Genomic DNA, 121,896 nt, shown 5'->3' on the forward strand with positions numbered 1-121,896 from the left:
GGTTCCCCCTTTAGATTTTAAGGTGCTTGTTTTCTTCGTTTTGTTTAACAACGCTAGGTACCCACGTTATTGGCAGATGTGGGATGGCATATGAAACTCGTTTGGCTCTGAAACTGAAAGTAACTTAGCATAGAATGGAGGCAGCATCCATTTACTGTTACCTTTTGTAGTGGCATCTTTGAATGCTCCACTGACGTGGCGACCTGCTGAAAGAGAATGGGCGAACACTGCAGACCAAGAGTGCCTGCTGGGTTATAGCGATCGTGTTCGAAAGCACGTGAGATGGTCAAGCCGGTGAAGCGTTGCGAAGTCACAAAACGAAAGAGTAGTCAGCTTGGCACCACTATCGCAGTTGGAACAAAAATTCATCGAAGTTGCAGATGATTGGACGTTGCCAGAATGCGCGCGAAAGAGAGCCAAGTCACGTGAAACCTGGATTGAAAATGAAATACCCTTGTCTAAGACTATGACCCAGACTTTCGTAATAGTTATCTCTTGTTGTTTTTTTTTTTTTTGTTTTTTTTTGTTGATCTCATTGATTTACAATGTGGTGCCGTCACGGCGAACCCTACTATATGGCTCTGGCCGTATGCTGTATCTGTGCCGGCGTGAAAAAGTGTAAACTGCGTCGTCTTTTTCTATTAGATAATGCCATGGATGTTTACGAAGTATTTTTATACCCCTGTCAGACGGGCACGTTACATGACATTTAGGCAAAATGACATTACAGCTCGGCAAATCCGCGTGTTTCATACGCCACGCTGCGCGTGCATGCGCCACGTGCAGCACCAGGATCACGAGCTGATTCTCCGAGCGGTGAATGACATTCGATAAAAATGACATTTACTTTCCCGTCTGACAGGGGTATTATTCAAATTGACTCCAGTTTTTTTTTTTTTTTTTTTTCATTTGAAGGGTTAGTAAACATCTTCTCACTCACTTAGGCATGCTTGAAGAAGTCCGTCAGGGACTGTGCGGTGAGTGCGGTTTTCTGGAAACAGGGGCATGTGAGGGCGCTTCTTTAAATTCTAGTTGTGGTGATCGATAGTTAGGTGTGTGCGAATAACAGCTCGATTTGAATAGCGCAGTGTCATCCCTAGCTTTAACACTGCTAAGAAAAGCACTTGTCGTGGCTTTCCTTTCTACTGAGAAGGTTGTGAAGGACGCACTTGCAACCGAGTACGACCGAGTGAGACAAGACCGGTTTTTAAGCCTCGCAGGACCAGATGCGCTGCTGCGGGGCAGGTCCTAATCCGTCGCAAGGGGCTTAAAAACCGGTCTCGTCTCAGCCGGTCCTACTCGGTTGCGAGTGTGTGAACGAGCCTTTATTCAATTCGAGCCGGTAATCGCACGCCCTCGATAATATTTTGAGTACACCTGTTTTCAGCTTGCTCGTTCAACCTCTAATTATCTTCTCCATTCCCCTACTAAGCTTCTTGAACAGCGCTACGTAACTGGCACAAGGTAATCCGTCTTTTCTGAAATCATAGTACCAGCGTTTTTGATATAAAAACGCATGTTCACGTTCTATAGAATCACAAGCTACAGTGAGAGGCGTTCAAGCGAGAGGTTCGTGCCACCGTCCGTGTTGAGCACAGGCGTTTTCTGCCCACACATCTTGAACCGGCGATTTCCTAAAAAGGTGAATTGTGAGAAAGCCAATTTGGTTCATTCTTGAGCTCAGTCTTTTAAAGGGGTACGGAGACGAAATGACGTGACCCCGAACTTTCCAGCTCTCGCTTCAAAGTCGGCCGGTGAGAAGAGCCATGCATATCGCGCCAGTGACGTCAAGAGTTCCTGCACGGGCAAGGACATCCGGCCACCTGGGTTTCTCCTGGGTGCCACCAACGGCTCAAGACTTCGGTCCACCATCCGGAGCGAGTCCTCAGTAGACTCGGACATCATCTAGGGGTCCTTCATCGATGCCTACAGTAACGTGACTCTCAAGTCCATCATGTTGCGGCGGGCGTCCACATTCTGCCGCCACGCTCGGTTCGTCTTCAAGATAGACGACGACACGTAGCTGAATGCAGACTTGTGCCCGTAACTTAAAAGATGTAATCGATTACAATTACAAATTACCGAGCCTCAGCGATTACCAAATTAACGGTAATCGTTACAAGTAATTTTTAACGATTACCGTTACAAATTACTTTCGTTGACGAGTAACGGATGACTTTACTCGTTCCGTTACAAATTACTTTCACATTACTTTTCTGGTACAGTTATCAAGAAAACATTTTGATGTTTTCAAAAATGTTCTGCAACACCACTTTCCATTTCTCATACGCCCGCATTATGGAAGTCCTTGTTCAAATAAAATATTGTATTTGAGAGAAAGAGTGTAGTTGCACTCCGTTCACCTGTAAGCTGACAAGGCAGCGAAAGATGCGAGCACACCCGCCATCCCGGTACAGTGTAGACCGCATATAACGTATGTCGCGGGAGTCGCGAAAATCCGCACTATAAGCGGTACCGCGTTATAACCAAAACATCAATTTTTCAGGCCAAAATACATGCCATGAGACAACTTACCTTTGTAAAAGAATTTATTTTATGTTAGATGAAAAATAAAGCTTAGTTTGAGGAAAGTCTTTATTTCACCAGACTAGTACAGTTATGTCTCAAGTGTGTCACACATTTTGAAAGAAATTAGCGGCTTTTACCTGGCGCAGCCTTTTAACGGCGTCGCGGGTTGCGGACGGACGTTGCGAGCGTTCAGGATTGCTAACCCTAATCACTTTTCTCGGGAGATGAAAACGCGTGAAAATTCGCATCCTTCATACGGTACGCGCCAGTAATACCTTGAACTTTAGCACACGCATGAAATGCGCCAAATAAGAAATCCGGGCGATGTTTGAGGTCACAAATGCTTAGAAATCACCACTGTAGTCGAAGTAAACAAACACGACGACACGGGCGTTTCTGTCGTCTTGAGAGCGCCGCCACGACATCGCTGCACGAGTAGGTGGATCTTCCCTTCTAGTACGTGCTGGGTTATCATAGCGACACACAACGAAAATTCACAGTCAAGGATAGCGCTTTTACGCAGAACGATGAGATGAACTCCGTCTACGACGACGATCACAACCGACACCATGTTTGCGGAGAAGCTGCCGGCCCGCGACCGATACGCAACGCGCGCGAACACTTCTCCTCGATCTGCGATTGGTCTGTCGGTGCGGTTGTTTGTTTCTTTGTTTCCAACGCAGCGGAGGGACGCACGCACGTGAACGACACGTGCGTGCGTCCCTCTGTCGCTACGGCGACTGAAGCCTCTCTCTTCGCTTCTCCCCACTTCTTCGAGCAACATCCTCGCCCCGCGCCGTCAGCGCCGTTATCTAGTGTCGCACAGGGAAGCGTGCCCGCTGCTCCGGTCGTCGGCGCGGTCGGCGGGCTGTGCCAAAAACCGCACTGTAGCCGGTATTTCCCTTCGCGCGCCTGCATTTTAAGCGGTATGTAAATACATGGAGTTCTATGGGAGGCGAACCGGTGGTTTAAAAAAACCGCGTTATACCCGGTCCTGCACTATAAGCGGTTACGTTGTAAGTGGTCTATACTGTATATATATCTTACGGCGACCGAAAACTATCCCTGGAATTCTGCAGACAAAGCTACCGGTGCGCATGCTATATTATGCAAAAGTGAGGGAGATCGGTAGCCGAGTGGGCTAGCGCACATAATAAAGAAAAAAAAGGGGCTAGCGCACACCAGCTCGGAGCACGTGGAGCGAAAGCCCGCTCTGCAGAACCCCAGGGATCATGGGTTCAATCCCCACCCTTGCCCGTTTCGATCTGGATGAGCATCGTTCCGGTGTGTGGTTATGTATCACTACTGCGTGGTGCACGTTAAAGACCCCAAGCTAGCGGTTTGTGATGCACTGGCTAAATTTCTCGTCTACAGCTGGAGACAAGCCGCCCGTTGAGGCAGTTCTAGGCTGTACAAACCTGCAGACATACCAACTTTTTTAACGCAAAAGTGTGTACACACTTTTTGTGCGTACGTACTTTTGTGTGCACACACTTGTGTGTACACGCGATATTATTATTATTTTTTTTGTGTGTTTTATGGTTCTATCTTTTGCATTGTGGAATCATGATAACTGGTCTTTTGAATTTTTTTATGGGCGTCATCATACACGCCCTCTGCAGGCTTTGATATGCCCGTATCTAGTACAATTGAATTCCAATTTGTGTGAAATTATTATTATTATTATTATTATAACTAATAATAATAATAATAATAATGCATTTTATTTCCATCAATGGTACATCAATGGAGGAGACCATGGAAAAAAGCTGTGTCGAGACAGCTTGACGAGTCCATGGCCCCCTTATTGTCAATGAAATACAACTTGGTGGTGCAAAAAATAGTACAAGAGCAAACATGGAGAAATTATGCAATCGTAATACAAGCACTGTCTGAAAGCAAAAATAGTGGTTTTATCATGGTTTCAGATCTAAAAACACACCGCCAAGTGTGCGGTGTGCATAACATGCACACCGCAAGCTTTGTCTGCAGAAGAGTAGTAAGTTGGGCGAGTTGGTAAGCGTGGAACATGGTTAAAATCGCGCACAAAGAGACGAGGACAAACGAGGAAGGAACACAGAACACAGACAGGCGCGCCTGTCTGTGTTCTGTGTTCCTTCCTCGTTTGTCCTCGTCTCTTTGTGCGCGATTTGTCTGCAGGATTCCAGAGATTCCGGTCGCCGTAAGCTAGCGGAATGTCGGCTGTGTTTGCACCCGCTACCCCGTCACTAGAAACGTATACCTCCACTATATCACGTGGACAAAGCCTGTTTTTCGCATATTTGTATATTCCTTGCACATTTTTCTAGTGGTTCTAGTAACCATTCGTACGAAAAATCGTTTTTTTTCCCCGGTAATTCTCCTCTTCACAGTTTTTTCTATTTTGTTGAACTTGTTGTCCTTATGCTGCTGAATTGCCTGCTCATATTTCTCCATGTTTTTGTATTACGCTCCTACTTAGAAAAAAGTAACGCGCAATAAAGTAATGCGCTACGAATTTTTAGTCACGAAATTACATTACAAATTACTGCCGCAAAGATGTAGAGTGGCAGTTACAAAATTACTTGTAAAAGTAACGGATTACAAGTAGTGCGTTACTTGTAACGGACTATTTCCCAAGTCTGCCTGAACGCTGCTAACATCTTCGCGACGATGGCTCCGCGCCCACCGGATGCCATATATGGCCGGCTCTTCGAGGGCAGCAATCCTATCAGAGACCTGGCTGACAAGTATCACGTAAGCCTCAAAGATTACCCTGCGTCCTCGTATTCGAACTACGTGGCGGGGTCCAGCTACGTGCCGGGCGGAAACGTCGTAGAGACGCTTTCCAGAGCGACGGGCCAAGTGAAGCTTTTCCCCATCGAGGACGTTTACATTACCAGCTCCCGCGCCGAGAGCGCCGGGGTCCGTCGTGTGGGCCTCTATAGGTTCCACTCGCAGAGTGGGGTCTCTCTGCTACACGCCGCCGCGGGAGATGTACGTACACCTTCAGGGACCAACTGCAACGCCTGGAATTCGTATGATACCGGCTCCTATTCGACTTTGCGTGCTACCGTTATGCTATAGGACGTCGCTCCCGACTTGATTTATGCTGCCGGTGTCTGTGTTCTGTCAGTAGTGAACAGGACAAGAGTCACGGAGCCAAGTGGGTCTGAAGGCGTTCCACCGCCCATAGAATACTTATATTTTTTAAAGAAATACAACCTCTTTGCAACGTGTCTTTATTGCATTTTGAATGAGAAATTCGTTCTAGAAATTTAGACAGCGGGAAGTTCGTATGCCCCGAAGGGCGAGTGATGTTTTCGCTGCTGCCTACCATGTTAGGATCAGCACGCAAACATGCACCACGAGGTTATTATTTTTGGGGTGTTGCTGTCGGAAATCTCAATTAATGTTGATGTTGTCGTTGTCATCGATAGATGACAACTTTTTTCCAGTACAGTACGGCCGCTGACGTGCATCATACAGTAGTGGTATATCAACGCACAACGACGCGGTATACTCGTCCAGATTTTGGGCTTGGTCCAGCTACGGGCCGGGCGCTTTACACAGTGACAGGCTACGTGAAGTTAAGGATCGGGCCCAAAAACGCTGGCCCTCCGGCGGAAGCTTTCGCTCCATGGCATTCCGGTTGGTGCCTCATATAGACGCTTTCAGCGAGTCAGTTACTCGAGCTGCCACCAGTCGGCGCGCCCTTCGCGCGCTTTCCGGGCCGCCATAGCCGACCTCCAGTTTCTCGCCGTTGCTACGCGTTGTGTGCTGCACAGGCCACTACCGGAGCTCCGTTTTCGTGTTCTTTTACGTTCCGCGTTGAAATCTTGTATTTTCCTTAGGTCCTTTCGACATTTAGGACTTTCATTTAATCATGTGATATTTATATTTCGACATAGTTCTTGTATTTTCTTATTTATGGAATGGAATTGGACAGCGAATGGGTCGACGATACAAGATTATGAGGCTTCAATGACCATGTAAGTTCATCCCATTCTTACATTTTTGTCGCTAATAAAGGACAGTCAACACTATTGCGATATATGTAAATTGCAACGTCACAGTCGTGCTTCTTGCTGCATGTGCGCGCTCATTTTCCTAAAGCCGACCCTCATGTAAGCGATTTAGCGTGCGACGAGACGAGCGACGGCTATTTCTCACTGTCGCCCGTCGCATCGCTCGCTTTTGGGATTTCTGGAAAACGTCGCTCACCTTCTTGGTCGCTTGTTTCGTCGCTTCCATGCGGTTTGCCTCGTCGCGCGACTGACTGAGCGACAGCGAAGCGGGTCGCCGTCGCTTATCTGGTCGCTCGCCAAATCGCTTACATGCGGTTTATACTCAATTAATTTCCATGCGCACATCATTGAACCATTGGCGCCTCGATATTAAGTATAAAACGCATGCAAGCGATTTGGCGAGCAACGAGACAAGCGACGGTGACCCGCTTCCCTGTCGCTCGGTCAGTCGCGCGACAAGACAAACCGCACGGAAGCGACGGGAGCAAGCGACAAAGACGGCGAGCGACGTTTTCTAGAAACCCAAAAAAACCGAGCGATGCAACAGGCGACAGTGAGAAATCTTCGTCGCTGACTCTCGTCGTTGTCGCCGTCGCTCGTCTCGTCACACGCTAAGTCGCTTACATGCGGGTTGGCTTTACGGAAACGAGCGCGCATATGCAGCGAGCAGCACGACTGGATAGCCTTACTGCGTCAGTTGAAATTTGAATATGTCGCAATGGTGTTGACTTCCCTTTATTAGCGAGAAAAACATTAGATTGGGACGAACTTACATGGTCTCTGAAGCCATAATCTTGTATCGTCGATCCATTCGCTGTCCGATTCCATTTCATAAATAAGGAAATACAAGAGCTACGTTGAAATATAGATATCAAATGATTAAATGAAAGCCCGAAATATCGAAAAGACCTAAAGAAACCACACGATTTCAACGCGGAACGTAAAAGAACGCGAAAACAAAGCTCCGGTAGCGGCCGGTGCAGCACACAACGCGGAGGAATGGCGAGAAACTGAAGGGCGGCTATGGCGGCAGGGTCACGTGACGCCAAGATGGCGGTGCCCATGAAATGTTGCCCGAAAGGGTCTATACGTGCAAGCATGCATGTGCTTCAGCATGCGCGTGGAGGCTGGTTTACACATACGTCGCAGCGTTAAATCAGCACAAGGAAGAGCGCTGACGCAGCCCTGACTTGAGCGTAACTTAGCACTGATCCAGCGCTGCACCCACCGAGTTCAAGATGGCGGCGTCTGCGCGCCATTGCCAACGACGGGCAGCGTTAACGACGCACTTACTACAGGGGCTGGAATACTGAAGCGCTGTCCTAACAGATACGTATTTCACTTGTATGTGAACCGGGACTCGAATAGATTCCCGTTTCCGGTTCTGACTTCGCCACTCCGTTTGTTAATAGTTCAATATTTTTAACTTTTCCGGGTGCCCGTATTGTGACGTAAGCGCCCGGAAGCGGAAAATCACGGAGCGCACTTTCTTCCCGTCGGTGATCTCGTACTCTTCGCGTGCTTAAAGGGTACTGACACATCAAAATCTCCAAACGATTGAAAACAATGCCGGGACATTACCCTCAAAATTCGAAACTTGGGAATCCAGTATTTGTCAAGCAAAAAAAAAAAAAAAATGATAAATAATAATATTAATTTCCAAATGCCAAATTCGAAGTTCCCGCGCGATCCGTGCCGGTGCGTTGACGTCAAATATTGCGGAGTCCTGGGAGTCTGCTTTCTTTCATGACTCCGTGCTCCAAACCGCTTTTGCCACCGTGACCCGAAGCGAGGAGGTGAAGAGCGGGAGATAAGGGCGCCAGCGGACCGGGAGAAAAACCGGTTTTATTCCGTGCGAGCGGTGCCTCCTCCCCCAGAGTAGAAGTGTTTACACCTTTAAGGGTGTAGAAGGGGTGTTTTAGCAACTTACACCCTCAACTACACTTTTGTAACACCCTAAAATGTAGGAATACACCCTCATGATTTTACTGAAAGGGGTGCTGTTTCGTGTTACACCCTACACTTAGGGAAGTTGGTGAGAAGGGTAAAGATGAGGGTGCTAAATAAATAATATAAAATGGTTTTGGAAAGCTTATATATGGCTCTGTCCATAATGTACAGGTGAGATTTCTGCTTGAAAGGCAACAGTTGTTAGCAGTCTAGTTTTTTTATGTCAGTTGTAATTCATGCAAATAGCTGATAATAAAGTTCCTCTTTTGCATAAAATTTTTATGTTTGCAAACAAAATTTTATATATGAGTTCATATTTAATTTTCTTACGAATCACTCTATGCTCATAAATTGGAAACTAGGGTGAAATGCTCAATACTAGCATTTTTTTACAAATATTTATTGATGGAAGTGTACAGTAAGAAAATCAGTTTCGAGTTTATATCTGATAACATTTATTCAAAATATAGTGAAAATGTTGGACAAATATTTATGATATGCTGCTAGAACCCGTCACATGACCATGTCAACCTGGGAAATCTATTCATTTGAGAATATGATGACATGCACAAAAACTTACACACATAAAGAGGCAAAACCCATTATAAACCAGTCCGAGACATCCCATACAAAAATGGTCTATGGTCGTCTATGGAAAACTCAATGGCAGGCTATCACCCCCTGTAGCTTTGCATGGTCAGCCTTTGAAATTTATAAATACAGTTACAGCCAGTTATAAAAATGTTTAGGGCCCTGTGTCTAAAGACTGGGAACCAATCAATTTTCTTTTCCCTTCTATAGAAAGACTGAGGGCTATGTTTCAATAACAATAATAGTAATAATAATCAATAAGTTAGTGTTTTAGCAGTGTCCAGGAACATCCAATTGGTCTTCTTGCTGGCGCAGTGCAATAGAACGCACAAACAGACGCTTGCGCGCTCGCAGTCACACACATACACGCGCGCACGCACGTACACACGCATGCACGCGCGCAAACACACGCCCGCGTTCAGACGCACACGCACGCACAAGCAGAGACGCACACACGCAAGCACGCGGACGTATCCTCACGCGCGCGTACAAACACACGCACGCGCATGCACGCACATACACGCAAACAGAAGGAAACGTTGCTTGAGTTAGTTTCGGTTTCGGTTTACACAAAAAGAAACAACATGGCACGGAGAGAGTAACTAAATATCAGTCCATCATATTTTAACTGGACGGCACGGGAACCACCTCCACCTACAAGGGCGACCCGCGTTGCCTAAAGCGCGCGATATGTGACGTCTTTGGTCCTGGGCTTACTACGGGTCAGAGCCGCTAAAAAGCTTTTTTTAGTCGAGATACAAGATATAAGTGTCGCCGGAACCGTTTCAATTATCTATAAAATTAGTTTTTGTTCGGTATTTTAGATCAGAAAATAAACAAATGCAGTTTATAAAGTACGGAAACAAGAAATGACCCGTCGACATACCCGCCACCAAGCGGTTGAAAAGGCGGAGCATACTGGAAAGGTGTACTGGGATCAGGAACCAACGAGCGGCGGGCGTAGAAAGGTCCCGGATGTACGCGGCGGCGCTGCGGTCGTATGGACTGGAGGATCCGACCGGTTCCGAGCGTTTCCAAGGCCTTCGGCGAGCAGCTTTGGCTTGCGGTTTGGCCTTTTGGCGGTATGGCAGCGCGAAGTGGCTCCCATTCTGAACTGATCTTTACCCCGTGTTTGCTGTCGTTTGCGATCAATGGAGTCTCATGCCGAATTAGTGTTTAATCGCACAGCAAATGCAATGCAAGCCGCCTGGCTGCCCGGTATATATACCTATCCAGAACATGCTTTAGTATCGCGCCCTCTCGAGCCGTCGACACGGAGTGCGGCAGCCGTGAGCGCTCCCTGAGCTCACTACCCCTCGTCTAGTTCACGGCCACTCAAGCAACCAAGGACGTCATGAAGGAGGTTATTTTTTGCCTGTTCTGTAATTTTAATTTGCCCATAAACTTTAAACTAAAGCGGAATTTAAGAAAATAAAAGTTTCATTAACTTACTACGCTCAATGCGCTCAGGTTCGGTGAAAATTAAAAACCAGTAACAAAGTCCCTGCAGGGTCCCTTTAAGGCCCGTTCATACTATGCCATTTCTTACGTTACTATGTGCGGTGTAGACGAAGGAAACGCCAGGCGAAGAGAGAAAGGAAGGCAAAACGTGAGAGGAGGGCAATGGAGGGCAAGGGGAACATTGTTGAATAGTAAGTACATTCATCTTTGCTTCATTGTCCCGCTCCGTGATAAAATGCTTGACAGAAAAACATGATCTAAAAATTGTTGTTTTTGTACTTTTTTTGTTTTACACGGATCGTTAGCCGATCTTCATTTTCGCCTGATTCGCTCTCGATTTTAGGTGGGCTATTTGCGGGATATTACGGTAAACGATATTTACTGAAGGTACGAAAATTGCTGCATTACCCCTTTAAAACAAAATAACGAAAAATAAAAATGGTAAGGTTTCCTTGGAAGTTTAACGGTCTTCGGTTCTAAGGTTATGGATTTACAAATAAATTGAATTCCTTCATTCTTACAATCCCTAAAAAGTTTAAACGCGCGTTTAAAAAAAAAAAAAATCAAAAAATGCCCTCTCTCCTTCCCCCCCCCCCCCCCCCCCCCTCGAAAAAAAAATGGAGGACAAGAAAGAAAGTGTACAAACAGAGGGCTGTAGCATGGAAAAAGCTCGGAAAGTCCATGATGACCACAGGAATCTCACTGATCTTTATGGAATCAAAATAAGAGGAAGCCGGTTTAGGAGTTTGTGCGAATATGATTTTATGCAAATTTATGAATTTGAGAATAGTCTTTATTCTTTCCCCCGCGCACGGAACAAAGCAGTTTTGACAATAAATTAAATTTTAAAAAATTTTCGAATCACGATTTTATGAAAATTGCTCGCTGCCCTTACTACTTCGAAGTAAAGTCGACCACTAATATTTCTCTCCATAAACCATATTTGTTTTCGCCAACAACTTTTAGGTGGCTCTTTTTAACTGTGTAAGAACAAAAAAATCCTTGCAAAGACAACTTTTCTTTTTCTTTTTTACGCCTGTATTACTTTAAGGGCCCGTGTCCTCCGCGCGACGCTATACCGCTTGCTGTGAAGAAGAAGAAAAAAACATCGAACGAGCGCACGATCGGACCCGTGGGCCAGTAGTCCTGAAATTATGTTCCTCTCCCACGGTTCGTAGGAAAGAACTCCCCAGGACCGGAAGCTACAGCCATGGTGTCAGCAACGAGCGGCGGGTACCTGCTCCTGGTGGTATTCATCTGCCGGTGGCTGGGCTGCAGCTGCCAGGCTCAGGCAAACACGTCTGCAGCTTCGTAAACAACAACGTCTGCATCGGCTCACAACCAGGGCAGTTTCATTTTCGACACTGTAACGTTTCCCGTGACCGATGGTGGCTCCAGCCCTCTAATATCCGGCGTAGGTGCAGGCATCTTAGATAGCCTTGCCGACACCCCCGCCGACGCCACCCTTCTGGAGTTGACCTCATTCAGTCCCGATTATGACACCGTTAGAGACTACATAAAATCCAATCATAGTGCTATCAGCTCCTTTATTACGTATCTATGGGTAGCATTGGGTGTTTTCATAGTCGTCATTGTCGTTATCTTCCTCATGCGTCTCGCCAGTCTCTGTGGAGCGCGCCGCCAGCAGCGAGTCACCGAGAACTACATGCTGGCTTTCGTGTTTTATGCCATCAGTTTGACGGTTCTCTTTACTCTGTGCGTCATGTTTTTGGTCTGGCTCATCATCACGAGAGAGGCCATGAACGTTGCACTGAAGGAATGGGCTCCCGACTTGTACAACTCGACTTTCTTAAACCTCAAACTCTTTGTGAACTTGACGTTGGGTCAAATTGCGGAGAGTCGCAAAACACAGTTACCTTTTCATAACGTCAGCAGGGTACTTGGCCCCGATTTTGACCGGACCTTTGAAACGTTTATCGCCAGCAGCGTGATGGAGGACGCCAGGGTGCCCTTGCACCACATGGCCCGGGACTGTGCGATGGACCACCGCTACCTTGGCCGCGTGTTAAATGCAGCGGGACATCATCGCCTGGGCGTCACATTCAGAAAAATCGGCGACCAATGTGCTCGCGTTCACAGAGATAATGAGGAACTCTTCAAGAATGTCGTCCAGGCTGTTGCCCGGACTACTGCGCCCTATCGGCTTAAACTCCTGGAGATTTTAGCAGACTCGATGTCGACGCTCGACGCCAGTGACGTGGACGTGAGTCCTTCGTACACCAGCATTGACATGCTCCAGATGAAGCTACAAGGGTTTGAGGAGTATCATGGCGTGTACAAATATTTAACGGAAAAAGCAATCGTTTGGCTTTTGGTTTTGGTGGCGTTGTTCTTCGTGGCATTGGCACTGCTCGTAATTTGTCTGCTGACGGGCATTGCGGTCCATCGCCAATCTGTGCAACCTCAGAAGCGGGGTAAGGTGTCGAATTTCGTAGGCCATATGTTGATAGTCACGGCTTATGTCTTCTCCGCATTTGTGATTCTAGCCATCCTTACCATGATTTACTTAACCGTATACAACACACTTGGATATTGCCACTTTTGCGGGCCTTACTTGAAAAAAGATTATGCCATTCTGGACGATGCCATCGACAGAATGTGGCCTGTTGGCAACAGAAGCCAGCTTTTATCAAAAATTATTCCCAGCGAGATCGCAAGTAAATGTCAAAATGAATCGGTCTCAATCTTTGACTTGGGACCAGTGCCATCTCATGGTCGCACCTTTCATTACCACAGCCTTGCTGTCCCACAAGTGAGTCTACAAGAGGTGCTGCAAAAGCTGCCTCTTCGTGAGCAGAGTCCCATCGTCAATGATTCGCTATCCAGCCATGAAGACCCCTTCCAGCGCCTTTTGCTGTCGATCAAAAATGTGTCGTTCACTGATAATCGCTCTCGCAGAAATGTACAAAGAACTGCCAGGAGAATGTACGACAAATGGCATAACTTTTGGGCTCGAAGAATCATGCCTAGACTCACCAGGACTTCCATTGAACGAGTGCTTGTGCCGATGGTGCCCTCGTACTTCAAGCGTTTTGTCAAACGTGTGACACAAGATGTTAAAACTTCGGTTGCATCTAAACCTGCCGTGATTGGTCCGTGCTTCATTGTCTCTCAGCTTATAACTTCGCTCATGGATGTCGTTTGCAAGGGCTTTGTCATTGAGCTCGTAGGCTATTGGGCCACGCTTCTTTTCTCGATCTTTTCCGCCATTTTAATAATTATCATTTGCTTCTTGTTTTCAAAATACATTTTTCGAACCCACGAACGCCGGAAGAGGACTTCCCGTAGACAAAGGCGATTGATCTCGTCTTTGGAGGAGTCCGAATCGACTGAGACGACCGAGTCTTCAGGACCGTCCTCCTCTCTGGTCGTTCGAACCATCTTCGTCCGCACAGACTCTAGAACGTCGCCGATTCCCTTTGGCATGCCGAGCGCTTATAATACCTCAATATCATCGCTTCACGTGCATTCTGCCATGCCATTCAGTTCCTCTTTGGCTCCCATGGTGGTTCGGTCATGCATCAATCGTTTTGCCTCTGTACCAGCGATCATGCACTATCATCCCTTCGTCAGCCTTACGTCTCAAACTTCCATGCACCAAGCCATATGTTCTGAAGCCTCGTCTCATGGCCCTTTGCGCAGGATCAGCTCGCTGACGGCAGTTCACTCAACAGACCACATTCACGATCACCTGGTCACGCCGGTCCGACATGCTCATTCGTGCACTACTATCGAGACACTGCTTCCTCCTCCCCCACAGCGAGTTATCATCGCAACACCCCCGTTGTTACCTCCGGCGCCCATCATGATGCCGCCACCGATGATCATCCAGCCACCTCCGCCACCCCAGGCGAGTTAAGCTCATACATCTCATGTTCTAATTAAGAAACGTCTAGACAGAGTGGTCAACTTACTTTTTTACGTTTCCTCCCGTTCCGCTTTTAACATCGTCAAAAGAAATTAGGGTGTACAAGGTCCTCAGCAACTTGGAGGGATTAGGGTGTACAAGGTCCTCAAAACCTCGGCTTGGAAACTGCAGCCTTTGTGGATGTCTTGGTGCAGGAATGCTCGTTTCCCTAGCGATGCACGGTTCACGATTTAGTATGCGCCGAATGAATGCCGTCACACGCGCGACCGCGGCCTACATCCTCTGGCGTGCAAAAACCACGCACGTTTGCTAGCATCTTATGGCCGGGGTCACACTGCTCACACATCATAAAAAAGACATTTTGCAAACACGAGTCGCCGCAATATCCATGGTTCGAATGCCGCGTGCCAAGTTGCCTCCTTGAACTCATTTCCATGCGGCATTTGAAGCAAGGGTCTCGCGGTAACTCGCTTTCAAACCTGTATGCGAACTGTCATTTGTATGACGGATAAGGAGTCTGACCCCGGCTTATAGCTAAATACACGCTTGCTAGCGATATCTCACAGCCCCGCTTTCTAGCAACTATAGCTTTATTGTGCGTCGGGAAAACATTTAAGAATGCCACTGTTCTCTATTTGGATTGTATGTAAATATCTGTTTACGGATATATAACAAAGGTAAGTCTGAGATTTTCTGAAATGCCCGGCGTACCGTGCCGCGTACGAGCTGTCATAGCGGTTTCTAGGCCGCATAGTTCAAAGTTTATAACAGCTTAGATCGCTTGCGTTCACATCGTGGGTGTCACGGGGATCGCGGTTTTTGCTTGATGCCTGCTTTCAGTGTTGTTTTGATTTCAATCGCCAGTTTCATTGTCAGCAAACTAAAAAGCTTGCCGACAACAGAGCACGACGCACGTATTCCCGACGCGGTACTTGATCGTTTAATAATAATAACGATAATAACTTAGAAAAGCACGTGTCACTTGAGCCTAATTTCCAGCGACCTTTGACTTTTTATAACGCATGAAATTCAATATAGAAAATTTGTGTGTCACGTGACATGTATCTTCCCACTAAATTTAGCGAAGAAACTGGATTGATGTTTTGGAAACAAGACGTGAATTTCCCTGCTAAATTTAGCGGAAAACTAAGTTGACATATGGTTCAGGTGCCGTCAATTTAAGTGAGGTGACGTCATGTGACGCCACTTTCCCCGCTAAATTTCGCGGAAAATGCACGGCCGGGTGGACGGGCGAAATTATGGGAATGGAAGTAGCGTTAAAAAGCATCTCCAAATTCCACGTAAAAAAATATCAAGAATCGATAATGCTTTGTCGATAAGACACACCGACACCATGCTGACGCACTTGCCTCCCGCTTTTTCTTTTTAATGTTTATAATTTCTTGTTTTCTTTTTGTTTTGTTTTTTGTGTCTTTCCTTTGCTCTCTTCCGGAACTTGGTCGATTTCAAAAGCAATTCACACCCACGTCGTTTAACGTGCTCAGCAAGATGACCACCCAAATTGCTTGGCACAGAAAGATTATGCTGGTGCGCCCTCTCACTCGACCCGTTTGCTTAAAGTAAATGCAGCCTTTCAGTTTAGGAAGTTAAAATCTGCGGGGTACCCTAACATGCTACTATCAAGTGTTTGCGAAAGCAAATTACAGAAACTTAAAGGATCACAGAATAAAAAAAACAAAAACGTACTATAGAGCAGATCATAAAAAGAAGTCGAAGTTGTGAATTATATTCGCAAGGTGTCTCACAATTTAAAAAGAGAGCTGTTAGATATGGCATTAATCTGCATTTCTCCGTTCTTTGCAAGTTACAAGATATATCCCATACGTACTGGGCATTAAAGTGCCCGGTGCGCAAAAAGACATGCCGTCATGTACACTAAGTGCACGAGTGGGGTTGTTTAGGATATATTCATTTTAGCTGTGGCCCCATTTGCAATGGGCAAACGGGTCGCTGTTTCAATAAGAGAGCGCGTCAGCATGATCTTTCGGTACGAAGCAATTTGGATGGTCATCTTGCTGAGCACGTTAAACAATGTGGGTGTAAACCGCTTTTGAAATGGACCAAGTTCCTGAAGAGAGCAAAGGACAAGACAGAGAGGGAAATTATGAAAGCGTTATTTTATAATAAAAAAAAAAAAAAATACGGGAGACAAGTGCGTCAGCATGCCGTCAGTGTCTCTTATTGGCAAAAATTATGGTTTCTTGGTGGTTTTATCTGAAGATAGGCGCGTGGTAGACGTACAATCTTAATGTACGCTTTGTTTTTTATGTCCGCAGGCTATAGTATATATCGCTTGGTGAATGATGCAATACACTTAGTTGGAAGTCAGCGCTAGTCCTGTCGCGCGTGCCTCTTTTCGTCCTCGTCAAGTTCGCGCCATTTTAATCGTGTCTATTATGAACCAACTAGTCCAATCAAAACTGGTGTTACAAGTTGTTCTATCCGAAGGCATACCCTCCAAAAGCAGAGAGCCATGGCGTATGCATGGTTAGCGCACGCTACAATTGTTTGATTTATTTGATAAATTGAGTGGGTTCGCATCACGTGATGGTCTGGTTTACTCAGCCCCGTTTTCTTACGTTACATTACGTTACGAAAGCTTACGTCTGGTAAGCCACAATTCACCAGGACATCTGTGCTTCGTATTAAGCGTGGCTACCAGTTCAAGGAGATAGCCTGGCACGCGACATTTGAGACACGAACGTTTCGGCGATCTGATGCGATTCACACACTTGCGTCGAGTCCGACTTCGTACAACTGCAACGGCTTGCGACATGCAGCTGCGCCGGCTCCAACAAAGCCTGTTTTTACCACGTTCTGTTGGAGCCGACGCGGCTGTTGCTATAGCAACCCTTACGTTGCAAATCGTTGCAGTTATACTCGGTCGGACTCGATGCAAGTGTATCAATCGCCCTTTATACGTACCTTAAGAGAACCTAAGAAAACGGTGGCGTGTGAAACATCTTTTAGTTGGCTTCTTAGGCCATAACGGTATCCAAATCTTGTGGTGCACTGACAGCGACAATATTTATTTGCGCTCTAGAATGTACGTACGGAAAAATAAAATAAATAAGCCTGCTGTGACTATATTGGCCAATTTGGAGCGCGCGTTTCTCGATGTTTAGTAAAGGTACTGGCAAGTCATTTTAAAAGAGCCTTCTCGTTTCTTATTTTCTTTTGTAACACAACGGGATCGCCGAGAGATATGAAGGCTTTTAGAACAACCGCCTCCTTACTAGGCGATCTTTTTCTTCGGGGGCCGAGTTGCTCACGCGTCTTGATTTTCTTCATATTTCCGGTCAAGACCTTGGGTGTACATTAGTGGGGCGTTTTATATAGTATCGAGGTGACATTTAGGAAACAGTTTAGCCAAAGTCTGAAGGATCGTTGAAGATGTAAATAAGTTATCCTTTTTTTAAAATAATTACTTGAACACAATCTCGTTGCAAACTGAAGCGGCACTGAGGACAAGGGGAAGTCGGTGATCTTTCTGTTGCGAAAAATCCGAGATTTGCTTCTGAATTCCTTTCTTTGCCACAACGTCCAAGTCCCGAGCAGCGAGTTTCGCTCTCAGTTAGAAAGCACGTGTTCGCACCTCTCCCTTTATAGAAAGATATCTCGTCGGTTAAGTGTCATTTCGTCATAAAGCACCAGGATTGTGGTGCTACCTACTGACTGCACTTCGGCTTTAGTCCACAAATATTGAATGCACTTTGTACGTATTCTGTACGTGTCGCCGCGTATAATGAACTAATCTAAACTGAATTCTGTACGTGGTTCTATACTAATATGAAATATGTTCGGGACTAAAGGTGCGTGTGGGTGCGTACGAACTAAATTTACACCTCTGATCCCTGCGTGCACACGTGTTTTATTTCTATGATAACGAGTTCTATGTGGTACGCTGAGGTACGTTTTTATTGTGTGTGTGTGCGTGTATTTTATATATAACGTGAACTAACGGTTGTACATACTTTTAGTATACTTAGACTAAAGGTGCTACAATATACCTTTAGTACGTGATGTATAGAACACAAAAAAAAAACGAGGTAAGACAAGAGCGGAGGGGGTGTGGGTGTGGATTGTACAGGAGAAAAATGAGGACTAGCGAGGTTTCAGTGAGTGGAACCCCGGTGAAATATAAAAGAAAGCTAAGGTCTCCTTGTCACGCAGTGCTCGATGTGCACGAAGTAGTACATGCGTCGGGTTTGAAGCATATTTATGTAGTTCCGTGATATGGACGATGTCTCGTCGCTTGAAAGGTTACAGGACGGTGTCTAATTCGCCCGCGCATACGCAGGTTGTCTACCCGCCACCCCCGCCACCCCCACCAGCTCCATTGTTACCGTTTAAACAGCGCTCGTCCGTCGCGTCGGGTGGAACTCTGGCAGAAAATCAGCAGGCCGCCACGGCCCACACCACCATTAACTTCTACGGGTCGTCGGCCCCCTCTGGCTACGGCCTGATGCCTCAGGCACAGCCCATGTTCGCCATGCCCAGTTCTCCCGTGTACGCCATGCCAACCAGCGCGGCTATTGCACAAGCCCCTGCGTACCAGTATGCCATGCCGACCAGTGCTGCCCTTGCGCAGGCTCCGGCGTACCAGTACGCCTACCAGACGACGGCACCCGTGACCCAGGGGACCACGTCGGTACGCCGCGTCACGTCGCTGTCGCAGCTGTACAGCAGCACCGTCGCCACCGCTCCAGCCTACCCGCAGTACCAGTACGCGTACCCCACGGCAGCGCCGGTGTCCCAAAGGACGGTGTCCTTCCGTCGCGTCGGTTCCACGTCGCAGCCGTGTCAAGTGAACACTCAAATTCCAGCCACGACGACTGTCCAGTATGCTGAGTGCCCCACAGTAACGCAGACGCCCCAGGGGGCTACGACGTCAGTGACTCGCGTCGTGTCCGCGTCGCAGATGTGACGAGGAGGAGCGCAGGTGCCGACGGCCTCAGCTATATACCAATACGTCTATCCGACGGTGTATGAAGTGCCCCAAGGGAGGGCGTCGGTAACCCGCGCAACGACACAGGTGGACACATCCGCGATAATCCCTATCCGACAGTGCGTGATTCCGGGCACGTCGTCACCACTGAATCATCAATGTGCCATGTACCGTCAGTGGTGTGCCGTCAATCCACTGTCGAACTCAACACACACACAGACAAAAAAAAAAAGGTGGTGGTTTGATTTGTTTTGTGCATCTTTAAAGACAAGCGGGGCGAATGTGTTTGTATGTTTGTTGGCTTATTTGTCTGTTTGTTCTATACTTGGAATTTTGTTCGAATATCTTAGAGCGAGGGGAACAATCGATAAACTTTGCGCGGCGGAACGTAAGCTTTGCGCATTGACACCGCTGCGAAGACTTGCTATATTCGATCTACCTGCAAGACCTGCGCCTGCTGCACTCGGTGCAGAACGCCGTATTTGATTTACGAGTGCAGCCTATCTGGAAAAAAAAAAAAAAAAAGACGGGGGTACATTGCTCTTCACTTTTCTGCATCGGTGCAGGCTGGTGCTAGTTAATCGAATGATCCCCCTGCCTGTCGTGCACGTATACGCTGTATCCCAGTCCACGGTGGCAGAAGAGAGGTTACTGAACGGCATTGCCTCGCCACGGGGCAAGTGTTGCCAAGGTTCGCTCGCATTTCTGACAAGCGCCGCGAGATGGCGCAGCATGTAAGGGGCTGTCCAGAGGACGAAGGTGAGGCTTGAACACACTGGGGTGGAATGCAAGACGGCGGGAAAAAAAGACCGAGACATCGCGACCTTCTGCGATTGGTCGACTCCATGCCGCTGACCAATCGCAGCAGGCGGCGATGTCCCGGTTCATTCTTCCCGCTCTGGTCTCGCCGTCTTGCTTATGCCCGTGTCCCACTAGAGCGACAGACAGAGACAAACGACAGCGACAAGCCTCAAACCCATGCAGCATGCTCGGGATGGTACCTTTGGCAGGCGTTTAGTCGTTCGGTGCTCGCGAAGTAAGCACGAGCGATTGCAAGCCTGCCGAAGATACCCTCGCGTGCATAATGCTCGTGTTTGAGCATAGCCTCCTTTACTCTACAAAGCCTCTCAAATCCCGAAAGACTGGTTTGAGGCTTGTCGTTGTCTTTTGTTTCTGTATGTGGCTCTAGTGGGACGCGGGTATTAGCACCCGTGGTGGCAGAAAACGAGACAGTTACTTTATGTTGTTATTTTTTTACCTATTCATTTATAGCTAGGGAAGGAAATCTTTTTGAGCTCGCACCGTGCAAAGGGAAAACCAACATCTGCTTCGCTGCCCTCGCTCAACGCAGCAGGGGCGCAGGTTCCACTATTTCTCCACGGGGCGAGGTGCCGTCGGTGCCGAGAAGCGCTCGGATTGCAGTTTTTCAGAAAGCTGTAAAATACAGCGCGTGCCTTCTGTCACACTCCAGTTTTCTTATTTAGTGTTTCTCGATGATGCTGAGCAAGTTTCCAAATTAAACCATGTCCTTAAACTCAATATTAAAAAAAAAGATTAATTATGTGAAAATAATTAACTTAATTATGCCAAACTTTAATAATTTTCCTTAATAGGCCCTTGGCCTCAGACCAAAACAACACAAGCCTTTGTTTTCTTCTTTTTTTTTGGTAGGATGCTTTATTTGCAATATCGAATTTGTCCACCTTTCGTGAAACACCAGGCTATCACACAGATGTGGACTGAACCCACTCTGCTGTCAGAAATCTTTGAAACATCTGTTGGCTTGCACTTCGACCTCCTTGATACACATCGTCGTCGTCGTGCGTGATTCGTCTTCACAGTGTTTTCACCTTCTCAAATATTGTACTCTGAGCACGTGGACCGAAAGCTTGCGCTGCAGAACCCAGGAATCCAGGGATCCTGTGTTCGATCCCCACCCCTGCCCGTTTCGATCTGGATGAGCATGGGGTCTTTAAAGGGGTACGGAAACGAAAATTTAAATATTCAAATTTCGTTCGGAAATGAGTCAAGCATGACGGATAATAACCGTAAATGATAATCGCGCGTTTGTCTTTTGAACGACTGGCTATATTTTTCGTTCCATATGGTGCACTCGAGCAAGCGCTCGAAGAGAAGCGAACGGAGAGCGCGATGCGTCATGGGATATCCGGCGCAAACAAAAACAGAAAGAAAGGATTCCCCGCATTCGTGACGTAGCAAGGCTGGCGTGGTTATGAGCTTTGCCGTTGGTGGCGTTGGCAGCGTTTTGGTCAACGCGTTAGAACCGAGCAGCTCGAGCTACCCGTGGGGTGACGAGCGTGTGGCTGGCCCAAGAGGGAGCCTCCATGTGCTCGCACATGAAGGCACCCTAGCCCAAAGAGCACGTAGCTTCCACAACACTGTCAGCCTAGGGCTGAACGGGGTGGGGAAAGCAACTTTTGTTCAAATTTGGAGCGACGAGATAATCTTCTAAGGGGAGAATGGCTGTGTCCGGTTGCACGAACGAGAGTCCGAGAAAGAGGGGAGTCCTTCCTTTCTGTCTTCTTCGACCGTTTGGTACAATGCGCGATTTGTGAGTTGAGGAGGAAAGCTGAGAAGGAAAATGTTGAAATGCCAAAGAGTGGCGCTGCTCCGAAGGAATCTGTTACTTACTACAGTGTACTAAAATACTTAGGTAGTGTTAGGACCGGAGCGGCTCGCGATAGTTCGTGGCGGCGCTGTAGTGGAGTTATCCGAAAAAAAATCGCGCAGCCCGCCTTTTTTTTTCACTTTGAGCAGTGCACGTGTCGGTATGACGATTTTATATACTCCGTTTCACCTTATGTTGTACCGCAGCGAAGGCTAGAAGCACGAGCTCATAGCGGTGGCAGCTGCCCTTGATGCACGAGAGCTTGTGCCGCCGAAATGTGCCCTATAGAGCAAGGAGCTCGCGCTTGTAGGCTTTCCTGCGGTACGACACAAGGTGAAACAGTATAGTTCCGCGTGTTTTTCACTTCGAGCGGTGCGCGTGTCGGGACCACGATTTCCTAGTTCCGTGTGTTCGATCGTAATATGCTTTGAATCTTGTGTTCTGATTTTGCGGATGGTGAAGTATTCACACGAGGGAGAAATCCCCGGGATTTCTCCCTCGTGTGAATACCCCTGAAGCGTGTTTCCCATGCAGCGGTTTTGGCCCTAGAGCGGCGCGATTTCTGCCGTCGCGGCGTTCTGGCCAGCACCAGCGGTTGAGCGGCACGAGCGCCGCGACGGCAGAAATCGCGCCGCTCCAGGGCCAAAATCGCTGCATGTGAAACCCGCTTGAGGGTAGTGCCAAAATGCCGTCGGCGAAACAGCGACAGAACTCTTGCTCTGCACCATGGTTTCAAAACGGGCCTCATCCGAGTGAAAGGAGTGAAAACGGCGTCCCTTTTCGGTGTTCCAAAGGACAGAGCCAAAAGAGATCTTTGTGAGGAGAATCTCCAGCGATCGGACAAGCGTCTTGAAGAAACAAGCGCTGTTTGCATGCGAGCTGCACTTCGAGCCCGCTTCATCCTTCCAGACTTCGTCCATATCATCGGCGGAAAGGAAGTGGGGATCCCTCGTGGACACCCAGCGCTTACGCCAGACGCGGTACCCACTCTGCGGCCAAGTGTACCCCAGGACTTGAGTGATGACCTCTCCGGAGGACGAGAGGAAAGGAAGCGGAAGGCAAGTTCACCAGAGCCCATCGTTGCAAAGCGTTCGGGGCTCGTTTGGGAAACTGACCCGTTGTCACCAGTGGTAAATAGCGAAGCTCCTGCCGTGATCCCACAAGGCATCGATCGCGACGCACTAGGCTCTCTAAATGTGCCAATTCCTTACTGGGCTGTTCACATTAAAGGGGTAGTGAAACGAAATTTTAGCGCCGATCTTGTTGCATAAATATGGGCTAGGGACAGGCACCACCTCGGAAATATAAATATTGCGCTGTAAAACACTGCAGAACTAATTTTAAACATAATTAAACGATTTCAAATTCTCATCTGGTGGATGGGGGGAAGTTCTCGTGACATCACTTGTGCCAAAATAGCAGCGCCGTTCTGCGGCAATACGGCGTGCCGGCAGAATTCGCCTAGGCCTGAACGCGTTTGCAAAGCCTTGGCGGAGAAAGCCAAAGTGGCCAAAGCGTAGTTGGCCACAGTGAGCTCGTTCTCGTTGCGGCTCTTTGCACGACACGGCCCGAGCATGCTTCTGGCACGGCCGGTGTTAGTTGCTGCGAGTCGCGAGCTGCAAGCCGACGTTAAAAAGGATATGTTTGAACTACGAGGGTGTCAGCAAGAGCCACGCAAATGCCAAATACCTGTTCACACTCGGAGCGGACACGCGCGTTTGATCGAAGTGCTGGATTCGCTCTGTTAGACCGCGTTTCGGTAAGCGCTTCTGGACCGATCTTTTACGATTGCAACTCGATACTGACATGACACTCGGCAAAGAAAGGTTAGACCGACATCGCGTAGCTCCCACGAACTGCTATAGCTCGACACTGACGTAGCGTCGAGTCAGAATAAAAATGGCATACTAATAACAGAGTGTACATACCGACTTGCCAAGGTAATCCGTATGGCGTTTATTTGAGCTCTACATCACACAAAACAAGGAGATAGAATCAATGAGAGTCCCTTTTCGACGACAGCGTTCGTCACCGCTGTCTCGGAAAACAAGGAGATCGAGATGACAAGGAGAAAATATTGACCTCTGAAATTTAGTTCAGGGATCAAACTACTCATCCGGTAAGGGTCCACAAGGGTCGCGCGGGCATATTCCATTCAGCAGGCCAGCCAGTCATGGACAGACGGTCTTGGCCAAGGACCGCCGGAGCAACGGTGCGCCGAGTCGATGTTGCTGCTAGGCCTACTATATTCTGCCGAGCTCGCTCGGTCGGCAGAATCGTGGCTGTTGTAGCTCTTCTCGTGTGTTTGTGGATCCTGCGTTCTTGATCGTCGTGGTCTGTTTTAAGTACTCCTTCCTTTTTTCTTGCTGGTTGACGTCGGGACGCACGAGAAGAGCACGAAGAAAAATAAATGTCCGTTGGTGGCCGATACCAAGTAACTGAGCGACGCTGTCGGCCTTGTTGATTTGATCGTAAAAAGTGCGTAAGACAGCTTCGGAACTGTCGTAGGATTCTGTCGTAACCTGCGCAAAGGTTACGACAATTTCGTTTCGAGAGCACGGGTTTTCTCTCAAATTTGTCGTACGCACTTTTTTCGTCGTGAATTCGCTTTGAGAATCCGGCCTCAGAGCTGGTTTTGTCAGTGCTGCCGTGGTTGCCGACTTGCCGTGGTCCCGTGGTGCAGCGTGCGTGCAACCCTTGCACATCTCAAACGGCCACGTTGTCACAGGTCGTAAATCGTCGACGCGCCACCAAGTGGCAACGCTCGTAACCACAACATTCACGCCGTAGCCTTTCCCGACTGGCACAAGTGACGTCACGAATGCGCCCAATATCCCAAGACGCAACGCGCTCTCCGATGGCCGATTTTTGAGCGCGCGCCCAATCGGGCCCATCAGGGTGAAAAATATAGCCATCCGTTCAAAATACAAACGCGCGATTATGATTTATGAATATGATTGATCATATTGAACCTATTTCTGACCATAATAGGTGTATTTCGAGTTTCGCTTCAGTATCCCTTTAAGTTTAGCAACTTCGACGGTGTGGCTTATTTGGAGACTGCTCTTGAGCCGAAGTCAAACAAGAGCAGCATCGAAAGGGCGGTGTTCATTTGTTTCGACAACTTACCAGATGTGGTATGCCAAGTATACCTTCAGGGCCATGAATGCGCTGCGCATTGTAACCATGTATGCAACCCACATTGTAATCATGTATTTCAATGCCGTGCTGTAAGCTATTACAACTTTTTCCTTGCCTGATCCACGTGTGTTCATGTTTTCTGCTCAAAATGATGTGAAATAGTTGCTTGTTTTCTTTGAATCTTATAAAGCATTACTTGTTCAGCCCACGTTGTCTCAGTTTTTGGACTCAAGTTCAATGTTAAAACGCGTGATAAAAATTGTCACGACTTATAAGCCATTTCTTACAAGTGAACGTCGGGTGGTCCTCGGATGGTCGTGGCAGCCATGAAGAAATAAAATATTCTCACCCTTTGCGACCGTCGCTTGGGCTGTTCGTCCCATAAATGAACTCAAGAATGAGTGACAAGTGAAGCGAGATGATTAAGGTCAAGAAAATGAGACGGGCTGAAAAGAAGACGGAGAAGTTAACCTGGGGTATTAAAAACATACTAAAGCAATCTCGGACTTTAGTATGTGCCGTTCGTTCCATTATAAAATAAGATAGGGAAGAAAAAAAAACTGCTTTTGAGTTTTAGATATCCCTTTCAAATATCAAATGTTCGGCCTTTGCGACTCAAGGAAATAGGCATTTCATTTAAAATGCTCACCATTCGACAAGCAGAAAGTCGCAGCTAATTCTAAAGCGCGAAACACATGTACGACCATAGCCTCCGTATAGAGGAGGCTATGGTACGACGAAACCTTCCGATCCGACGTGAGGACTGCCGGAATGACCTTGGGGGGAGAGGGTTTTCGTAGCATCGGAGAGCGTTGAAAACCCTCGCCTCCGACCGTCGTATTGCGCGGTCGGACGTCGGATCGGACGGTTTCGTCGTACATGTGTTTCGCGCTTAAGCTGAAACAACTTGCAGTCCGCTTCTTTAAATATATATATATATATATATATATATATATATATATATATATATTATAGTACACTGTACTGCTACGTCACGACAACGTAGCAAGTTCCCCAACGTTGCTAGATTACCTCCCAAATAGGCTCCGCATGCATCCACCAGGTGCACTTTGAAAGATCGTTTGTTTAGCTTTAAAATTAGTTTTCTTGTGCTTTTCAACGGAAGACTGGTGTTTTTGAGGTTAGGGTGCAACATGCAACACATTCAAGCTAGAAAATGAGCGCTGGAATTTCGTTTCCCTACCCATTTAAAGGGATACTACAATGAAAATTCGGCGCTTATTTTATAGCCTATATGTGTTCAAAGGAGCAGTATCACATCAAACACACCAATATCTTGTTACAAAAAGTCACGAAAAGGAATTTTAAAACGAATTAAACAATTAGCTTAGAGACCTGGTGGATGTCGCTAACGCCTCGCTTGTAATGCCCGTCTAGGAACCTTGACAGCTAGTGACGGTGAGTGTCTCGCCTCCGGCCACGACGAGAGAAGAGGGGAAGGAAAAACTCCCGTCTTCCCGAGAATCCCTTTTGAGTGTTCCAGAAGTAGCTATTGTCTCCCCACAAGATTATAGAAGATTAACCCGTCACTCAAAATTCGTACAAAAGCAGCCGCTTCGGTGGCTGGAACGACTAGGCCATCCCCTCGACGGTAGCTTCGCCGTAGCTTTGCTCGTCTCGAGACGACCTACGTCACGATTGCGTCGGATGTCACGTGCTCTAAGCTGGGCCTTCTCCGGGCAATCGCTAGAGTGGGCCGCTTATAACAAAAAATACAGCCACCAGGCTCAAAATACAAACGTGCGATTGTCATTTACGGATATTGTGGATCATATTCAACCTATTTTTGAACACAACCGATATATTTCAAATTTCGTTGAAGTATCGCTTGGACGCAAGCTATTTGACGGGCTTATTGAAAAGCATCCAAAAAGTTTCAGTACCGACAACAGCTTAGAAACGTCCTTGCAATATTCGTCGCCCTACTCCGTTTGTTGTTCGTTTTGTAGTACAATAAAAAGAAAAGAAAAGAGAATGATGTGAAACCAGATTTTCGCCAACTTTATTTCCGTCCTACAAGGTTAAAAATATGCAAAAGTCTGCATGTTATCACTAAAAATCGCTACTGATGGCATCGCTTAAGACTAGCAAGCGGCGAAAAATGAAATGACCGTTTCTGAGGTGGAGCTGGGTGGAGTACATGAGATTGTCTCACCAGATATTTCAAAATTAACATCTCTTCAGGGTTGCCACTGGTGGTTACTTTTCGCCAAATTGGCTACTTTTGGGGGCGCTTGGCTACCGAAAATTACGTTTGGCGATTTGACGAATTTTTGGCTACTTTCGGCGGCCTGTTGCGGCTATCAGCAGTATCGGACCGACACGTTTCCGGGCCAAAACTTGCTCGTTCTGCAAGCTGTGTTCATGTATCTTTCACTGCTGGAAACGGGCAAGTTGACTGAAAGAATAAAGAAACACTGAGAGCATTTACCTGGACGACCTGGACTCTGCACAAGCTGACCTCGAGGCAGCATCGCAGAATTTTCAGAACGGCTTGCTACGAGAGGATTGCTTTCCCAGGAGCAACTTTGCATTCGACAACGATGCTTTTAGTTCTTAGAGAAATTGGCGAGTCAACTGCAAACGCACATTCCTAACGCAACATTTGCACTCTGCAGACTTCAAGCAATCAGCCCGGACATTGTAATGGGGCCCAATGCTTGCCGGAAAGTTTCCAGCTTGTCTTCTCACCTTTTCAGCACCTCTAGGAATCAGCTGGAAGCGGATATCCGACTACTGTCGTCTGCATTTGCCACGAACAAGACGAGCTCTGCGTTAATCTGTTGGTACCAGGCACTGATTTTCAGGGATGCTGCCGCAATATGCCCTTCCCCATACACTCTCAGGAAAAAAGGGTGTAAAAGGGTGTATTGTTACACCCTTTGCCCCATATAATACACCCCAAAACTTCAGTTAGACGTACAGTGCCCTACAGTCGAACAGACGGCTCCAGATTTTACGAGGGGCTTGATAGCCGTGTGTTACAACTTATTAAAATAGCTAATGTACGTTTTACTGACTACAAAAAAAAAATCGGGGTTTTCTTGACTCTACACTAAAAACTCGGTGTTCTCCTTATGTGGTCTTTGATACGTACTTTAGCTATTTATAAAAGTTATATCGCACCGTTATCAAGCCCCTCGTAAAATATGGGGGCCGTCTATTCGACTATAGGGCTCAGTTAGAGTGACCACCCGTCCCGCGACTCGCGGGACTGTCCCGCATTGAGGGCTTGTGTCCCGCGTCCCGCAAGAAATTCCCAAATCTTTAAAATGTCCCGCATTTCATACTGTAGTAAAATTCACTCTGCAACTTATGGCGCTGCCGAACAATAAGGCACGGGGAAGCCCGGAGGTCGCTCGTAATCGTGTGAATCGCAATGGCACACCATTTTCTATCCAAGCATTGCTGGAAGCGACCATCGTTTTTGAAGGAGAACCGACGCGCATGCTCAGTTTAGTTATTTATTTATTTATTTATTTATTACAATACCCTCAGGGCCAAAAGGCATTACAGAGGGAGTGGGGCAACCAAAAAATGAAAAAAAAGGGTACAAAAAGAGAGCAAACCCAGCCGAGAATAAACATCAACAGCTGGAAACACAGCACTCTGGTCAAAAAATAAACAAAAGGACAATCACGACAAAAGGTGAGCAGATAAGGTTTTTTTAAATAAATCAATTGAAGGTATATTAACAAACGAAGCGGGAAGGTGGTTCCACTCAAGAGATGTTTTTGGAATAAACGCGTTCAAAAAGGCTGATGTGTTACAATGAGGGACACCAACTTTGAATGGATGATCAAAACGCGGAGAAATCAATGGGGGCTCAAGGAATAGTTTATCTTTCAATGACGTGTTAGAATGATAGATCTTGTAAAAGAGGCACAAGCGCGATATTTTGCGACGTAAAGAGAGGGAGGGTAGGGATAGACTGAGTTTCATGGAGGAAACGCTTGCTGTACGATGATAGTTAGAAAGTATGAAACGAACTCCGCGATTTTGCATGGCTTCCAGGTTAGTTATAAGTGTCGAGTGACCGGGATCCCAGATTGCAGCAGCGTATTCTAATTTTGACCGGACCAGGGAGTTATAAAGCAGTAATTTCAAAGAAACGGGGGCCAGTGTAAAATTTCTTTTTAGAAAACCGAGCATAGAGTTAGCGTTAGCAATAATGTGGTCAATGTGGGTTTTCCATGACATGTTATAGGTAATATGGACACCCAGGTATTTGTAACAGGTCACAGACTGAAGTTGAGTGTTACAAATTGAGAGAGGTGGAAGAACCGTGTGACGACGAGAAACTCTCATAGACTTGCACTTGTTAATGTTAAGGGACATCTGCCACAATTCACACCATTGGGATACAGCACACAAATCATTTTGGAGGAGGAGTGAATCGGATTCATTAGTAACCTCATGATATATCACACAGTCGTCGGCAAATAAGCTTATAGAAGAGGATACACACGTAGGTAAGTCGTTAATGTAAATAAGAAACAATAAGGGCCCCAGAACGGACCCTTGGGGGACACCGGAAGTGACTGGACTTAGAGAAGAGTTAGCATCATTAGTATACACAAACTGAGAACGATTAGTAAGAAAACATTCAATCCAAGACAAAATATTAGGATCAACATGCAAGTGACTGAGCTTGAAAAGTAAAAGTTTGTGAGAGACTTTATCGAATGCCTTACAGAAATCTAGAAAGACGCAATCAACCTGGGAACCACGGTCGAGGATGGAAAGTAGGTCATTAGTGAAAGTGATAAGCTGGGTTTCGCAGGACAGTGATTTGCGAAAACCGTGTTGTGATGCAGTAAAAAAAGAATTTGAATCAAGAAAGTTAGCAAGATGTGAGTAAATTACGTGCTCTAAAATTTTGCAGGGAGTACTGATAAGGGAAATGGGTCGATAATTGGAAGGGTTATGTTTACTGCCTGATTTGTGAAGCGGAATCACCTTCCCAATTTTCCAGTCGTCTGGTAAAACGCCAAGGTTAACAGATTGTTGAAATATTTTGCAAAGAAAAATGGAAATGTAATTTTTAGTTCTCTTAAGAAATTTCGGTGTGATATTGTCAACGCCACAGGAGGAAGATGGTTTTAAATCATCAATAAGTTTTATAATTCCGTCATAGTCAAAAGCAAGTGGATCCATTTGAAAAAAACCATATCTCGGGAAAGTACCAGGGTAAACAGGAACAACATCACTAGCGAATTCTTTGACAAAATATTCATTAAAAACGGAAGCACAACTTTGACTAGGAACTACCACGCCATCATCACATGTCAGCGAAAGCACTGTATTTTTAGACCCGCTATACATATTCCAAAATTGTGCCACTCCCCTTGGTGGCAAAATATTCTAAGAAAGATTGCTTGCCAAAAGTTTCAATATAAAATATTTTAATTATTTTTAAATCGCTCTGTCAGTGCAAAAGGGTTGCGGTGGATCTTTGTTTTTGTGAAGACACCTACACAAGGCAAAAAGCCTGCAACTCGCAACGGTCGAAAAATAACACAATGTTAAAACTTTGTGCATGACTATGTTGATAAAAGTAAGCGTTGACAGGAAACAATAGCCCGAAAGAGATTTAATGTTTCTTATTTTTATCAGATACATTGAGTTCTGCTATAGTCGATTTTTATGCTTTCAACTTCGACACCTTTAATAACACATTTGCCATAAGATATATATTACTTTTAGTAAAAATTAATTGAGCTTAATTGCTGCAATACGATTAGCAGGTTATAAACAGCACATGATGTTAAATGTATTAACAAAGCCTCGGTTTGTGGTGTGTGTGTGTTAAAAAATTTCCTCTAAACCTCCCCCCCCCCCCCCCCCCCCCCCCCGTGTCCTGCATTTCGCTAGCAGGAAGGTGGTCACCCTAGGCTCAGTACATCGAAATGAAGTTTTGGGGTGTATTATATGGGACAAAGGGTGTAACGATACACCCTTTTTTCTTGAGAGTGTAGTAATCGCAGGTGCCGACAAGATTCTGACGCTTCCAGTCTCAAATGCCGAAGCAGAGAGTATTCTCCCACGTAGCGCTGACCAAAACTGAACTTTGCAATAAGATAAAGCTTGACCTTCCGAGGTTCATCCAAAAAATAAAGTTTGGCCTCTGACTGCAGCAGAAAACATAATCTAGATACATGGTCCCAAAATGAGTTGCTGGGCGAGTTGGATAGACATCTTGACTTAAACAGCGCAAAAACGTTACGTAAGGAAGAGACAACAGGAAGGAAAGAGCGCTGACTCACAACTGAGGTTTTAATAATGATGTAGTGAAAGAGAAGGAAGGTGTCAAGGGGTCACCGACAACTTTGTAGATCACATCTGAATATTTGTACGTAGATATATTCACTTGGGTTACTTAGAATTGCAAATTGTCATTCCGTTAATATGGCCCTTAGAAAGAGGTTAATAATTATAACCTTCTTTAATTTAATAATATTACTGCACTTGACACCTTCCTTCTCTTTCACTACATCATTATTAAAACCTCAGTTGTGAGTCAGCGCTCTTTCCTTCCTGTTGTCTCTTCCTTACGTAACGTTTTTGCGCTGTTTAAGTCAAGATACATGGTCCCAGATGAAGTGCTCCAGAAAATTACTGCAAACTATTCTGGCGCCAACAGCATCTACTGGAACTTCACTATAGTGTTTGATATTAGTATAAAACGTTCTAAAAATTTATGCAATTTACGACCGAATACGACCGGCACGTGTGTGCAGTAAACTCAAGACTGCAATGCAAGCACGCGCAATGCCAAGCTTCTTCGCACTACGAAAATTAAAACACAACCGCGTGGATATAGCACGTGCACTATACTCATAGTGAGGAAAACAGAAGCGCCCCTAGCGAGCTTCTTACCGCGATTAGGTGAAGGAGCTGTCCCCCACCAGGTGTGGACTCTGCGCATGCGCCCCGCCAATAGCAGGGCCACCGTAGCGACGTTACGCCAGGAAAGTTTTAGAACTCATATACCCGATAATGAAACGATGATTGCGCAAAGATGCCGGCGGAGTATCGTGTATCGTAACCACAGTTATCGGAACGGTCTACTAAAACTCCCTAATCTCTGGTGCGTTTAGCGTCCAGTCCCTTTTCATGGCAAATGCCTCCAGGCGGTGCTCCAGTCCTTGACGTCTCAGAGCCCTTTATACTGGGAGAGTTGTGCACTCTTTTGAAGATGCCGACACCAGCAACCACAGCTGGTACTAAGGCAACCAGGAGGTGGCACCTTGCCTCCGCCATTTTGTGTTTTCGAATTTCGAACCCACTCTGGATTAGGCACGCAAGGTATGCTGCGACCCATCATTGTAATAAAAGTGTTTATCGCTAATGTAAGTGTTTTTGGCGCTGCACACGTAGTCAGAATCTCAAACTTACTTATCTGCTACGATGTCTTAAAATTATATGAACCTAACCTGATTCCTTTTTTTAAGTGAATTTTTAATACCTTGAATACTAAGTCTCGAAAATTGCCACCGGAAAAATTCAGTGCCGTGACGGGCGCCATCTAGGAGAGGCGCTGCGTACCCTTGCACTCAATCACCATATTAATTTTTGTTTGAGGAAGCTAGTTTTGTTCAAAACCAAACGGAATAATGCTTATTTTTAAGTTATGTTTTGAAGATCAATGAAGGATGGCCAGTGCTTGAATATGTGCCCAATTGCAGGTATGTATAATACATGTCAGAGTATAAGAAATTGTGTTTATAAAACAACGGCTAACCGCGCATTTGGACTAGCGCACAAAAGTAGAGCGGCCAAAAGCAAAATCCTTCATTTTGTGTTATTGTAAAGTGCGCTTGTTTTAGCGGGCGACAGGCTCCACCCATCGGCCAAACCCTCCCAGTATATAAGGCTCTGTGACGTCCCAAAGAACTTGCGGTTCATAAAAAGAATGAACAAAGCCCACCTTAACACCGCTGCTTGAAATGTCGATGAAACCTTTAACCGGCATTTCTCCAGGTGAACGCCAAAAGAACAAAGAAGTGCTAGGTCTGTTAAAATGTTTCGAATATTCCCGGAAACCAACTTCCCTCCTCCAAGACTTTAAATCGTACAACCAAAGGCCTATGTTAAATCTCCAACTTTGTTATTCGTGTAGCATTTGTGCTTTCTAGCACTGGTAACATAAACAAGCTCGACAGGCTTGCAAAGACGAAGCGATCTGAAGTCGCTTGGGACGCAAGCGGCAGTTCATGTTTATAAACAGAAAAAGGGTCTATACCGCGACGCACCGGAAGTAGTTCCGAAGTAGCAACAGATGACGTCACAATTAAGAGCGGGTGTGCAATGCTATCGGATGTCGCGATCCTGGCGGTTGGTTCTAGAAGTTCTGACAAAAAAAAAGAAAAGACGAGTAAACAAGAGTGTAGCTGTCGTCGCATTGTCCCAACCTGTGGCTGTTGAAGCTTCCATGGGTCACCAAACTCGGGAGCGATCTACAGCAGAATCATAGCTTCCTTAATTCTAGAAAGCCCGTCAATTCCACGACGGAGCCACTGAGCGCGCGGTCGCCGGAAAAAGGCGAGGAGCAGCGCCGAACGGTTATCCATATGGTAGCGCAAAGCCACTTCTGGGGTATCCCTTCAGCCAGTGCAAACAATACGCGCGGCGGCTTCTCCGCGAAACAAAACAACAAACCGCAACGGAAAAAAAGGGGGAAAAAAAAAAAAAAAAAAAAAAAAAGCTTCCGGCGCGTGGAGAAACGGGAGAGAAGCGGAATAGGAGGGAGGTCGACCCAAAACGTTATCCTTTCCTGAGAAAACCGAAATGAAAAGGCGCGTGTGCGTGTTTCCGGATTTTACCGCTGGAGCATTGTTTGGCGCTGCACGAGAGAGCCCCTGCGCGCGCCCCCTTCTCTGATCTCCTTTCCGTTTTACAGCGGCTACGTTCTTTCGTGATTTGACAGGCTTTTTTAGAATAAAGAAGGCTATGGCAGGGAACCAGGCGTCTGTCGTATTCACATCTGCTGCTGTGCTACCGCCAAGATCGCAGCAGGCAACGGTGGGATAGAATAACTGTAAATGCGATAGGACATATCTTTGACGTTATCAGGTGGAAATCAAGAGTGCAAAAACACGCCAGTTGAAGACGCGTTCCGGATACCATACTAGAACAGAGGAACTTGGCTCTCTACATTCAAGTGCACCAATTCAGATGGGTCGTATTTTTGTCCGTACCATCTACAGAAAATACTGTAGGAATATTTCATTATACTAGTGTTATGGTGAATGGTTATTGCTCGGCTGGGCGTACCGCAGTCTAAAGTAAATGACCTTAAACGCTGCTGTGAGAATGCCGACGCTTTTCAGGCCGGAGCGGTGTCCTGTGCACACCGCCCCGCCCCGGTTCAATTACACATATTTGTCTCTTACAATATTGACGCGTGTAAGAAGCTGCCACACTACAAGTAATATTGACTCTTATCGGCTCGGCCATTCTCATGAAGAGCCTATGGCCTTGTTCGGTGATGTATGTTGTTTTTTACTTGCACTGTTTGAGCACACTGATGTTTAGATTCTGTCTCGTGTTCCCACAGTATAAATAAATAAAACAAAGCCCTTCCAGTGTTACGAACAGGTATTTCACAACCTCTGCATTATGTCTGCAAAAATATCAGTCTTGGGTAGCAACGCGTTACTAGTAACGCGTTACTGTAATTTCGTTACTTTTTTGGTAACTTGTATCTGTGACGAGTTACTTTTTTTCTAAATGTTACTGTGACTGTAGTTCTATTACTTTTTCTGAGGTAACGATGAAAGTAACGACGTTACTTTTGTCGTTACTTTCCAGTGTTTTATAAATAATATATCACTGAACGAGTACCAATTTATATATTCCTCGCACTTTTCAAATCGTCTATTCCGACATTTCGAGTGTCAAGTTGGCCTTGCACAAACTTGTGAATACCTTCGTTCTCACGAGTCACGACCCAAATATAGCCACCTGTAGATTTCATGAAAAAAAAAATCTAGTTATCTTTACGCATGCGCTTGTACTTTGTGACTGAACACTTACATCTTAGTGTCTTGAAGCACTATCTATGTTGTGTTTTTTTTTCTTTTTTTTTTTGTGCAAACGTTTTTTAATCGGGTGAATCAACCGTGAAATAACAATACACGTGGAGGGCACTGCGCATGTTTCATATTTTGATTTGCGCCGCTACTCTGGCGTGTAAATTTTCAAACACTAATTTCGAGAAGCAACTTCTGCTAAGTTACAATATGAAGTAAAAAGCGCACTTTTTAATTTCATGCAAAAAAACTTGGTGAGGAGCGTTTTCAGTTTTTCCTAATTTTTTTGTGTTATAGAAAAGTAACTGAAAAGTAACGTCGTTACTTTTTAAAAGTAACTGTAACTGTAACGGATTACTTTTTTGTTGCGGTAACTGTAACGGTAACTTCTCTACTTTTTTTCTGAAAGTAACTAACTGTAACGAATTACTTTTTAAAAGTAACTTACCCAAGACTGAAAAATATACACTTTTCTTTAACTTTTGGACGGCGAAAGGTGTTTTTTTTTTTTTTAAATGAAACTATATCAACAAGTTTAATATGTAGAATAATTAAGCAACAATAAACAACTAGTTTCGTGTATTTTTTTTTCTTTTTTTTTTCAGGAACAAGCATTGGTTTGCTGGCACTTTGCAGCGTCGTAATAAACCAGCATTTCCTCAAGTTCCGCGCCATGGCCTCCGGAATCAGCAATGCCGGTTTCACAATTGGCGGACTCATATTTCCGCCCTTAGTACAAGAGCTCTTCGACAGATTCGGAGTCAGAGGCATGTTCTTGCTGTGCGGGGCGCTCATGCTCAACTCAACGGCCGGCGCTTTCTTGCAACGCTCTCCTCCTTTACCCATCCTGCAGACTGTGAAGGACAAGAGCGAGACATTGCGCAACCACCAAGAGACGGAAAAAATGCTTCAGCCCTGTCCTCCAGAAGTTAAGCTGAGTTCATCCGACGTTCAAGAGCAGAGCCAGAATGGTGAACCAGGGGTCAAAGAAGAAACCATAATCGCCCAGAAAGTGTCGCGAAACATCAGTCGCACGAATGATCCAGAATGCAAGCTAATCCCAGCCGATCAAGACGACGAAGATATCAGCTGTCGCGTCATGGTAAAAAGTGAACTGGTGTCTTCGAAGAAAGAGCTCAAAATACAGGCCGTCGGCATTAGAAATTCGCAGTCTTTTTCACTAAAGCCCAAGAGGAAACATTTGCTGTCGTTTCTGATTCTGCCCAGGTTTTACCTGATTGCCTTTTCCTTGTCCCAGATCCTCAACAACATGACCACTTTCATGACGGTCATCGTGGACTTTGCTCTGGACAGGGACGTTTCCAAGTGGCACGCTGTTCTCCTCGTCTCGTATTACACCATAATGGACCTGGTGGCCAGACTGGGGTCTGGCTGGATAACGGACAAGGGATACTTGAAGAGGAGTACCATGATGGCCGTCCACCTGACGATGTGGGGAGTATCCTTATACCTGATGCCGGTCTGCAGGCCTTACTACTGTCAAGCGCTGCTCTCTATGGTGTGCGGATGGTGCAACGGTTCGACGCTCATCCTTATCGCCGTGTTCTTTGTGGAACTTGTGGGCATCGAAAAGTTGGGTGTGTGTTTTGGGATTGCCACGTTCCTGGCTGGACTGCTGGGACTCCTCAGACCTACGCTCATAGGCACGTCACCTTTTAATATTCCCTCTCTTTATTTTTATATGTTTCTCAGCACATGCACGCGCGTCTCAATGTGAACTGACAGTTCCGTATCAAACGCTGGAATATGTTGGTGCGGCGCGACGCTTAAAAGTTTCTGAATTACTTGGGATGACCAACTAAGCACTTAGTCACCTAGAGAGTAACGTACAACATAAACGTGTACGAAAGTATACGTGTTGTTTTCCATAAGTTGCTTACAACGTTTGTAAAATTCGTTCGATCCTTTTTTCTTCTTTTTTCGTGACGACAATAATTCTTTTTTTGCAGGGTTTCGCATCGAATCCCAGGGTGTGTTTATTGCCCGCTTAATTTAGCGGGAAAATTTCTCCGCTCTATTTAGAGGAATCATAGTGTCACGTGACATTGTGATGTCATAGTGACGTAACAAGCCACCACAATTTCAGCTTTGTTTAACAAAAAAATGGTGTCACCTGATGCCATGACGTAACGCGATGTCATGTCACCAGGTCATGTGATTTTATCCGACTTTATCGTGTGACGTGACGTCATAGTTTTACGTCAACATTCAGAGAGTACTTCATATCTTGCTGTTCTTATTGCAAACGACAAGAACAGCATATCTTGCTGTTCTTGTTGCTTGTTGGACACAGCAAGGAACCGCCAGTTTCTTTGGTTGATAATCGATATATCATAGAGTTTTCGTGCGACTCCATAAACTAGTATTTCAACAAAATGGCTGATTGGGCTAGTTGGTTCATGATCATTCAGACGAAAACGCTTCAAAGAAACGGAAACAAGGGATACAAGACAGCACAGAGGAGCCTAAGGCTCTGCCACAATGTTTAGCTTGAAACCAAAGGAAATTACTTTTCGTTTCCAACCTCCCTGACTCTGTTTGTGCAGGTTACTACAGAGACAGCCATGGCGACTACGAAGGACTGTTTACCCTGCTGGGAGGACTCACATTGGCAATGGCCATACTTTGGTATTGGGTTCTCGCAAGGGAAAGGTGCGAGGTGCTGAAGAAAGCCAAACGTTCCAAGACTCGGCATCTGCCTCAAGCCGACATCACCGCCTCAGACGACAAAGGACAGCGGTTATAGCAGACGATTTCCGCCATTAGCTACATTCCATATTAGGCCATAGGGTGACAATACCCTCTGGTAACCAATTTTCAGCCACTACCAAACAGAACTTTGTCGAAATGAGATCAGTGTCTGCCAAACCGCGATACGGCCTTAGGGCGCCGCCATCTTGCTTCTGGGTGTGTGCAGATCGCCTGATAGTCAAGCCTTGCTGGATGGATGAATGTTAACGGCTGTACCCCTTATAACGGGCGGCCTTGCGCCACTTTGCCTAAAGAATACACTGAAAACATACGAATTGCCATGGGTGACGGAGTGGCGGCCAAACAAAACATATTTTTTATCCATGGTGGCCTTGCTAGCTTTTGAAGCCTGGTCGCTTGCAAAGTCTATGGGATGGAGAGATAAGATTTTTCAGAAAGGAGAAAGGGGCTATACGATCCCGGGACACTAGTCATCTGTAAGCGGTTTGTGGAACTAAGCAAATGCAAACCACGCTTTTTAAGAGAGAACATGAAAACGAGAAAGAGCAAGTCGGTGAAAGAGAACGTCGAACGAGGTAAACATTTTGGTACGGTATGCATCCAGCGGAGGCTGCGGATGACAAGAACAACAGGTAAACATATTGACTGTGTGCCTTCTCGCGTGTCATTTTATTTTAATAAAAAATAAAATAGGTAGTGAACAACCACGAAGTGTTGTCTATAGAGTTACTAAGTAAGTATACGCCTAAAGCACTGCCACTTCAGTCCCCGATTTTCTTGGTGGCGCCGCCATTTTGGTGCTTTGTGCAAAGCGGGCGCAGTTGATCGATCGTTGCGTTTAAAAAGTATTCGACTGTTTTAACATCTCTGGAGGACGGAAAAGCATTTCCTGCAATTTTATATACAAGATAACTGGCAACAATAATTTGAAGCACTAAGATGGCGGAGGTATCGTTACTCAGAAGCACAGCCCAAATATATTTTGCCGAATTACCCAAGCATCAAGGAGGATGCTGGGAACGTATAGGTACGCGCGATGCATGTGCTCGCCTTATAAGTAAATAATAAAAAGAAGGCGTTGATGAACCCGCGTGCAAAGTGCCATTTGTTTTTAGGTTGTTGCTTAACGCGTGCTCCTTGGTGTTTGGGTAATCGGACTAAAGGTCTGTTCCTCGAAGAGTTTGAACGTGCCCACGAGAAATCTATAGGAAAGCCTCACGTCGGCCACTGTTAAAAGCGCAAATGACAAGAAGAGCGCGCGAGTGTAAGGGCACTCGGGAAGAGCGAGTGCCTTGAGCAACGTCGTCGCACGCAAATTTGACACCGTGAAGTCAAAACCTTGAAAGTTAGGCAAAAGTGTAAGGCAACCACATACATACACGTACGCGAACAACGTAAAAACCAGCTCAAAAATTAACAAAACTACTCTGAGACGACAGGCGAGCTAAAACAACGGGAGCAAAAAGACAAAACGCAAATAGGATGCCGAGCGCCCAAAGAAGGCTCGGGTTATAGTTCTACTGCCTACTTTGGGAGTGACTGCAAAAACAAATTAAAAAACAAATTTCAGAACTTATTTCTCAATGTAAAAATTTATAAAGAAAATCCAAAGAAACTGCCCTTTGAATCATTAGGTTGCCACGTCAACCATTTGGTACAACTACACAGCACGTAGTCGTCGTCAAATCACATAGAAAAAAAAAACGCGTGGCAATTCAATACTTAGCATTGTTTCATTATCTCGTAATGACTGCAAATTTTTAACCGCGGGAAGCCTATGTATTTTTAATGAACAATGCTCCTCAAACATAGGGCCGCCACTCGGTTGTCCAAATATTGAGCTGTTGCCGGCTACTCAACGCTAAATTGGACATCGCAGCAGCTGAAGCGTCTTCCCTGGGGCTGGGTTATGATCGGGGAGTTAAAACTTCACCGCGATGTTCGACAGACAGGCTCAAGAATAGCACAAAAAGTGCCAAAAAACGAACCATATTCTTGCGACGTTACCGAAGTAGCACAAAGTGCGTTGTGGAAGGAGGGCCGACGCGGGTCCCACGTCGGTTTTGCAAGTCTGGCCCAAGTGGGGCCCACTTAAGCGGCCCAAGTGGACTGCATCGGGAGACCCACAGGGAGCCTATTGGACAGCCCAGTCCCCTCGTAGGAACCTGGGTCTACCTAGGTAGCCCACAATGACAATCCTCGTTGGGCCCTCAGGGGGCCTAGGAAGGCAGCTCACATAAGGTCCCCCGGGAACGAAATCCCGTTCGTGGTTATTTCGTCATTCCCCAACAATGTGAGGTATTGCAGTGCATCCCAAATTGAGCATGCCTCAGTTTCCCCGTGTGACTATACTGGAAATATGATTACCAGCTTGATACATTTTGATAGATCGATGAAACATATTGAACAAGACCATCGAAAACTGTACATTTCAATTGTACCAATTGAAGCAGAAAACTGTGCATGTTTCCGTATAACATCCTGGTGGACTATCGCAAACTTGAGCCGGCTACAGACACCGAAGTTTAGAGCAGATGACGACATTCTGATAAGCATGTAATAGCTAGTAATAAAGTGTGCAAACTTAGAACTTCTCTCACGCCTAAAATTACAATGCTCGGTAATGTCGTGTCGAATTAGGTCGATCTTTTACGTTGAATCTTCAGGACGTGCACTAAATGTTTTTCTTAGCGGAAAGTGCCATTTTGGAAGCTGCACAGGTAGTCCAAGCTGGGCATGCCGACACTCTGTCCCCTCGGAACCCACATCTATGCTCAACTTTCACCCATATAGCCGAGGTGGGACACACGGGGACATTGCACGGACAGCCCAAGATGGGCGTGCCCACGCAGTGCCCCCGAGGCGAGCCCACCTTTGTGTAAGACTCTGCCCCTGTATAGCCCAAATGGTACCCACAGGGGCATCGCCTGGGCAGCCCAAACCCACTTTGGCTACGCCTGCGCGTAGCCTAAGTAGGTTTCACGAGGGTACTGCGTCGGCAGCCCAGGTGGGCGGGCCCTCGATTGGCCCACAACTACGATAAATTTGTCCTTACATAACCCAGGGTGGGACCCACGGTGGTGTTACATGGGCAGCCCGAAACGCCATGGGTTGCCCATGTAGGGGCTGACCCAGCCCACGTGAGGCCCCCTTGTGCTATCTGGGTATGATCAGGGTGAACTGTACCATAGCCTCCTCTATACTGACGAAGCCTGGCAGATCGCCACGAGACGCGGCCCCTGAAAGTGAAAAGATAGAGCGGCAGAAACAACGAACGAGAGGAGAGGTATGTAACGGGCGCCCCGCTGCGGCGAGACGCCGAAACATACTAGTATCGAGCGATGAAATGTCTGCTCGTGCTCCTCGCGTTCCTCGGGCTACCGCTTCTTTTCTCGCAGGGTTTGAAAACCACTATCCGGGTCCTCGCCGCTGCAAAAGCTGTGCGCTGACTACAGGCTCCCCGAGAAATGCTCTGTGCTACCAGATCCTCTCGCTCTAAATCTGCGACCGAGCACTCTACGGCTCCGTCGTCAAACTGACAGGCTTTGTGAGTTTAAAGGAGGCTATGACTGCACCTAACAGAGCCAGAATCGTAAATATGAATGCGTTTAGTTAACCGTGATACTCAATAAAAAAAAAATTAAAGATTGGGACGGTTGGCCGCATAAAAGTTTTAGGGCGCTGCTCTTAGGTGCCCGTTTCCGGGTTGAGCGGCGTCTACGTAACCGCGCTAAATTTAGCGGGAAAATTGACGTCACGCGATCTCAACAGCAATTAACTTCCCGCTACATTTAGCGGCAAAATTGGCTTCACGTGACCAGAACACCAATTCGGTTTTCCCGCTAAATTTAGCAAGGAAAATGACGTCACATGACTTGGTGTCACATCACTTTTGAACAAATTCAGTTTCTCCGCGAGATGTACCGGAAATTTGACGTCACGTAACCTCAGCAGCAATTCAATTTCCCGCTAATTTTAGCGTGAAAATTAACGTCACGGGACCTCAACACCGGTTTAGTTTCCCCGCAAAATCTAGCGGGGAAAATAACGTCACATGACGAGGTGCACGTCACCTATGAACACATTTAGTTTCTCCGCTATAGACCTTTCCAGCGGCAGTCTCGAACGAAGCGAGCGGGCAAAAAATGCTGAGTCACTGAGCTGTGGACGCATGCGCAGCGTCCGATATACTCCAGAGCAGATCAACAGCGCATGCTTGGAAGGCGTTCCACAGCCCAGCAGACAAAGATGGCAGCGCGCAGGAGGCGATTTCTGCAAAGGTCTATAGATTTAGCGGGAAAATTGGCGTCACGTGCTAAGGAGGAGGAGGGGAGAGGAGGAGGAGTAGGGCAGGGGAGAGGATGAGGAGCAGGAAAGGAGGAGGGGAAAAGGAGGGGAGGGCGAGGAGCAGAGGAGGAGGGTACGGAGGAGGAGGCGGGGCATACCCTCGCCTCCATACCCTCCCCTCCTCCTCAAGAGCTGCGTTCCAATTTCGCGTTACAAAGATTTGTAAACGTTTTTAATATTTTTTCCAATATATTTTGACAGCATCGAGCGCGTGACGTCACTCGCCGCTCGCTTTCAACACCGTCTGGCGCCACCGTAGGTCGAGGCGTTTCCGCGTTGTCCGGTTAAAATATATCTTGCAACTCTGTCCTTTTTCACTGCCCTAACCACCACAGAGAAAGAAACCACAAAAAACAAAAAAAAAAATGAAGCAAACGCTGCGCTCATCTCCGAATCCATGAAAGCTAAACATCTTTTCGTTCAGGGATTTTTTTGACCATGTGTACTTACAAAAAAGGACCAGTCCCGTGCGCAGTCGCAGCGAAACCATGCGACACCTTATCGGACCCTAATATAGGATGTCTCAAGTCACCAGGCTCCATCTAAAATGGAGCATAAAGATCGACGCCTACACGAAGCAATCTAAACTTTTCGTCATACGTGTATTTCGCAGGTTCGTTTTTTCTTGTAAAATTACAGAGAGTAGCTCCCTTTCTGTAAAAACAACAAAAAAAACAAAAAACGGGGCGAAAATCTTGTCAGGACAACGGCGGGCGGCGACTCAGAGGACTGAGCCGAGCCGCAGGGCGCGTTTGGCGCACGTATTGATAGATGGCGCTGCCTAAGAACTCTAATCGAGACAGTTCACAACGACCTTGATTTACTAAAATGAAGATAATATTTTTATAGTGTACCTTTGGTTTACAAATAAATTCGGACAATAAAAACAAAACTTGAAGAGGAAAAAAAAAACGGTGGCAAAACAACGGCGTTTTTGCTGCGACGGATTTCGTCTGCGTGTCATTCTTTCGCTGGTCGGCTACACTCAACGTTATTAGATTATAGTATGGTGCCTGGAACGCGTCTCCGACTGGTGTGTTTACCGCGTCCGAAAAAGTGGTCCCTCAATTTCCGCCTGATGACGTCATAGAAGTGTCATGCTGTCGGCGGTCGCGACCCTGGTGGTGTCTCAGCAGCTGTGGTGGATATGGCAGACGCCTGTTCTGCTGCAGGTCGCATCTACTGTGACAGTCCACGGAAGCTACAGCAGCCGAAAGTTGGGACGCCTGGGACGCCGTGACGACAGCGACACTCGCGTTCGCTCGCGCTTTTCGCCAGCATTTCTCGGCCAACCGCCAGGATCGCGACAGTCAACAGCATGACACTCCGGCTTCTGTGACGTCATTTGTTGCCACTTGGGGACCACTTTTGATGTATGGGCAGCATAGGACAGTAAACACACCAGTCGGAGACGCGTTCCAAGCACCATAGTTATAGGGAACTGCTCATTGACGCTGCTTGCACGAGCAGTACTCCCCTCAATCACCACGACTCGCCTCCCGTTGTTCAAAGCGCCGGACGGTTGATAATTACAATGTCTTCTATGCAGTACGTATACTTCTCGAAGCACAGTCCGTCTAAATGGCGTTCCATCGTACTCTATGGAAAACACAGTTTTGAAACCGAAAACTAGATGGCGCTTCAAACGACGGGAGGCAGACTGAAGTGAGTAAGGGGGAGGAAGGACCCCCTTCCACGGGAGTTTCACAGTTGAGGTAGTGTAGTAACGTTGGCAACACCTTCGGACGCTGCTCCCGACGCCATGCAATACGTGCGCCAAACGCGCCCCCGCCGCTCGGCACAGTCGTCTGCGTCGCCATGCACCCGCCGTTAACCATGGCAAGTTTTCGGCCCTATCTTTTTACAGAAAGGGAGCTATGCCTTGTAATTTTACAAGAAAAAAACGGACCTGTGCAATAGACCTTTGACGAAAAGTTTAGAATGCTTCGTGCACGCGTCGATTTTTACGGTCCATTTTAGATCGAGCCTAGTAAATTCAGACACCGTATATATCCTTATGTACCTTGCACCTTCCGTCGAGGAACCATCGCCAACGCCTGCTCGGAGATTGACGCATTCGTTTATTTCACACACACACACGAAGCACTCCTAACACGCGGTCACCCTGACTAACCCTGACCGGTCAGTCGCCATACAGAAGACGCGGTGTTCGTTTCAGACATGATGGCAGCGGCAACTGCGGCACGTCCCAGGCATGTTTGAAGCACATGTTGTGTTTGTAAATGCTCATGAACATGCCTGCAGGCTGTATGACTAACGTGACCACCATACAAGGAAGACTGTCTCTTGTATGTCGTCTTCGCGGTCATGTGACGCCCGTACGTCCCACGACACCGTGACGTAACGTGACATCCCAGCTTCACATGTCGCCGTGACGCCGTGTCACGAGACGTCACAATATCACGTGACACCGTGATCTTATAAGCCACCGTGACGTCACGCGATACCCTGATGACACTGTGACACAAGGACACGTGACACAGCGACATAAAGGTTCGAGTGGTGGTGCGACGAGCAACGGCTATCACTGTGAAAAGGGCGAGTATGGTAAGTTCTGACCGCGTCCGTAGTCGGGGTGAGTTTTTGCCCTTAGTCCAGGTTTCACGACGGAGATGCCCGTTGGTGACTGTCTTCTTGAACCCTGTTGGTTTATTGGTACGTAAAGAGGGAATAGAACAGAGCTTTGGACGGGTGCAGACCGTGACAACAGCCAGCGGCAGATTGTCATGCCTGGGGATGTTCCTTCGGTTGCCGCTTGTCGAGATTTCTCTCGTTGCATCTCCGCCTCTCTCTCAAGCAAAGCCCGCACCATAAGACGACGTTGCAGGCTGACAAAGTTCCTAGGAGCCAGAACAATCCGCGATAACTTCCCAATCCGTCCCTGAAGTGTCCTGAAGAAAGAAAGAAAATGCGGACGTCAGAATACAACATCGACAAAATACAAAACAGCACGCATAAGTGCACACGTTGTGTTTTGTGAAGTATATGCATAGCCATACCCGTTGCAGTTTAAGAAAGGCGGGTCAAGCCCCCCTCCACTCTTTCCTCTTTTGCAGAGCGGACGCTGGAGAAGAGGCGAGACCCTGCTCGCCTCTTGCTTCCTCTGGAGTATTAAATCTTCTGTTTGGGCGAGTTGGTTCATACTGATTTAAAAGGTTAAAAAGCGCAACAAAACAAGGACAATAAAGACACAAAGACGACCGGACGGGCGCTAACTCACAACTGATTTTATTAGAAAAAACACTGTCAAACACTGTTTGTGTCTTTATTGTCCTTGATTCGTTGCGCTTTTTAACCTTTTAAATCCTCTGGAGCCTTCACTCTGCTGAAGTGGACAGAGCGGCGGAGCAACTTGTTCTAATTTTCTAAACCTGCAACAGGTGGCGCTTATGTCGGCCCGGCGCAAGCGCAAAATATTTACCGCGAATATGATTTTTGTGCAAGCGGAGCATACAAGGCAAACGTGGACTTGACTGTAAATTGATAATGCTACGTAACGATGCTAGTGAGCAATATACCCTTTTCAAAAGTCAGGGCTTCCTACACCGTGAGTCAGGGTCACATGGTATAGACATTAACACGGTCTTACACCGTTTTACTGAAAGAGGGCGGGATAGAAGTGGGAAAGGGCTGCCGCGCACTTTGCTCCTTGCTGGGTTGGGACAAACGGGAGAAAGACCCGGATGGTGGTCGTGAAACTGTATCTCATCGGAGCATTTTCTTTTTCGCACGTCAATGGAGGATGAAAATGGTATGCTTTCGCCCCAACCCAGCGCGACCGCGGAATCCGACGTAGTCCAGGAGGTGCTCCAATATTAAAAATAATGCTGTCCAAAAATATAAATAAATAAGATCCACGGTCGGATGTGCGTGGCGTTAGCAGCCACCAAAACTCCTTGAGTTCCGTCGATCACACGGGCAAAGTGCCGGTGGTATGGATAATCAGCGTTTAGCAACAAAATACTTTTTTTGTTTTTTTGTTTTTTTTTTTTTTATTTGGCACCGCGCAAAACGAACAAAATAGTGGTTTCTAATCTTGACACCACCACTTCTGACAACAAATCGTATTTCGGAGCCAACCTGCTTTACTGCCAAACGGGAGAATGTTGGTATCGCTCTAGCGTATATCCCATCTGCCCTTCCGCTGCGGAGATGACGTAACCGGGCCTCACAGCAGGCGTGACGTTTTCGTCTCGTGATGCGCGTTCTGCTGGGAAATTTGTCCGATTTCACCCTCGCGTGAATTTCATCAACACCTTTTAGATTAGAAAGCCTTAGTGCGGAATTTTCCAGCGTCACTAAAGAAGGCCACGTAAGGCACAGGTCGGACACAACTGCAACGACCGCGTTCAACCGGACCAGCCAGGTACGTAATTCAACTACTTCAACTCAAGTTACTGCACAGTTTAACTACTATTCTGATTAATCTGAGTAAATTTCGATTACATTTAAGTTGTTCATTATAGTCGGATGCAACCTGAGAACAATCTTTTAGCTCCACCCACAAGCGCATTGCGCCCATCTGAAGTGCCTCCGCCGTCGAGAAAGTAGTTCGCTAGCAACGTTGCTTTTTCTTCCTCCAGGAAACGTGTCTTAAACTACTACAATATTTATTTAATTCATTCAGGACATTTAAATAAGTTAGAATACGTTTTCGTCAACGAAATAGCTGTTTGGTAAAGAAAGAAAGTCATGTTCAATGTACCGTCTTCCCAATTCAGTTTCTGTCCAAGATACTGTCTAACATACCGTCTTCCAGCGTAGCTTCTCACCTCTCAGCAGTGCTAAGCCTCGCGCCCGCTTCGAAATTTTCGTTGGCGATATCGTCGCTGGATTCTCACGTTGTCGCGCAAAAACTGCGGCAAACGCAGTTTTTGCTTTGTTTTGATTCATATTTTTTATCTCGTCGTCCTCAAACACGTAGACGCCAGTCACCGAGCTTGCCGTTTCGATCAGACCGCGGTGACACAGGCGCAGATGATAATGGCAGTTCGCATTAATCCGTGGGCTCCCCCCTACCCGCTTCTCATGGACGGGACCTGACGTCACCGCTATACTTCGTTTCACCTTCGGTCCGAGCGCGGCCGATGTTATGAGCTGAAGGGCCAATCAAAGAGCGCAAAAAGCGCAACGTCATGGCGTGTTTTTTGCGCTTGATAGGACTAGCCGGCGGAGGAGCACGCACAGAGAGACGGCGAATACCAGCTGGCCCTATCAACGGCAGAGAGCACGCCATGACGTTGTGCCTCTTTCGCTGTTTGATTGGCCCTTCAGCTCATAACATCGGCCGCGCTCGGACCGAAGCTGAAACGAAGTATAGCTCGAATGTAAGCCATCAGCCCAAGCGCTCCTCGGAATAAAACGTCTGCTCGCGAGAAGTTATTTATGCATGACTGTACGTCACCTAACAATAAGGTTAAAAACAAAAGAACAAAATTTAAGGCGAGCAGGCGCAGAACCTCCAGACAAGAACTTTGACAGCATATTGATTATTCGAGCCAATAAAAGGTTTTCATTAAAACGCGAGCGAGAGAATGGCCGTTTTTCTAAAATGACCGTCTATCAAAACCTTTGTACTTTCTTGCTACGATAAAAAAAAAATATAAAAATCATCGTCAAGAGTAATTCGCTACTTTTTACTATAGCTAGTTCTTTACTCAATTACTTTCTAACTCAGGAAGTTCTACTCTACTCAAATTACTTTTGAGGCAGATACTCAGTAACTTACTCTTTTTAGTAACTTGCACATGTCTGGTTCCAGCCAAACGCCGGCACAGCAGTCGTGTCCAATTTCTGCCCTTCGTGCGCCTTTTCTAATAACGCATGAGAATTTAGCCACTAAAAGGCAGTCCAAACCAAACAGGAATGCGGCCGCCCGGACACTTTATTTTTGTTTTTCGAGTGGTGTCGCGTCATTCGTGACGTATTCTCTGTTCCGCAGGCCGTAATCAGAGCTGGAAAAATTTCAACATTTGGCGGTCCGCAATTACCGGGCAAGGATTGAAAGGCGTTCCTCGATTCTCGGGAACCAACCCCAAGATTCTCGGACAGGCGAGCGCCGTTACCACTTACGCCATCTATCGGCCGCCGCTGCGCCGGCGCCCGTAACTCAATGGACCAAAGCGATCTTTTTTTATACAAAGAAAACTAATCACTCAATCCCTTTGCACTTTTGTGTCACGTTTTAATACGTTTCCCTTAACCTTCACGAGAATTTTCGTGGTCCTGCGTTTATATTAAGTCTGGCCAAAATGCAACCAAACTTTTACTCATTGGTTCCTATGGCGAACCGCAGAAAAATCATACGTCTTTTCAACATTCGATGCAAACCCTAAAAAAACCACAAGATCAATTTAGTTGCATTTTGCTATATATATAGCCAATGTCTCTAGCTCCATGGAAACAGTTTTTATTTTCCAATTAATTAAACTTAAAGTGGTTCCCCAGGGCTTTAAATACCAAAAAGAATCCGCAGTTGGTAAGGAGACTCGAGGAATCAGTGACGTTGTTGCGTTCCTAAATACATTATTTAGCAACATATGTAATGTATCACAAAACGGCAACTACACTGAATATTTTCTTAATTGATAAACACAAAACCTAAATGCAGGTTGTTTTTTCGTGTTTTTTTTTTGTTTTTGTTCTTATCGCGTAATTAGCTCAAATACATTATACTTAAAGCGCTGAATAATTAAGGAGTCAAAGCGTTTTTTGATCCGAACTATCTTTTACGAAGTGTCCAAATTTCATTTCACCAGCTATTCCACTTCCAAGAATGGTATTAAAAATAAAAATGCCAAAATGACTGGGCGTGGTCCAGACACTTTGGCAAACGGGACATGAAGAGTACCGTTTATGGCGATATTTAGCACGCTGTTACTGCTAATTAATCAATCTTATGTAGGTTTCCTTCGCGTGCGCCGAAGAGCTTTTGAAACGGCCCAGTATCTCTTAGGTCATCACAACCTCAGACGTCAAAATCAGGCAAAAAAGGGGTGTGTCCCAGAAATTTGGGCATACGCGCCGCCAACTGTACCATCAATGGCGACACTCAGTACTCTATAAGCCATAATAATGCATCTCCTCCAGTTCTGCGACACATATGCCCGCGAGCTTTTGAAGCGGCCCAGAATTTATTTAGTTATCACTCTCCAAAGCTTGCCTCAACCGTCAAAATCGGCCAAAAAAGGGGCGTTTCCCACACATTTGGGCATACGCGCCGTCCAATGTACCATCAATGGCGACACTCAGCAGTCTGTAATTCATTATAAGGAATGTCCTCTAGGTCTATGACGCGTATGCCCGAGTGCTTTTGAAGCGGCCAAGAATTTATTTAGTTATCGCTCTCCAAATGTTGCCTCAGACGCCAAAATCGGCCAAAACGGGGGCGTTTCCCACAAATTTGGGCATACGCGCCGTCAATTGTACCATCAATGGCGACACTCAGCAGTCTGTAATTCATTATAAGGAATCTCCTCTAGGTCTATGACGCGTATGCCCGAGTGCTTTTGAAGCGGGCAAGAATTTATTTAGTTATCGCTCTCCAAAGGTTGCCTCAGACGCCAAAATCGGCCAAAAAGAGGGCGTTTCCCACAAATTCGGGCATACGCGCCGGCAATTGTACCATCAATGGCGACACTCAGCAGTCTGTAATTCATTATAAGGAATCTCCTCTAGGTCTATGACGCGTATGCCCGAGTGCTTTTGAAGCGGCCAAGAATTTATTTAGTTATCGCTCTCCAAAGGTTGCCTCAGACGTCAAAATCGGCCAAAAAAGGGGCGTTTCCCACAAATTTGGGCATACGCGCCGTCAATTGTACCATCAATGGCGATACTCAGCAGTCTATAATTCATTAGAAGGAATCTCCTCTAGGTCTATGACGCGTATGCCCGAGTGCTCTTGAAGCGGCCAAGAATTTATTTAGTTATCACTCTCCAAAAGTTGCCTCAGACGCCAAAATCGGCCAAAAAGGGGGCGTTTCCCACAAATTCGGGCATACGCGCCATCAATTGTACCATCAATGGCGACACTCAGCAGTCTGTAATTCATTATAAGGAATCTCCTCTAGGTCTATGACGCGTATGCCCGAGTGCTTCTGAAGCGGCCAAGAATTTATTTAGTTATCGCTCTCCAAAGGTTGCCTCAGACGCCAAAATCGGCCAAAAAGGGGGCGTTTCCCACAAATTCGGGCATACGCGCCGTCAATTGTACCATTAATGGCGACACTCAGCAGTCTGTAATTCATTATAAGGAATCTCCTCTAGGTCTATGACTCGTATGCCCGAGTGCTTTTGAAGCGGCCAAGAATTTATTTAGTTATCGGTCTCCAAAGGTTGCCTCAGACGCCAAAATCAGCCAAAAAGGGGGCGTTTCCCACAAATTCGGGCATACGCGCCGTCAATTGTACCATCAATGGCGACACTCAGCAGTCTGTAATTCATTATAAGGAATCTCCTCTAGGTCTATGACGCGTATGCCCGAGTGCTTTTGAAGCGGGCAAGAATGTATTTAGTTATCGGTCTCCAAAGGTTGCCTCAGACGCCAAAATCGGCCAAAAAGGGGCCGTTTCCCACAAATTCGGGCATACGCGCCGTCAATTGTACCATCAATGGCGACACTCAGCAGTCTGTAATTCATTATAAGGAATCTCCTCTAGGTCTATGACGCGTATGCCCGAGTGCTTTTGAAGCGGGCAAGAATTTATTTAGTTATCGCTCTCCAAAGGTTGCCTCAGACGCCAAAATCGGCCAAAAAGAGGGCGTTTCCCACAAATTCGGGCATACGCGCCGTCAATTGTACCATCAATGGCGACACTCAGCAGTCTGTAATTCATTATAAGGAATCTCCTCTAGGTCTATGACGCGTATGCCCGAGTACTTTTGAAGCGGGCAAGAATTTATTTAGTTATCGCTCTCCAAAGGTTGCCTCAGACGCCAAAATCGGCCAAAAAGGGGGCGTTTCCCACACATACGGGCATACGCGCCGTCCATTGTACCATCAATGGCGATACTCAGCAGTCTATAATTCATTATAAGGAATCTCCTCTAGGTCTATGACGCGTATGCCCGAGTGCTTTTGAAGCGGGCAAGAATTTATTTAGTTATCGCTCTCCAAAGGTTGCCTCAGACGCCAAAATCGGCCAAAAAAGGGGCGTTTCCCACAAATTTGGGCATACGCGCCGTCAATTGTACCATCAATGGCGATACTCAGCAGTCTATAATTCATTATAAGGAATCTCCTCTAGGTCTATGACGCGTATGCCCGAGTACTTCTGAAGCGGCCAAGAATTTATTTAGTTATCGCTCTCCAAAGGTTGCCTCAGACGCCAAAATCGGCCAAAAAGAGGGCGTTTCCCACAAATTCGGGCATACGCGCCGTCAATTGTACCATCAATGGCGACACTCAGCAGTCTGTAATTCATTATAAGGAATCTCCTCTAGGTCTATGACGCGTATGCCCGAGTGCTTTTGAAGCGGGCAAGAATTTATTTAGTTATCGCTCTCCAAAGGTTGCCTCAGACGCCAAAATCGGCCAAAAAAGGGGCGTTTCCCACAAATTTGGGCATACGCGCCGTCAATTGTACCATCAATGGCGATACTCAGCAGTCTATAATTCATTATAAGGAATCTCCTCTAGGTCTATGACGCGTATGCCCGAGTGCTTCTGAAGCGGCCAAGAATTTATTTAGTTATCGCTCTCCAAAGGTTGCCTCAGACGCCAAAATCGGCCAAAAAAGGGGCGTTTCCCACACATTCGGGCATACGCGCCGTCCATTGTACCATCAATGGCGATACTCAGCAGTCTGTAATTCATTATAAGGAATCTCCTCTAGGTCTATGACGCGTATGCCCGAGTACTTTTGAAGCGGGCAAGAATTTATTTAGTTATCGCTCTCCAAAGGTTGCCTCAGACGCCAAAATCGGCCAAAAAGGGGGCGTTTCCCACACATTCGGGCATACGCGCCGTCAATTGTACCATCAATGGCGACACTCAGCAGTCTGTAATTCATTATAAGGAATCTCCTCTAGGTCTATGACGCGTATGCCCGAGTGCTTTTGAAGCGGGCAAGAATTTATTTAGTTATCGCTCTCCAAAGGTTGCCTCAGACGCCAAAATCGGCCAAAAAGGGGGCGTTTCCCACAAATTCGGGCATACGCGCCGTCAATTGTACCATTAATGGCGACACTCAGCAGTCTGTAATTCATTATAAGGAATCTCCTCTAGGTCTATGACGCGTATGCCCGAGTGCTTTTGAAGCGGGCAAGAATTTATTTAGTTATCGGTCTCCAAAGGTTGCCTCAGACGCCAAAATCGGCCAAAAAGGGGGCGTTTCCCACAAATTCGGGCATACGCGCCGTCAATTGTACCATCAATGGCGACACTCAGCAGTCTGTAATTCATTATAAGGAATCTCCTCTAGGTCTATGACGCGTATGCCCGAGTGCTTTTGAAGCGGGCAAGAATGTATTTAGTTATCGGTCTCCAAAGGTTGCCTCAGACGCCAACATCGGCCAAAAAGGGGGCGGTTCCCACAAATTCGGGCATACGCGCCGTCAATTGTACCATCAATGGCGACACTCAGCAGTCTGTAATTCATTATAAGGAATCTCCTCTAGGTCTATGACGCGTATGCCCGAGTGCTTTTGAAGCGGGCAAGAATTTATTTAGTTATCGCTCTCCAAAGGTTGCCTCAGACGCCAAAATCGGCCAAAAAGAGGGCGTTTCCCACAAATTCGGGCATACGCGCCGGCAATTGTACCATCAATGGCGACACTCAGCAGTCTGTAATTCATTATAAGGAATCTCCTCTAGGTCTATGACGCGTATGCCCGAGTGCTTTTGAAGCGGCCAAGAATTTATTTAGTTATCGCTCTCCAAAGGTTGCCTCAGACGTCAAAATCGGCCAAAAAAGGGGCGTTTCCCACAAATTTGGGCATACGCGCCGTCAATTGTACCATCAATGGCGATACTCAGCAGTCTATAATTCATTATAAGGAATCTCCTCTAGGTCTATGACGCGTATGCCCGAGTGCTTTTGAAGCGGCCAAGAATTTATTTAGTTATCGCTCTCCAAAGGTTGCCTCAGACGCCAAAATCGGCCAAAAAGGGGGCGTTTCCCACAAATTCGGGCATACGCGCCGTCAATTGTACCATCAATGGCGACACTCAGCAGTCTGTAATTCATTATAAGGAATCTCCTTTAGGTCTATGACGCGTATGCCCGAGTGCTTTTGAAGCGGGCAAGAATTTATTTAGTTATCGCTCTCCAAAGGTTGCCTCAGACGCCAAAATCGGCCAAAAAGAGGGCGTTTCCCACAAATTCGGGCATACGCGCCGTCAATTGTACCATCAATGGTGACACTCAGCAGTCTGTAATTCATTATAAGGAATCTCCTCTAGGTCTATGACGCGTATGCCCGAGTACTTTTGAAGCGGGCAAGAATTTATTTAGTTATCGCTCTCCAAAGGTTGCCTCAGACGCCAAAATCGGCCAAAAAGGGGGCGTTTCCCACACATACGGGCATACGCGCCGTCCATTGTACCATCAATGGCGATACTCAGCAGTCTATAATTCATTATAAGGAATCTCCTCTAGGTCTATGACGCGTATGCCCGAGTGCTTTTGAAGCGGGCAAGAATTTATTTAGTTATCGCTCTCCAAAGGTTGCCTCAGACGCCAAAATCGGCCAAAAAAGGGGCGTTTCCCACAAATTTGGGCATACGCGCCGTCAATTGTACCATCAATGGCGATACTCAGCAGTCTATAATTCATTATAAGGAATCTCCTCTAGGTCTATGACGCGTATGCCCGAGTGCTTCTGAAGCGGCCAAGAATTTATTTAGTTATCGCTCTCCAAAGGTTGCCTCAGACGCCAAAATCGGCCAAAAAGGGGGCGTTTCCCACAAATTCGGGCATACGCGCCGTCAATTGTACCATTAATGGCGACACTCAGCAGTCTGTAATTCATTATAAGGAATCTCCTCTAGGTCTATGACGCGTATGCCCGAGTGCTTTTGAAGCGGGCAAGAATTTATTTAGTTATCGGTCTCCAAAGGTTGCCTCAGACGCCAAAATCGGCCAAAAAGGGGGCGTTTCCCACAAATTCGGGCATACGCGCCGTCAATTGTACCATCAATGGCGACACTCAGCAGTCTGTAATTCATTATAAGGAATCTCCTCTAGGTCTATGACGCGTATGCCCGAGTGCTTTTGAAGCGGGCAAGAATGTATTTAGTTATCGGTCTCCAAAGGTTGCCTCAGACGCCAACATCGGCCAAAAAGGGGGCGGTTCCCACAAATTCGGGCATACGCGCCGTCAATTGTACCATCAATGGCGACACTCAGCAGTCTGTAATTCATTATAAGGAATCTCCTCTAGGTCTATGACGCGTATGCCCGAGTGCTTTTGAAGCGGGCAAGAATTTATTTAGTTATCGCTCTCCAAAGGTTGCCTCAGACGCCAAAATCGGCCAAAAAGAGGGCGTTTCCCACAAATTCGGGCATACGCGCCGGCAATTGTACCATCAATGGCGACACTCAGCAGTCTGTAATTCATTATAAGGAATCTCCTCTAGGTCTATGACGCGTATGCCCGAGTGCTTTTGAAGCGGCCAAGAATTTATTCAGTTATCGCTCTCCAAAGGTTGCCTCAGACGTCAAAATCGGCCAAAAAAGGGGCGTTTCCCACAAATTTGGGCATACGCGCCGTCAATTGTACCATCAATGGCGATACTCAGCAGTCTATAATTCATTATAAGGAATCTCCTCTAGGTCTATGACGCGTATGCCCGAGTGCTCTTGAAGCGGCCAAGAATTTATTTAGTTATCACTCTCCAAAAGTTGCCTCAGACGCCAAAATCGGCCAAAAAGGGGGCGTTTCCCACAAATTCGGGCATACGCGCCATCAATTGTACCATCAATGGCGACACTCAGCAGTCTGTAATTCATTATAAGGAATCTCCTCTAGGTCTATGACGCGTATGCCCGAGTGCTTTTGAAGCGGCCAAGAATTTATTTAGTTATCGCTCTCCAAATGTTGCCTCAGACGCCAAAATCGGCCAAAAAGGGGGCGTTTCCCACAAATTCGGGCATACGCGCCGTCAATTGTACCATTAATGGCGACACTCAGCAGTCTGTAATTCATTATAAGGAATCTCCTCTAGGTCTATGACGCGTATGCCCGAGTGCTTTTGAAGCGGCCAAGAATTTATTTAGTTATCGGTCTCCAAAGGTTGCCTCAGACGCCAAAATCGGCCAAAAAGGGGGCGTTTCCCACAAATTCGGGCATACGCGCCGTCAATTGTACCATCAATGGCGACACTCAGCAGTCTGTAATTCATTATAAGGAATCTCCTCTAGGTCTATGACGCGTATGCCCGAGTGCTTTTGAAGCGGGCAAGAATGTATTTAGTTATCGGTCTCCAAAGGTTGCCTCAGACGCCAAAATCGGCCAAAAAGGGGGCGAATCCCACAAATTCGGGCATACGCGCCGTCAATTGTACCATCAATGGCGACACTCAGCAGTCTGTAATTCATTATAAGGAATCTCCTCTAGGTCTATGACGCGTATGCCCGAGTGCTTTTGAAGCGGCCAAGAATTTATTTAGTTATCGCTCTCCAAAGGTTGCCTCAGACGCCAAAATCGGCCAAAAAGGGGGCGTTTCCCACAAATTCGGGCATACGCGCCGTCAATTGTACCATCAATGGCGACACTCAGCAGTCTGTAATTCATTATAAGGAATCTCCTCTAGGTCTATGACGCGTATGCCCGAGTGCTTTTGAAGCGGCCAAGAATTTATTTAGTTATCGGTCTCCAAAGGTTGCCTCAGACGCCAAATTCGGCCAAAAAGGGGGCGTTTCCCACAAATTCGGGCATACGCGCCGTCCATTGTACCATCAATGGCGACACTCAGCAGTCTGTAATTCATTATAAGGAATCTCCTCTAGGTCTATGACGTGTATGCCCGAGTGCTTTTGAAGCGGCCAAGAATTTATTTAGTTATCGCTCTACAAATGTTGCCTCAGACGTCAAAATCGGCCAAAAAGGGGGCGTTTCCCACAAATTCGGGCACACACGCCGTCAATTGTACCATCAATGGCGACACTCAGCAGTCTGTAATTCATTATAAGGAATCTCCTCTAGGTCTATGACGCGTATGCCCGAGTGCTTTTGAAGCGGCCAAGAATTTATTTAGTTATCGGTCTCCAAAGGTTGCCTCAGACGCCAAAATCGGCCAAAAAGGGGGCGTTTCCCACAAATTCGGGCATACGCGCCGTCAATTGTACCATCAATGGCGACACTCAGCAGTCTGTAATTCATTATAAGGAATCTCCTCTAGGTCTATGACGCGTATGCCCGAGTGCTTTTGAAGCGGCCAAGAATTTATTTAGTTATCGGTCTCCAAATGTTGCCTCAGACGCCAAAATCGGCCAAAAAGGGGGCGTTTCCCACAAATTCGGGCATACGCGCCGTCCATTGTACCATCAATGGCGACACTCAGCAGTCTGTAATTCATTATAAGGAATCTCCTCTAGGTCTATGACGCGTATGCCCGAGAGCTTTTGAAGCGGCCAAGAATCTATTTAGTTATCGCTCTCCAAATGTTGCCTCAGACGTCAAAATCGGCCAAAAAGGGGGCGTTTCCCACAAATTCGGGCATACGCGCCGTCAATTGTACCATCAATGGCGACACTCAGCAGTCTGTAATTCATTATAAGGAATCTCCTCTAGGTCTATGACGCGTATGCCCGAGTGCTTTTGAAGCGGCCCAGAATTTATTTAGTTATCGCTCTCCAAAGGTGGACTCAGACGGGAGAGGCCCTTTCGAGCGCACGACACTAGCCGGCCTCCAGGTGAGGCGCTTCGTGTAGAACCTCCCGGGTGGCGCTGGTGTTCGATTCCGGAGCACTCCTGCCAGCGAAGCTCGCGCCAAGCGTAGCTGTTTTTGATATTAGCGGTTCATTAGTGTGGCCTTTGAATGCTTCATGGGTGTTTCAACGTGTATGAATAAATTGGTTAAAGCTTACTTCCACAATTTAGTGAAAACTGGGGTAACCAGTCTTGCATGCTGGCGCGTAGCGCTGCGCATCCGTCTTCTTTCTCTTCGTTTTCATTGCATAGCGACAAAACTCGAACCTATGTAATCACAATGCCAAGCACTTGATAATCACAAAAACAAATTGCAAAAACGACCATAGACACTACAGAAACCATCCGAGAACGTACGCGACGCCATATCCCATGTTACAGTAGCCATGTCCTTCTAGCTTCTGGCCGATGGGACGCCGCCGCCATTTTTTCCACTGCCCCTATATTCTAGTTCAGTGTAACTAGAGCGCCGACGTTAGAACGCTCGACTCGAGGGCGCTGCGATAGGAGCGCGCTTGCCATTAGAGTGCACGTCACAAGAGCGCATGACCAGTAGAGCGCATGTCACGAGATTGATTACCTTGTCCGAAAAAGAAGCTTTATTGTACGCAAACACTTTAAAGCTCACAGAACCACTTGACGATCGATCGGCTGGGTGCAGGAGCCGAGATTGAGTGTTATTTCGAATGGTGAAGTTGTGTACATTAGGAAGTGACTTCCAACTCAACCATAACCACATTTTCTGAGTTCCATGTTTGCGAAGCGCTGCTCAACAACACAAGGTGCACCTCACTAGACTGTTTCTTTCTACCACACAAACTTGTGGTGTAGTGGAAAGTCATCACTTGTGCCACTAACTTTAGCGCGTCGGTGTCGTATTGGCCCTCACAGCATTCACAAACACGTTATGAAAGTGCGTCACACACCGCTAACAAATAAATGCGCCCCGCAAACTCAATAATGAGCGGCCGCATCATCGACGTCTGTCCTGAGCCGGCACTGCATGCCATTCGTGCCTTCTTTTTCTGGACAGCATCTCCGTCGCAGTGCACACCGATGTTGCGATCGCCGGAGTACGGTAGAAGCTGGCCGTGTAGTTTCCGCTTCTTTTTTGTTGCGCGAGCGCTTGCTGCAGCCCAACGCACCACCGTCTTCCATAGCTCCGCTGCAAATCGCGGTCGTCTCAACCACCAGCATGGTCGAAACCGGCGTGCGACGTCCTTCTGTGGCGTAGGTGCAGCCCATGTATAGTACAATGGTTTGTTTTAGGCTTCATCTAGCAGTCTGAAGAGTCTAGGACATTTCGGTGCTCGAAATATTTGGTGTGCGGAGTTTTTGTTGCATGGTCGTGGAACGCAAAGCGACGCAAAGAGTCGCTTTTGTCCTTATTTTACGATTATTTTTTGCCCGAACTTCATTAAAAAATGTCATCTTCTCTTTCTGCTCGACCTTTTAGCAGATACCACCGCCCCACGGGGGTTAGAGCATGTGTTTCTCGCCTCCGACCACAATGAATAAACTTGCACCCCCGTGTAGCGTCTTTTGGAAAGCCGGGATCAGGGACTGCAATGGTGCTCGACGATTCCTCAGGGGCGTTGCTAGCAACGCTGATTAGGTCACAGAGCAGTGAGCACACGCGTTTTGTAAATAAAAGGGGCCCACATTACCCTTTGTGCATGATTATATTTCTTTTGAAGGCAGCTGGCCTCAGACTTTATTACGTATACGACGACTCACTTGTGATACGTGGCCATTATAGTGTTTGGGAGGGCTAGAAACTGGCATTCTTTCCGGAATATATTATTATCAAGCCACACATGCGAATAACTTTATATGCGTATGCTTATGCACGTTACATACCTATCATCCAGACATAATTATGACAAATCTTAATAAAGATGTCCTAGACGTATATTCCAACCTTTAAAATATTAAAGCATGCTATTGCCAGAAATGACGGGCCGTTTACACCGAAATATCCGTGTACCTTACGTCTTCTATGAACATGTCCTCACAGGATCACACAGGCCAATAATTGCTTGATTACACCTATCGTATATTTTCATTAGGGGGAAAAACATAGTCAAATAAGACATCTCGATAATTACATCCCTTATATTGGGTCCGGACATTTCGTCGAACGCCGTTTCATCGAACGCCGTTTCATCGAAGCCGTTTCATCGAACACCGTTTCATCGAACGCCGTTTCATCGAACGCCTTTTCATAGAAGCCGCTTCATCGAACGCCTTTTCATCGAACGCTCTTACAGCCTGCAATATTTTTGCAATTTATTTTGATTTTTATATACAACGTCATCTAATTCTCCATTTTTTTAAATCACAGTATGCAGTGACGAGATAAGTTCCATTGTGAACATGTCCTGCTTCGAGAAGACAGCCTCCATGAAACAATGACCCCTCTTCATGTCACATGAAACAATTAAAAATTAGACAAAAAAAAAAAAACAACAAAAGAAACAGAAAGCACGATGTGCTTTCTGGGAAGCGGGTAGTGTTTTATTGTTTGACAGCGTGTACCTGTAACCTTGGGTTATGTGAGGATCCGAAAGGGTGACAGAGTACACCCAGGGCTTTACTATTGTCTGGTGCGGGTTGGCCTTCCTAAGAAAGCGTCCTGAAGACGATTCATAATAGGCAAAAGGGTCGGTAATAAAGTTGACAGTGAAGGGGAGGTGGTTCCAGTCCAGGTGTAGCCCGAAACCATGTTGGCTGACACTTTGTGCAGCTTTCGACTCTGTAGAGCTTGAAAACTTATAAAAAAAAGCAGAAACGTTCAATCTGAGCATAAAGTTGATAATCAGAGTATCATTATATTTTATTTCGTGTGCTCTCCTGGCAGAGCATCGTTTTATTATAAGCGTGCTGCCCTGGCAGTTAAATGCTTTTCGTGAATAAACCTTCAACTAAGCGTAAGTGTGCAAATGAGCTGGTGTGAATGGCACATTACCGAAACCCCCGGACAGCCGGTAAAAAAAAACGACAGACATTCAAAAGTGTTTTAAGTGTCGGTCCTTTACCTCCAGTATCATGTTTTCTGACAGGTACATGAGTAAAACTTTTCAGTAAGTCGCATACCCATTTGTTTTTATACCAATGGTTTTTATTTCTAGTAATTTGGCTCCACCCTAAAGACTGTTTCTTAAGTGACTACCTTAGTCTTAACAAATGTAAGGTAAAACATCTACAAAGCACTGTTATGCCCCAAAACTCGATACAGAGAAATTCGATGAAACGGCCCTAAGCGATTCGATGAAACGGCGTTCGATGAAATGGCGTTCGATGAAATGTCCATTCATTCGATGAAACGGTGTTCGATGAAACGGTGTTCGATGAAATGTCCGCTAGCCGTCCGCAATGCCTGCTGGAAAGCTCAGCTATTTGAACTTCCAAACGTGTATTTACACAAATATATCCATGCAGCAAAAAGTCTCTGCACCGAAAAGTCCGTGCTCCGAAATGTCGGCACCGAAACGACCTACACCGAAACTTCCTACACTGAATTGTTCTGATCCCCAGTCTGAAGAATCCAATAACCTTGCGAATAAAGACAGAGCCATTTGACTCTCCTTGTATTTTTCTAAATTTGTAAAACGCCAAGTATCCGGGTTCATCAGAGATTTAAGCCATAACTGCAGCGACTGGTGGCTTCATAATAATATATAAAAACAAAACTTATGCAATCTTTCACAAGAGCAGTCGTTGAAACAGGGCGCTCTCGCACTACCCCATGCCTCCCGCGCTTGAAAATATTGAATTAAAAAAAGAAAGAAGCAATACCGGAACGGGGTGTGTGTGATTCATGCTGAAAGCGAGGAAGGGGGGGGGGGGGGGGGGGGGTGCACTTATCATTCTTCTTTGTTCAGTATACCAGGAACTCTGTGATAACGTTATTGCCCGTTCAAGGTTTTCGAAACGCACAATGGGTCGCTTTAGAGCCTGCTTGAGGAATTCCTTCGGGTCGCTGAGGTGGGGCTTGATGGAAGTAGGACATCCGGACGCTACAAGCTGTTCCAGCAGAGGCACTGCTGTGAGGGTTTCATATGACTTCTCGCTCCTTGGCGCGCATCGCTGCACCAAATCCGAATGCCACGTGTCACTTTTCCCAGCACTGAGTCACCTCCGATGTCTCATGGTATCGAGGCGCTCGAGGGGGAAGGGGGGGAGAGGAGTCGCCACTGCGTTCTTGTGTTTGGGTTCAATGCTTCAAGCCCAAGTCTGTAAATAACGGGGAGGCTTGGGAGAAAGCTTCGAAAACCAGACAGCTTCTTGTGGAAATCGTGATTGATTTGAGCCTGAGCTCCGAACTACGTGCATAATGAAATGTCCGAAAATATTTGTACCCTTTTTTTATCCCTTTCATCGCCTCATCTAAAACTTTCTGGTTTTCTCGTGCGTAAATGACATCTTTAAAACAATTCTGATCTAGGGTGTTCCCTACTTTAGACAAGCTTAGTAGCACAAGTGTGACACAAATAGGCGGCGCACACCAAGTCACTGAGCCAGAAACTTTCTGGTTGTCGCGGGGTAGTCAGCACTGCATAGTGTACGCGTGTTTGTCCTCATGCGACTACCATTATATTGCCATAGAAAAGCAGTTCTTTTCTTGGTCCTGACATTTAATTGAAAATATGGCATAGAATATAGTTGCCCTTCGATGCAAAAGGAACTATTTCCGAAAACGAAAAACGATCTCCAAATACTATTTTAAAGCATCCAATTAAACGGCTTTGATCAAATGGCGTTTGATTCAATAACGTTCGATTAAATGGCTTCGATGAGACGGCGTTCGATGAAGTGTCCGGACCCAATCGCCAGCATTAATTTGAAATACGAGTTAATCTTTCCTACCTTGCTCAGTCCACGGATAAAACCACCTCATCTGGTTAGTTGCTAATATCAATGACCTAACTTTATTATAAATGCCATCAGTGACGTTTTTGCGGTGGCCCGTGACCTGCTTCTTTGTTTCTTTTTATTAGTAGCAATTATTTGTTACAGATGTACAGACTATTTTGGCAGTGCATTTACCTTCCGCTCTATAACGACTTCGGGCCACGAGAGCGCATTCGATAAACAAGTACACAAAAGTAGTAATTGTGGTCGCGTTGTCAACTCCTGGGACCGGACATTTCATCGAACGCCGTTTCGTCGAACGCCGTTTCATCGAATGCCGTTTCATCGAACGCCGTTTCATCGAACACCGTCTCATCGAAGCCATTTCATCGAACGCCGTTTTATCGAACGCCGTCTTATCGAACGCCAGGGTGGCATTCCCGCTTCCTGAAGCTGGTCAGAGGTGCCCATCCCGGGTTCAGGAAGTTTTTGACTTGCATTGCCGCAGAACATCATCTGACGGAAGACAAACTGGAGGCGATGCTGAGTTCCCAAGGGCCTCCTCGCCAGAAGAAGGCCATATCGGCAAGAAATGAGAAGGTCCGCCTTTTTCATGAGAACCGACCGAGCATGGCTGAGGGGGACTTTTTGGGAGCAATTGCTCATCGTTTAAAACGGTGAATGGCTGTCGCACGAACACATGAACCCCCGAAAGTTTTCAAATAAAATTTGAAGTGACGTACTTACTTTTGACTTCATTGAGTCTTAGAACTAAAAAAAAAAAAAAAAAGTTTCGTTGTAGTTTTATAAATAGCACCTCAGCTTTATCTACCGCAAGCTTCGGGCAGTAAAAAAGTATCAATAGAAAGACATGAAAGGCTAGGAGGCTCACATGGCTAAGGTTGTTGCGCCTGCGCAAAACCTAAGTCGCCTTCTGGCCTCCATGAGTTGGAGTGCGCTCTTACCGGGAGTGTGACTTTTTATTTATTTGTTACAATATACCCTCAAGGCCCATCGGGTAATACAGAGGGAGGAACAGATAAGCACTATATGAAAAACAAACATAAAAAAATTGGTACAAACATCCTCATGGGTTTCTTGCATCAACATAAATTGTAACGGCTACAAGCTTGGACATGAAAAAACCTGACGGTGAAATGGGTAAATGACACGAAAATGCACTCGATCCGTGCGTAAAAGAGCACCTTTCACACTTTTTGTATAAAATACATTCGATGAAACGGCCGTCAGCGATTCGATGGAACGGCGTTCGATGAAACGGCGTTCGATGAAACGTCCATTTTTTCGATGAAACGGCGTTCGACGAAACGGCGTTCGATGAAATGTCCGGGAACCGTCAACTCCATCCCTTGCTTAATCATGTATACAATGCGTAGGAAGAAACGCGTTGATAGCAATATAAGGGGAGAAGCTTGGAAAATTGTTAAGCGGGCGTTGGTTTTTAAAAGCCGGGGATCTTGAAGATGTGTGACAAAACGCGGGGGTTTGCGGCAGGGGTATGGAAACGGGGCTTTCGGATTTGGATTATTTCTTAAACTAATCATGGAATGGGGCAGAATCGTAAATGTCGGCGAGGAGCACTTTATTCTGTCAGGAAGACCCGGCTTGCTTTTGTAAGTAAACGACCGTTGAAACAGATAACAGACATACACTGGATTCTCCAGTAGCTTCGAAAAGCCACGTTACGTTCTCCACTCAAACCGTGACATTGAACTTTAAAAATACGTGGAACAGAAAAAACGATCAGATAGAAAAGCTACACGGACTGAGTGTATCTCCGTTTCACCATAACTTGGTAAACGGCGAAAGCTACGATCCCCGTTGGCCAATCAGAGCAAGGGAGCGACGCACGAGACAGCTCTCCGTGGGAGGATCGTGTTTCTATGGCACATCGTCAAGTGCTTTGCTCCGATGCCCCGATTGGCTCACGAGGGTCGTAGCTTTATATCCTGTCTTCAAAGGACTGGCTTTCACAACGCTTGGGCGAGCACTTAACCCCTCGCCTTGTCTTGTGCGGAAGTATACTCCGTGATAATGGTTTTGTCCGGTTCGACATTCTGACAATATACAATGACACTTTTGTGAGCTGCTTGGAGATGTCTTCGGGGTAATCCGAGAAGTCAGACATACTGCTTTGGTACAAGATTATGTTCTGTATACACAGGGATGGACCACACCGGACGCTGCAAGTCGTTCCAGCCAATGCAGCGCTGCGAGCGCTTCATTTGGCCTCGTGCCACACTCAGCGCATGTCACGTGTCACACACTCGGAACTGATTTACCTCCGATGGCTCGTAGCGTCCGCTGCGGTCCATTTTAAGGTAGAACGGATCGTAACAGAGTACGCTGCTTTGTGTTTGCGAATAATGGATCGCTTAGAGTGGTTCACTGGTAAATCCTGCTTGAGTTCAGCCTGAGCTCGCAAACTCTGGACACAATAAAACTATGTGGCGTAGAAATAAAAGCTTCTGAAAATGTCGGTATCGTTTTTCTTTTTTTACTTGTAACTTTTGTTATTGCTTGGGACCGAGTTCGGCCCTGGAAGCTGTTTGCCGCACTGTAAATTTGTCCAGTTATTAGGGAGTGTAATGATTTTTATGTAGGTGATAGGCCCTCTTGGGAAGAAAATATCAGAAATAGTTCAATGCTATATCTTGAAGACATTGCCAGATAACAACTCACAAATATTGGGTAAAAATGTCAAAGTTGCCTAGTTCGTGTATTTTGAAGCGCTGCATTTTGCTTGGAGACAAAATAATGCAACATGTTAATGGAACGCCACGCGATATAGTGTAAAATATTTTCCTCGAGAAAAAAAAGAAAAACGAAGTTTTTTTTTAATTGCACGCTGAAGTTGGGGAACTTTTCACATTGAAGCACGTTTGAAGCGTTGTAAATATTTTCAGTTATAAAACTCGAGTAAAAAAATATTTTTAGATGATTTACCGTTCCGGAAAGAATATACAAAAAAAAAATTCAACGCTATATCTAGAAAATATTACGAGATATGCACTCCTAGACATCAGATACAAATATCAAAGTTACACGCACGCACACACGCACGAAGGTACACAATAACCTGAAAGCCGAATGCAGTGGCTGATGTACGAGTAGTGATCAAACTGTTTCTGCGGTTGACATCATGGGACGTCGCGTTCGTGTGGGAGCAGTAAAGGTTGGGTGATCAAAAATGCACAATCATGACAATCAGAGCACATATCTCCAACATTTTTTACCCTCAACAACCTTCTCTCCCCCCCCCCCTTTTTTTTTCTCGCTCAGAAAAAAAGAAAAGAAAAAGAAGGGAGATCATTTAATGGTGCGACTTTTGCCGACGGTGCACGCGCGCAAAAGTACATGTCAATCGCAAAAGTGTTATTTACAAGATAAAGTACACAGGAAAGTGATTGTCGCTTTAGATGTCATTATAATTGGTTTTAGTAGTGCACCCATACAGTAGCCTGACCACATAGTTTTAACCCAACTACGTGAAAACGATCAGTTCTTTTGTTGACCCGTTCAAGACTGGCAGTTGTTGAAATATTTTAGCAAAGCGAAAACCGGGTATCGCCGCAAATGATAATCTATACGCAAACCCGAGCCCCTGAGACTTCAACAGTGCCTCCGGTATATGTGTGCGTGTGTTCACCTCGATTAGAGAAGTCATTCCAGATATAGTCACGGCAGTCCGGAAAGTCGAAGTGCTTCCGTCGCATTCCAATTAATGCACGAAGCCTTTATTCTTGGTTGTAGGTATAGGTTAGGTTAGCTCGCACCTCACGCGTGAACCTAAGAACAAACGATTCCGTCAAAGCATTTTATGCTGCACAGGTTACGCCACCTCAGCTTATCGGATATCAGTCATACATTACAATAGACTTGAGTAGCTCTTGCTGTGTTGCAACTTACAAGCACAAGTAGAGAATTAAAGAAAAAAATATCTTTTTTTATTAAAAACCAGCTTGCGAGAGCACGGTTGTGGTCTCATCTCATATGTTGCGCTGTAGTACAGCATGGCGACACCACTGATTCAGATTGGGACCGGACATTTCATCGAACGCCGTTTCGTCGAACGCCGTTTCATCGAAGCCGTTTCATCGAATGCCGTTTCATCGAACGCCGTTTCATCGAACACCGTTTCATCGAACACCGTTTCATCGAAGCCGTTTCATCGAATGCCGTTTTATCGAACGCCAGGGTGACATTCCCGCTTCCTGAAGCTGGTTGGAGGTGCCCATCCGGGGTTCTGGAAGTATTTGGCTTGCATCGCCGCAGGACATCAACTGACGGAAGACAAGCTGGACGCGATGCTGAGTTCCCAAGAGCCTCCTCGCCAGAAGAAGGCCATAGCGGCAAGAAATGGGAAGGTCCGCCTTTTTTATGAGAACCGACGGAGCATGGCTGTGGGGGACTTCTTGAGAGCAATTGCTCATCATTTGAAACGGTGAATGGCTGTCGCACGAACACATGACCCCCTTAAAGTTTTAAAATAAAATTTGAAGTGACGTACTTACTTTTGACTTCATTGAGTCTTAAAACTAAACAAAAAAAATGTTTCGTTGTAGTTTCATAAATAGCACCTCAGCTTTAGCTACTGCAAGCTTCGGGCAGTAAAAAAGTATCAATAGCAAGACATGAGAGGCTAGGAGGCTCACATGGCTTAAGTTGTTGCGCCTGCACAAAACCTAAGTGTCTTCTGGCCTCCATGAGTTGGAGCGCGCTCTTACCGGGAGTGCGACTTTTTATTCATTTGTTACAACACCCTCAAGGCTCATCGAGTAATACAGAAGGGGTGTACAGATACGCACAATATGCGAAACAAACATAAAAATCGGTACAAATATCCTCATGGGTTACTAGCATCAAAATAAATTGCAACAGCTACAAGTTTGGACATCAAAAAACCTGAAGATGAAATGGGAGAATGACACGAAAATGCACTCGATCCGTGCATCAAAGAGCATCTTTCACATTTTTTATATAAAAGACATTCGATGAAATGGCCGTCAGCGATTCGATGAAACGGCTTTCGATGAAACGGCGTTCGATGAAACGTCCAATTTTTCGATGAAACGGTGTTCGACGAAACGGCGTTCGATGAAATGTCCGGGAACCGATTCAGATACTTTGGAGTTACTAGCGCATCGTAAAACCTCGTTGTCATCGGCGGCTTCCTGAACAAGGTTGCGGCATGACAGTAATATATTATATTGCGCCTGCATTGCACTGTTTGCAACAGCAGACTGATATTTCATTATCGACAAGCAAACTCTACCTGCAAAAATTAAATGTAATACGAAGAGAATGCTCATAGTTTTAGTAATCAGTAATTTGTAATGTGATATAATTAAATTTTAGTGATTTTTAAGAAAGGATTCGGTAATGTAAAACAGTTAGTTTTGGAAAATGCTTTTGCCATCTCTCGCCTAGAAATCTCAAGAGGGCGACTGTACTAAAGTGATTAACCATTTCGAGAAGAGATAATGAGTTGAGAAAAATTAACGCAATATTGTAATTACACTCCCGAAATTTGACGGGTGAACTTGTACTTTAAACTTTTGTTTACGGAAAGGTGGAGTTCTAGTCACCGGTGTGGCCACGTGCAATATGACGTCTAAACGCGGCACTGGTCACTAGCAGGATCTCAAAACGCAATATAAAAATGCAAGGAACCGAAAAAAAAAAAAAAGGCTCTGCTTTGTATTATGGATTTTTGCAGATCTCAATATTTGGAGTTTCGGTCAAATTTCAGAACAAAAACAACGGTCTGACAGCCCCCAGCACTGTTTATTTCAACGTGTGTCCCATTTAGGCACCACCAGGTGGGTTGGGGTAAAAGCACCGGACATGTTAGAGTACTCACGCTGGCATGAATTCCTGTCCCGTAAACACTTTTTGCAAGGCTCGCCACTTCCTCTTCAAGTACCCAGGGTCACAATACACTCTGTAGTACCGTATTTTCCGGACTATATAAGTTTAAAAGTTGAAAATTCGCCCGATGCGGACTATCTACAGGTGCGGACAATACAATGATATAATTTTTCTAGATCCTTCACTATGACAATCGTGAAGGATTTTATGAGTAACGGACTATACTAATGTTGATTTACGTACGATGAAGCTTCACCGTGAGCTAATACAGTAGGCGTTTGTCAAGGTCTGCTGAGTATGATACTTTTTACGTTCGGACTAGGTGCTAAGTGCGGGCTTTGCACTGGGTGGCGTTTGTGTACCGGGTGCGGACTATCTAAGCAAGCACTTTTATTTTTGACGCAAAATATTTCCCTGCGGACTATGCACCGGGCCCGGGCTATAGTCCGGAAAATGCGGTAGTTCCTTCGAACTCTAGGGTTCTTGGACGATGGCCCTTAGCCTATGCCCATCCTCACATGGCCTTGGGTCACTTTACATGGACGGCAGAAGCAGTCAAATGCTCGGAGTAGCCAAGCATGCTTATCGCAAAACAAAACAAAAATTCAGAGACAAAACCGAGAAGCTAGGCTCTGAAATGCTGCAGAAAAGAGAGTTCGGTTTCGGGCGCTTCTCTGGTATCGCCGGAGGAAAGGGGTCGCTGTGCCTCCCGCCGCAAATCGCCCATTATGCGCTTATCTTGGCTTATCTGGCCCCGAGATGCAGCAACAAAAGGAGTCTCCCCGCCGTCAAGTCAACTGTGGGAGAGGAGGAAATGGGAAGTGTGGCGAGGGGAACTTTTTTTCTGGTCGAAAAATATTCTGCAGGTTGGTCTTTGAGCGCCGCGTGGTGGGAAGTTTTGAAACTAGCCCGAATGTCTCGGAATCTTGGCCTTGCTTACAAAAGGGACAAACCGAGGCTTTAAGTCACTTCTTTTGCATTCTCCCCGCTGCAATCAGTGAAAAAAAAAAAAAAAAAAAAAATCACCACATGAAGCGCTCTTCCATTGATTTTCATTGGCCGTTGTTTGTGACATTACATTAGATTGCGATTGGCCGCCTCGGGAACCGCCGTGACGTCACTTTATGGACCGCTTTGGTCGTCGCCGGTAAGCTGGCTGCTTCGTCCAAATGGATACTGGGAAAGTAAGCCATTGTCTCCCATGCCTGCTAGTCGGACACAAACAGATGCTAACGTACAGACAACCAGACCTCGCAATGTGATTGGCTGACCGGTCTTAGTTGCCATGGCCATCGCCATTTTGGTTCATTCAAATCTTCGAAGCTCCAGAAGGGTCGTCCTGAACCAGTCGCGCCAACATCGCTATGGAGCATCGCGGTAAGGACAGCGTTCTTCGTCAAAATAAGCGTCTTTGAAACTGTGCATGCAATACATCAACTACGCTTATCTCTACAGATCTCTTACAATAATATTCTTGCGTATTGAAAGACAGGAAAATTATTTTTTCCAATGCTGCCAAGTACCAACGCCACCTGTGGTGGCAGTACGAAGATGTCCGCTTGTTTCGCCAGTGTGTGGATAGCAAAATCTCGGTTTTTAAAAAAAAATGTCTTTATAAAGCAACCTAAAGCAAAGAGTTGAGGGAAAGATCCTCGCACCCCTTCCCACTTTAGCAGAACAAACGCTAGAGAGGAGGGAACCTCTTCTCCAGCGTTCGTTCGCTGGAGAAGAGGTTCTCTCTTCTCCAGCGAGGATCTTTTCCTCAACTCTTCCCCAGACGAACGCTGGAGAAGAGGTTCCCTCCTCTCAGCGTTTGTTCTGCTAAAGTGGAAAGGGGTGCGAGGATCTTTCCCTCAACTCTTAACCTGTCGCCGGTTATACCAGTGATTGGTGGATAAGATCTTCGCCTCGTGATGGACATTCCAATAGCATATTGCGAGATGGACATTACAATAGCAATTAAAAGTGATCCTATTAGTGTGTGATCGTGGACACAGCGCTGGCTGTAACACGCAACCTGTGACCGTTTCGAAATCTCTGAGAGCCGCGCATGCTCGCGGCGCTGGGCGTACACTGCGCATGCGCGATCCGGCACTCTCGCTCTTCCAGTTTGTGATGACATCCCCACTTGGTCGTCTGCTAGGCGCTAAGCAGACGACGCCACAGCTCATGCCGATGTTATAGTCAGTTGTATCCACGATAGTACCACGTCGAGACATACCAATTATCGGAGGCCTGGCAAGCCCGGACAGGCCAGCCATGAGGGACGCCGCACCGAAGCAGACGCTGAAGTTGGCGGACTCAACCAGTTCCATGAAGAAAACATGTATCAGGATCTCGGTGGCTCCAGTGGACCAGCCTAGAATCACGGACATAAGGACCATGAGGGAATACGAGTAACAAAGGGGCAAAAGAAACAAGGCCATGGCCGAGAGGAGAAAGTGCAGCGTCATCATGGTGCTCCTTCTCAAGAAGCCCTTGTCTGTAACCCATCCGGATGCAAAACTCGACACCATCTCCGCTGTTGCAAAGATCGTGATCAAGAGAACAGCGTTCCATTTCAATATTTTCTGATCCATTGCGAAGTCCACGACGACGGTTATGTAGGTGGTAACGCTAAGAAAAATGTGTGAATATGAGAATGCAATGGCGTAGAACTTGGGGATGGCAAAGAACGACAATGATCCGAGTATATGGCTTCGAACACTTGACCCTGTTACTAGCTTCTGTGCTGTCCTCGAAACGTCGTACATATTTAGCGCATCCTGAACTTGTGGTTCCACTAGTTCTATATTTTGTGCATTGAGCTGATCAGTTCCGGGGTTGTCTGTCACTCTTGAAGACAAAAGAATATTTATGTCTTCATCTTCGGTGCTTAAATTATCTTCACTTGACGACCGCGCAGATTTTGGCAGGAGTCCGGCTGAGAGCTCTCCTGGAGCGCGGGAACCCTCATTCTCAAGGGTGGCTCCTTGTAATGCCTTGGCTCTAGGAGAATCAGTCCGTGCTTTCTCGTGAGAAGTAGGAACAGACACCACACGAGGATCTCGTTGTAGCAAGGCGGCGGCGGCAGCGTTGAGCATCAAAGCACCCCCCAACAACAGACCTCCTCTTAGGCCGTAACGGTCGAAGAAGAGCTGTGCAATCGGGGGGAAGGCGAGGCCTCCGATCGTGAATCCTGCGTTGCTAATGCCAGAAGCGACTGTCTTGTAGTTAGTGAAGTGTCGGTTGATGACCGTGGTAGTAAGCGTCGTGTACGCGGCGGTGATGCCTGCAGAAGAACAATAATTCACTACAATATACGGTCTGTTTGATTTTAGTTCGAACCGATCTTTTCAAGGGATGCCGAACCAAACTTAGCATTTCACAAAATGCATGGGCCGCAGAAGCGTTGAACGGGACGCTACAAACTCCAAAACATCATACATCCGATATCTCAAGCGGATGACCGTCTATTTGGAAAAGAAGGGCGGGAACAAGGCGAGAAATGTGACGTTTCGATTCTCCTGGAACGGTTGAGAATGAGGGGAAGCGGCCTGGCTTCTCTTTTGCTCGCTTCCGTTCACTTGCTCGAAGAGACGAAGCGAAAAGGAGAGGGAATGAGAATCGTGACGTAAGATGTCTCGTTGGCCTTGTTCAATCGTGCACTTTTTTTTTTTTTTTTTCTAAAAAAATATGGCCATTTTTAAGAGATATCGCTGTGTGAGGGATGCTTTGGGGTTTTACAGCGTCCCCCCTATCGCTCCAGCCTTGTTTTGTGAGCTCCGAATTTCGGTTGAACATCCCTTTAATTAGGGGGTGAGAGTTATCACGGGTGTTGTCTTTAGCCTACACTTGTCAGACCTGGCAAACACTATAGTCTGTTGCAGGTTAAGAAACCAGGACAAGGTCCTCCCGTAGAGCTTTTTTCTCTTTCCACTTTAGCGCCTGCTGAAGTGATAAAGTGGAAAGAGTAAAGAACACTGGAAAAGAGGCAAGAAGATCGCCTCCTTTCCAGCGTTCTCTTTGCTAAAGTGAAAGAGGAAAGGGCTCTACGGGAGGAGCTTGTGCTGGTTTCTTAACCTGCAACTGACTATAGAAAAGGGGATAGCAGTCACAAAAAATATTACTTATTAAAGCAAAAATTTGTTCATTAACTTTTTTAAATATTTGTCGTACGTCACAAATGATGAGTGCTCAAGAAGGGGGGAAGGGGTTTATCTCCCCTTTCCTCCAATAGACTGATCTCACCAGCAAGTTTTGCCACGCCACCGCTGCCGCGATGCATTGTGGGACCTTTAAGCCGGCAGCACACTGCTTATATGTCACACAAAAGACGGTCTGGCAGACACCAGACACCGCGATATCCGTGGTTCGGGTGCCGCGTGCCCAGTTTCTCCTTGAACTCGTTGCCATGCGGCACTCGAAGCGCGGATCCCATTCATTGTTGTAAAAATACTCGAGGCTAGAGTGCCTTCATACACACGCGCGCTTTTGCTTGAGTGGTGACATCTCAGCCATTTTTCCGCCCAATCGTTCCTTCTATGCATTTTGAAGTGCGCGCAATCCGGTGTCACTCAGCTCGAGCGCGTAGCTCTGGCTGATGCATAGACGCCATCTTACCGCCCAAGTCACGCACCGAGTGCGCGAAAGCGTCACGCGCTGGCACATTCCGGACAACAATGGATGTCTTCACCCTGAGACAGACAGACATCTAGGCACCCTACTCGAGGCACGTGCCGCGCGCCACCTCTGGGAAATTCATGGCGTCCGAAATCTAGCCCAGTGCTGTGCTGTGCGGCCATGATCTTCCCAAGGGCTGCAGGTTGCACGTGTCTCGTGCATCGACGCACCTTGCGCTACTTTTGAAATATGAAGGGGCTTTAGGATCTTGTGGTGACTTGCGTTCGAATCTGTTTGCAGACTGTCTTTTGTATGACGAATAAGGAGTGTAACTCCGGCTTTATAGTCTGCGCAGCGGGGCTGGTGCAGTCGCGGGCCGAGATGCAGTGAAGATGTGGCTGACGGCCGTCCTCGCACGGACGGCGTTAGCAATGTTGTTCTATCAAATTGCTTTTCTTTTGCTCCACCGTTATGGTGGGATTCACGTGTTGCGCCCCTGGCTGCAGCAACAATAGCACCAGACACATACAAGGACGTCTGGTTTCATAGTTTTCCGAAGGACCGGCAGATGAGAGCTGGAGGGATCGCCAAAGTTCGCCAAGAAGGCAGTAAGGGACGGTAATTCGCTGGTTTTAGAAAGCTATAGGTAATCAACATTGTGTGCGCGAAAGCAAACTCACGCGGATTCTGATTGCGCTGTTGTTGAAAATGGGAGAAAACTTACAGAACCCGCGGAGTGACCCCTGGGTCGGAGGTGCCGTAAGATCGTGCTTGCCTCCGATCGTGTTTTCGTCCCGATGCGGCGTCTCGTGTTCGGCGCTCATTTGTCAAACACACTACCTGTCTTTACCTTTTCTGCACCATTGTTTTTCCACGTATTCAGTTTTTCCAAGTTTGTGCCCACGACTGGTCACACAAAGCGAAATTATCAGTTTTTTTTTTACATATATCTTTAGCTCGCTTGCCAAATGCACGCGGGTAAGAGGCATCTCAAACGTCCTGCGGGATCGTCCCATCAAATGTTTTCAAACCTGAGTCGAAGGTAGAGGCTACGAACAGACACATAGCATAAACTATCACCGGTGGGGCACATTTTCAATGTGTAATCGAATGCCTCGTTTACAAGCATACCCTAGAAATGTTTGCCAGAGTAGAAAGCCAAATTAGGAACAATGCTAAAACAAGCCGTGCAACCCGCGATGTACCACCAAGCAGGGACAACGTGATCTGAATATCCACAAAGGCAAATGTTGTTCAGAATGTTTGTCAGCAAACCATCCAAGTATTTACATTGCAAGAGCTTACACTATAAACGCTGGCCTCATCTTTAACAAACCATGCATCTGACGAGGCAGTCTAGCTACATCGACAAATGCCGGGCACAAAGTATTGCGCAACATTGATTGTTCCTTCCTGAGGCGTGTTTATGAACGAAACCACACCCAGGGTGGAGAATAAAAAAAAGTTGATTTAAATTATGATTTTAATCCCCTTGTTTTTGGTGTGTTGATTTGAATCAGGCCCGAATGACATCTTCTAAATATATATATATATATATATATATATATATATATATATATATATATAGATATATATATATATATTTTTTTTTTTTTGCTGTTTGATAATTTTATAAGTTTATCATAGACATTAATAAAAAAGTAAGAGTTAGAGTTCTGACATGATTAGAAGTCAGATGTCGGGGGCACTAAAAATCTAGTTTCATACCCATTAAACGGTGGAAACAACTATACCAGGCCCATGTAAGCGCAATTAGTTCTCAGTGACAAGGTCTGGGAATACACGTTTTGTCTCTGTAAGCAATAAAGGTGCTGAATTGAAGCCGTAATAAACTATATGCACAGCTCCGTAGATATACAATGTTACAACTTTAGTCAACCCTTCTATTGCTTACGTAAATGCAAAATGGTATCGAAGATGCTCTTTTCGATAAGAAATGATTGGGCCTCAATTAGCCAATGACTGAGTATTGTGCCGTTTTTAGATGCCTAAAACTGGAATTTCAAGCTCCCGAACGTCCAGCCTATTGAGCAAGGCGCAATCTTTCCCTGTAAGAAAAACAAATATAAGGGTCGCGCTCTCTCTTTTTCGGTTCGTTGGGGTGTACCACGGGGTTCGATTGGAAGCCAAGGAAAACGCCAAAGAAACGAACAAAACGAGGAGCGAAAACAAGACTATGTGTGCATACACACGCACTCGCACGCGCACGCAGACGCGCACGCACACGTGCGGAAGCACCCACGCGCGGACACGGACAAACACACACACGCACACGCACGCACACGCACGCACACACCGCTGTACCGTGATAAATACGTGGCTTGCACAGGACGTCATTTTCGTTGCCCTCCAAAGAAGAGGGAAAGAGGGGTCCTCCGCTGTGCCGGGAGGCACAGCGGAGGACCCCTCTTATCAGGATCCTCCGCTGTGCCTCCCGGATTTGCACAGGCGTCGCCATTCGCCTCCCAGAAGATTATAGAAGATTAACCTGTCACTCAAAATTCTTACAAAAGCAGCTTCCCTCTCCTCCTTTTACTTGGTGTTCAATTATGTGCGATGTGACCTCAGTGCAAGGAGCCTATACAGCGGTAAGCAAAAAGAAAAAAGGAATTGTTGACGGCTAACCCGTAAACTAAGCCCAAGTTCAACGATCCCCATTTTTTTGTTCCTTCGCACTTTCGAAATAAAGACGCCCCCCCACCCCCCCCCCCCCCCCCCCCATCCCCCCTCCCCACCGAATCCCCCTCCTCTTCCTCCTTCTTTGCTCGAAACTGACGGGAAGCAGCTCGGAGTGAGGTCTTGGTCAAACATGAAAAGGCCCCTTCCCCCTTCTTTTTTTAAATGTTTTGACGCCACTGACCGATAAGAGTAGGCTGTTTCGATTAACTTGCACCTGTTGCACCGAAGCAAAAAGGTGTATAGGCAAGTGTGCGTCCGTTATGTGTATTGAGGTACGACCGGTACTACACCGACCGCCCTACACTTTTCTGCGCCGGTACAGGAAAATCGAACATGCCCCTAGTACTTGCGTACCTTGTAATATTCCGTAGAAGGCGATAAGATAGGGTATGCCATTGGCGAAGTAGCAGAGCGAAACGCTCATGGCGCTGACCACAGATCCCGCCAGGGTCAGCTTCCAGACGCTGATGTATCTTGCGAGGACTCCCGCTGCAAGCGCTGCATTTCGGGGACGAAAGAAGGTTTACTCGCATGTGCAGAATACTCATCACGCATACATGGGAGCATGGTTCCGCACGTATGCCGGACTATTTTTGTTCCAACGAAACATCGCGGAGTTTCATTGGCTGCGGTGTTGTCTAGATGTACCGTCCATTCTATAAACAAAACATTAAAAAAAAATATCGGGTAGGCTGTGTACACGGCACCTCCGGAAGTGGTATACGTGTGACAACGTCCAAGTGCCTCCAGTGAAATGAAACGCGTGCATCGAAAGTAACAAATCTCTTTCGATGTAACGGAAGTAATGGCATGAAACTCAAGTATGAAAGGGAACGCATTTCTTGGTTACTCGCGGAATCAATCGAACGAAACAAATATTTAAACATAAGGTAAACTTAACAAGCGTCAAGACACAACCCAAGCGCATTTAAATCAGAAATCACACGGACAGTCGAAACAAGTGCAAATCAAAACGCGACTTTTATTTAATCCTAGAAGACGAAACTCATCGATGGGCATAATTTATGGGACTATGGTAGAAGAAATACGAGATATATCGCAGCATTTCAACGGTGATGTGGCCTCGCGCCTCCCCGAGTGCCGACCGACGGGTATTGCACTGCCTCCGTCTGCGACGGAAGACCGACCCCCTGAGCGCTAATGTACTCATCAAGAGAGAAAAGTCCCACGCATTCGGGCCGCTTCGGAACGGCGGTGCATAGACGTAGACATCAGTTGTCCAAGTTTGTGGTCCTGAAGGGTTCATACCGCTGGTGACGCCTGAAAGCGGCTCGTACACGAAAATTAAACGAATATATTATTCTTCAAGTGGAATGCTTATAGGCCACTTAGTATATACACTACGTTTCGAGATTTTCAGAGCTCTAGTGACTGCTAATATTCAATTTCCGAATTTTTATCCTTTTCATCTGGCGACCAGGCAACACTGTCCAAGGTAGCTACACTACTGTGTCCATAAACCACGTGATCATGAACGCTATCTCATTCTAGGCGTCCCCATACTCGCCCAATCCAGAGCCGTATATACACCTTTCCAAGAAGCACTCGACCCCAGGGGCAACAAACCGTTTTCGAGCACAGTCACTGATTTGAGGCTAGACTCTCACCGGCGTCCCTCCTAACCCTAACCGAGTGGACTGTGATTTCAATAGGCGCAGCCTGCGTAGGCGCAGTTTAAAACGCTGCTGGCGGCTAAATTCTCGTCTTTTCCCGCTATATTTTGTGTCTCATGGTACATGTATTTTCTCAAGGACATTGAGAAAGCATTGTGCCACATTTAAAAAAAAACATAAAAGCAACAAAAAACTGTAAACTATTTCTGTTGGGTACGCGTGCGACAGAACGAATGCGACTGGAATGTACAGTTCTAGTTATTTGTTTTTCTCTTACGATAAGTTTTGACGGCGCCGCGGGATTCGCCGCATGTGAAACAACAAAGCGCTTTGCTCTCAAAAATAAATTACAACAGAAGAGGGCCGAAAGGCATGCATTTTTCACGCTTACAAATAACGTGTTTACCGATCGACAGGACACGGACATACACTTGAGGAAGTGTTAACATTCGAACAATAAATCGTACGTACCACACGATGCAGCGTTATCCGAAAATAATTTATTTGAGAAAGATCTCAAATAACACAATCACAGTCGACGACAGTCACATCTTGACGATCGGACGGAATCCGAGATGACTTCGTTTTGGGGCACGTTTTGGGGAGAGCTTCCTTTTTTCACAACCGCACCAAGGCAAAGGAACGAACGCGACTGACCCGTTTCTCACCCCAACCCGGACGCGTATAAGCAAACCATATCCCGTACAGTGCCTGGCCACGCCCCCTTCGGCGCGACGCGAAAGCGGCCATTTCATTGGTTTTAAAAATGTCGCAACCCGTACAACTATTTTTGGAGATGACTGAGGATTCTACGCGGATTATCTCTGGGACGGGGGAGAACAATGTTCACAAAATCGCGTCGAGGTTCGTTCGACGTCCTTCACCTCCTTCTTTTCCCGTGATTGTAAAGCAGAAAAAACTTGAATGGCAGGCACTTACCAGCCTTATTTCTCACAGTGGAAGATAACAGAAAAAGGGTACGCAGCACGCATTAAAAACTTTCAAGAGCGGCGAGAAAACGTCGATTGCAAAACCGCAAAAACGTAGGTAGAAAACCGCGCTGAGCGGGTCTTCACAGTCCCAGAGAGTGGCAGAAAATTTCTAGCTGATAGAGGGCGCGAGAGTCGCACCAGCCGCATCAGCATCAGCAACATGGCGGCTGGGCGTGTTCCAGGGTGTCTTCACATATTCAAATATGGCCAACCAGAAGCCGGAAATAATACTCTTTCGGTGGTCGCGAGAAACGAAATTAATAAGTGCGTCGGAGTAACTCTCAGTGACTGCAATTATGGTCCACATAATGTTTCAATCACAGTCATCCAAAATCATGGTGGAAGAGCGCGACTTGCGGAACGATCGACATAATCCGTACGTCAGGTGCCGAAGGGCGAGAATCTGTCGTCCGAGCGGTCACACACTGTCCGAGTGGCACATTCGTTTCTAACATCTTTTTGAATTATCATAACCGAAACATCACGTGCAGCATATTTTCAAGCATGAAGAGTTACTACATTTAACCCTTACGGTCTTATTAAAACTCTTCTCGCTACCACCGAATTTTTTTCGGCTTCTGGTTGACCAACAGAGCATGCCAGGCCCTCCCTCTGCGTCTGGTGCACGCCCTGACTCTGCCCGCTCCTCGCATTGACCACACTCTACCTTTCCAAAAAACGCTCCTAGGCCGCCGCCATGTTGCTGATGCTGAAGCGGCTGGTGCGACTCTCGCACCCTCTATCAGCTAGAAATTTTCTGCCACTCTCCTGGACTGTGAAGACCCGCTCAGCGCGGTTTTCTACCTACGTTTTTGCGGTTTTGCAATCGACGTTTTCTCGCCGCTCTTGAAAGTTTTTAATGTGTGCTGCGTACCCTTTTTGTGTTATCTTCCACTGTGAGAAATAAGGCTGGTAAGTGCCTGCCATTCAAGTTTTTTCTGCTTTACAATCACGGGAAACGAAGGAGGTGAAGGACGTCGAACGAACCTCGACGCGATTTTGCGAATATTGTTCTCCACCCTCCCAAAGATAATCCGCGTAGAATCATCAGTCATTTCCAAAAATAGTTGTCCGGGTTGGGTTGGGAAACGGGTCAGTCATGTTCGTTCCTTTAATGCGGTTCTGAAAAAAGAAAGCTCTCCCCAAAGCGTGCCCCAAAACAAAGTCATCTCGGATTCCGTCCGATCGTCAAGATGTTACTGTCGTCGACTGTGAGTCTGTGACTGTGTTATTTGAGATCTTTCTCAAATAAATTATTTTCGAATAACGCTGCATCTTCCTCAATTGTATGTCTGTGTCCTGTCCATCGGTAAACACGTTATTTGTAAGCTTGAAAAATGCATGCCTTTCGGCCCTCTTCTGTTGCAATTTATTTTTAACAGCAAAGCGCTTTGTCGTTTCACATGCGGCGAATCCCGCGGCGGCGTCAAAACTTATCGTAAGAGAAAAACACAAATAACTAGAACTATACAATCCAGTCGCATTCATTCTGTCGCGCGCGTACCCAACAAAAATAGTTTACAGTGTTTTCTTTTTTTTTTTGCTTTTTTTTTTTTTTCAAATGTGGTACAATGTTTTCTCAATGTCCTCGGGAAAATACATATACCATGAAACACAAAATATAGCGGGAAAAGACGAGAATTTAGGCAGCGTTTGAAACAGCGCCTACGCAGGCTACGCCTATTGAAATCACAGTCCACTCGGTTAGGGTTAGGAGGGACGCCGGTGAGAGTCTAGCCTCAAATCAGTGACTGTGCTCGAAAACGGTTTGTTGCCCCTGGGGTCGAGCGTTTTTTCGGAAAGGTGTATACACGGCTCCTTCTCGCCCAAGCGCGCGCCTCGCTGCGGTACGATCAGACCCGCTCATGCAATTCGGCAAATGATGCATGGATCACCCGCATGCGGCCGCCATTAGTCGGCCATGCACTGAGCATTCAGAGTGCACTCGGATCGAAACGCATTCCACACGAGTGGTGTGTCAGAGCTCCGCGCTAACTCGGAGGCAATCACGGGCTAGTCGCCGGAAGCGACGAGACCAACTAATGGCGGCATTGAATAATCTATGCAAATACTTTACTAGGGGGAATACATTCCACTTTTCTCAAACACAATTAGCCTCGGCGCGGACAGGTTTTCTGTGCTTGGCGAGACCCGTCTATCGTCGGGGAGGTCTCGGCTATCGGGCGGTAAATGATGATGATGATGATGATGATGATGATGTTTGTTCTACATACCAAATTTATTGTTGTGGAAATGCTCAAGACACGTGCCGCGCGCCACTTCAAGGAAGAATATGGCGTCTAAAATCTAGCTCAGTGCTGCGCCAAATACTTTGCTGCGCTGTGCCGCCATGATCTTTCCAAGGGTTGCACGTTGCACGTGACTCGTGCATCGACGCATCTTGCGCTAGTTTTGAAACATGAAGGGGCTTTAGGTGGAATCGGAGACGACACCGCCGCGGCCGCCGCGAACATTCACGTGCACATGCGCGTGGACTGATACGGACCTCCACTTCGTCAGGGCTGGATTCGGCGCTGTAGGCGTTCTGTCTAATGCAAATGAGCGGAGTGGAATGTATTCCCCCTGGTAAAGTATTTGATCTATGCATCAATTGACGTTTTGGGAAAGGGTCTATTATCGCTCTCGTCCCTGGCCCTTTGGCCTTCCACCCTGCATACGCCTGCGAGATTGTCTCGGACCACGGCGACCGCGGCAAGTTTGTCTTCCGACCGCGACTCGCCGTCGCTGGACCTGGTCGCCAGCGGGTCGCTGTCAAAATGAACAGCTTCCAATCTCCTTTGATAAAGATTATTCTCGGAGCTGCTGCGTTCAGTGTCGAAGACTTCGACGAAGCGAGCGACGCCGTAGACCTGCCAGAGACGTCGTCACGGAGTGGGCTAGCGCACATCCGCGCACTCCAGATTGGACCACGTGGAACGAAAGCTTGCGCTGCAGACTTCAGAGATCCTGGGCTCAATCTCCACCCTTGCCCGTTTCGATCTGAATAACCATCTTACCGGCGTGCGGTCGTGTATCACTACTGCGTGATGCACGTTAAAGACCCCATGCTAGCGGTTATACTGCACTGGCTAAATTTCCTATCGACAGGGAATGATCCAGACGCCCGTTGGGGATCACTGACTTCACGAAAAATATCCGCTTAACACGATTACTTTTACCTGAAAACATGTAGGAAAATCCGGCGAGAGTGACGGGCCAGGCCGCCTGTTCCCTGGTGACGTGGAACGACTGCAGACTGCCCGCAAAGACAACTGCCGTCGAACGGAGCATGCCGGATCCGAAGACGTTCATCCAGCAGCATGCCGCAGCAACCAGCCACCGGTCGGCCACCGCGGGTCCCATCGAATTCAGGTAGCGCCGATGCAACAGCAGAAGCGCGAGTGAGCTTTGGTAACGATCCTTGCGCGGGGGCCACCAAGTATTACACCTAAGTGACGGAGCCAGAGTATCGCGGGCTTTCGCTGCCGACTCTTCATTGGCGGAAAAAAATGGGGTTCATAAATTATTCAAGGACAAGCAGATGTCGATATACGAACACAACGGGCGTCTGAGTTTGAGGCAGAGGGTTAGGTTCGGCGCATTTCCTGTTGCACCGCCGCGACAACGTCGACAGCTGGGATGAAATAGCGTAAACCATATTGCGCTAGCAACCTGCTTTTTTCTTTTTTCTTTTTTGTTTTTTTAAAGAAACGTACGGCGTGGGTAACTCTATGCATCTCATTATTATAGCTCCGCAGCTGATGAGAATGCAGCGTTAGGCAATATAATAACGTCGAAGAGGCAAACACGAAGCGAAAAGGTCGTAATTCACGCCTTTTAAAGGACACATGCAAAGGAAGCAAACAATTTTTAAGAGCCTAGATGGAAAAAGAATGTCATAAAACAAATTTACAACGAAGAAAAAAAAAGAGCTATATTTACGGGGCGCGAAACGAATTTCGCCCGCGGGCCCTGCCACTGGTCACGTGGTAGACCTGTGCAGCGCCGCCGCCGTTGGAAGGGAACACTCCGGCGCGCCGCCGCCGTCAGTTTTTGACCGGCGCACAGGTCTGTCACCTGGTGTTTGCGACCTTTCAAGAGCTTCTTTTGGGCTCTAAAAGTTACTTATTAATCTTCGTCTTTTGTTGCACTTCAAACGAAGGTGAATAAATAACTTTTAAAACCCATTTGAAGCTCCCGAAAGAGCGCAAGCACCACGTGACGATAGCGGCAAGTCACGTGACCATAGCGGCCAGCTCCCGCGGGCGCTAAGCACAAACTCGTTTCGCGCCGTAAATATAGCTCCAATTTTTTTTTTTTCGTTGTAAATTCGTTTTACGACATTCCTTTTCCATCTAGGCTGTTCTAAAAATTTTATTTTTCCTTTGCATGTTCTTTTTTTTATATAAGTTGCGAGTGAGGTTTTGCAGCACATGTGCGTTGGCTGGAGCATTATTTTAACAACCGGAAAAAAATAGTGCAATGACGGAAAAGCTGTCTAATGGCGCCGGAGCGTAAGCAACAAGCAAAAAATGTGCGATAGCAACCTACGACTTTCGGTGTCTTTGGATAATGGGTAACAGCCCGCAGGGCTAAGAGGACGCAGATTTTCTCTCGGCAATGCAATTTTGCAAAAAAAGAAAACATGCAAACGGAGATATAAAGTGTGCACGTAAAGTTTTCAACAATGTGAAAGACCTGTTCGACGAGGATGAGGATAATAATAATAATATTAATAAAAATAATATTCAAGAATCAATACTCGGCTTTATTTGGTGCCTATATTGCGGTTTAATTCGATTTTCCAGAAACATGTCCGGGCTGTAAATATCAGGAAACATTGGGCTTTACTCTAAAACAAAGGGCGTCGACCCTACTTGTACAGCATACAAAAGACACGGCACGTTGGCTCTAGACATGATGACATAATTATGTGCAAGCACATATACGTTCGAAGCAAGTAGAGGGACGCCCCCTCTAAACCTCGTCTCTCTCTCTATTTCTCTCTCTCTTTTTTTGATACCGAGGGTTGGTAGGGTGAGAAAAAAAAGACATTTCTGCTCGACGGGTTGGAGCCTTTCCAAAATTCAGTCTGCTCACTTCACTGGCTATCATCATCGGAGTAGTGTTGGACATTTGTGAGAGCATGCTATAGACGCTTTACAGCAGCTGTGCATGGGCGCCGCCATAACTGACCTTCAGTTTTTGTTCCCTCTTATTCCGTTCGCTTCACTTCATCATTACCACAGTAGGACAGGTTATTGCGATTTTAGATGCTACTGTGTTCTTGTGCCCAGCGTAGGCCCTTGTGAAGACCCGTCAAGGCCCACTTCAGTGGCTCGGCATCTCGGTAAGACAAGAGAAGGGCAGCTATGGCGGTTCAATCTGGCGCGTGTGTAAAGCGTCTATACCTCATTATGGCTAGGCAGCATACATTCGTATAGTACTTTCTTCCGTAGCACTCAAAGCTAGAAGAAAATGGTCCCGAAACAACTGGTCCCAAGTACAAGGTAGAAAATAAAAAAAAATGGTCCCACGATAGCAGTGAAAATGAAGTACAGCAGGGTGAATTCATTGAATAAAATTATAAACTTCTTCGAGTAAAAATAAAATGCTTTTTTTTTTTTTTGCTTACGAACGAATTTACGCTGAGCCTTTTCATGCGAAATCATCAAATGGCATATTGGGTCATTGTAGTGTTTATAAAGAATGCAAGAAAAATTGCAATAGAAAGTAAGCAAACATTACTTAGATATACCCCCCGCCCCAGTTATTTCGTCAAAGTAAACACGGCAGTGAACCAAATATCATTTGTTGTTTACACGTGATCTAAGTATAGAAAATGCGGATTTTTGTTTCTATGCTACTTTACTAAATAAACCAATCATTCCATACTTTACCAAACAAATTCACCGCCTTATTATAGTTGTGTACCTATGTGAACCGAAATTTGTTTAAAAAGTCCATTTGCATGGGTGTTCAAATTAAGAGTGTAGTCACCTTCGGATTCTCCCTGTATATTTCATATGCTTCATTTTTATTCAACAAACATTGATCTAAGGATAAACATTTGAGACCTGATAATCTAGAACAAGTGACTGGAGTTAAATGTCCTTTGAATAAGTGTTCCGGGGACAAATAAGTGGCTGCGGTGAAAGTGCCAAATATTTCTTTTTTATTTAATAATTTAAATCATTGTTTATATCAAAGTGTTTACTCAATAAGAAGTCTCTAATGTTCTAGGTTTCAAAAATTTTCTGAAAAACGTAATTTCTCATCTCCGTTCTTGTTTTTCTTCGGTAGTCATCTACAGTGTAGCGTCTTCGGTTGTGCCAGACTCGAAGTAAAAATGGTCTGGAACGGTTGACAAACTTAAGGGGCCGAAATCACATGATATAGGGCTTCTAAACTCAGAATCTTATTCTCTTAAACCCTGATAAGCGGGCTTTTTAGAATACTACGAAATGTAATAGTGTATTCTTTTTTTCTTTTTTTTTTTTTAGGTTTGACATGGAGTATTTTTTTTTCTACTTGTGTTTCCCTAGCTTCCCCTTCAGCTGGAACAGAGATTCATAAAGAATATGACTGAAATGAAAAGACAAATGGTGCAAGTGCTCGCGGTGTTTTGACGAGACCAAGGAAATGAATCCAGCTCGTTTGTCGGCATCGATAAGCCTTTGAGGCCTCAGAGCACCCGTATTGAGCTCATGAGTCTGGTAAATCACACTGTTCGCTATTTACAAGGTGTCACAAAAAAAAATACAAGATTTTTTTTTGTTTTTGTTTTTTTTAATTGCAAAAATAAACTAGGCATCGCCGAACGTTCATTTTACGCCCAAAGATAGCTTTAGAGGTCACAACCAGATGCCAAAGTTTCAGCCTGAACGGACACATTATTCAAAAGTTATAAGTAGAGTTCCGTGTTTTCGGATAAATCCGAAAAAAATCCGAAAAATCACCCGCGGATAAATTTTCCGTCAATCCGGATTTATTCGAAAAACTCAAAATTTAGAGGTCGCAGCGACAAAATAAAGAGTAGAAAAGCCAAAGTTTTACAACTAAACTTTATAAGGGCACAAGGTTAGTGGTCCTGAGGTGATTCCACTTCAGTTTCCTTTGAAATTTCGAACTTCTGACAAAAAGGGGGTTTGCTTTTTAGCACGTCGAGGTTCCTTCGGGCCAGCGGGTCATGGCATCCGAACCTTATTTATTTTGTTTTCAAATTTTAAAATTTTACGCAGTAAAATAAACTCCGAATTTCAAAGAATCGGGAATCTAACAAAAATAAACTCCAATAAACCCCGAATTCCCGGCGAAACATAAACTCCGAAAAACACCCTCTGAATTTCTAGAAAAATAAACTCCGAAAACACGGAATCCTAGTTATAACTTGTAAGTGACCTGGGCGACGGGAAGCCGGACGCGTGAATCCCGCTCACGCATTCCAGAAAGATGGCCCCAGCAAAGAACGCACGCGCTACCGAGAACGAGCCCCTGATTTCGCTCGTGCGAGCTGATCCGTCAACCTGGGACCAGAGATCGCGGACCTCCGCTGGGGCGCTTGGATCTCCTGGGCGAAGCCGAACGGACCGTTGTGTCGCATGCAAGGTCGGAAGCGTGTGCCTCAATCTGTCGCGTGCGGCAATTCGGAGCGGCGTTCGGACTGTCGGATGGGACTATTCTGCCGTCCATGTGTCTCGCACTTCACACGACCGAGTTTGGCGAGAGCTCTTCGGAGAGCCGGAGCCGGACTTGCGTATTTCAATTTTCACGCAGTCCATATGGACAGTGTTGTCATCTTCGTTTTGCTTTGGAATGTTGTAGGCCCGGCCCCTCGCCGTAGTGGGTTGTCGAGCAGAAAGAGAAACATATGATTTTTATTGCCTTGACAACAAAACAAACACACACACACACAAACTGACACCAGAAATGGGAAAGGGGGAAGAAAAAACCTTGAAATTTCGGAGGGTGTTTCGACCCTTGAACTGAAAATGAATACTGTTTTATTTTTGTATTAGACTTTTCATCTTTCATTCTATATTTTTATTTATCCTTGATGGCGTTGCCTTTAAAACTGCATTAGCAATGACAGTATTTTAGTATTTATTAGCAGGACGTTATTGGCATTTTTAGAACTTATTGCCTTATTTCTTTGGTTCATAAACTCTGCTATCCACTCACCTCTGAAATCTCCTCGTGACCCTGGAGGTATTTGAAATTATTGAACAAATAAATAAATTCTAAATTAATTTAAACCTACGTCAGCACTCATTGATCGTCAAAATTATTAAACAAAAACAAGGTAATGTGGACCGACATTCGAGAGTTCATTATTTTGTATCACAAGATTGCTCTGCGTTCTTCTCACTGAGGCCAGGTCCCAGCGCCGACTTCTCGTGCTTGAGTGGAGTGTTTCCACTCAAGGTTGGCCCTTGCCACCTAAAAAGGTGAAAAGGGAAGGAAGAGAGTGTAGAAGAAAAGGGAAAGAGGTGGAAGGAAAAGTGAAAGAAGGAGGAAGAATGTAGAAGAGGCGACTGACTGAATCATCCTGGTCGGGCCAAGCCAGGACACCCATCTACGAGAAACAGGGGCCGAGGCGGTATATTGCCTCGCCCGGGGGGCCCAGAAGGGTCCAGACGTACCCCGGGCTCAGCTCAATCACCAGGATCCCCTTTTCCCCGGACACGGGTTAAGTCACGCACAGCCAGGCGTGGGTGAGCGAACCCACGTGGCTGGGGTCCGTGGTGACGCTCCTCAACAAGCACCTAGCACCTAAGGTGCAGGCACCCCCTGCGGGGCTTGATGTCTATGGAGACGCCACTCTCCCAACACCTGCTTTCACAGGTGCCCCCTGCGAGGTGTTCTTTCGAAGACATTCCTGACAGTCAGAACAAATTAAAATAGTGCGCATGGTTTTTGCATCGTATAGATACTTAACACACTCCCCAGATAGTTTTTTTTCAATTCCAGTAGCCTGATGTGACATATTTTTTGTTGCGAAATCATACATACATTGTAAGGTTACCTTTCATGTTAAGCTTACACCCTTAAGCTGACATGGCGGAGAATGCCATACGCTCGCGGAACCAATCAACTGCCTCCCCTCATCTCCTGACTCATTGCGCTTGGGTGTGGGCGAGAGTGTGTCACGTGGCAAAAGATAGGCGTATGAGTGGTCCAATTAGCTCGTAGCTTCCACTGCGCTGTCAGCTTCGGAATGAACAGAGCCTATTAACAGGTGCAATGCATTAATAAATTATCAACTTATCGCGCAAGACAAGCTGACTACTAACGCATTCCTTCTTAAATGTTGTCCTTTTAAGCATGGGTAATTATTAGCCTACATTTTTCTTATCGTACATAAAAAGGACAAACATGGCGATAAAATAAGTACCAACATCAAAGCGGTCAGTCTCTGCCATCTTTAGACGGTTTGAGACAAAGCTGATAGTGCAATATGAAAAGCGTCTCGCGATGCCATTGTTTGTCCAGGCTGTATGCTTGTTCGGTTTCGGAGAAGTTAGTGGCGCATGAAGGCGCAAGCAATCTATAGCTAACTAGGTGACCTTCATCTTCTAGGTTACTACAAATACGTCGCCGGAGACAACCATAACCTCTTTCTTCCTCAGGGATTGCCGAGAACCGTCGGAGCCCTCATCTGGTTTTTGAACTGGATTCACAAAAATGTTAGGGTCACTCCAAAGGAATAGTAGTGCTCAAATTGAAGACATTCGAAACCGTGACGTCAGAAGAGAGATAATAAAAACAACTTTAGACTTAATACGTTTTGTGTGCACTATAGGTAGGGTTCGGAGTTTTCGGTTTAAACCGATAAAAACCGATAAAAGTAAGCCGAATTCATTTTCGGAAATTCGGTTTTAACCGAAAAAGGTCAGTTTTTAGGTTCGGCATTTTCAATTTAAACCGTTAAAAACCGATAAAAGTACGTCGAATCCATTTTCTAAAATTCTGTTTTAACCGGAAAAGATCACTTTAACCTTCCAGTCGTACCGCAGAGCCGTGGCGAAAAAGTGGAATGACAGTGTCTATGGAAACGTGTCCGAATGTATGGGATACACGGATGCCATCACGACGTTTTGGTTTAATGTGCGCATGATCGATCGGAACGTGAAGTCTGGGGTGCTATGTTGCGCTTTTTGCACTCCCAGGAGACTTGGGAGAAGGAAGTGACGTCAACGACTAGAGCAAACGCAGATTGGATGTTGACAGAAGAAAACAAATCAACATCCAACCTGCATTTGCTGCGTTATTGGCGTCAGTTCCTTCTCCCTAGTCTCCTGGGAGTGCAAAAAGCGCAACATAGCTTCCCTGAAATTTCCCATGACTTCACCATGTACTCGTTGTAAGAAAAGGCTGACTTGATGCAAGCTCTGCATGTTATGTTGTGCTTCAAAACGTCCCACCATGTCCCTTTTGGCGGTCAGTGCCAGTCACAATTGGTTGATTGGCCAATTTTGGCTCAGGCAGCGCTTTATCTCCTCAGCCTGCCAGTATCCAGTGTTAGCGTTGAGAGGGCATTCTTGAAGCTCAGGGTCATATTAACAGGAAAGAAAAAGTGCGGATCAAGGAGAAGAACCTGGGAAAGTACATGTGTGTAGTATAATAAGATCACGTCATCCTGATATACAGAAGGTGAAGTTCCGTACTTTTGGGGGGCATAAGCTTCATATGTGACTTGTTTGTACTTCTGTGTTTTTTTCTTTATTCTTTTACAGTTGCACACATTTGCCAAATAAAGTGTCCATTTCTTTTTCAATATATATGTGCCATTATTCTTTGAGTGATCACAAATACCAGAGAAAAAAGGATCATCTGATCCGGCGTCCGTTGGTGTTTATTTTATATTCACCGAAAAAAGCCGATAAAATTTTGTGCGCATAAATATGCGCCGAAAAAAACCGAAAACTGAATTTTAAAATAAACACCGAAAAAAGTATGCCGAATTTCGAAAAAATAGAAACCGAAAACGCGGAACCCTAACTATAGGCGTTCAGAAGCGACCCGCGTGGACACCCGCTGACTTTGGTTGGCATCGGCCTACATTTGCTTGCAGGTGTTAACGTGATGTACCGGCCTATGTTTCTGACTTCAGATTAATGATGCGGCGCCGGCTGAGGAACAAGGCACAGGCAGGCGCCTCGCTTCTCGAGTAATGGGTAACTGCACATGCGCAGTGTCCACAGTTTCCCCCTGCAGCTTTTTCTTTGCTTTTTGGGACGATGCCCTTACATTTGACATCATCACCGCCAGTTGTGGCAAGGGCAAGGGAGACAAAGAGAGTATCAAATCATACCGACAAATCACAGTAACCTCAGTAATATACAGACTAACTATCCAAATTGTAAAAAGAAGAATGGAAGAATGGGCAGAGAGAAAGCAGATTCTGGGGGAGCTTCTAAACGGTTTCAGGAGGGATAGACGACTAGATGATAACTTATTCGTAATCACTTAGTGCAGATAGCAATGACAAGTCAAAGGCCATTAGGCGTAGCATTGTAGGACAAAGGGGCGTATGACAGTGTCAATCATAAAAAAAATAAATGCCGAATTAGAGCACAGCTCTTGAGGAGGAGGAGGGAAGGATACTGAGGGGAAGGTGTATACCCCTCGTCCTTCCTCCTCACCTCCTCATCCTGTCTGCTACCACTGCTACTCCTCCCTCAGAGCGGCATCGCCGTCGCCTTGCGAGGGTCACGTGACCTCACGAGGGTCACGTGACGTCACCGGCGTGACCCCTGTGAGGTCACGTGACGATGACGTCATCAGAATGACGCCATTATCATCGTGATGACGTCATCGGTGACATCACGCGTGACGTCACCAGTGGCGTCAAGTGACGTCATCGTCATTTATGACGTCATCAGTGACGTCACGCGCCCCATAATGCACCGCGCGGTTACGACGACGGCGACGGCGACGCCACTCAAGCCGGAAACGGGCGCCTAAGAGCTACGCTCTAAAACTCTGGGACCCACTGAAGAAATATGGGCTAGGGGGAACCATGGCCGGGTATATACGGAAAATAGGGTGGTTATAACATGGGAAGCTGAAACTACAAGACCAGCAGCAATAAAAAGAGGACTTAGACAGGGATGCCCATTGTCTCCCCTGCTCTTTATGATGCACCTCAGTAAGATGAAAAAAAGATTAGAGCAGTGCAACCTAAGTTTTGACCTGACTTACATGGAGGAAGGACATAAAGTAAATCAAGTATTGCCAGGGTTAATATACGCAGACGACATTGTACTCGTACCAGGAAGTCGTGAGACAATACAGGAACTAATTAGGATTTTCAGCAGGGAGGAGGCAGTTTAGGCCTAAACTTCAGTAGGGAAAAGTTGGGTATAATAGTTTTCAACGACGAGAAGGTGAAAACCCTGGAGATGCAGAACACAGTGATAGAACACGTAGAAAAGCACACATTTCTGGGAGTACGGTTAAATGAGGGAAGAAAGTACCTAAAAGAACATTAAGATACTGTAATAAAGAAAGGAAAACGAGACGCAGCTATTATAAAACGCAGGGCACTCTCGAACTATAATAGATATGAAGTCGTTAGGAGTGGCAGGACTGTCATTTGGAAATCCTATATTTTGTATGAGATCTGAAATCCAGGCAGGTTTAGAGATACAGCAAAGGAGTGTGGGTAGGTTGGCATTGGGGGCACATGGGAATACACCAAATGAAAGAGTAAAGGGGGGTATGGGTTGGGCATCTTTCTAGAGTAAAGGAGCGATCAGTAGAGTAAACTTTGAACAAAGAGTAGCTGAAATTAAGGATACACGGTGGGCAGCGAAAGTGTACAAGTATCTATATATGAAAAGTCTAATCACTAAGCGGACAAACATAACCCGCAAGCTGAGATCTAAATACATTCAACGAGATGGGGCCGATGAGAGCATGGCTCTAGAAAAAGGAGTAAAGGAAACTGGGAGGAAACTGTGGGAAGAGAGAATGCAGGGAAAATCAGCTGTAACAATATACAGGGCACAAAAACAAGAAATAAAGAAGGAGCAGTTGTATGATAATTAATTGGGGAGCTCAATGCTGTTTGAAGCTACAATGGGGGTGCTAAGAACGAAAACATATAGGGCTGAATTCCAGGAAATGACACTCTATGCGACGTATGCAACCGCGAAAGGGAAACTATTGAACATGTAATTTTAAGTTGCACGGGGCTTCGTCCCACTCGTTCGAAGGGGGGGATGACTACGGATTTGGAGGGGGCATTGGGATTTGCCTACATGAATGGACGAATTGATGGGGAATGAATTGCGGTGAAGATTATTGGAAAAGATCTAGGGAGGGGTGAAAATGCAGATAAAAATAAGCAATGGGAGCACTTTAAAAAAAAGGGTGGGGGGTTGAACACAATTTATACAAATTTAAAAAAGAAGGGATAACGAAATGTTAGGCTAGGTGGCGCAAGCTGCCGCCCGTTACAAAGGGTATAGCCATTACCATCCATCCATTCATCCATCCATTGTGTCTTTTGGAAATTTAAAAACAAACGATGTGTCACAGCATTCGACTATTTTTTTATCTTTTTTAGGAGTTTTCGTGAGGGAGCGCATCCGGTCGTTGGACTCCCCCTTGCCCCACGCGTTGAGCGGGAGAGCTGGGGCCATCGGCTTGGGCTGTTTCGCGGCCCCCGCTGATATTGAAAACCGTGGGAGAGGTCCCCTCTGGAGGAGTGCGCGGCGGAATGTTCTGTCCCAAACTCGGGCGGTTTCTTCCTTTTTTTCTTTTTTTTTTTTCTGTGTGTGTGTGTGTGTGTTGTTGCTGTTTCGATAAGAAAAGTAACGGGAAAGTGAGGACCTCGGCTTGGTTTCGAGCCGAGTCTAGGCAGTGCATGCGGAGACTGCACCGGGGGGTGGACACGACGTGAAAGTTGGGAGCGACAGCGGGTGCGGCGGAGGGCGGAACGCGGGAAGACCTCGGCGCGGCTCTGCAGGCCCCCAAGTGTGCGTGCTCGTGGATGAGTGTGGTGCCGAGGAGCATCGCACGGAGCATCCAAGCGCGCACAGACTTCCCCGTTTCGTCCAGCGTCGCACAGGGCCCGCGTCCCCCACACCACTCTCCGGACCCAGGTTCGGTTCACTTATTTTCGTAGAATTGTATAACATTTAGTGCTATCATTGTGTTATACCTTCGTTTGTTTGTTTGTTCTTGTTTAGTGTCCAGTGTGGACAACGCCTTTGAACCGTTGCTGCGCCGGTTTTTTTTTTTTTCTGTGAGTAGCACCTGAGCGCTAAGAAAAGCGGTGTGATTTTTTTTCTTTGAATTTCGTTGTGTAAAAGCGCCACGCGCGAGAAGGGAGGAGTTGGCTTGTGCTTGTTATTTATTTTTTTTTTTGCGTTTGGTGTTGCAGTTTTGAACGTGAGTCCAGTAAATAGTTCAATTATTTTAACGCAACGTCTCCGTCTCGTTCCTCGCCCCTCACAGTGAGTCCGTCCACCAGGGCGTGGACCTATCCTCCGGTCAGCGGTCCTAACAAAATTATAAATTTTGTTTGCATGGGGATCATTTGGATCTTCATTTTAAATTTTCCGAACCTGTGACAAACTGGCGTCCGCGACAGGACCTCCTGACCACGGTGACGGCTCAGTCCGTGAGGAGCGGGGGATGAGATTGAGGTCGCCTGGGCCGTAGGAAGTGCGCTGTGTGGCTGACGCCGTTGCGGGAGCTCAAAGCCAAGCTTTCCAACCGGTGGTATGGAGAAAGTCTATATCCTACGGTAAAGGGAACTAGAAGGGCCACTCGACCAAAACATGAAGCTTAAGGAGCTATTGGCCTTAGGGCAAGATTTGGGTCTCGATGAGGCTAGCCTTGAGGAGTGGTTACAAACTCAGCTAGGGACTGCTAAGGAGGACTTGGAATTAGTCCAAGACTGGGAGAGTGAACTCCTCAAAGGAGAATGAGAATCCCAAAACCGAGCAGATAAGCTTTTCGAGTACCGAACAAAAGCTGAGGCCGAAATTCGAAAGCTGGAAGAAACGTTAGAATTTTTGCGAGCCACAGACCATGAGAAGGTAAGCCTCGAGACGTCGAGGGAGAAGGCTCCGCAGGGCCTTTGGACCGAAGATGTGGACGTATTCACCAAGAAGTGGAACGTGGTGGACAAAGGACGAATGCGGGACGAAGTCTGTTGCATAGAAAGGACGATTCGACTGCTCGAGTCCGAGGAAGAAGCCCCAGAGAGGGAGCAGGGCGTGGCCCACATGGAGACCCTGACAGAGAGGGATGCTTCCGTGCCAAGGCCCCGAAAGTTGGACGAAGATGGGGTCCAGATTGAAGGGGACGGTCCGGAGAACCAGAACCCGGGCACCGGCTTCATTGAAAATACAGTCCGTCCCATGCTGACAAGAAGCGATCGCCCAAGAAGAGGCGCATCAGCTGGTCGAGGTCGTCGGGAAGTGAGGACTTGCCGGAGGTTCTGAGAATCGCTTCGGACAAGGACAAGAAAGGAACACTCCGGCCGCCCGAGCGAGAGACGTCCCGGAACGGAGCCCGCAACGAGCAAGGCGGCGGCGACAAAGACGACATCATCAAGGGGGAGCTTGCAGAGTTCAGAGCTGGCGGCAGCAAGGCAGATTCGCCCGCCAGCCAGCCGGCGACGCACAAGAACGGGAGGAGACACCTGGAGTCATGCGAAGGTCCACCGGTCGTCCAGCCGCACGGGCATCGAAAGCCGAGGTCCAAGAAGAGGACGGCGAGAGCCAATTAAAACGCGCGGGCCAAGAGAGCAAGGGAAGCGTCCTCGTTACGGAAGAGCAACAGCTTCGAGACCGAGAAAGCGTCATCTCCGAGTGTGAAGCCGACGGGGCCCCGAGAGACGACATTCAGGAGGAAGACAGAGAAAGAAAAGAACGACTCCAGTGTGAGGAGTGAAGTGATGAAGTCCAGCGGGAGTCTGCGGAAAAGGCTTCGAAGAGAAATGGCAGTCCAAGGCATCTGGCTGCTCTCAACAAGGGCAACCCGCACTAAAGACCGGAGTGCTCGCGAGCGGGACCCCGGAACAAAAGCTGCTCTGGAAGCAGCGGACTATGCGGCATTTTATGGAGGCGCAAGGACAACGGGGCATTCGAAACTAAGCAGTGCGGTGCGGAGGCCTAGGCTGGGAGGTTAGGCAGGAACCCTTTACTAGGCAGATAGAAAAAGGCCCATGAATATTTGTAAAGCGGCCTAAATGTAGCGCAGTGGTTCCTAACATGTTTTGATTTGTCACCTTAAAGTAATTGCCAGTTAATGTTGATAACTGGCATGTGGAGACCCTGCTCACGAAAATAATGGGCTACGTTCCCTTCTGGGTGCAGGCAGAGGTGTAGGCGGTTGTTCTAGGCGCCCTCTTATCCCTCGGCGATCCCGTTGTGTTACAAAAGAAAATAAGGAACGAGGGGGCTCTTTTAAAATGACTTGCCAGTACCTTTACTAAAGCATCGAGAAACGCGCGCTCCAAATTGGCCAATACAGATACAGCAGGCTTATTTATTTTATTTTTCCGTACGTACATTCTAGAGCGTAAATAAATATTGTCGCTGTCAGTGCACCACAAGATTTGGATACCGTTATGGCCGAAGAAGCCAACTAAAAGATGTTTCACACACCACCGTTTTCTTAGGTTCTCTTAAGGTACGTATAAAGGGCGATTGATACACTTGCATCGAGTCCGACCGAGTATAACTGCAACGATTTGCAACGTAAGGGTTGCTATAGCAACAGTCGCGTCGGCTCCAACAGAACGTGGTAAAAACAGGCTTTGTTGGAGCCGGCGCAGCTGTACGTCGCAAGCCGTTGCAGTTGTACACAGTCGGACTCGACGCAAGTGTGTGAATCGCATCAAATCGCCGAAACGTTCGTGTCTCAAATGTCGCGTGCCGGGCTATCAGATGTCCTGGTGAATTGTGGCTTAGCAGACGTAAGCTTTCGCAACGTAATGTAACGTAAGAAAACGGGGCTGAGTGAACCAGACCATCACGTGATGCGAACCCACTCAATTTCTCAAATAAATCAAACAGTTGTAGCGTGCGCTAACCATACGCCATGGTTCTCTGCTTTTGGAGGGTATGCCTTCAGATAGAACAACTTGTAACACGAGTTTTGAGGGCTAGTTGGTTCATAATAGACACGATTAAAATGGCGCAAACTTGACGGGGACGAAAAGAGGCACGCACGACAGGACTAGCGCTGACTTCCAACTAAGTGTATTGCATCATTCACCAAGCGATATATACTATAGCCTGCGGACATAAAAAACAAAGCGTACATTAAGATTGTACGTCTACCACGCGCCTATCTTCAGATAAAACCACCAAGAAACCATAATTTTTTGCCAACAAGAGACACTGACGGCATGCTGACGCACTTGTCTCCCGTATTTTTTTTTTTATTATAAAAAAACGCTTTTATAATTTTCCTTTCTGTCTTGTCATTGGCTCTCTTCAGGAACTTGGTCCATTTCAAAATCGGTTTACACCCACATTGTTTAACGTGCTCACCAAGATGGCCATCCAAATTGCTTCGTACCGAAAGATCATGCTGACGCGCTCTCTCATTGAAACAGCGACCCGTTTGCCCATTGCAAATGGGGCCACAGCTAAAGTGAATATATTCTAAACAACCCCACTCGTGCACTTAGTGTACATGACGGCATGTCTTTTTGCACACTGGGCACTTTAATGCCCAGTAAGTATGGGATATATCTTGAAACTTGCAAAGAACCGAGAAATGTAGATTAATGCCATATCTAACAGCTCTTTTTAAATTGTGCGATACCTTGCGAATATAATCCACAACTTGCACTCTTTTTTTTTTAGGATCTACGCCAGAGGATGTAGGCCGCGATCGCGTGTGTGACGGCATTCATTCGGCGTATATACTAAATCGTGAACCGTGCATCGCTAGGAAACTAACATTCCTGCCCCAAGACATCCACAAAGGCTGCAGTTTCCAAGCCAAGGTTTTGAGGACCTTGTATACACCCTAATCCTTCCAAGTTGCTAAGGACCTTGTACACCCTAATTTCTTTTGACAATGTTAAAAGCGGAACGGGAGGAAACGTAAAAAAAAGTAAGTTGATCACTCTGTCTAGACGTTTCTTAATTAGAACATGAGATGTATGAGCTTAACTTGCCTGGGGTGGCGGAGGTGGCTGGATGATCATCGGTGGCGGCATCATGATGGGCGCCGGAGGTAACAACGGGGGTGTTGCGATGATAACTCGCTGTTGGGGAGGAGCAAGCAGTGTCTCTATCGTAGTGCACGAATGAGCATGTCGGACCGGCGTGACCAGGTGATCGTGAACGTGCTCTGTTGAGTGAAGTGCCGTCAGCGAGCTGATCCTGCGCAACGGGCCATGAAACGAGGCTCCAGAACATATGGCTTGGTGCATGGAAGTTTGAGACGTAAGGGTGACGAAGGGATGATAGTGCATGATCGCTGGTACAGAGGCAAAACGATTGATACATGACCGAACCACTATGGGAGCCAAAGAGGAACTGAACGGCATGGCAGAATGCACGTGAAGCGATGATATCGAGGTATTATAAGCGCTCGGCATGCCAAAGGGAATTGGCGACGTTCTAGAGTCTGTGCGGACGAAGATGGTTCGAACGACCAGAGAGGAGGACGGTCCTGAAGACTCGGTCGTCTCAGTCGATTCGGACTCCTCTAAAGACGAGATCAATCGCCTTTGTCTACGGGAAGTCCTCTTCCGGCGTTCGTGGGTTCGAAAAAAGTATTTTGAAAACAAGAAGCAGATGATAATTATTAAAATGACGGAAAAGATCGAGAAAAGAAGCGTGGCCCAATAGCCTACGAGCTCAATGACAAAGCCCTTGCAAACGACATCCATGACCGAAGTTATAAGCTGAGAGACAATGAAGCACGGACCAATCACGTCGGGTTTAGATGCAGCCGAATTTTTAACATCTTGTGTCACACGTTTGACAAAACGCCTGAAGTACGAGGGCACCATCGGCACAAGCACTCGTTCAATGGAAGTCCTGGTGAGTCTAGGCATGATTCTTCGAGCCCAAAAGCTATGCCATTTGTCGTACATTCTCCTGGCAGTTCTTTGTACATTTCTGCGAGAGCGATTATCAGTGAACAACACATTTTTGATCGACAGCAAAAGGCGCTGGAAGGGGTCTTCATGGCTGGATAGCGAACCATTGACGATGGGACTCTGCTCACGAAGAGGCAGCTTTTGCAGCACCTCTTGTAGACTCACTTGTGGGACAGCAAGGCTGTGGTAATGAAAGGTGCGACCATGAGGTGGCACTGGTCCTAAGTCAAAGATTGAGACCGATTCATTTTGACATTTACTTGCGATCTCGCTGGGAATAATTTTTGACAAAAGCTGGCTTCTGTTGCCTACAGGCCACATTCTGTCGACGGCATCGTCCAGAATGGCATAATCTTTTTTCAAGTAAGGCCCGCAAAAGTGGCAATATCCGAGTGTGTTGTATACGGTTAAGTAAATCACGGTAAGGATGGCTAGAATTACAAATGCGGAGAAGACATAAGCTGTGACTATCAACATATGGCCTACGGAATTCGACACCTGACTCCGCTTCTGAGGTTTCACTGATTGGCGATGGACGGCAATGCCCGTCAGCAGACAAATTATGAGCAGTGCCAATGCCACGAAGAACAACGCCACCAAAACCAAAAGCCAAACGACTGCTTTTTCCGTTAAATATTTGTACACGCCATGATATTCCTCAAACCCTTGTAGCTTCATCTGGAGCATGTCAATGCTGGTGTACGAAGGACTCACGTCCACGTCACTGGCGTCGAGCGTCGACATCGAGTCTGCTAAAATCTCCAGGAGTTTAAGCCGATATGGCGCAGTAGTCCGGGAAACAGCCTGGACGACGTTCCTGAAGAGTTCCTCATTGTCTCTGTGAACGCGAGCACATTGGTCGCCGATTTTTCTGAATGTGACGCCCAGGCGACGATGTCCCGCTGCATTTAACACGCGGCCGAGGTAGCGGTGGTCCATCGCACAGTCCCGGGCCATGTGGTGCAAGGGCACCCTGGCGTCCTCCATCACGCTGCTGGCGATAAACTTTTCAAAGGTCCGGTCAAAATCGGGGCCAAGTACCCTGCTGACGTTATGAAAAGGTAACTGTGTTTTGCGACTCTCCGCAATTTGACCCAACGTCAAGTTCACAAAGAGTTTGAGGTTTAAGAAAGTCGAGTTGTACAAGTCGGGAGCCCATTCCTTCAGTGCAACGTTCATGGCCTCTCTCGTGATGATGAGCCAGACCAAAAACATGACGCACAGAGTAAACAGAACCGTCAAACTGATGGCATAAAACACGAAAGCCAGCATGTAGTTCTCGGTGACTCGCTGCTGGCGGCGCGCTCCACAGAGACTGGCGAGACGCATGAGGAAGATAACGACGATGACGACTATGAAAACACCCAATGCTACCCATAGATACATAATAAAGGAGCTGATAGCACTATGATTGGATTTTATGTAGTCTCTAACGGTGTCATAATCGGGACTGAATGAGGTCAACTCCAGAAGGGTGGCGTCGGTGGGGGTGTCGGCAAGGCTATCTAAGATGCCTGCACCTACGCCGGATATTAGAGGGCTGGAGCCGCCATCGGTCACGGGAAACGTTACAGAGTCGAAAATGAAACTGCCCTGGTTGTGAGCCGATGCAGACGTTGTTGTTTCAGAAGCTGCAGACGTGTTTGCCTGAGCCTGGCAGCTGCAGCCCAGCCCCCGGCAGATGAATACCACCAGGAGCAGGTACCCGCCGCTCGTTGCTGACACCATGGCTGTAGCTTCCGGTCCTGGGGAGTTCTTTACTACGCACCGTGGGAGAGGAACATAATTTCAGGACTACTGGCCCACGGGTCCGATCGTGCGCTCGTTCGATGTTTTTTTCTTCTTCACAGCAAGCGGTCTAGCGTCGCGCGGAGGACACGGGCACATAAAATAATACAGGCGTAAAAAAAAAAAAAAGTTGTCTTTGCAAGGATTTTTTTGTTCTTACACAGTTAAAAAGAGCCACCTAAAAGTTGTTGGCGAAAACAAGTATGGTTTATGGAGAGAAATATTAGTGGTCGACTTTACTTCGAAGTAGTAAGGGCAGCGAGCAATTTTCATAAAATCGTGATTCGAAAATTTTTTAAAATTTAATTTATTGTCAAAACTGCTTAGTTCCGTGCGCGGGGGAAAGAATAAAGACTATTCTCAAATTCATTAATTTGCATAAAATCATATTCGCACAAACTCCTAAACCGGCTTCCTCTTATTTTGATTCCATAAAGATCAGTGAGATTCCTGTGGTCATCATGGACTTTCCGAGCTTTTTCCATGCTACAGCCCTCTGTTTGTACCACTGATCTCTACTATAGGGGGCTGGATGGCGCTTAGCTGCTGTCCGAGCCCGGCGCGAGTGAAGCCACCGGAAGTTCGATGCTTGTCCCGGAAGTCAGGGGGTGCTGGGCTTCCTAGTGCATTCAGTCGATAATTTGGACCATGCTTTTTGGTGTCGTTGATTGGGTTTTAATAATCCCGTTCTGGATTAAATCCCGGGAATGAGGCATTTGAACTTGTGACATATTCACACTTGATCAACTAGAATCTCAAAAATTTCACATAAAATTACTTCCCATGATACTTCTCTGGTCTGCATGCGCTATTACTGTGCAACAAGCAGGCTCTCTTGAGGGAACAGGCGACAATCCAGCGCCCTCGACGCTTTTCGAACCAGAACTCGGAAGGGTTACAAAGCCTGCCAAGCGCTCACTTCCGAGACAAGCCGCTTACTTCCGGTGGCTTCATACCTGTTTGTTCAATGTAAAGCCCCTTGATAAAAGCGCTTTTTACAAGTACCGCCAACCATTGTTGTGGAAGCGCGCGAGAGACGTGCCATGAGCGGGTGCTCCGCCGCCATTCGCTTCCAAGGCCCGCTCATTTCAGTGCTGCGCCGCCATTTGCTTCCAAGGGCCGCTCGAGGCATGGGCCTCGTGCACTCGCGCATTTGACGCTACTTGCAAGACGAACGCAAACACATCGAGGGGCTTTAGTTCAATGCGCCATCCAGCCCCCTCTAGTGGAGATCAGTGGTTTGTACACTTTCTCTTCTTGTCCTCCATTTCTTTTTTTTTTTTTTTTTTTGGGGGGGGGGGGGGCATTTTTTTTTAAACGCACTTTTAAATCTTTCAGGGATCGTAAGAATGAAGGAATTCAATTTATTTGTAAATCCATAACCTTAGAACCGAAGACCGTTAAACTTCAAAGGTAACCTTACCATTTTTATTTTTCGTTATTTTGTTCTAAAGGGGCAATGCAGCAATTTTCGTACCTTCAGTAAATATCGTTTACCGTAATATCCCGCAAATAGCCCACCTAAAATCGAGAGCAAATCAGGCGAAAATGAAGATCGGCTAACGATCCGTGTAAAATAAAAAAAAGTACAAAAAACAACAATTTTTAGATCATGTTTTTCTGTCAGACATTTTATCACGGAGCGGGACAATGAAGCAAAGATGAATGTACTTACTAGTCAACAATGTTCCCCTTGCCCTCAATTGCCCTCCTATCACGTTCCACCTTCCTTTCTCTCTTCGCCTGGCGTTGCCTTCGTCTGCACCGCACATATATTGACGTAAGAAATGGCATAGTATGAACGGGCCTTAAAGGGACCTTGCAAGGACTTTTTTACTGGTTTCTAGTTTGCACCGAACCTGAGCGCATTGAGCGTAGTAACTTAATGAAACTTTTATTTTCTTAAATTCCGCTTTATTTTAAAATTTATGGGCAAATTAAAATTACAAAACAGGCATAAAATAACCTCCTTCATGACGTCCTTGGTTGCTTGAGTGGTCGTGAACTAGACGAGGGGTAGTGAGCTCAGCGAGCGCTCACGGCTGCCGCACTCCGTGTCGACGGCTCGAGAGGGCGCGATACTAAAGCATGTTCTGGATAGGCTGTATGAAGCGGGCAGCCAGGGCGGCTTGCATTGCATTTGCTGTGCGATTAAACACTAATTCGGCATGAGACTCTATTGATCAGAAACGACAGCAAACACGGGGTAAAGATCAGTTCAGAATGGGAGCCACTTCGCGCTGCCATACCGCCAAAAGACCAAACCGCAAGCCAAAGCTGCTCGCCGAAGGCCTTGGAAACGCTCGGAACCAGTCGGATCCTCCAGTCCATACGACCGCAGCGCCGCCGCGTACATCCGGGACCTTTCTACGCCCACCACTCGTTGGTGCCTGATCCCAGTACACCTTTCTAGTATGCTCCGCCTTATCAACCGCTTGGTGGCGGGTATGTCGACGGGTCATTTCTTGTTTCCGTACTTTATGAACTGCATTTGTTTATTTTCTGATCTAAAATACTGAACAAAAACTAATTTTATAGATAATTGAAACGGTTCGGGGGCGATACTTATAGGTGACATTCACTTGACGTCACTCGCTAGGTTCGCTGCCATCGCCCACCACGGTCGCCATCTTCGAGGTCTCTTGCTATCGCGAATGCCATATGGCCGGACCTTTTGAGCGTGGTTTAGCAGGATCTTACAACTTTAAAGGGTCTTTTTGATCGAAACTAGGTGTTATTCTTATACTTTGGTACTTTTGAAGCGCCTTGGGAGTATTTTTTTGTGTGTTTTAGTTCGTTTTTGTCGCTATCGAACTTGTTTACCGCGGCCGCGTTGCTCCCTCGGCTCCATGAAGCGCTCCGTGTCGCCCGCCGTGCCGACGGCGGTAGCTCTTGCAAGAACTAATTTTTCTACTTTGGTGCTTTTGTAGCACGGTGTGATTACTCTTTGTTTTGTTTTGCTAGTTTCTTTATTGTTTTTCTCTAGCAGATTTTCAATACTACGGCCGTGTAACCGTGTTGCTCCATCGCCGCTGTGTCGTACATACGTCGTGCCTTCGGGGTTCGTTCCTAGGCAGAAACATACCGTGCGGCTCACAGAGTGCGCAGCTTATGAAAAATGCATCGCATTTTTCATTAGCCAAAGCGATTTAAAAACCGCATGTAAGCGATTTCGCGAGCGGGAAGACAAGCGACGGCGACCCGCTTCGCTGCCGCTCGGTCACTCGCGCGACGAGGCAAACCGCATGAAAGCGACGGGAGCACACGACCAAGGCGATGAGCGCTATGTTTTCTAGAATGCCTTCATGCGGTTTGCCACGTCGCGCGAGTGACCAAGCTACAGCGAGGCGGGTCGTCGTCGCTTGTCTCGTCGCTGTCGCTCGTCTCGTCCCGTCGCTCGCCAAATTGCTTACATGCGGTTCAGCCTTTACACACGGTACTCGGCGGCAACAAGGAAAACGGCAAGCCCCCGAGACCAACTTTTCTTCTCTCTTCTGTTCAACGAAGCTTCAAAGATATGAAATTAGCACACACTAGCAGCGGACGACCGCGTAGCGTATTCAAGCCAGTCAAACCGAGACCTCGAAGATGGCGGATCGACGGTGGCGCTCCCTGGCAAAATCGAACCTGCAGGCTCAGTGAATACCACCTATATTTTGTATCTCGACCAGGGTGTAAGATAGACAGGTGGGGAAACGAGAGCCAAATCGACCGCATTGTGTCCCCCTCGGCTTTCTTTTTTTTCTGTGGCGCCATCTATGTGGAGCACCGCGAACTCTCACTCCGAATGGGCGACCGGTGGCGACCGGCTAAAGTAACGGAGATGGTTTCTCGTCGATTTTCAATGAAGGAATGTCGTGCTCTCGGTTTATTTTGTGCGCTCTCCCATCGAGTTCAATGCAAATCCGATTCCGACTTTTTTTTCCTCTCGCCGCAGCGCCATCTGTCGCAAATCGGGGGTACCCGCAAGCAGACGAGTACACAATCCGGTCACGGCGCTGCGTTAGGCTTCTATGGGCCGTTTTCCCACCTGTCTATCTTACACCCTGATCTCGACTAAAAAAATAAAAGCCGTTTAAAATCCCTGTAACGCCGAATTGGAGCGCAGCTCTTGAGGAGGAGTAGGGAAGGGTACTGAGGGGGGTCACGTCACCTGCGGGTAGTCACGTGACCCCGAGGGGGTCACGTGGTCTCGGGGGAGGGGGGTCACGTGACCTCGGGGGATCACGTGACCTGGGGGGGGGGGGTCACGTGACCTCGGGGTGGGGGGGGGGGGGCACGTAACTACCCGCAGTAGTAAGCCCAGGACCTGTAGTAAGCCCAGGACCAAAGACGTCACATATCGCGCGCTTTAGGCAACACGGGTCGCCCCCGTAGGTGGAGGTGGTTTCCGCGTCGTCCGGTTAAAATATGATGGACTGATATTTAGTTACTCTCTCCGTGCCAGGTTGTTTCTTTTTGTGTAAACCGAAACCGAAACTAACTCAAGCAACGTTTCCTTCTGTTTGCGTGTGTGTGCGTGCATGCGCGTGCGTGTGTTTGTACGCGCGCGTGTGGATGCGTCCGCGTGCTTGCGTGTGTGCGTTTCTGCTTGTGCGTGCGTGTGCGTCTGAGCGCGGGCGTGTGTTTGCGCGCGTGCATGCGTGTGTACGTGCGTGCGCGCGTGTATGTGTGTGACTGTGAGCGCGCAAGCGTCTGTTTGTGCGTTCTATTGCACTGCGCCAGCAAGAAGACCAATTGGATGTTCCTGGACACTGTTAAAACACTAACTTATTGATTATTATTACTATCAATGTTATTGAAACATAGCCCTCAGTCTTTCTATAGACGGGAAAAGAAAATTAATTGGTTCCCAGTCTTTAGACACAGGGCCCTAAACTTTTCTATAGCTGGCTGTAACTGTATTTATAAATTTCTAAGGCTGACCATGCAAAGCTACAGGGGGTGATAGCCTGCCATTGAATTTTCCATAGACAACCATAGATCATTTTTGAATAGGCTGTATTGGACTGGTTTATAATGGGTTTTGCCTCTTTATGTGTGTAAGTTTTTGTGCATGTCATCATATTCTCAAATGAATAGTTTTCCCAGGTTGACATGGTCATGTGACGGGTTCTAGCAGCATGTCATAAATATTTGTCAAACATTTTCACTATATTTTGATTTAATGTTGTCAGGTATAAACTCAAGACTAACTGATTTTCTTACTGTACACTTCCATCAATAAATATTTGTAAAAAAATGCTAGTATTGAGCATTTCACCCTAGTTTCCAATTTATGAGCATAGAGTGATTTGTAAGAACATTATATATGAACTCATATATAAAATTTTGTTTGCAAACATAAAAATTGTATGCAAAAGAGGCACTTTATTATCAGCTATTTGCATGAATTACAACTGACATTATAAAAAACTAGACTGCTAACAACTGTTGCCTTTCAAGCAGAAATCTCACCTGTACATTATGGACAGAGCCATATATAAGCTTTCCAAAACCATTTTATATTATTTATTTAGCACCCTCTTCTTCACCCTTCTCACCAACTTCACTAAATGTAGGGTGTAGCACGAAACAGCACCCCTTTCAGTAAAATTATGAGGGTGTATTCCTACATTTTAGGGTGTTAAAAAAGTGTAGTTGAGGGTGTAAGTTGCTAAAACACCCCTTCTACACCCTTAAAGGTGTAAAAACTTTTACTGTGGGGGAGGCGGCACCGCTCGCACTGAATAAAACCGGTTTTTCTCCCGGTCCGCTGGCGCCCTTATCTCCCGCTCTTCACCTCCTCGCTTCGGGTCACGGTGGCAAAAGCGGTTTGGAGCACGGAGTCATGAAGGAAAGTAGACTCCCAGGACTCCGCAATATTTGACGTCAACGCACCGGCGCGGATCGCGAGGGAACTTCAAATTCGGCATTTGGAAATTTTTTTTTTTTTTGCTTGCTTGACAAATCCTGGGTTCCCAAGTTTCGAATTTTGAGGGTAATGTCCCGGCATCGTTTTCAATCGTTTTGGAATAATAAAAAAAATGATGTTGATGTGTCAGTGCTCTTTAAGCACGCGAAGAGTACGAGATCACCGACGGGAAGGAAGTGCGCTCCGAGATTGGCCGCTTCCTTAAGGCTGCGGTCCCACGGCAGCCATCTTGAACAAGGCGTTAGTTCAACCAATAGATGGCGACACGCACCCGTGGGGTGGCCGCAACATTGGTTCACAGTGGGATGGCTCGAGCACCATCACGTTCCCCTCGTGGCCTTGCTTGCGCCGCTACCAGCTGTGCTCAGCTAGCTCAAGTAGCGTGGCCCAGCAAACGGATATATGCGAGAATGTCAGGCTGGGTATAAATTGTTCTCTGATATAGGGACATGCGGTTCGGCGGTTGTAACGGGCTTTCGCAATAAATCTTACCAAGAAGGAATCAAATGTTGATTGACGTGTCAATATTCTATCAATGAAAATTTCTTCTGCAGGAGTGCACGCTCAGTAGGGTGACCACCTTCCTGCAGGCGAAATGCGGGACACCCTAACCGCGGGGGAGGGGAGGGGGATTGGAGGGGAGGGAGGGGAGGGAGGGGAGGGAGGGAGTAAGAGGAGGACGGCATTTTCACAACACAAGATAAACGTATTTAAAAAAATCACCATCACGCACACCCCGATATCCTGTGATGTCCGAAAGCATATTATACACCTAAACTTGTGTGGCGGCAATTGAGCTAAAATTATTTTCAGTCACAGTGATACATTTTGTGTGTAACTGTAATGGAAAATGTTTTATTACGGTTGTATGTCTAAGTTGTAAGACTAAGTTGTATGTCTGAGACATACAACTTAGACATTAGTGTTTCTAAGTCGAAACCATAAAAATCGACTTGAAACTAAACATTTGAGAGAAATCTCTCTGGTTGGGGAATACAATAATTAAAATATGGCAACCAACCAATTCCTAAACATGTAGGAGCCCTACGTTTCGAACCGACTCGGTTCTTCGTCAGGGGCGACTGTGGCCGTTGAGGAGCGACGTTTTTCGATCTTCTTTTTCTTTTCTCAGGGATGTGGCGCATTTCTCGATCTTCTTCTTTCATGAATATGGCGAAGCCCGTTCACATACACTGTTGGTAAAGCACCAAGGCACCTATTTATGTTGCCTGGCATCGTTTGAATATGCCAGGACTCGACGAAAAGCCTATGTCGGTTGTTAGTCTCTGCGTCGATAATGCATGGTGTTGTCGAAGTCAATCCGGTGGTCTTTGACTTCGCAGTGCTCGGCGACTGCGCTGCGCTCGTGGTCGAGCTTGCGAACGTCGTTTTTGTGTTGGCGTATTCTTTCATTGAAATTCTTTGTCTCGCCGATGTAAGTGGCTGGACAATCTGCACAAGGGATCTTATAAACCACGCCCTGCGTTTTTTCTTTCGGAGGTAAAGCCTTGGTGGTAAAGCCTTGGTGCTTTACCAACAGTGTATGTGAACGGGCTTCGCCATATTCATGAAAGAAGAAGATCGAGAAATGCGCCACATCCCTGAGAAAAGAAAAAGAAGATCGAAAAACGTCGCTCCTCAACGGCCACAGTCGCCCCTGACGAAGAACCGAGTCGGTTCGAAACGTAGGGCTCCTACATGTTTAGGAATTGGTTGGTTGCCATATTTTAATTATTATAAAAATCGACTGCAGCGGACCCCAATGCATGAAAGGGAAATAAGAAACAGTAAATCCTTTTCGGCTTCCTGACAATACTTACTCTTATACTAACATGCTCTTGCATAAAATTAGAGCCTTATGTTGTTTTTTCGACCTTTGTGAACTGCACGGTCTTTGCCTTGTGTGGCCGTCTTCACAAAAAAAAAAAAAAAAGTTTTCCGGAACAACTCATTGCACAGTATGATTTGCAAATAATTACAATAGTTTTTTTTCAACTTTAGGAGAGCAATTTTCGCTCACAATATTTTGCCATCAAGGGGAGAGGCGCAACGGCACATGCGCGTCCGTGTCCTGCAAGAACGATGGTCGCTTTCCGCAGTGTTTGTGTAGGAAATGGCACAGCATCGAGATTCACGTTTATTAATGACCTTCGCGCTACCCCGTGGCCCGCTCTTCAGAAGCGCCAGAATTTGCGTAGTGAATGCTACGGCAATGCGAAATGCGGGACAAAGATTTTGGTATTTCTTGCGGGACGCGGGACACGAGCCCTCAATGCGGGACAGTCCCGCGAGTCGCGGGACGGGTGGTCACCCTAACGCTCAGTAGACTCAATCTTCCAAGACACCAGGGGAAGCGGACGTCAAGTAAACTGCTTCGCGATTTACGGTAGTTACCTCACCATTTTAATGACGACTAAAAAAAGGTCACGAAACATTATGTTTCACGGGGTCCGGAAGATGTTGTAAAGTTTGTTACATTATAGCTCCCAGAAAACAAACGCCGTTGCAATATTGTCGGAAGTACCGACACACATAATGTTGTAAGTACAGCTTAGGAGGAATATGATGAAAACCATCAGAAGAAATAGGAAGACGTTAATTTGCAATGATGACGCTATGAATGAACGGCGTTTAGCGACGGCAAGTTATGAGCGTTCGGGAATTTATAAGTTGACGTGATTGCTAACTATGGACATGCGGATAATGAAGACCAGTTTTGTCGGGAGATGGTGTTGCGGTGATGACCTGATATCGGACGACTAATGGCAGACGAACAAGCAAGTTTCTTCTCAGCGAATGGTAAGTGTCCAGTGTCAAGCACAACACGTGGCTACCGACGTTGTCGACGTTTCGAACACTTATTGCTTTCGACAAACGTCCTGGCACCTGGGCTAACTTTGTGGAAAGACTCGAAGTCTTCCTTGAGTCCAACGCCATCATGAACAGTAACTGAAAACGATCCACTATTCAGTCGGTGGGTGGCGAAAAGTATCCACATCTGCAGAGTCATGGGCGATGCGTACTCTTAGTGGCTGGAAGTTTACACGATGCCTGCCACGACGTCCAAACACGTCATTGACGTTCTAGGGTCTATTTTACCTACTTTTGCCCTACCGAAAATAGTTTTCTCTGACAACGCGCCAAATCTTGCTTCCAATAAAATAAACAAGTTTTTGAAGAAAAAAAAACGGCATCAGGCATCACGTTAGTGCACCATACCATCCTGCAACTAACGGGCATGCAGAACAGATGGTGTGCGAAACGAAAAAAAGCCCTTTTGAAGCTTACGGAAGAAGCAGTTCAGTGAAGAATCGCCAGGTTCTTGTTCCAGCAGCACGCGACAGTCTCATCTTACACGAAAAAAAAAAAAAAAAAAAAAACCCGCCGAAGCAATATTTGGCGGACGAAGAGCCACACCCCTCGATCTCATGATACTATGGCCTACGAACAAAGATCGAGAGATTCCCAGGTCGGGAGTAATGGCAGTTTATTCGGTCGGACAACTCGTCTACGTGAGGAATTTCAGCGGAAGTCGGTCCTTCCACGTAAAACTTGAGTAGAAAAGGCTCTATGTTGGTTACCAGGAGGTGTCATCTCTCTGAATACGTTGGATATCAATGCCCTTAAGTGTAAATATAACTAAATCACAAAATTCTGTTTGTGTATTGTGTAACTGCCCTTCTATTTGATAGTAGAAGCTATGGTGGTGATTTGGACCTTTCACACCAGGCTCCTTTTTCTCTTATTTTTCGCCTCATACTCCTTTGCGGTTTAAGTATGCTTCAAGAATCTTTTGGAACGGGGACACTTTACGTCAACGAGGCCATTTGTTCCATGTCAATCAAGGAACGCTGCTAGAAATCCGTCCCTCATATTACCGAATAAGCCGCACTTCTGCACAGTGCAGTTTTCCTGTTCCGCGTACAGTTGTAAATCAGCATCCTCATTGATTATACTGTTGCGGGTGAAGAAAGTCTTTGGGTACACGATACGTGAAACAAGTCTGGCACTGTACGTTGTGGTTCGACACCCACTAATGTCGTCGTCCTTATAGAGCCTCATCATTTAATCATTACCTCGTCACCTCATATTGCTCTTCATCAACAGTAAGTACAATAGGCTACCGCCATATTACAATCCAAGAATTGAAAAATTACGTCGTTCAGTCCTGCAACAAGTTTATTTTTTATATAATGTTATTACGTTACATTACCTCGAGACAATCGACGTCCATCGTCGATCTCCAAATACTTATACCTGTATATAAATTAGACGCACAAAGGGGGGGGGGGGGGGGGGGGGTCGGTGGCCGAGTGCATGGTCTAGCGCACACCAGCTCGGAGCACTTGGAGCGAAAGCTCGCGCTGCAGAACCCACCTTGCCCCTGCCCGTTTCGATCTGGAAGAGCATCGTACCGGCGTGCGGTCGTGTATTACTACTGCGTGGTGCACGTAAAAGACCCCAGGTTTGCGGTTGTACCGCACTGGGTAAATTGCTCATCTACAGCTGAGACACCAGACGCCCACTAAGGCAGGCAACTTCCGGCTGTATAAACATACACACAACAATTTGCAATTAGACGCATAATAACAAAGAACATAGCGTGCCGCCTTTTTTCTTTGGGTGCCTTTTTTTTAGACCAGCGCAAGCTCGTGCGTTCTCTCCTTTGAAACGGTTAGAACGGTCACACATAAAACCCGCGTTTCTCCTATCCCGCCCGCTTCCTCCTCTCATTATGTGTATTCGGTTATAACTAAATACGCTATAATATTGGTGTATTATTCATATTTACTTTCAGTTTCACTCAGGGAAAAAGAGTTTCGCGGGAACTAGAGCCAATAAATGAGCGACGGTTAGAGTATCGGCACTCTCTTCCCCGACAGTGTTGTGAACGCCGCCATTTCGGTGCTTGTGCAGAGCAGGCGCAAATGCCGATCGTCATGATTCAAAAGTGCGACATCCTCAGCATTAGATTCAGTGTTAGGAGGCTCCCGTAATGTTGCTTTGCTTTGTCGCAAACTGTTTAAAGTGGAGGACGGAGGAAACTGGAGTTCATGGATTTGAACGCCTTGAGTTCTACTTTGAAGCCAAGGACATAACCAGCCCCGTGAAGAAGCGAGCAGTTCTGCTCACATCATGCGGTGAGTCGACCTTCGACACCGTACGGGCTCTACTGGCTCCGAGAAAGCCTTCGGAAGTCAAGTTTGGAGAAATTGTGAAACTCCTCAACGAACACTATACGACCCGAAGCCGGCAGAACTGCTCAGCCGTTTCAAGTTCCATCAGCGAAACCAAGCACCGGCAGAGACCATCTCTGATTACGTCGCCGCCCTCCGCAAGATCGCAGCGGACTGCAACTTCGGAACGGTGACTAACGTGCCGGCCAAAACTGCTACGGCTACAACCGCTAGTTCGTCTAGCGAGGTGACATAAGCGGCCCAGGCCGCACAAACACCAGGAGCTGAATTTTCTACCGTTCTGCCTTTAGATGTCATGCTCCGTGACCGTTTCATCTGTGGCATTAAGGACTCACGCCTACAACGACGCTTGCTGGTCGAACGTCACATCACCTTCGACCGAGCTTACGCGATTGCCTTGGCTACCGAGTCTGCTGCCAGCCAGCAGCGTCACATTCAAGGTGAAAACGAAGGGAAGGTCCAGAGCACCTCCACAATAAAGACCTCCAAGGGCGGATAAACAACGAAGAAACCTTCTTTCCGCTGCACAGGCTCGCACACGCCGGATGTCTGCAAGCATATCAAAGCGACTTGCACATTTTGCCGCAAGAAAGGTCATCTGGAAGAGGCCTGCTTCAAACGCAGAGCCCAGCGCAAGTCCCAAGAGGAATCGAAGTGTCGCGCGCATCACGCGGACGCAACAGAGCATGAGACGCATGGTGATCTTTTTGCTGTCAACAGCGTTACCCAGGGAGACACCTCGCGGGTCATCGCGGAGCTACTCGTGAACGGACGACACCTCGACATGGAAGTGGATTCCGGAGCTTCCCACTCCATAATCAGCTCCGAAACATACAAAACTCTTTGGCAGGGACGACCTCCTAAGCTAGCACCTAGCGACCTCTCCTTGTGCGTCTGGGCTGAAGACAAGATGCAACTAGCGGGCAAGGTGCCGGTCAACGTACGATTCAAGGACAAAGACGCTCGTCTGGACCTCTACGTGGTTAACGGGAAGGGAGCAAGTCTGCTTGGTCGGGACTGGTTTCCCGCGTTGAACATCAAGGTTTCCGGCGTATACTCAGTGTCTCCACCAAACCTGGAAGATCTACTGAGAACCCATGAGCAAGTGTTCCAGGGACAGCTCGATGGTCATCTCGGCGAACCGCTACACATAGACCTCAAGCAGGACGTAGCTCCAAAATTCCTGAAGAGTCGACCAGTGCATTTCGCTCTGCGAACAGCAGTACATGAAGAGCTGAACAAGCTTCAGGCCCAGAACATTTTGGAGCCGGTAAAGTCGTCGTCCTGGGCAACACCCTTAGTCATCGTCCGAAAAAAGAGCGGTACACTACGGCTATGTGGGGACTATCGGTGCACGGTCAACCCGGCACTCAAGGCAAACGCATATCCGCTTCCCACAGCACCAGACCTGTTGTCCATCGTACGGGGAGGAAAGATCTTCTCGAAGATAGATCTGCAACAAGCGTACCAACAATTGCGAGTGGACGACGCCACAGCAGAGTTACTGACTGTAACGACACTGATGGGGCTCTTTCGCGTTAAACGAGTTCCTTTCGGAATTTCGGTTGCGCCTTTGCTGTTTCAACAGTTCATGGACACGCTGTTGTCAGGCATCGAAGGCACGGGAGCATACCTTGACGACATAATGGTCACAGGGGCAACTGAAGAGCGACACTTAGAACGCTTGAAAGCTGTTCTTCAACGCCTCGCGGAAGCCGGACTTCGGGTCTCCCAAGCCAAATGCAGATTCGGGGTTCCAGCGATAGAATTCCTAGGCTACCACGTTGACGCTAATGGCGTGAGACCAACAGCCGAGAAGGTAAAGGCCATAACGGAAGCCCCGGAACCGAGAAACAAAAAGGAGCTCCAAGACTTTCTTGGAATGCTGAGCTTCTACAGTCGTTTTCTGCGGAACAGGACATCCACCGCCGAAAGGCTGCATCGACTGCTCGACAAAGACGCCAAGTGGCGCTGGGGGAACGAAGAGCACAAGGCTTTCAAAGAGCTGAAGGTGCTGCTTAGTTCAGCACCCCTGCTCACTCACTATGACGACAAGCGGAAACTTGTTTTGTCTTGCGACGCATCACCATACGGTGTTGGGACAGTTCTGTCGCAGCTGAACGACGCCGGAGAAGAAGCTCCAATTGCCTACGCATCCAGAACACTGGGCAAAAGCGAACGTAATTACGCTCAGCTGGATAAGGAAGAACTAGCCATCATCTTCGGCATGAAACATTTCCACCAGTACGTCGCCGGGCGACAAGTGACCGTGTACACCGATCACAAGCCACTTCTGGGGATAATGAGCCCAGGTCGACAGATTCCGGTAATGCTGTCACCACGCATGACCCGCTGGTGCCTTCTACTTGGCTGTTACGACTACGAGTTGCGTTACCGACAAGGCAAGGCGCACCAGAACGCGGACGCACTCAGCCGTCTACCACTGCCAATTATGAAGGACGAAGCCGCACCACCAGGAGATGTATACTTATGCTCGAAGCAATGGAGTGCCCACCCTTGACGGGTCAACGCGTCGCGCGTTTGACCAAGGAAGACTCCGTTTTGTCAAAAGTCTACCAAGGACTACAAGACGGAACCACCACAAACTGGACAGGAGACGAGTTCGCACCGTACAAGCGCAGAGAACTCGAGTTGGCAACACACAACGGCAGTGTGACGTGGGGGGCACGTGTTGTTCTACCAAAAGCAGCACGCGAGCAAGCTTTGAAAATGCTGCACGCCAACCACCCGGGTATTGTTGCCATGAAAAGTACTGCTCGGAGCCATTTCTGGTGGCCGAGGCTTGATGCAGACATCGAAGCAACCGCAGCTGCGTGTGAGACGTGCCAACAACATCATCGGGCCAAGTCTACGGTACCAACGCCTGACTGGTCACCTGCAACTCGACCCTGGGAGACAATTCACATCGACTTCGCCGGACCAATCGATGGGATATCGTACCTCATCGTCGTTGACGCTTACTCGAAGTGGTTGGAGGTGAAGCCGATGCACTCCACGACGTCTACACGCATCATCGACGCCCTTCACTCCACCTTTGCAACTTTTGGAGTACCCAGAATCCTTTTCTCCGACAACGCACCAAATTTCGTGTCGAACGAAATGGATGAGTTCTTAACGAGAAACGGCATCAAACACTACACCAGCGCCCCATATCATCCGGCCACAAACGGGCAAGCGGAGCGTATGGAGGGCGAAACAAAAAAGGCCTTCCTGAAACTCAAGGAAGGAACAATCCAGTGCAGAATCGCCAGGTTTTTGTTCAGGCAGCATACGACAGTTTCAACCTCCACGGGGAAAACACCCGCCGAAGCAATCGGCCGACGGATCGCCACACCTCTCGATCTCATGAATCAAAGCTCGTCGACAAGCGAAGACCGAGAAGCTCCGACGGACGGAATAACGGCAGATTACTCGGCAGGCCAAACCGTCTACGTGAGAAATTTCGGTGGAAGACCAGCATGGGTTACCGCGGTAATCATGAAACCGCTAGGTATTCGATCATTCCAAACAAGAACGGAGGACGGAAAACTTCAGCGTCGACACGTTGATCATATTCGCCCCAGAAGATCACACTTGGAAACTCTAGAGGGCAAAGAAAAAGCTTCGCCATTTTTAATCTACCCAGCCACGGAGGACATAGACGAGTCACAAATGACACAGCCCGAGAACAGATGCACCGGGGACAATAATGCTGACGTCCAGGACAGAGGCACCGTGGACAATAATGCTGAAGTCCAGGACAGAGACACCGTGGACAATAATACGAACGTCCAGGACAGAGACACCGTGGACGACAACGCGGACGTCCAGGCAGACCCCGGTTCAAGGAATACCCGAGGGGGTCGCCGGATCAAGCAGCCAGCACACTTTAAAGACTATGTACTGGATGTTAATCAAGAAGGGGGATATGATATATATCGCGGTCAAGCAAGACGAAGACGAGGCTCAAGAAAAGCAAGCGCGCACCCGCGATAGGAGGGACAGTCTGATTCCACAACGCCATGCGCAATGGCTAGCTCCTTTTCGGCTTAAACTGTAATAGTGTAAATAAACGCATATTTAACAGGAAAAGATGTATTAGCGTTTCTTGTGATTTCAGATAAAGCTTCAAATAACTGTCAACCATGATTTTAAGCCACAATAAGGCCAAGTGTCGCTACTCTGAAGCGTAGCTTATTTAATGACACTATTCATGCTCTTGTTCAACAGGCTTGCCATTACGTAAGCCCCGTGGATTCCACAAGCCACTACCTTTTGACGCCCTGCCCCTTCTTCATTTTTCTCGCTTGTGCCAGTAAATTAGCTACGGTTCAGAAAGTTCAGAGTAACGACACTTGGTCATTTTGTGGCTTAAAATCATGGTTGCCAGTTATATGAAGCTTTATCTAAAATCACAGGAAACGCTTTTCCGTCCCTCACAAATGTTTAAACAACCCGGGACAGAGCATTGCAATATTGCATCAGCTTCCTAGCACCGCATCTAATGCTGACGAAGTCGTACTTTCGGATCATGATGCGTTTGCTCTGAGCAAGACCCAAAATGGCGGCGCCCAAAACAATTTTGGAGAACGGAGTGCCGATATACTTTAAAGCTCATTTAGTGACTCTAGGCATGAAGTGATCTCGGGTCAACGAGGTAGAGGGGCTTAGAGTGATAAACCGGAAGTTCGGAAGTGGCACCCCCCCGGTTGCCGCCATATTTTACGCAAATGTGACCACTCGTCACGTGACCTCCCAAGAGCCGTGACGTCACAGGTAAGATGGCAGCGCCCAGAGCTGGCGGATGCGAGTTTGTTCGGTGCGCGGTAGCCGTGATGTGCAGCTGCTTTCCGACGACTTCGGGCTTCTTCGTGCTCGCTGACGCAGGTATAATGTGAAAATATGAAGGAATGAGACTTCATACCGTCTTTGCGCAAGATCGCTCTGGATCATCTGGATATTAACGCCTGTGAGACAGCATCAGCTCTGCATCGCCGTACCGGTGCTCGGATTCCGGGATGTATTCGAGGATCGATAGAACTTTGAGTGCTTTTAACATGAAATTTTCGCATTCTCTTAACTTTGTTTGAACGTTGAAATATCTGAGAATCGACGCGAAATGTATACGTCGCGTTAGGGCCTAGGGGAAGTTGTTTCAGCCCTGCGTCACCGAACAATCATGGCAACTTTTAGCGAGGAAGCTCCTGCGATTTTAACCTTTTGTGCTAATCCACGATTCTACATTCGATCGCTTTTCTTCCTTTTTTCTTTTGTGTGTGAGTGCGACGTGTACCCTTATTTTCAGCTACGAGGTTGGCGTTTTATTGAGTATGGGGAAGAATAAATCGTTGCAGGCACCTGCTTCAAAGCTATTCGACTTGCTATAAGAACAACTGTTTTGGTGCATGCATAGATTAACTGCGCATTTTTTTCTGTTTTGTAGGATTTATTGCAGCTATACCCTTTTCCATCAAGAGTGCATTGTATTAGTCGGTCAATTATTTGATTGTTCTAATTACCTGGATAAGATGATTCATATTTGTGTTCATCCCTTGCCTGGAGAGTAGTCTTGTTCAAAAATGTTGACTACCATTCCTTTCGGTCTCTTCAATAGACTCTTTTAAAAGTGTGGGCTGTCTATACTTCGCATCACCGTAACTTGGAAAAGGTCAACCGCCACAGCCCCCTCGAGCCAATCAGAGAGACGGAGCGAAGGTGTGTGACAAATCTGTGCAGACGAGCACTCTGGTGATATGCTGTCATGTGCCTCTCTCCAATGTGTGTATTGACTCACCGAGACTGTAGCCTTTGCCGTCTGCCAAATTCTGATAAAATAAATTACAGCAGCTACTACTGTAATTACCCCAGGCTTTCATACTTTGGGTATTTGTTCGACAAGAATGTCATGTCCGCCATCCCTGTGAATTCGGCTCAGCACCTATTGGACTCGAATGCTGCATTAGCGTTCGACGTGAACTGGGGCCCATTCGTGTGCTTTACGCCGAAAAAAATGGTGACGGTTGTGTTGCTTGATAAGGTTCTGCAAAGGGTCTAGTGTGTCATACATATAGGAAGTGTCGTGCTATATAACAATGCATCAACAATACTATTAAACTATATGCTCAGAGGTGTGTTTGTTTTTCCAATTAACAAGTTACAGCAGTGTGCTTTAAGGCTATTATCATGTGTGTAGTTTTAAGTATCCTCTCTGCAATGCCTACGAAGGCCCCTGGAAGGAATAAATTAATAAATAACATTTTCACATCACCGGAGTTGGTTTTCGGATGCACCACATGTTCAGGAAAGGTTGAACGAGTGCAGCCCCTTGCAAGAAGTCTGCGAGTCTGGTATGACCCCTTAATTAATATTGAAGGGTCAGAGAAGCGAGTGTCCTCGTAAGGTCCAGAGCGTGCAGTGGACACAATTCTCGGTGTGTAGACTCTCAAGGCATGAAGGCAAGCGGAAATATGTTTATCTGGTTAGTGTATCAAATATGTTTATTTCCACTTGATTACATAATTATTGATTCTTAGTAAATGGTTCCATAACCAGTTCTTTCTGCGACAGTCTCGTGTCAGGCGTTCAGTCGTAGTACCTGTGGACCTTGTTGTCGGATGACGCTCCTGGCACGTCGGTGTTCAGTTTGGTCGAGTGGCAACTTTGACCGACTGATGCTGTCTTGTAATCATACGTCATATGCGGCCACTGACGTCTGATGCACTGAAGCTGCAGGGCTGGCTTTTAATCCGAAAATTTTCCTGGTAGTTTTCGGCATCAATGTAGCAAGCTCGGGCATGTATTGCTTACGTGGCTGTGCCTTTTGCTGTACCGTTGACTTGAAAGCTGGCAACAATTTTTGTTTGCTATCCAAGTCTGGTGATGCTTGCAGTTCACTTTTGAGAGCAACCAACCATTCTATTCCTTCAAGTCACTCAGGGACATTCTCCCTCAAAGTTGGAAATTGTGTACTTCGTGGAGCGGACACAGAAAATTGGTGTCAGCAAATTTTTAGGTATTGTCCTTGGACGACAACCGGCACCAAATCCACTGCCACTGCATCGCCGCTCACCTGCTTTGTCGTGCTTACCTCTTGTTGAGGTGATGGACATGAGGAGCTTTGGGGTAATCAGGGATTCAGAATCTTCGATTCAGCACCTTCGGCATCAGGGACAAAGGTCGCCGAAGGTAATCCTTAATCTCCCGTGGTCGCTCCTCGAGACGTAATCGAGGGTCGTTTGGCATGAACCCTTGCTGACCAATTCATTGGTGCGGGCTACTTTGGTAGACATTGTCGGCTTTACGCAGTGGTAGCAAAGTGGTTTTCGGTCGCACATTCGCATCACCTACGTTTTCCTCGGTGTACTTTGTTGAGCACAGACCTACACACGATGTCGGGAATGCTTCGGCGTTAGAGTGTCTCATTGAATGGGCATTGAATACTAAGGGGCAGCCGGTGGCGGTCGTCGTGCCATTGTGGCGTAAGTTGCCCTTGGTTTGTCAGATGCCGCTTCGCTCGCAGAAGTCTCGGTTGAAATACCTGTCAAACTTGTTCCGAAACAATCTCGGCAATCAAAATAAAAGCCAGGCAACTGATGGCAGGAAGTAGCTTCCTGATCTCCTCCCAGACAACGTCGTGGATGCCTGGGAGGCTGGCGTCGAAGTAGTAGCTGGACAACTCGAGTGTCGAGACGCCGGGAAGTTGTTCATAGTGGCAGGCTCGGGCATGCAGTGCACATTCCATGTCGGAAGCCTCAGTGATATGAACACTTCGACTGTTGTTGGGGGGTTGCGGACAAGGCTGCCAAAGGTGTTGTCCCTCACGTGAGGGGCATGGGATTCTTAGGTTCTTGTCTTCTGTAGCATCAAGGTCGGCGTGGGCGTGGGCGCTCGATCAAGCGCAAAACATCCTCCACGAGTGCGGTGGCGCTCTCATTGGGGCAGTGTCCTGGGCAGAATCAAGAATGCGGCTCTCTCTCGTTGATGTTGGCTGACGAATGCGCGCTTCAGCTCGATCTTGCAAACTTCCCATGACGTTAAGGAGGATCCATGGTTCTCAGACCAGCGCCGGCAGTTTCTTCCACGAGAAGTATAGGTTCTGCAGGAGCTGGTTGTCTGTCCACCCAATGTGGCGGGCGACACTGTCATAATGTTCAATCCAGTCCTTGACGTCTTCATACAGCTTGTGTGAAAAAGCGTCGGAGTGTGATTTGCGACGGGCATGCAAACAATGGTGGTAGGGGACACGGTTTGCTGCTACAGCTTTGTCATTGTTGGCTTAGTCAGCTTCGGATTTTCTGACAGGAGACCGAATTCCGGTGGTTTTTCCTGGTAGCAGCAACTGGCTCGGATTTCAGGTGCTTCGTGGTGTATTTCCGAGGTTACTCCTTGTGGTACTCGGTCGTCTTGCGGTTGTTCTGCCAGGCTCGGGTCAGGACTTTGCTTACGGCTCGACAGGGGTATAAGACGCAGGATAGTCCGCCAGCCGTGTCCCATTATCGGGTAACGCGGCTGAAGAGCCGCCAGGTTCACACAGAGTGAAGGGCTATGGGTAAAGTGCCCAGCACCTCCACCTGAACATACAATTACAGCTGAGCATGACCTGCAGTGTCCCAGAATAGTGAATATTGATAGAAGCTAGGACTGGAACAAGGATCCGTGACAGTATAACAAAACTCGCAGAAGAGAATCTATCCTGACCACTGAAGAAGCTGCATTGCTTTAGTGGCATTTTGTCCGAATAAATCCTCTCCTTCGGGGTTTGGCGACTGCCGTGGACGAACTGAACTGAAATGGATGTGGGACCACTTTTCTGGTAATGAGCCATTGCAGACTGTTGCCACAAAGCGGTGTGAGCTGGGTAGGTAACACGCTCGATGAAATGTCCGGACAGCTTGTAATTCGCGTAACGAGTGTGGATGAAACGTTTGTGTTGACGAAACGTGCGACAGACCAGCGGGATCAATACCAACTGCAACACCTGTGCTCTGTGAAAGTGCACGTCTAGGCCGGAACAATTTCGGAAGCAGCACAGCATCACCTAAAGCATGGCACAGGAACTACCAGCTTGAAGGCAGCTCTTCGATGCGCCGCACACCTGTGCTCCGTGAAAGTGCACTTCTACGCCGGAACAATTTGTAAGCAGCACAGCATCATTCAGCACGGCACGGGAACTACCAGCTTCAAGGCAGCCTTCCGGTGCGCCGCACAACCGAAGTGAGCCCTCGGTCATTTGACCGAAGCTGCACCGCGATTGCACACCACCAAGCACGACTCGTGCAATTTCCGTCGTTAAACTGTGTATCCAAATATATTGCACACGCTTCACTGCAAACCTCGAAGATTCCGATGGTCAATGAGAGCACAGAAACGTCGCCTTAAATTTTATCCTAGCGGTATCCGAATTAATCTGAGGTCCGAGGCAACGTAGGACAGATTGTCTCTTCCGTGGCAATATCCCGGTCGGTCACCAGCGAAATGCAGACGGTGACCAGCGAAATGCACACCGTTCCTCCGTATTTTCACGTTATACCTACGTCAAACAACACGCTGAACTCTGAACTCGCTTTCGACCGGCCTGATATGACGGCTTCCGCGTCTGAAATCAACTCGCCGAGACGAACGACAACCAAAAAAGCATCCGACAAGCTCCGGCCCAGCTGGGGCCAGCCGCTGCATGGGCGCTGCCATCTTTCCTGGGACGTCACGTATTTGGTTTGGTCATGTGACGTGTGGTCAAATTTGCGTACAATGGCAGCCGCCTTATGGGGGTCACTTTCGAGTGCAAATCGGAACCCCGGTTTATCGCTCTAAGCCCCTCTACCTCGTTGTCTCGGGTGTATTCTTTTCCTCTTCGTCTTCATTGTTTATTGATTTCAATCATATCGAATAATGAACACAGTATATCACGCTACGCTTCTGTAATTATTTGTCTTCGATTTATTAGCCTGACCCAGTAATTAAACCATTCAGTTATCGATAGTAAATCTTCCAATATATTTTTTAAATGTGAGGGTAAAAAGACACGGAGATTGATGATGATACAGACGCCAACGCCGCCCTCGGAAATTTTTTGAACAATAGAAATCAGCAGTTTGTCTGCCATCCGCCAGGTAGCACAACAAAATACCCAAACAGTTTTTAATTGTTTTTAAGATTAGCTAAGCTCTACACCTATTAAGAAATCAAAGCAAGATCATTGTGAAAAATTAATACATCGCAATGTATATCTATTCCAAACAATAAATATTATTAGATGCCAAGAAATCAGTTTGATGTCCAAAAAAGAAATGTGTCAAAACAGGTAAGTTTGAAACGCTCCTGGAGCGTTATGACTTTGAAAATGAAAAAAAAGCCATCGTCCACCTCTTGGGCAACCATTGTAGCTCTAAATGTTATAAAAGATTTTGTCATAGTTTAACTATTTCCTCAGCGGCATTTGAAGTACCATGACTCGAAGCACAAAAAAGTGCTACGTTTGATATAAAATATCTAAACAAAAAAATTTTACACAACATTAAATTTTTTTTCTGCTTATTACCAAGTATAAGCACTACAACTGTAGCTAATGTCATTGCCCTAGCGCGTGTCATTAAAAACATATTTGTGCTGAAAAATGTCAATTTTAGGGCAATATTTGGAGGGATGAAAAAAACAAAGTAGTGCAAATACCAAACAAGTGTATCGTTACATTCTGCTCCGACATCATCTTAGCAAAACTGCTATATTGGAACCGTGCTATCTTTAATGGATCGTTCATAAAACATGAACTAGTGGAGCAAGTGAGGGTCCGCGCCATCATATTCGCAACACTACAAATGCGCATGAACAGTAAAAACCAACACCTACATAATATCAAATGAAAGAGGATTGCATTGCCTTTCGAATGACATCAATCCCACAAAACAGTATTTAAAAGGAGATGAGTAATGACCTGCCAAAAAGTACCTAAATGCCACATTCAGTGGGACCGTGGGCTTACATCACAATACGTGCACCCGGAAAAGTTAAAAATATTGAACAACTAAAAAACGGAGTGGTGAAGTCAGAACCGGAGACGGGAATCTATTCGAGTCCCGGTTCACATACAAGTGAAATACGCCTCTGTTTGGACAGCGCTTCAGTATTCCAGCCTCTGTAATAAGTGCGTCGTTAACGCTGCCCGTCGTTGACAATGGCGCGCAGACGCCGCCATCTTGAACTCGGTGGGTGAAGCGCTGGATCAGTGCTGAGTTACGCTCAAGTCAGGGCTGCGTCAGCGCTCTTCCTTGTGCTGATTTAGCGCTGCGACGTATGTGTAAACCAGCCTTCACGCGCATGCTGAAGCACATGCATGCTTGCACGTATGAGGCACCAACCAGAATGCCATGGAGCAAAAGTTTCCGCCGGAGGGCCAGCGTTTTTGGGCCCGATCCTTAACTTCACGTAGCCTGTCACTGTGTAAAGCGCCCGGCACGTAGCTAGATCAAGCCCGAAATCTGTACGAGTAATAGTACCGCGTCGCTGTGCGTTGATATACCACTACTGTATGATGCACGTCAGCGGCCGTACTGTACTGGAAAAAAGTTGTCATCTATGGATGACAACTTTGACAACAACAACATTCATTGAGATTTCCGACAGCAAAACCCCAAAAATAATAACCTCGTGGTGCATGTTTGCGTGCTGATCCTAACATGATAGGCAGCAGCGAAAACATCACACGCCCCTCGGGGCATACGAGCTTCCCGCTGTCTAAATTTCTAGAACGAATTTCTCATTTAAAATGCCATAAAGACACGTTGCGAAGAGGTTGTATTTCTTTAAAAAAATATAAGTATTCTATGGGCGGGGGAACGCCTTCAGATCCACTTGGCTCCGTGACTCTTGTCGTGTTCACTACTGACAGAACACAGACACCGGCAGCATAAATCAAGTCGGGAGCGACGTCCTATAGCATATACGGTAGCACGCAAAGTCGAATATGAGCCGGTATCATACGAATTCCAGGCGTTGCAGTTGGTCCCTGAAGGTGTACGTACATCTCCCGCGGCGGCGTGTAGCAGA

General features: G+C 46.8%; 2 protein-coding genes across 2 annotated transcripts; one reads left to right on the forward strand and one right to left on the reverse strand.

The window, feature by feature from the left end:
• The first annotated feature begins 20,118 nt into the window (after positions 1–20,118).
• Positions 20,119–38,259, forward strand: LOC120842309 (monocarboxylate transporter 2). The gene is made up of 3 exons (XM_040213370.2): positions 20,119–20,155; positions 35,827–36,885; positions 37,789–38,259. The coding sequence occupies exons 1-3, from the start codon at positions 20,119–20,121 to the stop codon at positions 37,986–37,988; spliced, it is 1,296 nt and encodes a 431-aa protein (XP_040069304.1). The 3' UTR covers positions 37,989–38,259.
• Positions 38,260–44,953: 6,694 nt separating this feature from the next.
• On the reverse strand, positions 44,954–98,682 carry LOC120842308. Its single transcript, XM_040213369.1, has 6 exons — positions 97,267–98,682; positions 97,120–97,175; positions 81,047–81,315; positions 75,596–75,739; positions 70,161–71,210; positions 44,954–45,213 (listed from the first exon to the last, which is right to left on the reverse strand). The coding sequence occupies exons 1-6, from the start codon at positions 98,680–98,682 to the stop codon at positions 45,047–45,049; spliced, it is 3,102 nt and encodes a 1,033-aa protein (XP_040069303.1). The 3' UTR covers positions 44,954–45,046.
• Between the last annotated feature and the right edge of the window lie 23,214 nt (positions 98,683–121,896).

Source organism: Ixodes scapularis, unplaced genomic scaffold (genome assembly GCF_016920785.2).
Source record: "Ixodes scapularis isolate PalLabHiFi unplaced genomic scaffold, ASM1692078v2 PGA_scaffold13__105_contigs__length_92229423, whole genome shotgun sequence".
NCBI lineage: Eukaryota > Metazoa > Arthropoda > Arachnida > Ixodida > Ixodidae > Ixodes > Ixodes scapularis.

What these genes read in the sequence shown, in the direction of transcription:
- LOC120842309 (XM_040213370.2), top strand. Translation starts at nt 20,119, where the DNA reads ATGGCGCAGCATGTAAGGGGCTGTCCAGAGGACGAAG. An exon ending in GGGCTGTCCAGAGGACGAAG is followed by an intron (nt 20,156 to 35,826) that starts GTGAGGCTTGAA and finishes TTTTTTTTTCAG; the next exon opens with GAACAAGCATTGGTTTGCTG. An exon ending in CCTCAGACCTACGCTCATAG is followed by an intron (nt 36,886 to 37,788) that starts GCACGTCACCTT and finishes CTGTTTGTGCAG; the next exon opens with GTTACTACAGAGACAGCCAT.
- LOC120842308 (XM_040213369.1), bottom strand. Translation starts at nt 98,682, where the DNA reads ATGGTGTCAGCAACGAGCGGCGGGTACCTGCTCCTGGTGGTATTCATC. An exon ending in ACAGCCTTGCTGTCCCACAA is followed by an intron (nt 81,316 to 97,119) that starts GTGAGTCTACAA and finishes TCCGTCACTTAG; the next exon opens with GTGTAATACTTGGTGGCCCC. An exon ending in TGCCAGGCCTCCGATAATTG is followed by an intron (nt 45,214 to 70,160) that starts GTATGTCTCGAC and finishes TTCTTTCTTCAG; the next exon opens with GACACTTCAGGGACGGATTG.